Source organism: Phallusia mammillata, chromosome 5 (assembly GCF_965637545.1).
Source record: "Phallusia mammillata chromosome 5, kaPhaMamm4.hap1.1, whole genome shotgun sequence".
Taxonomy (NCBI): domain Eukaryota; kingdom Metazoa; phylum Chordata; class Ascidiacea; order Phlebobranchia; family Ascidiidae; genus Phallusia; species Phallusia mammillata.
Window position 1 is genome coordinate 23,417,627 of NC_137256.1, and position 117,778 is coordinate 23,535,404.

The following is a 117,778-nucleotide window of genomic DNA, read 5'->3' on the forward strand; positions in this document are numbered from 1 at the left end:
AGGAAACTGATTACCACAAGCGCAGTTTCCTAGAGTCTTGGAACATCCATTCACGCGCCAACACAATGAACGTTAAAACAGATGTTCTAATGCCGATAAATTATCGGGCGCTTTTACAGCACTGAGCTGTGTTATCATTGCGTGGTGCGAGTTTGCAGCCGCGCGATCTTCTTATCGCTATTTTTGTGTGTGTGTTTTGCAATTTGTCGCTTTATAAGAATTTTGTTCTCCAAGTTACGTCATTATCCTGATGAAGGCGTCTTGTATAGGACGTCGAAACGTCGATTATTTATAATAAAAACTGCTGGATGAGCAATACTTTGTTATACAGTATGCCTGGCAGCAATAGCCTATTTCATGTGTTGAAATAGCCCAAGTTTTAGGGTTTGAGTGAAGCTCGTTCTGGTTGTTTTGGCAACTGGGACGTCGGCTCGTCCCCAGCTCCGTCACAGGTGACGTCAGAGCTCGGGAATCGGCTTCACAGCCGGTTTCCCGAGCAACGACGGCATTCTGTTTCGGCAGCAACGGGGACGAGTCGAGTTGGCTTCTGTTTGCAGCGCCGGCCTCTCGGCTTGCTCGAGAGGATCGGTGCTGGGCCTTGTGCTCGGCACCGCTCCTCTCTTGTAGCAAGTCGCCGGGTTGGCGGCGTTGCTCTCGAGCCCACGTGGCCGTGGGGATATAACTAAACCATCACGCATACGACTAGACCGCTCGCCACTTGCTGCTGTGATCCGAAAAATAAAATCGGAACTAGTATTTTTAGTAGTAGTAGTAGGATGGTGATCAATGAAAGAGAGACAAATGAAAAAAGAGCACAAAGCTCTTTTAACCGAGCCCGCCCGAAGTAGCCAGCCATTGCGGGAGCAAAAGCATCCCGCTAGGCGGCTTCTTCGGCAAGAGAGGGAAGCAATGCCGGAGCACGAAGCCCCAGCACTGCGCCCTCCCTCGTCCAAGAGGAGCGGAGCTGGTCCGTAGCTTTTTAGGAGGCGAAGGTACTTGCGCAATCGAAGCGTTTCACGACACCACAAAGCAAAGCGCTGAAGCACCCGCTAAGCAGTGACGTGTCCAGCTCCGAAGCAGCAAGACTTCACCTTCCAAAGCTTATTGAAAAGGGAAAAATTAGCCCTTTTCAATGCTGCAAACCAACTTCTGTTTGTGGTTTGTGGGAATGTGCTGCAATTGTTCGCACAGAAAACGTTTTTGTCACATAAGCAAATGCATGGAAATAAAAGCACGCCCAGCGACGTGGCATAAGGCGGTAACGCAGCGACGAGATGTCGCAATTGCGAAGGCGAGCGCTCCTGCACGCCCAACGCAAAGCCCTCACCACAACTGGACATCGTCTCCACACGACCGTCTAGCGGGCATTGGGCTGTTCGTTTTCCGGCGTCCTAGGTTTAAGGCGACTTATAAAGCACAAGTCGCAACCAACGACGCCCAACAAACAGTAAATTGCTCGGGTGTTTGCGCTCAGGTTGGGCGGGAAACACGGGTGGAAACATCGGCCAAACATCGGCGACCGCCTGCTAGTACGACATTTTGTGTTTGTGGGTGGGTGCACCACAAACACTCGAAAATGGAGTTTGGCGTGGCAATGATATCGAATCCTCGGTCCTTAGCAAGTCGCCTGCTCCAGAAACGCGCGGCGGCAAGCAGGAGAAGTGACGGAGCGGGTCGATTCGAGCGACTAAGTTCCGTCCAGCAGTCTTGCGACAGGCGACCTGCTAACACAGTGTGCGCTTCGACTTGGGGGAATCCCGCGCGGAGGCAGCCACTTGCTGCATCCGGTGTCGCAACCCTTTGTCGGTCACGTGACTGAGAACTACTCAACCGTGTCAACGTTGCGACCACGTGATTGCATGCAAATGAGTCTACCAAGCAGAAAACCACAAACAGAAAATTTGAACATGTGTTGAAATAGCCCAAGTTTTAGGGTTTGAGTGAAGCTCGTTCTGGTTGTTTTGGCAACTGTGACGTCGGCTCGTCCCCAGCTCCGTCACAGGTGACGTCAGAGCTCGGGAATCGGCTTCACAGCCGGTTTCCCGAGCAACGACGGCATTCTGTTTCGGCAGCAACGGGGACGAGTCGAGTTGGCTTCTGTTTGCAGCGCCGGCCTCTCGGCTTGCTCGAGAGGATCGGTGCTGGGCCTTGTGCTCGGCACCGCTCCTCTCTTGTAGCAAGTCGCCGGGTTGGCGGCGTTGCTCTCGAGCCCACGTGGCCGTGGGGATATAACTAAACCATCACGCATACGACTAGACCGCTCGCCACTTGCTGCTGTGATCCGAAAAATAAAATCGGAACTAGTATTTTTAGTAGTAGTAGTAGGATGGTGATCAATGATAGAGAGACAAATGAAAAAAGAGCACAAAGCTCTTTTAACCGAGCCCGCCCGAAGTAGCCAGCCATTGCGGGAGCAAAAGCATCCCGCTAGGCGGCTTCTTCGGCAAGAGAGGGAAGCAATGCCGGAGCACGAAGCCCCAGCACTGCGCCCTCCCTCGTCCAAGAGGAGCGGAGCTGGTCCGTAGCTTTTTAGGAGGCGAAGGTACTTGCGCAATCGAAGCGTTTCACGACACCACAAAGCAAAGCGCTGAAGCACCCGCTAAGCAGTGACGTGTCCAGCTCCGAAGCAGCAAGACTTCACCTTCCAAAGCTTATTGAAAAGGGAAAAATTAGCCCTTTTCAATGCTGCAAACCAACTTCTGTTTGTGGTTTGTGGGAATGTGCTGCAATTGTTCGCACAGAAAACGTTTTTGTCACATAAGCAAATGCATGGAAATAAAAGCACGCCCAGCGACGTGGCATAAGGCGGTAACGCAGCGACGAGATGTCGCAATTGCGAAGGCGAGCGCTCCTGCACGCCCAACGCAAAGCCCTCACCACAACTGGACATCGTCTCCACACGACCGTCTAGCGGGCATTGGGCTGTTCGTTTTCCGGCGTCCTAGGTTTAAGGCGACTTATAAAGCACAAGTCGCAACCAACGACGCCCAACAAACAGTAAATTGCTCGGGTGTTTGCGCTCAGGTTGGGCGGGAAACACGGGTGGAAACATCGGCCAAACATCGGCGACCGCCTGCTAGTACGACATTTTGTGTTTGTGGGTGGGTGCACCACAAACACTCGAAAATGGAGTTTGGCGTGGCAATGATATCGAATCCTCGGTCCTTAGCAAGTCGCCTGCTCCAGAAACGCGCGGCGGCAAGCAGGAGAAGTGACGGAGCGGGTCGATTCGAGCGACTAAGTTCCGTCCAGCAGTCTTGCGACAGGCGACCTGCTAACACAGTGTGCGCTTCGACTTGGGGGAATCCCGCGCGGAGGCAGCCACTTGCTGCATCCGGTGTCGCAACCCTTTGTCGGTCACGTGACTGAGAACTACTCAACCGTGTCAACGTTGCGACCACGTGATTGCATGCAAATGAGTCTACCAAGCAGAAAACCACAAACAGAAAATTTGAACATGTGTTGAAATAGCCCAAGTTTTAGGGTTTGAGTGAAGCTCGTTCTGGTTGTTTTGGCAACTGTGACGTCGGCTCGTCCCCAGCTCCGTCACAGGTGACGTCAGAGCTCGGGAATCGGCTTCACAGCCGGTTTCCCGAGCAACGACGGCATTCTGTTTCGGCAGCAACGGGGACGAGTCGAGTTGGCTTCTGTTTGCAGCGCCGGCCTCTCGGCTTGCTCGAGAGGATCGGTGCTGGGCCTTGTGCTCGGCACCGCTCCTCTCTTGTAGCAAGTCGCCGGGTTGGCGGCGTTGCTCTCGAGCCCACGTGGCCGTGGGGATATAACTAAACCATCACGCATACGACTAGACCGCTCGCCACTTGCTGCTGTGATCCGAAAAATAAAATCGGAACTAGTATTTTTAGTAGTAGTAGTAGGATGGTGATCAATGAAAGAGAGACAAATGAAAAAAGAGCACAAAGCTCTTTTAACCGAGCCCGCCCGAAGTAGCCAGCCATTGCGGGAGCAAAAGCATCCCGCTAGGCGGCTTCTTCGGCAAGAGAGGGAAGCAATGCCGGAGCACGAAGCCCCAGCACTGCGCCCTCCCTCGTCCAAGAGGAGCGGAGCTGGTCCGTAGCTTTTTAGGAGGCGAAGGTACTTGCGCAATCGAAGCGTTTCACGACACCACAAAGCAAAGCGCTGAAGCACCCGCTAAGCAGTGACGTGTCCAGCTCCGAAGCAGCAAGACTTCACCTTCCAAAGCTTATTGAAAAGGGAAAAATTAGCCCTTTTCAATGCTGCAAACCAACTTCTGTTTGTGGTTTGTGGGAATGTGCTGCAATTGTTCGCACAGAAAACGTTTTTGTCACATAAGCAAATGCATGGAAATAAAAGCACGCCCAGCGACGTGGCATAAGGCGGTAACGCAGCGACGAGATGTCGCAATTGCGAAGGCGAGCGCTCCTGCACGCCCAACGCAAAGCCCTCACCACAACTGGACATCGTCTCCACACGACCGTCTAGCGGGCATTGGGCTGTTCGTTTTCCGGCGTCCTAGGTTTAAGGCGACTTATAAAGCACAAGTCGCAACCAACGACGCCCAACAAACAGTAAATTGCTCGGGTGTTTGCGCTCAGGTTGGGCGGGAAACACGGGTGGAAACATCGGCCAAACATCGGCGACCGCCTGCTAGTACGACATTTTGTGTTTGTGGGTGGGTGCACCACAAACACTCGAAAATGGAGTTTGGCGTGGCAATGATATCGAATCCTCGGTCCTTAGCAAGTCGCCTGCTCCAGAAACGCGCGGCGGCAAGCAGGAGAAGTGACGGAGCGGGTCGATTCGAGCGACTAAGTTCCGTCCAGCAGTCTTGCGACAGGCGACCTGCTAACACAGTGTGCGCTTCGACTTGGGGGAATCCCGCGCGGAGGCAGCCACTTGCTGCATCCGGTGTCGCAACCCTTTGTCGGTCACGTGACTGAGAACTACTCAACCGTGTCAACGTTGCGACCACGTGATTGCATGCAAATGAGTCTACCAAGCAGAAAACCACAAACAGAAAATTTGAACATGTGTTGAAATAGCCCAAGTTTTAGGGTTTGAGTGAAGCTCGTTCTGGTTGTTTTGGCAACTGGGACGTCGGCTCGTCCCCAGCTCCGTCACAGGTGACGTCAGAGCTCGGGAATCGGCTTCACAGCCGGTTTCCCGAGCAACGACGGCATTCTGTTTCGGCAGCAACGGGGACGAGTCGAGTTGGCTTCTGTTTGCAGCGCCGGCCTCTCGGCTTGCTCGAGAGGATCGGTGCTGGGCCTTGTGCTCGGCACCGCTCCTCTCTTGTAGCAAGTCGCCGGGTTGGCGGCGTTGCTCTCGAGCCCACGTGGCCGTGGGGATATAACTAAACCATCACGCATACGACTAGACCGCTCGCCACTTGCTGCTGTGATCCGAAAAATAAAATCGGAACTAGTATTTTTAGTAGTAGTAGTAGGATGGTGATCAATGATAGAGAGACAAATGAAAAAAGAGCACAAAGCTCTTTTAACCGAGCCCGCCCGAAGTAGCCAGCCATTGCGGGAGCAAAAGCATCCCGCTAGGCGGCTTCTTCGGCAAGAGAGGGAAGCAATGCCGGAGCACGAAGCCCCAGCACTGCGCCCTCCCTCGTCCAAGAGGAGCGGAGCTGGTCCGTAGCTTTTTAGGAGGCGAAGGTACTTGCGCAATCGAAGCGTTTCACGACACCACAAAGCAAAGCGCTGAAGCACCCGCTAAGCAGTGACGTGTCCAGCTCCGAAGCAGCAAGACTTCACCTTCCAAAGCTTATTGAAAAGGGAAAAATTAGCCCTTTTCAATGCTGCAAACCAACTTCTGTTTGTGGTTTGTGGGAATGTGCTGCAATTGTTCGCACAGAAAACGTTTTTGTCACATAAGCAAATGCATGGAAATAAAAGCACGCCCAGCGACGTGGCATAAGGCGGTAACGCAGCGACGAGATGTCGCAATTGCGAAGGCGAGCGCTCCTGCACGCCCAACGCAAAGCCCTCACCACAACTGGACATCGTCTCCACACGACCGTCTAGCGGGCATTGGGCTGTTCGTTTTCCGGCGTCCTAGGTTTAAGGCGACTTATAAAGCACAAGTCGCAACCAACGACGCCCAACAAACAGTAAATTGCTCGGGTGTTTGCGCTCAGGTTGGGCGGGAAACACGGGTGGAAACATCGGCCAAACATCGGCGACCGCCTGCTAGTACGACATTTTGTGTTTGTGGGTGGGTGCACCACAAACACTCGAAAATGGAGTTTGGCGTGGCAATGATATCGAATCCTCGGTCCTTAGCAAGTCGCCTGCTCCAGAAACGCGCGGCGGCAAGCAGGAGAAGTGACGGAGCGGGTCGATTCGAGCGACTAAGTTCCGTCCAGCAGTCTTGCGACAGGCGACCTGCTAACACAGTGTGCGCTTCGACTTGGGGGAATCCCGCGCGGAGGCAGCCACTTGCTGCATCCGGTGTCGCAACCCTTTGTTGGTCACGTGACTGAGAACTACTCAACCGTGTCAACGTTGCGACCACGTGATTGCATGCAAATGAGTCTACCAAGCAGAAAACCACAAACAGAAAATTTGAACATGTGTTGAAATAGCCCAAGTTTTAGGGTTTGAGTGAAGCTCGTTCTGGTTGTTTTGGCAACTGTGACGTCGGCTCGTCCCCAGCTCCGTCACAGGTGACGTCAGAGCTCGGGAATCGGCTTCACAGCCGGTTTCCCGAGCAACGACGGCATTCTGTTTCGGCAGCAACGGGGACGAGTCGAGTTGGCTTCTGTTTGCAGCGCCGGCCTCTCGGCTTGCTCGAGAGGATCGGTGCTGGGCCTTGTGCTCGGCACCGCTCCTCTCTTGTAGCAAGTCGCCGGGTTGGCGGCGTTGCTCTCGAGCCCACGTGGCCGTGGGGATATAACTAAACCATCACGCATACGACTAGACCGCTCGCCACTTGCTGCTGTGATCCGAAAAATAAAATCGGAACTAGTATTTTTAGTAGTAGTAGTAGGATGGTGATCAATGAAAGAGAGACAAATGAAAAAAGAGCACAAAGCTCTTTTAACCGAGCCCGCCCGAAGTAGCCAGCCATTGCGGGAGCAAAAGCATCCCGCTAGGCGGCTTCTTCGGCAAGAGAGGGAAGCAATGCCGGAGCACGAAGCCCCAGCACTGCGCCCTCCCTCGTCCAAGAGGAGCGGAGCTGGTCCGTAGCTTTTTAGGAGGCGAAGGTACTTGCGCAATCGAAGCGTTTCACGACACCACAAAGCAAAGCGCTGAAGCACCCGCTAAGCAGTGACGTGTCCAGCTCCGAAGCAGCAAGACTTCACCTTCCAAAGCTTATTGAAAAGGGAAAAATTAGCCCTTTTCAATGCTGCAAACCAACTTCTGTTTGTGGTTTGTGGGAATGTGCTGCAATTGTTCGCACAGAAAACGTTTTTTTTTTTTTTTTTTTTTTTTTTTTTTTTTTCTTCACGGGGTTCGAACCCAGGAACCTCCCGGGGACGAATCCCGATCAGGTTTTTTATGTCTGTATATGGGTCAGGCGCGCCAGGCCATTCGGCTTTGTCACATAAGCAAATGCATGGAAATAAAAGCACGCCCAGCGACGTGGCATAAGGCGGTAACGCAGCGACGAGATGTCGCAATTGCGAAGGCGAGCGCTCCTGCACGCCCAACGCAAAGCCCTCACCACAACTGGACATCGTATCCACACGACCGTCTAGCGGGCATTGGGCTGTTCGTTTTCCGGCGTCCTAGGTTTAAGGCGACTTATAAAGCACAAGTCGCAACCAACGACGCCCAACAAACAGTAAATTGCTCGGGTGTTTGCGCTCAGGTTGGGCGGGAAACACGGGTGGAAACATCGGCCAAACATCGGCGACCGCCTGCTAGTACGACATTTTGTGTTTGTGGGTGGGTGCACCACAAACACTCGAAAATGGAGTTTGGCGTGGCAATGATATCGAATCCTCGGTCCTTAGCAAGTCGCCTGCTCCAGAAACGCGCGGCGGCAAGCAGGAGAAGTGACGGAGCGGGTCGATTCGAGCGACTAAGTTCCGTCCAGCAGTCTTGCGACAGGCGACCTGCTAACACAGTGTGCGCTTCGACTTGGGGGAATCCCGCGCGGAGGCAGCCACTTGCTGCATCCGGTGTCGCAACCCTTTGTCGGTCACGTGACTGAGAACTACTCAACCGTGTCAACGTTGCGACCACGTGATTGCATGCAAATGAGTCTACCAAGCAGAAAACCACAAACAGAAAATTTGAACATGTGTTGAAATAGCCCAAGTTTTAGGGTTTGAGTGAAGCTCGTTCTGGTTGTTTTGGCAACTGTGACGTCGGCTCGTCCCCAGCTCCGTCACAGGTGACGTCAGAGCTCGGGAATCGGCTTCACAGCCGGTTTCCCGAGCAACGACGGCATTCTGTTTCGGCAGCAACGGGGACGAGTCGAGTTGGCTTCTGTTTGCAGCGCCGGCCTCTCGGCTTGCTCGAGAGGATCGGTGCTGGGCCTTGTGCTCGGCACCGCTCCTCTCTTGTAGCAAGTCGCCGGGTTGGCGGCGTTGCTCTCGAGCCCACGTGGCCGTGGGGATATAACTAAACCATCACGCATACGACTAGACCGCTCGCCACTTGCTGCTGTGATCCGAAAAATAAAATCGGAACTAGTATTTTTAGTAGTAGTAGTAGGATGGTGATCAATGATAGAGAGACAAATGAAAAAAGAGCACAAAGCTCTTTTAACCGAGCCCGCCCGAAGTAGCCAGCCATTGCGGGAGCAAAAGCATCCCGCTAGGCGGCTTCTTCGGCAAGAGAGGGAAGCAATGCCGGAGCACGAAGCCCCAGCACTGCGCCCTCCCTCGTCCAAGAGGAGCGGAGCTGGTCCGTAGCTTTTTAGGAGGCGAAGGTACTTGCGCAATCGAAGCGTTTCACGACACCACAAAGCAAAGCGCTGAAGCACCCGCTAAGCAGTGACGTGTCCAGCTCCGAAGCAGCAAGACTTCACCTTCCAAAGCTTATTGAAAAGGGAAAAATTAGCCCTTTTCAATGCTGCAAACCAACTTCTGTTTGTGGTTTGTGGGAATGTGCTGCAATTGTTCGCACAGAAAACGTTTTTGTCACATAAGCAAATGCATGGAAATAAAAGCACGCCCAGCGACGTGGCATAAGGCGGTAACGCAGCGACGAGATGTCGCAATTGCGAAGGCGAGCGCTCCTGCACGCCCAACGCAAAGCCCTCACCACAACTGGACATCGTCTCCACACGACCGTCTAGCGGGCATTGGGCTGTTCGTTTTCCGGCGTCCTAGGTTTAAGGCGACTTATAAAGCACAAGTCGCAACCAACGACGCCCAACAAACAGTAAATTGCTCGGGTGTTTGCGCTCAGGTTGGGCGGGAAACACGGGTGGAAACATCGGCCAAACATCGGCGACCGCCTGCTAGTACGACATTTTGTGTTTGTGGGTGGGTGCACCACAAACACTCGAAAATGGAGTTTGGCGTGGCAATGATATCGAATCCTCGGTCCTTAGCAAGTCGCCTGCTCCAGAAACGCGCGGCGGCAAGCAGGAGAAGTGACGGAGCGGGTCGATTCGAGCGACTAAGTTCCGTCCAGCAGTCTTGCGACAGGCGACCTGCTAACACAGTGTGCGCTTCGACTTGGGGGAATCCCGCGCGGAGGCAGCCACTTGCTGCATCCGGTGTCGCAACCCTTTGTCGGTCACGTGACTGAGAACTACTCAACCGTGTCAACGTTGCGACCACGTGATTGCATGCAAATGAGTCTACCAAGCAGAAAACCACAAACAGAAAATTTGAACATGTGTTGAAATAGCCCAAGTTTTAGGGTTTGAGTGAAGCTCGTTCTGGTTGTTTTGGCAACTGGGACGTCGGCTCGTCCCCAGCTCCGTCACAGGTGACGTCAGAGCTCGGGAATCGGCTTCACAGCCGGTTTCCCGAGCAACGACGGCATTCTGTTTCGGCAGCAACGGGGACGAGTCGAGTTGGCTTCTGTTTGCAGCGCCGGCCTCTCGGCTTGCTCGAGAGGATCGGTGCTGGGCCTTGTGCTCGGCACCGCTCCTCTCTTGTAGCAAGTCGCCGGGTTGGCGGCGTTGCTCTCGAGCCCACGTGGCCGTGGGGATATAACTAAACCATCACGCATACGACTAGACCGCTCGCCACTTGCTGCTGTGATCCGAAAAATAAAATCGGAACTAGTATTTTTAGTAGTAGTAGTAGGATGGTGATCAATGATAGAGAGACAAATGAAAAAAGAGCACAAAGCTCTTTTAACCGAGCCCGCCCGAAGTAGCCAGCCATTGCGGGAGCAAAAGCATCCCGCTAGGCGGCTTCTTCGGCAAGAGAGGGAAGCAATGCCGGAGCACGAAGCCCCAGCACTGCGCCCTCCCTCGTCCAAGAGGAGCGGAGCTGGTCCGTAGCTTTTTAGGAGGCGAAGGTACTTGCGCAATCGAAGCGTTTCACGACACCACAAAGCAAAGCGCTGAAGCACCCGCTAAGCAGTGACGTGTCCAGCTCCGAAGCAGCAAGACTTCACCTTCCAAAGCTTATTGAAAAGGGAAAAATTAGCCCTTTTCAATGCTGCAAACCAACTTCTGTTTGTGGTTTGTGGGAATGTGCTGCAATTGTTCGCACAGAAAACGTTTTTGTCACATAAGCAAATGCATGGAAATAAAAGCACGCCCAGCGACGTGGCATAAGGCGGTAACGCAGCGACGAGATGTCGCAATTGCGAAGGCGAGCGCTCCTGCACGCCCAACGCAAAGCCCTCACCACAACTGGACATCGTCTCCACACGACCGTCTAGCGGGCATTGGGCTGTTCGTTTTCCGGCGTCCTAGGTTTAAGGCGACTTATAAAGCACAAGTCGCAACCAACGACGCCCAACAAACAGTAAATTGCTCGGGTGTTTGCGCTCAGGTTGGGCGGGAAACACGGGTGGAAACATCGGCCAAACATCGGCGACCGCCTGCTAGTACGACATTTTGTGTTTGTGGGTGGGTGCACCACAAACACTCGAAAATGGAGTTTGGCGTGGCAATGATATCGAATCCTCGGTCCTTAGCAAGTCGCCTGCTCCAGAAACGCGCGGCGGCAAGCAGGAGAAGTGACGGAGCGGGTCGATTCGAGCGACTAAGTTCCGTCCAGCAGTCTTGCGACAGGCGACCTGCTAACACAGTGTGCGCTTCGACTTGGGGGAATCCCGCGCGGAAGCAGCCACTTGCTGCATCCGGTGTCGCAACCCTTTGTTGGTCACGTGACTGAGAACTACTCAACCGTGTCAACGTTGCGACCACGTGATTGCATGCAAATGAGTCTACCAAGCAGAAAACCACAAACAGAAAATTTGAACATGTGTTGAAATAGCCCAAGTTTTAGGGTTTGAGTGAAGCTCGTTCTGGTTGTTTTGGCAACTGGGACGTCGGCTCGTCCCCAGCTCCGTCACAGGTGACGTCAGAGCTCGGGAATCGGCTTCACAGCCGGTTTCCCGAGCAACGACGGCATTCTGTTTCGGCAGCAACGGGGACGAGTCGAGTTGGCTTCTGTTTGCAGCGCCGGCCTCTCGGCTTGCTCGAGAGGATCGGTGCTGGGCCTTGTGCTCGGCACCGCTCCTCTCTTGTAGCAAGTCGCCGGGTTGGCGGCGTTGCTCTCGAGCCCACGTGGCCGTGGGGATATAACTAAACCATCACGCATACGACTAGACCGCTCGCCACTTGCTGCTGTGATCCGAAAAATAAAATCGGAACTAGTATTTTTAGTAGTAGTAGTAGGATGGTGATCAATGAAAGAGAGACAAATGAAAAAAGAGCACAAAGCTCTTTTAACCGAGCCCGCCCGAAGTAGCCAGCCATTGCGGGAGCAAAAGCATCCCGCTAGGCGGCTTCTTCGGCAAGAGAGGGAAGCAATGCCGGAGCACGAAGCCCCAGCACTGCGCCCTCCCTCGTCCAAGAGGAGCGGAGCTGGTCCGTAGCTTTTTAGGAGGCGAAGGTACTTGCGCAATCGAAGCGTTTCACGACACCACAAAGCAAAGCGCTGAAGCACCCGCTAAGCAGTGACGTGTCCAGCTCCGAAGCAGCAAGACTTCACCTTCCAAAGCTTATTGAAAAGGGAAAAATTAGCCCTTTTCAATGCTGCAAACCAACTTCTGTTTGTGGTTTGTGGGAATGTGCTGCAATTGTTCGCACAGAAAACGTTTTTGTCACATAAGCAAATGCATGGAAATAAAAGCACGCCCAGCGACGTGGCATAAGGCGGTAACGCAGCGACGAGATGTCGCAATTGCGAAGGCGAGCGCTCCTGCACGCCCAACGCAAAGCCCTCACCACAACTGGACATCGTCTCCACACGACCGTCTAGCGGGCATTGGGCTGTTCGTTTTCCGGCGTCCTAGGTTTAAGGCGACTTATAAAGCACAAGTCGCAACCAACGACGCCCAACAAACAGTAAATTGCTCGGGTGTTTGCGCTCAGGTTGGGCGGGAAACACGGGTGGAAACATCGGCCAAACATCGGCGACCGCCTGCTAGTACGACATTTTGTGTTTGTGGGTGGGTGCACCACAAACACTCGAAAATGGAGTTTGGCGTGGCAATGATATCGAATCCTCGGTCCTTAGCAAGTCGCCTGCTCCAGAAACGCGCGGCGGCAAGCAGGAGAAGTGACGGAGCGGGTCGATTCGAGCGACTAAGTTCCGTCCAGCAGTCTTGCGACAGGCGACCTGCTAACACAGTGTGCGCTTCGACTTGGGGGAATCCCGCGCGGAAGCAGCCACTTGCTGCATCCGGTGTCGCAACCCTTTGTTGGTCACGTGACTGAGAACTACTCAACCGTGTCAACGTTGCGACCACGTGATTGCATGCAAATGAGTCTACCAAGCAGAAAACCACAAACAGAAAATTTGAACATGTGTTGAAATAGCCCAAGTTTTAGGGTTTGAGTGAAGCTCGTTCTGGTTGTTTTGGCAACTGGGACGTCGGCTCGTCCCCAGCTCCGTCACAGGTGACGTCAGAGCTCGGGAATCGGCTTCACAGCCGGTTTCCCGAGCAACGACGGCATTCTGTTTCGGCAGCAACGGGGACGAGTCGAGTTGGCTTCTGTTTGCAGCGCCGGCCTCTCGGCTTGCTCGAGAGGATCGGTGCTGGGCCTTGTGCTCGGCACCGCTCCTCTCTTGTAGCAAGTCGCCGGGTTGGCGGCGTTGCTCTCGAGCCCACGTGGCCGTGGGGATATAACTAAACCATCACGCATACGACTAGACCGCTCGCCACTTGCTGCTGTGATCCGAAAAATAAAATCGGAACTAGTATTTTTAGTAGTAGTAGTAGGATGGTGATCAATGAAAGAGAGACAAATGAAAAAAGAGCACAAAGCTCTTTTAACCGAGCCCGCCCGAAGTAGCCAGCCATTGCGGGAGCAAAAGCATCCCGCTAGGCGGCTTCTTCGGCAAGAGAGGGAAGCAATGCCGGAGCACGAAGCCCCAGCACTGCGCCCTCCCTCGTCCAAGAGGAGCGGAGCTGGTCCGTAGCTTTTTAGGAGGCGAAGGTACTTGCGCAATCGAAGCGTTTCACGACACCACAAAGCAAAGCGCTGAAGCACCCGCTAAGCAGTGACGTGTCCAGCTCCGAAGCAGCAAGACTTCACCTTCCAAAGCTTATTGAAAAGGGAAAAATTAGCCCTTTTCAATGCTGCAAACCAACTTCTGTTTGTGGTTTGTGGGAATGTGCTGCAATTGTTCGCACAGAAAACGTTTTTGTCACATAAGCAAATGCATGGAAATAAAAGCACGCCCAGCGACGTGGCATAAGGCGGTAACGCAGCGACGAGATGTCGCAATTGCGAAGGCGAGCGCTCCTGCACGCCCAACGCAAAGCCCTCACCACAACTGGACATCGTCTCCACACGACCGTCTAGCGGGTATTGGGCTGTTCGTTTTCCGGCGTCCTAGGTTTAAGGCGACTTATAAAGCACAAGTCGCAACCAACGACGCCCAACAAACAGTAAATTGCTCGGGTGTTTGCGCTCAGGTTGGGCGGGAAACACGGGTGGAAACATCGGCCAAACATCGGCGACCGCCTGCTAGTACGACATTTTGTGTTTGTGGGTGGGTGCACCACAAACACTCGAAAATGGAGTTTGGCGTGGCAATGATATCGAATCCTCGGTCCTTAGCAAGTCGCCTGCTCCAGAAACGCGCGGCGGCAAGCAGGAGAAGTGACGGAGCGGGTCGATTCGAGCGACTAAGTTCCGTCCAGCAGTCTTGCGACAGGCGACCTGCTAACACAGTGTGCGCTTCGACTTGGGGGAATCCCGCGCGGAAGCAGCCACTTGCTGCATCCGGTGTCGCAACCCTTTGTTGGTCACGTGACTGAGAACTACTCAACCGTGTCAACGTTGCGACCACGTGATTGCATGCAAATGAGTCTACCAAGCAGAAAACCACAAACAGAAAATTTGAACATGTGTTGAAATAGCCCAAGTTTTAGGGTTTGAGTGAAGCTCGTTCTGGTTGTTTTGGCAACTGGGACGTCGGCTCGTCCCCAGCTCCGTCACAGGTGACGTCAGAGCTCGGGAATCGGCTTCACAGCCGGTTTCCCGAGCAACGACGGCATTCTGTTTCGGCAGCAACGGGGACGAGTCGAGTTGGCTTCTGTTTGCAGCGCCGGCCTCTCGGCTTGCTCGAGAGGATCGGTGCTGGGCCTTGTGCTCGGCACCGCTCCTCTCTTGTAGCAAGTCGCCGGGTTGGCGGCGTTGCTCTCGAGCCCACGTGGCCGTGGGGATATAACTAAACCATCACGCATACGACTAGACCGCTCGCCACTTGCTGCTGTGATCCGAAAAATAAAATCGGAACTAGTATTTTTAGTAGTAGTAGTAGGATGGTGATCAATGAAAGAGAGACAAATGAAAAAAGAGCACAAAGCTCTTTTAACCGAGCCCGCCCGAAGTAGCCAGCCATTGCGGGAGCAAAAGCATCCCGCTAGGCGGCTTCTTCGGCAAGAGAGGGAAGCAATGCCGGAGCACGAAGCCCCAGCACTGCGCCCTCCCTCGTCCAAGAGGAGCGGAGCTGGTCCGTAGCTTTTTAGGAGGCGAAGGTACTTGCGCAATCGAAGCGTTTCACGACACCACAAAGCAAAGCGCTGAAGCACCCGCTAAGCAGTGACGTGTCCAGCTCCGAAGCAGCAAGACTTCACCTTCCAAAGCTTATTGAAAAGGGAAAAATTAGCCCTTTTCAATGCTGCAAACCAACTTCTGTTTGTGGTTTGTGGGAATGTGCTGCAATTGTTCGCACAGAAAACGTTTTTGTCACATAAGCAAATGCATGGAAATAAAAGCACGCCCAGCGACGTGGCATAAGGCGGTAACGCAGCGACGAGATGTCGCAATTGCGAAGGCGAGCGCTCCTGCACGCCCAACGCAAAGCCCTCACCACAACTGGACATCGTCTCCACACGACCGTCTAGCGGGCATTGGGCTGTTCGTTTTCCGGCGTCCTAGGTTTAAGGCGACTTATAAAGCACAAGTCGCAACCAACGACGCCCAACAAACAGTAAATTGCTCGGGTGTTTGCGCTCAGGTTGGGCGGGAAACACGGGTGGAAACATCGGCCAAACATCGGCGACCGCCTGCTAGTACGACATTTTGTGTTTGTGGGTGGGTGCACCACAAACACTCGAAAATGGAGTTTGGCGTGGCAATGATATCGAATCCTCGGTCCTTAGCAAGTCGCCTGCTCCAGAAACGCGCGGCGGCAAGCAGGAGAAGTGACGGAGCGGGTCGATTCGAGCGACTAAGTTCCGTCCAGCAGTCTTGCGACAGGCGACCTGCTAACACAGTGTGCGCTTCGACTTGGGGGAATCCCGCGCGGAAGCAGCCACTTGCTGCATCCGGTGTCGCAACCCTTTGTTGGTCACGTGACTGAGAACTACTCAACCGTGTCAACGTTGCGACCACGTGATTGCATGCAAATGAGTCTACCAAGCAGAAAACCACAAACAGAAAATTTGAACATGTGTTGAAATAGCCCAAGTTTTAGGGTTTGAGTGAAGCTCGTTCTGGTTGTTTTGGCAACTGGGACGTCGGCTCGTCCCCAGCTCCGTCACAGGTGACGTCAGAGCTCGGGAATCGGCTTCACAGCCGGTTTCCCGAGCAACGACGGCATTCTGTTTCGGCAGCAACGGGGACGAGTCGAGTTGGCTTCTGTTTGCAGCGCCGGCCTCTCGGCTTGCTCGAGAGGATCGGTGCTGGGCCTTGTGCTCGGCACCGCTCCTCTCTTGTAGCAAGTCGCCGGGTTGGCGGCGTTGCTCTCGAGCCCACGTGGCCGTGGGGATATAACTAAACCATCACGCATACGACTAGACCGCTCGCCACTTGCTGCTGTGATCCGAAAAATAAAATCGGAACTAGTATTTTTAGTAGTAGTAGTAGGATGGTGATCAATGAAAGAGAGACAAATGAAAAAAGAGCACAAAGCTCTTTTAACCGAGCCCGCCCGAAGTAGCCAGCCATTGCGGGAGCAAAAGCATCCCGCTAGGCGGCTTCTTCGGCAAGAGAGGGAAGCAATGCCGGAGCACGAAGCCCCAGCACTGCGCCCTCCCTCGTCCAAGAGGAGCGGAGCTGGTCCGTAGCTTTTTAGGAGGCGAAGGTACTTGCGCAATCGAAGCGTTTCACGACACCACAAAGCAAAGCGCTGAAGCACCCGCTAAGCAGTGACGTGTCCAGCTCCGAAGCAGCAAGACTTCACCTTCCAAAGCTTATTGAAAAGGGAAAAATTAGCCCTTTTCAATGCTGCAAACCAACTTCTGTTTGTGGTTTGTGGGAATGTGCTGCAATTGTTCGCACAGAAAACGTTTTTGTCACATAAGCAAATGCATGGAAATAAAAGCACGCCCAGCGACGTGGCATAAGGCGGTAACGCAGCGACGAGATGTCGCAATTGCGAAGGCGAGCGCTCCTGCACGCCCAACGCAAAGCCCTCACCACAACTGGACATCGTCTCCACACGACCGTCTAGCGGGCATTGGGCTGTTCGTTTTCCGGCGTCCTAGGTTTAAGGCGACTTATAAAGCACAAGTCGCAACCAACGACGCCCAACAAACAGTAAATTGCTCGGGTGTTTGCGCTCAGGTTGGGCGGGAAACACGGGAGGAATCATCGGCCAAACATCGGCGACCGCCTGCTAGTACGACATTTTGTGTTTGTGGGTGGGTGCACCACAAACACTCGAAAATGGAGTTTGGCGTGGCAATGATATCGAATCCTCGGTCCTTAGCAAGTCGCCTGCTCCAGAAACGCGCGGCGGCAAGCAGGAGAAGTGACGGAGCGGGTCGATTCGAGCGACTAAGTTCCGTCCAGCAGTCTTGCGACAGGCGACCTGCTAACACAGTGTGCGCTTCGACTTGGGGGAATCCCGCGCGGAAGCAGCCACTTGCTGCATCCGGTGTCGCAACCCTTTGTTGGTCACGTGACTGAGAACTACTCAACCGTGTCAACGTTGCGACCACGTGATTGCATGCAAATGAGTCTACCAAGCAGAAAACCACAAACAGAAAATTTGAACATGTGTTGAAATAGCCCAAGTTTTAGGGTTTGAGTGAAGCTCGTTCTGGTTGTTTTGGCAACTGGGACGTCGGCTCGTCCCCAGCTCCGTCACAGGTGACGTCAGAGCTCGGGAATCGGCTTCACAGCCGGTTTCCCGAGCAACGACGGCATTCTGTTTCGGCAGCAACGGGGACGAGTCGAGTTGGCTTCTGTTTGCAGCGCCGGCCTCTCGGCTTGCTCGAGAGGATCGGTGCTGGGCCTTGTGCTCGGCACCGCTCCTCTCTTGTAGCAAGTCGCCGGGTTGGCGGCGTTGCTCTCGAGCCCACGTGGCCGTGGGGATATAACTAAACCATCACGCATACGACTAGACCGCTCGCCACTTGCTGCTGTGATCCGAAAAATAAAATCGGAACTAGTATTTTTAGTAGTAGTAGTAGGATGGTGATCAATGAAAGAGAGACAAATGAAAAAAGAGCACAAAGCTCTTTTAACCGAGCCCGCCCGAAGTAGCCAGCCATTGCGGGAGCAAAAGCATCCCGCTAGGCGGCTTCTTCGGCAAGAGAGGGAAGCAATGCCGGAGCACGAAGCCCCAGCACTGCGCCCTCCCTCGTCCAAGAGGAGCGGAGCTGGTCCGTAGCTTTTTAGGAGGCGAAGGTACTTGCGCAATCGAAGCGTTTCACGACACCACAAAGCAAAGCGCTGAAGCACCCGCTAAGCAGTGACGTGTCCAGCTCCGAAGCAGCAAGACTTCACCTTCCAAAGCTTATTGAAAAGGGAAAAATTAGCCCTTTTCAATGCTGCAAACCAACTTCTGTTTGTGGTTTGTGGGAATGTGCTGCAATTGTTCGCACAGAAAACGTTTTTGTCACATAAGCAAATGCATGGAAATAAAAGCACGCCCAGCGACGTGGCATAAGGCGGTAACGCAGCGACGAGATGTCGCAATTGCGAAGGCGAGCGCTCCTGCACGCCCAACGCAAAGCCCTCACCACAACTGGACATCGTCTCCACACGACCGTCTAGCGGGCATTGGGCTGTTCGTTTTCCGGCGTCCTAGGTTTAAGGCGACTTATAAAGCACAAGTCGCAACCAACGACGCCCAACAAACAGTAAATTGCTCGGGTGTTTGCGCTCAGGTTGGGCGGGAAACACGGGTGGAAACATCGGCCAAACATCGGCGACCGCCTGCTAGTACGACATTTTGTGTTTGTGGGTGGGTGCACCACAAACACTCGAAAATGGAGTTTGGCGTGGCAATGATATCGAATCCTCGGTCCTTAGCAAGTCGCCTGCTCCAGAAACGCGCGGCGGCAAGCAGGAGAAGTGACGGAGCGGGTCGATTCGAGCGACTAAGTTCCGTCCAGCAGTCTTGCGACAGGCGACCTGCTAACACAGTGTGCGCTTCGACTTGGGGGAATCCCGCGCGGAAGCAGCCACTTGCTGCATCCGGTGTCGCAACCCTTTGTTGGTCACGTGACTGAGAACTACTCAACCGTGTCAACGTTGCGACCACGTGATTGCATGCAAATGAGTCTACCAAGCAGAAAACCACAAACAGAAAATTTGAACATGTGTTGAAATAGCCCAAGTTTTAGGGTTTGAGTGAAGCTCGTTCTGGTTGTTTTGGCAACTGGGACGTCGGCTCGTCCCCAGCTCCGTCACAGGTGACGTCAGAGCTCGGGAATCGGCTTCACAGCCGGTTTCCCGAGCAACGACGGCATTCTGTTTCGGCAGCAACGGGGACGAGTCGAGTTGGCTTCTGTTTGCAGCGCCGGCCTCTCGGCTTGCTCGAGAGGATCGGTGCTGGGCCTTGTGCTCGGCACCGCTCCTCTCTTGTAGCAAGTCGCCGGGTTGGCGGCGTTGCTCTCGAGCCCACGTGGCCGTGGGGATATAACTAAACCATCACGCATACGACTAGACCGCTCGCCACTTGCTGCTGTGATCCGAAAAATAAAATCGGAACTAGTATTTTTAGTAGTAGTAGTAGGATGGTGATCAATGAAAGAGAGACAAATGAAAAAAGAGCACAAAGCTCTTTTAACCGAGCCCGCCCGAAGTAGCCAGCCATTGCGGGAGCAAAAGCATCCCGCTAGGCGGCTTCTTCGGCAAGAGAGGGAAGCAATGCCGGAGCACGAAGCCCCAGCACTGCGCCCTCCCTCGTCCAAGAGGAGCGGAGCTGGTCCGTAGCTTTTTAGGAGGCGAAGGTACTTGCGCAATCGAAGCGTTTCACGACACCACAAAGCAAAGCGCTGAAGCACCCGCTAAGCAGTGACGTGTCCAGCTCCGAAGCAGCAAGACTTCACCTTCCAAAGCTTATTGAAAAGGGAAAAATTAGCCCTTTTCAATGCTGCAAACCAACTTCTGTTTGTGGTTTGTGGGAATGTGCTGCAATTGTTCGCACAGAAAACGTTTTTGTCACATAAGCAAATGCATGGAAATAAAAGCACGCCCAGCGACGTGGCATAAGGCGGTAACGCAGCGACGAGATGTCGCAATTGCGAAGGCGAGCGCTCCTGCACGCCCAACGCAAAGCCCTCACCACAACTGGACATCGTCTCCACACGACCGTCTAGCGGGCATTGGGCTGTTCGTTTTCCGGCGTCCTAGGTTTAAGGCGACTTATAAAGCACAAGTCGCAACCAACGACGCCCAACAAACAGTAAATTGCTCGGGTGTTTGCGCTCAGGTTGGGCGGGAAACACGGGTGGAAACATCGGCCAAACATCGGCGACCGCCTGCTAGTACGACATTTTGTGTTTGTGGGTGGGTGCACCACAAACACTCGAAAATGGAGTTTGGCGTGGCAATGATATCGAATCCTCGGTCCTTAGCAAGTCGCCTGCTCCAGAAACGCGCGGCGGCAAGCAGGAGAAGTGACGGAGCGGGTCGATTCGAGCGACTAAGTTCCGTCCAGCAGTCTTGCGACAGGCGACCTGCTAACACAGTGTGCGCTTCGACTTGGGGGAATCCCGCGCGGAAGCAGCCACTTGCTGCATCCGGTGTCGCAACCCTTTGTTGGTCACGTGACTGAGAACTACTCAACCGTGTCAACGTTGCGACCACGTGATTGCATGCAAATGAGTCTACCAAGCAGAAAACCACAAACAGAAAATTTGAACATGTGTTGAAATAGCCCAAGTTTTAGGGTTTGAGTGAAGCTCGTTCTGGTTGTTTTGGCAACTGGGACGTCGGCTCGTCCCCAGCTCCGTCACAGGTGACGTCAGAGCTCGGGAATCGGCTTCACAGCCGGTTTCCCGAGCAACGACGGCATTCTGTTTCGGCAGCAACGGGGACGAGTCGAGTTGGCTTCTGTTTGCAGCGCCGGCCTCTCGGCTTGCTCGAGAGGATCGGTGCTGGGCCTTGTGCTCGGCACCGCTCCTCTCTTGTAGCAAGTCGCCGGGTTGGCGGCGTTGCTCTCGAGCCCACGTGGCCGTGGGGATATAACTAAACCATCACGCATACGACTAGACCGCTCGCCACTTGCTGCTGTGATCCGAAAAATAAAATCGGAACTAGTATTTTTAGTAGTAGTTGTAGGATGGTGATCAATGAAAGAGAGACAAATGAAAAAAGAGCACAAAGCTCTTTTAACCGAGCCCGCCCGAAGTAGCCAGCCATTGCGGGAGCAAAAGCATCCCGCTAGGCGGCTTCTTCGGCAAGAGAGGGAAGCAATGCCGGAGCACGAAGCCCCAGCACTGCGCCCTCCCTCGTCCAAGAGGAGCGGAGCTGGTCCGTAGCTTTTTAGGAGGCGAAGGTACTTGCGCAATCGAAGCGTTTCACGACACCACAAAGCAAAGCGCTGAAGCACCCGCTAAGCAGTGACGTGTCCAGCTCCGAAGCAGCAAGACTTCACCTTCCAAAGCTTATTGAAAAGGGAAAAATTAGCCCTTTTCAATGCTGCAAACCAACTTCTGTTTGTGGTTTGTGGGAATGTGCTGCAATTGTTCGCACAGAAAACGTTTTTGTCACATAAGCAAATGCATGGAAATAAAAGCACGCCCAGCGACGTGGCATAAGGCGGTAACGCAGCGACGAGATGTCGCAATTGCGAAGGCGAGCGCTCCTGCACGCCCAACGCAAAGCCCTCACCACAACTGGACATCGTCTCCACACGACCGTCTAGCGGGCATTGGGCTGTTCGTTTTCCGGCGTCCTAGGTTTAAGGCGACTTATAAAGCACAAGTCGCAACCAACGACGCCCAACAAACAGTAAATTGCTCGGGTGTTTGCGCTCAGGTTGGGCGGGAAACACGGGTGGAAACATCGGCCAAACATCGGCGACCGCCTGCTAGTACGACATTTTGTGTTTGTGGGTGGGTGCACCACAAACACTCGAAAATGGAGTTTGGCGTGGCAATGATATCGAATCCTCGGTCCTTAGCAAGTCGCCTGCTCCAGAAACGCGCGGCGGCAAGCAGGAGAAGTGACGGAGCGGGTCGATTCGAGCGACTAAGTTCCGTCCAGCAGTCTTGCGACAGGCGACCTGCTAACACAGTGTGCGCTTCGACTTGGGGGAATCCCGCGCGGAAGCAGCCACTTGCTGCATCCGGTGTCGCAACCCTTTGTTGGTCACGTGACTGAGAACTACTCAACCGTGTCAACGTTGCGACCACGTGATTGCATGCAAATGAGTCTACCAAGCAGAAAACCACAAACAGAAAATTTGAACATGTGTTGAAATAGCCCAAGTTTTAGGGTTTGAGTGAAGCTCGTTCTGGTTGTTTTGGCAACTGGGACGTCGGCTCGTCCCCAGCTCCGTCACAGGTGACGTCAGAGCTCGGGAATCGGCTTCACAGCCGGTTTCCCGAGCAACGACGGCATTCTGTTTCGGCAGCAACGGGGACGAGTCGAGTTGGCTTCTGTTTGCAGCGCCGGCCTCTCGGCTTGCTCGAGAGGATCGGTGCTGGGCCTTGTGCTCGGCACCGCTCCTCTCTTGTAGCAAGTCGCCGGGTTGGCGGCGTTGCTCTCGAGCCCACGTGGCCGTGGGGATATAACTAAACCATCACGCATACGACTAGACCGCTCGCCACTTGCTGCTGTGATCCGAAAAATAAAATCGGAACTAGTATTTTTAGTAGTAGTAGTAGGATGGTGATCAATGAAAGAGAGACAAATGAAAAAAGAGCACAAAGCTCTTTTAACCGAGCCCGCCCGAAGTAGCCAGCCATTGCGGGAGCAAAAGCATCCCGCTAGGCGGCTTCTTCGGCAAGAGAGGGAAGCAATGCCGGAGCACGAAGCCCCAGCACTGCGCCCTCCCTCGTCCAAGAGGAGCGGAGCTGGTCCGTAGCTTTTTAGGAGGCGAAGGTACTTGCGCAATCGAAGCGTTTCACGACACCACAAAGCAAAGCGCTGAAGCACCCGCTAAGCAGTGACGTGTCCAGCTCCGAAGCAGCAAGACTTCACCTTCCAAAGCTTATTGAAAAGGGAAAAATTAGCCCTTTTCAATGCTGCAAACCAACTTCTGTTTGTGGTTTGTGGGAATGTGCTGCAATTGTTCGCACAGAAAACGTTTTTGTCACATAAGCAAATGCATGGAAATAAAAGCACGCCCAGCGACGTGGCATAAGGCGGTAACGCAGCGACGAGATGTCGCAATTGCGAAGGCGAGCGCTCCTGCACGCCCAACGCAAAGCCCTCACCACAACTGGACATCGTCTCCACACGACCGTCTAGCGGGCATTGGGCTGTTCGTTTTCCGGCGTCCTAGGTTTAAGGCGACTTATAAAGCACAAGTCGCAACCAACGACGCCCAACAAACAGTAAATTGCTCGGGTGTTTGCGCTCAGGTTGGGCGGGAAACACGGGTGGAAACATCGGCCAAACATCGGCGACCGCCTGCTAGTACGACATTTTGTGTTTGTGGGTGGGTGCACCACAAACACTCGAAAATGGAGTTTGGCGTGGCAATGATATCGAATCCTCGGTCCTTAGCAAGTCGCCTGCTCCAGAAACGCGCGGCGGCAAGCAGGAGAAGTGACGGAGCGGGTCGATTCGAGCGACTAAGTTCCGTCCAGCAGTCTTGCGACAGGCGACCTGCTAACACAGTGTGCGCTTCGACTTGGGGGAATCCCGCGCGGAAGCAGCCACTTGCTGCATCCGGTGTCGCAACCCTTTGTTGGTCACGTGACTGAGAACTACTCAACCGTGTCAACGTTGCGACCACGTGATTGCATGCAAATGAGTCTACCAAGCAGAAAACCACAAACAGAAAATTTGAACATGTGTTGAAATAGCCCAAGTTTTAGGGTTTGAGTGAAGCTCGTTCTGGTTGTTTTGGCAACTGGGACGTCGGCTCGTCCCCAGCTCCGTCACAGGTGACGTCAGAGCTCGGGAATCGGCTTCACAGCCGGTTTCTCGAGCAACGACGGCATTCTGTTTCGGCAGCAACGGGGACGAGTCGAGTTGGCTTCTGTTTGCAGCGCCGGCCTCTCGGCTTGCTCGAGAGGATCGGTGCTGGGCCTTGTGCTCGGCACCGCTCCTCTCTTGTAGCAAGTCGCCGGGTTGGCGGCGTTGCTCTCGAGCCCACGTGGCCGTGGGGATATAACTAAACCATCACGCATACGACTAGACCGCTCGCCACTTGCTGCTGTGATCCGAAAAATAAAATCGGAACTAGTATTTTTAGTAGTAGTAGTAGGATGGTGATCAATGAAAGAGAGACAAATGAAAAAAGAGCACAAAGCTCTTTTAACCGAGCCCGCCCGAAGTAGCCAGCCATTGCGGGAGCAAAAGCATCCCGCTAGGCGGCTTCTTCGGCAAGAGAGGGAAGCAATGCCGGAGCACGAAGCCCCAGCACTGCGCCCTCCCTCGTCCAAGAGGAGCGGAGCTGGTCCGTAGCTTTTTAGGAGGCGAAGGTACTTGCGCAATCGAAGCGTTTCACGACACCACAAAGCAAAGCGCTGAAGCACCCGCTAAGCAGTAACGTGTCCAGCTCCGAAGCAGCAAGACTTCACCTTCCAAAGCTTATTGAAAAGGGAAAAATTAGCCCTTTTCAATGCTGCAAACCAACTTCTGTTTGTGGTTTGTGGGAATGTGCTGCAATTGTTCGCACAGAAAACGTTTTTGTCACATAAGCAAATGCATGGAAATAAAAGCACGCCCAGCGACGTGGCATAAGGCGGTAACGCAGCGACGAGATGTCGCAATTGCGAAGGCGAGCGCTCCTGCACGCCCAACGCAAAGCCCTCACCACAACTGGACATCGTCTCCACACGACCGTCTAGCGGGCATTGGGCTGTTCGTTTTCCGGCGTCCTAGGTTTAAGGCGACTTATAAAGCACAAGTCGCAACCAACGACGCCCAACAAACAGTAAATTGCTCGGGTGTTTGCGCTCAGGTTGGGCGGGAAACACGGGTGGAAACATCGGCCAAACATCGGCGACCGCCTGCTAGTACGACATTTTGTGTTTGTGGGTGGGTGCACCACAAACACTCGAAAATGGAGTTTGGCGTGGCAATGATATCGAATCCTCGGTCCTTAGCAAGTCGCCTGCTCCAGAAACGCGCGGCGGCAAGCAGGAGAAGTGACGGAGCGGGTCGATTCGAGCGACTAAGTTCCGTCCAGCAGTCTTGCGACAGGCGACCTGCTAACACAGTGTGCGCTTCGACTTGGGGGAATCCCGCGCGGAAGCAGCCACTTGCTGCATCCGGTGTCGCAACCCTTTGTTGGTCACGTGACTGAGAACTACTCAACCGTGTCAACGTTGCGACCACGTGATTGCATGCAAATGAGTCTACCAAGCAGAAAACCACAAACAGAAAATTTGAACATGTGTTGAAATAGCCCAAGTTTTAGGGTTTGAGTGAAGCTCGTTCTGGTTGTTTTGGCAACTGGGACGTCGGCTCGTCCCCAGCTCCGTCACAGGTGACGTCAGAGCTCGGGAATCGGCTTCACAGCCGGTTTCCCGAGCAACGACGGCATTCTGTTTCGGCAGCAACGGGGACGAGTCGAGTTGGCTTCTGTTTGCAGCGCCGGCCTCTCGGCTTGCTCGAGAGGATCGGTGCTGGGCCTTGTGCTCGGCACCGCTCCTCTCTTGTAGCAAGTCGCCGGGTTGGCGGCGTTGCTCTCGAGCCCACGTGGCCGTGGGGATATAACTAAACCATCACGCATACGACTAGACCGCTCGCCACTTGCTGCTGTGATCCGAAAAATAAAATCGGAACTAGTATTTTTAGTAGTAGGATGGTGATCAATGAAAGAGAGACAAATGAAAAAAGAGCACAAAGCTCTTTTAACCGAGCCCGCCCGAAGTAGCCAGCCATTGCGGGAGCAAAAGCATCCCGCTAGGCGGCTTCTTCGGCAAGAGAGGGAAGCAATGCCGGAGCACGAAGCCCCAGCACTGCGCCCTCCCTCGTCCAAGAGGAGCGGAGCTGGTCCGTAGCTTTTTAGGAGGCGAAGGTACTTGCGCAATCGAAGCGTTTCACGACACCACAAAGCAAAGCGCTGAAGCACCCGCTAAGCAGTGACGTGTCCAGCTCCGAAGCAGCAAGACTTCACCTTCCAAAGCTTATTGAAAAGGGAAAAATTAGCCCTTTTCAATGCTGCAAACCAACTTCTGTTTGTGGTTTGTGGGAATGTGCTGCAATTGTTCGCACAGAAAACGTTTTTGTCACATAAGCAAATGCATGGAAATAAAAGCACGCCCAGCGACGTGGCATAAGGCGGTAACGCAGCGACGAGATGTCGCAATTGCGAAGGCGAGCGCTCCTGCACGCCCAACGCAAAGCCCTCACCACAACTGGACATCGTCTCCACACGACCGTCTAGCGGGCATTGGGCTGTTCGTTTTCCGGCGTCCTAGGTTTAAGGCGACTTATAAAGCACAAGTCGCAACCAACGACGCCCAACAAACAGTAAATTGCTCGGGTGTTTGCGCTCAGGTTGGGCGGGAAACACGGGTGGAAACATCGGCCAAACATCGGCGACCGCCTGCTAGTACGACATTTTGTGTTTGTGGGTGGGTGCACCACAAACACTCGAAAATGGAGTTTGGCGTGGCAATGATATCGAATCCTCGGTCCTTAGCAAGTCGCCTGCTCCAGAAACGCGCGGCGGCAAGCAGGAGAAGTGACGGAGCGGGTCGATTCGAGCGACTAAGTTCCGTCCAGCAGTCTTGCGACAGGCGACCTGCTAACACAGTGTGCGCTTCGACTTGGGGGAATCCCGCGCGGAAGCAGCCACTTGCTGCATCCGGTGTCGCAACCCTTTGTTGGTCACGTGACTGAGAACTACTCAACCGTGTCAACGTTGCGACCACGTGATTGCATGCAAATGAGTCTACCAAGCAGAAAACCACAAACAGAAAATTTGAACATGTGTTGAAATAGCCCAAGTTTTAGGGTTTGAGTGAAGCTCGTTCTGGTTGTTTTGGCAACTGGGACGTCGGCTCGTCCCCAGCTCCGTCACAGGTGACGTCAGAGCTCGGGAATCGGCTTCACAGCCGGTTTCCCGAGCAACGACGGCATTCTGTTTCGGCAGCAACGGGGACGAGTCGAGTTGGCTTCTGTTTGCAGCGCCGGCCTCTCGGCTTGCTCGAGAGGATCGGTGCTGGGCCTTGTGCTCGGCACCGCTCCTCTCTTGTAGCAAGTCGCCGGGTTGGCGGCGTTGCTCTCGAGCCCACGTGGCCGTGGGGATATAACTAAACCATCACGCATACGACTAGACCGCTCGCCACTTGCTGCTGTGATCCGAAAAATAAAATCGGAACTAGTATTTTTAGTAGTAGTAGTAGGATGGTGATCAATGAAAGAGAGACAAATGAAAAAAGAGCACAAAGCTCTTTTAACCGAGCCCGCCCGAAGTAGCCAGCCATTGCGGGAGCAAAAGCATCCCGCTAGGCGGCTTCTTCGGCAAGAGAGGGAAGCAATGCCGGAGCACGAAGCCCCAGCACTGCGCCCTCCCTCGTCCAAGAGGAGCGGAGCTGGTCCGTAGCTTTTTAGGAGGCGAAGGTACTTGCGCAATCGAAGCGTTTCACGACACCACAAAGCAAAGCGCTGAAGCACCCGCTAAGCAGTGACGTGTCCAGCTCCGAAGCAGCAAGACTTCACCTTCCAAAGCTTATTGAAAAGGGAAAAATTAGCCCTTTTCAATGCTGCAAACCAACTTCTGTTTGTGGTTTGTGGGAATGTGCTGCAATTGTTCGCACAGAAAACGTTTTTGTCACATAAGCAAATGCATGGAAATAAAAGCACGCCCAGCGACGTGGCATAAGGCGGTAACGCAGCGACGAGATGTCGCAATTGCGAAGGCGAGCGCTCCTGCACGCCCAACGCAAAGCCCTCACCACAACTGGACATCGTCTCCACACGACCGTCTAGCGGGCATTGGGCTGTTCGTTTTCCGGCGTCCTAGGTTTAAGGCGACTTATAAAGCACAAGTCGCAACCAACGACGCCCAACAAACAGTAAATTGCTCGGGTGTTTGCGCTCAGGTTGGGCGGGAAACACGGGTGGAAACATCGGCCAAACATCGGCGACCGCCTGCTAGTACGACATTTTGTGTTTGTGGGTGGGTGCACCACAAACACTCGAAAATGGAGTTTGGCGTGGCAATGATATCGAATCCTCGGTCCTTAGCAAGTCGCCTGCTCCAGAAACGCGCGGCGGCAAGCAGGAGAAGTGACGGAGCGGGTCGATTCGAGCGACTAAGTTCCGTCCAGCAGTCTTGCGACAGGCGACCTGCTAACACAGTGTGCGCTTCGACTTGGGGGAATCCCGCGCGGAAGCAGCCACTTGCTGCATCCGGTGTCGCAACCCTTTGTTGGTCACGTGACTGAGAACTACTCAACCGTGTCAACGTTGCGACCACGTGATTGCATGCAAATGAGTCTACCAAGCAGAAAACCACAAACAGAAAATTTGAACATGTGTTGAAATAGCCCAAGTTTTAGGGTTTGAGTGAAGCTCGTTCTGGTTGTTTTGGCAACTGGGACGTCGGCTCGTCCCCAGCTCCGTCACAGGTGACGTCAGAGCTCGGGAATCGGCTTCACAGCCGGTTTCCCGAGCAACGACGGCATTCTGTTTCGGCAGCAACGGGGACGAGTCGAGTTGGCTTCTGTTTGCAGCGCCGGCCTCTCGGCTTGCTCGAGAGGATCGGTGCTGGGCCTTGTGCTCGGCACCGCTCCTCTCTTGTAGCAAGTCGCCGGGTTGGCGGCGTTGCTCTCGAGCCCACGTGGCCGTGGGGATATAACTAAACCATCACGCATACGACTAGACCGCTCGCCACTTGCTGCTGTGATCCGAAAAATAAAATCGGAACTAGTATTTTTAGTAGTAGGATGGTGATCAATGAAAGAGAGACAAATGAAAAAAGAGCACAAAGCTCTTTTAACCGAGCCCGCCCGAAGTAGCCAGCCATTGCGGGAGCAAAAGCATCCCGCTAGGCGGCTTCTTCGGCAAGAGAGGGAAGCAATGCCGGAGCACGAAGCCCCAGCACTGCGCCCTCCCTCGTCCAAGAGGAGCGGAGCTGGTCCGTAGCTTTTTAGGAGGCGAAGGTACTTGCGCAATCGAAGCGTTTCACGACACCACAAAGCAAAGCGCTGAAGCACCCGCTAAGCAGTGACGTGTCCAGCTCCGAAGCAGCAAGACTTCACCTTCCAAAGCTTATTGAAAAGGGAAAAATTAGCCCTTTTCAATGCTGCAAACCAACTTCTGTTTGTGGTTTGTGGGAATGTGCTGCAATTGTTCGCACAGAAAACGTTTTTGTCACATAAGCAAATGCATGGAAATAAAAGCACGCCCAGCGACGTGGCATAAGGCGGTAACGCAGCGACGAGATGTCGCAATTGCGAAGGCGAGCGCTCCTGCACGCCCAACGCAAAGCCCTCACCACAACTGGACATCGTCTCCACACGACCGTCTAGCGGGCATTGGGCTGTTCGTTTTCCGGCGTCCTAGGTTTAAGGCGACTTATAAAGCACAAGTCGCAACCAACGACGCCCAACAAACAGTAAATTGCTCGGGTGTTTGCGCTCAGGTTGGGCGGGAAACACGGGTGGAAACATCGGCCAAACATCGGCGACCGCCTGCTAGTACGACATTTTGTGTTTGTGGGTGGGTGCACCACAAACACTCGAAAATGGAGTTTGGCGTGGCAATGATATCGAATCCTCGGTCCTTAGCAAGTCGCCTGCTCCAGAAACGCGCGGCGGCAAGCAGGAGAAGTGACGGAGCGGGTCGATTCGAGCGACTAAGTTCCGTCCAGCAGTCTTGCGACAGGCGACCTGCTAACACAGTGTGCGCTTCGACTTGGGGGAATCCCGCGCGGAAGCAGCCACTTGCTGCATCCGGTGTCGCAACCCTTTGTTGGTCACGTGACTGAGAACTACTCAACCGTGTCAACGTTGCGACCACGTGATTGCATGCAAATGAGTCTACCAAGCAGAAAACCACAAACAGAAAATTTGAACATGTGTTGAAATAGCCCAAGTTTTAGGGTTTGAGTGAAGCTCGTTCTGGTTGTTTTGGCAACTGGGACGTCGGCTCGTCCCCAGCTCCGTCACAGGTGACGTCAGAGCTCGGGAATCGGCTTCACAGCCGGTTTCCCGAGCAACGACGGCATTCTGTTTCGGCAGCAACGGGGACGAGTCGAGTTGGCTTCTGTTTGCAGCGCCGGCCTCTCGGCTTGCTCGAGAGGATCGGTGCTGGGCCTTGTGCTCGGCACCGCTCCTCTCTTGTAGCAAGTCGCCGGGTTGGCGGCGTTGCTCTCGAGCCCACGTGGCCGTGGGGATATAACTAAACCATCACGCATACGACTAGACCGCTCGCCACTTGCTGCTGTGATCCGAAAAATAAAATCGGAACTAGTATTTTTAGTAGTAGTAGTAGGATGGTGATCAATGAAAGAGAGACAAATGAAAAAAGAGCACAAAGCTCTTTTAACCGAGCCCGCCCGAAGTAGCCAGCCATTGCGGGAGCAAAAGCATCCCGCTAGGCGGCTTCTTCGGCAAGAGAGGGAAGCAATGCCGGAGCACGAAGCCCCAGCACTGCGCCCTCCCTCGTCCAAGAGGAGCGGAGCTGGTCCGTAGCTTTTTAGGAGGCGAAGGTACTTGCGCAATCGAAGCGTTTCACGACACCACAAAGCAAAGCGCTGAAGCACCCGCTAAGCAGTGACGTGTCCAGCTCCGAAGCAGCAAGACTTCACCTTCCAAAGCTTATTGAAAAGGGAAAAATTAGCCCTTTTCAATGCTGCAAACCAACTTCTGTTTGTGGTTTGTGGGAATGTGCTGCAATTGTTCGCACAGAAAACGTTTTTGTCACATAAGCAAATGCATGGAAATAAAAGCACGCCCAGCGACGTGGCATAAGGCGGTAACGCAGCGACGAGATGTCGCAATTGCGAAGGCGAGCGCTCCTGCACGCCCAACGCAAAGCCCTCACCACAACTGGACATCGTCTCCACACGACCGTCTAGCGGGCATTGGGCTGTTCGTTTTCCGGCGTCCTAGGTTTAAGGCGACTTATAAAGCACAAGTCGCAACCAACGACGCCCAACAAACAGTAAATTGCTCGGGTGTTTGCGCTCAGGTTGGGCGGGAAACACGGGTGGAAACATCGGCCAAACATCGGCGACCGCCTGCTAGTACGACATTTTGTGTTTGTGGGTGGGTGCACCACAAACACTCGAAAATGGAGTTTGGCGTGGCAATGATATCGAATCCTCGGTCCTTAGCAAGTCGCCTGCTCCAGAAACGCGCGGCGGCAAGCAGGAGAAGTGACGGAGCGGGTCGATTCGAGCGACTAAGTTCCGTCCAGCAGTCTTGCGACAGGCGACCTGCTAACACAGTGTGCGCTTCGACTTGGGGGAATCCCGCGCGGAAGCAGCCACTTGCTGCATCCGGTGTCGCAACCCTTTGTTGGTCACGTGACTGAGAACTACTCAACCGTGTCAACGTTGCGACCACGTGATTGCATGCAAATGAGTCTACCAAGCAGAAAACCACAAACAGAAAATTTGAACATGTGTTGAAATAGCCCAAGTTTTAGGGTTTGAGTGAAGCTCGTTCTGGTTGTTTTGGCAACTGGGACGTCGGCTCGTCCCCAGCTCCGTCACAGGTGACGTCAGAGCTCGGGAATCGGCTTCACAGCCGGTTTCCCGAGCAACGACGGCATTCTGTTTCGGCAGCAACGGGGACGAGTCGAGTTGGCTTCTGTTTGCAGCGCCGGCCTCTCGGCTTGCTCGAGAGGATCGGTGCTGGGCCTTGTGCTCGGCACCGCTCCTCTCTTGTAGCAAGTCGCCGGGTTGGCGGCGTTGCTCTCGAGCCCACGTGGCCGTGGGGATATAACTAAACCATCACGCATACGACTAGACCGCTCGCCACTTGCTGCTGTGATCCGAAAAATAAAATCGGAACTAGTATTTTTAGTAGTAGGATGGTGATCAATGAAAGAGAGACAAATGAAAAAAGAGCACAAAGCTCTTTTAACCGAGCCCGCCCGAAGTAGCCAGCCATTGCGGGAGCAAAAGCATCCCGCTAGGCGGCTTCTTCGGCAAGAGAGGGAAGCAATGCCGGAGCACGAAGCCCCAGCACTGCGCCCTCCCTCGTCCAAGAGGAGCGGAGCTGGTCCGTAGCTTTTTAGGAGGCGAAGGTACTTGCGCAATCGAAGCGTTTCACGACACCACAAAGCAAAGCGCTGAAGCACCCGCTAAGCAGTGACGTGTCCAGCTCCGAAGCAGCAAGACTTCACCTTCCAAAGCTTATTGAAAAGGGAAAAATTAGCCCTTTTCAATGCTGCAAACCAACTTCTGTTTGTGGTTTGTGGGAATGTGCTGCAATTGTTCGCACAGAAAACGTTTTTGTCACATAAGCAAATGCATGGAAATAAAAGCACGCCCAGCGACGTGGCATAAGGCGGTAACGCAGCGACGAGATGTCGCAATTGCGAAGGCGAGCGCTCCTGCACGCCCAACGCAAAGCCCTCACCACAACTGGACATCGTCTCCACACGACCGTCTAGCGGGCATTGGGCTGTTCGTTTTCCGGCGTCCTAGGTTTAAGGCGACTTATAAAGCACAAGTCGCAACCAACGACGCCCAACAAACAGTAAATTGCTCGGGTGTTTGCGCTCAGGTTGGGCGGGAAACACGGGTGGAAACATCGGCCAAACATCGGCGACCGCCTGCTAGTACGACATTTTGTGTTTGTGGGTGGGTGCACCACAAACACTCGAAAATGGAGTTTGGCGTGGCAATGATATCGAATCCTCGGTCCTTAGCAAGTCGCCTGCTCCAGAAACGCGCGGCGGCAAGCAGGAGAAGTGACGGAGCGGGTCGATTCGAGCGACTAAGTTCCGTCCAGCAGTCTTGCGACAGGCGACCTGCTAACACAGTGTGCGCTTCGACTTGGGGGAATCCCGCGCGGAAGCAGCCACTTGCTGCATCCGGTGTCGCAACCCTTTGTTGGTCACGTGACTGAGAACTACTCAACCGTGTCAACGTTGCGACCACGTGATTGCATGCAAATGAGTCTACCAAGCAGAAAACCACAAACAGAAAATTTGAACATGTGTTGAAATAGCCCAAGTTTTAGGGTTTGAGTGAAGCTCGTTCTGGTTGTTTTGGCAACTGGGACGTCGGCTCGTCCCCAGCTCCGTCACAGGTGACGTCAGAGCTCGGGAATCGGCTTCACAGCCGGTTTCCCGAGCAACGACGGCATTCTGTTTCGGCAGCAACGGGGACGAGTCGAGTTGGCTTCTGTTTGCAGCGCCGGCCTCTCGGCTTGCTCGAGAGGATCGGTGCTGGGCCTTGTGCTCGGCACCGCTCCTCTCTTGTAGCAAGTCGCCGGGTTGGCGGCGTTGCTCTCGAGCCCACGTGGCCGTGGGGATATAACTAAACCATCACGCATACGACTAGACCGCTCGCCACTTGCTGCTGTGATCCGAAAAATAAAATCGGAACTAGTATTTTTAGTAGTAGTAGTAGGATGGTGATCAATGAAAGAGAGACAAATGAAAAAAGAGCACAAAGCTCTTTTAACCGAGCCCGCCCGAAGTAGCCAGCCATTGCGGGAGCAAAAGCATCCCGCTAGGCGGCTTCTTCGGCAAGAGAGGGAAGCAATGCCGGAGCACGAAGCCCCAGCACTGCGCCCTCCCTCGTCCAAGAGGAGCGGAGCTGGTCCGTAGCTTTTTAGGAGGCGAAGGTACTTGCGCAATCGAAGCGTTTCACGACACCACAAAGCAAAGCGCTGAAGCACCCGCTAAGCAGTGACGTGTCCAGCTCCGAAGCAGCAAGACTTCACCTTCCAAAGCTTATTGAAAAGGGAAAAATTAGCCCTTTTCAATGCTGCAAACCAACTTCTGTTTGTGGTTTGTGGGAATGTGCTGCAATTGTTCGCACAGAAAACGTTTTTGTCACATAAGCAAATGCATGGAAATAAAAGCACGCCCAGCGACGTGGCATAAGGCGGTAACGCAGCGACGAGATGTCGCAATTGCGAAGGCGAGCGCTCCTGCACGCCCAACGCAAAGCCCTCACCACAACTGGACATCGTCTCCACACGACCGTCTAGCGGGCATTGGGCTGTTCGTTTTCCGGCGTCCTAGGTTTAAGGCGACTTATAAAGCACAAGTCGCAACCAACGACGCCCAACAAACAGTAAATTGCTCGGGTGTTTGCGCTCAGGTTGGGCGGGAAACACGGGTGGAAACATCGGCCAAACATCGGCGACCGCCTGCTAGTACGACATTTTGTGTTTGTGGGTGGGTGCACCACAAACACTCGAAAATGGAGTTTGGCGTGGCAATGATATCGAATCCTCGGTCCTTAGCAAGTCGCCTGCTCCAGAAACGCGCGGCGGCAAGCAGGAGAAGTGACGGAGCGGGTCGATTCGAGCGACTAAGTTCCGTCCAGCAGTCTTGCGACAGGCGACCTGCTAACACAGTGTGCGCTTCGACTTGGGGGAATCCCGCGCGGAAGCAGCCACTTGCTGCATCCGGTGTCGCAACCCTTTGTTGGTCACGTGACTGAGAACTACTCAACCGTGTCAACGTTGCGACCACGTGATTGCATGCAAATGAGTCTACCAAGCAGAAAACCACAAACAGAAAATTTGAACATGTGTTGAAATAGCCCAAGTTTTAGGGTTTGAGTGAAGCTCGTTCTGGTTGTTTTGGCAACTGGGACGTCGGCTCGTCCCCAGCTCCGTCACAGGTGACGTCAGAGCTCGGGAATCGGCTTCACAGCCGGTTTCCCGAGCAACGACGGCATTCTGTTTCGGCAGCAACGGGGACGAGTCGAGTTGGCTTCTGTTTGCAGCGCCGGCCTCTCGGCTTGCTCGAGAGGATCGGTGCTGGGCCTTGTGCTCGGCACCGCTCCTCTCTTGTAGCAAGTCGCCGGGTTGGCGGCGTTGCTCTCGAGCCCACGTGGCCGTGGGGATATAACTAAACCATCACGCATACGACTAGACCGCTCGCCACTTGCTGCTGTGATCCGAAAAATAAAATCGGAACTAGTATTTTTAGTAGTAGTAGTAGGATGGTGATCAATGAAAGAGAGACAAATGAAAAAAGAGCACAAAGCTCTTTTAACCGAGCCCGCCCGAAGTAGCCAGCCATTGCGGGAGCAAAAGCATCCCGCTAGGCGGCTTCTTCGGCAAGAGAGGGAAGCAATGCCGGAGCACGAAGCCCCAGCACTGCGCCCTCCCTCGTCCAAGAGGAGCGGAGCTGGTCCGTAGCTTTTTAGGAGGCGAAGGTACTTGCGCAATCGAAGCGTTTCATGACACCACAAAGCAAAGCGCTGAAGCACCCGCTAAGCAGTAACGTGTCCAGCTCCGAAGCAGCAAGACTTCACCTTCCAAAGCTTATTGAAAAGGGAAAAATTAGCCCTTTTCAATGCTGCAAACCAACTTCTGTTTGTGGTTTGTGGGAATGTGCTGCAATTGTTCGCACAGAAAACGTTTTTGTCACATAAGCAAATGCATGGAAATAAAAGCACGCCCAGCGACGTGGCATAAGGCGGTAACGCAGCGACGAGATGTCGCAATTGCGAAGGCGAGCGCTCCTGCACGCCCAACGCAAAGCCCTCACCACAACTGGACATCGTCTCCACACGACCGTCTAGCGGGCATTGGGCTGTTCGTTTTCCGGCGTCCTAGGTTTAAGGCGACTTATAAAGCACAAGTCGCAACCAACGACGCCCAACAAACAGTAAATTGCTCGGGTGTTTGCGCTCAGGTTGGGCGGGAAACACGGGTGGAAACATCGGCCAAACATCGGCGACCGCATGCTAGTACGACATTTTGTGTTTGTGGGTGGGTGCACCACAAACACTCGAAAATGGAGTTTGGCGTGGCAATGATATCGAATCCTCGGTCCTTAGCAAGTCGCCTGCTCCAGAAACGCGCGGCGGCAAGCAGGAGAAGTGACGGAGCGGGTCGATTCGAGCGACTAAGTTCCGTCCAGCAGTCTTGCGACAGGCGACCTGCTAACACAGTGTGCGCTTCGACTTGGGGGAATCCCGCGCGGAAGCAGCCACTTGCTGCATCCGGTGTCGCAACCCTTTGTTGGTCACGTGACTGAGAACTACTCAACCGTGTCAACGTTGCGACCACGTGATTGCATGCAAATGAGTCTACCAAGCAGAAAACCACAAACAGAAAATTTGAACATGTGTTGAAATAGCCCAAGTTTTAGGGTTTGAGTGAAGCTCGTTCTGGTTGTTTTGGCAACTGGGACGTCGGCTCGTCCCCAGCTCCGTCACAGGTGACGTCAGAGCTCGGGAATCGGCTTCACAGCCGGTTTCCCGAGCAACGACGGCATTCTGTTTCGGCAGCAACGTGGACGAGTCGAGTTGGCTTCTGTTTGCAGCGCCGGCCTCTCGGCTTGCTCGAGAGGATCGGTGCTGGGCCTTGTGCTCGGCACCGCTCCTCTCTTGTAGCAAGTCGCCGGGTTGGCGGCGTTGCTCTCGAGCCCACGTGGCCGTGGGGATATAACTAAACCATCACGCATACGACTAGACCGCTCGCCACTTGCTGCTGTGATCCGAAAAATAAAATCGGAACTAGTATTTTTAGTAGTAGTAGTAGGATGGTGATCAATGAAAGAGAGACAAATGAAAAAAGAGCACAAAGCTCTTTTAACCGAGCCCGCCCGAAGTAGCCAGCCATTGCGGGAGCAAAAGCATCCCGCTAGGCGGCTTCTTCGGCAAGAGAGGGAAGCAATGCCGGAGCACGAAGCCCCAGCACTGCGCCCTCCCTCGTCCAAGAGGAGCGGAGCTGGTCCGTAGCTTTTTAGGAGGCGAAGGTACTTGCGCAATCGAAGCGTTTCACGACACCACAAAGCAAAGCGCTGAAGCACCCGCTAAGCAGTGACGTGTCCAGCTCCGAAGCAGCAAGACTTCACCTTCCAAAGCTTATTGAAAAGGGAAAAATTAGCCCTTTTCAATGCTGCAAACCAACTTCTGTTTGTGGTTTGTGGGAATGTGCTGCAATTGTTCGCACAGAAAACGTTTTTGTCACATAAGCAAATGCATGGAAATAAAAGCACGCCCAGCGACGTGGCATAAGGCGGTAACGCAGCGACGAGATGTCGCAATTGCGAAGGCGAGCGCTCCTGCACGCCCAACGCAAAGCCCTCACCACAACTGGACATCGTCTCCACACGACCGTCTAGCGGGCATTGGGCTGTTCGTTTTCCGGCGTCCTAGGTTTAAGGCGACTTATAAAGCACAAGTCGCAACCAACGACGCCCAACAAACAGTAAATTGCTCGGGTGTTTGCGCTCAGGTTGGGCGGGAAACACGGGTGGAAACATCGGCCAAACATCGGCGACCGCCTGCTAGTACGACATTTTGTGTTTGTGGGTGGGTGCACCACAAACACTCGAAAATGGAGTTTGGCGTGGCAATGATATCGAATCCTCGGTCCTTAGCAAGTCGCCTGCTCCAGAAACGCGCGGCGGCAAGCAGGAGAAGTGACGGAGCGGGTCGATTCGAGCGACTAAGTTCCGTCCAGCAGTCTTGCGACAGGCGACCTGCTAACACAGTGTGCGCTTCGACTTGGGGGAATCCCGCGCGGAGGCAGCCACTTGCTGCATCCGGTGTCGCAACCCTTTGTCGGTCACGTGACTGAGAACTACTCAACCGTGTCAACGTTGCGACCACGTGATTGCATGCAAATGAGTCTACCAAGCAGAAAACCACAAACAGAAAATTTGAACATGTGTTGAAATAGCCCAAGTTTTAGGGTTTGAGTGAAGCTCGTTCTGGTTGTTTTGGCAACTGTGACGTCGGCTCGTCCCCAGCTCCGTCACAGGTGACGTCAGAGCTCGGGAATCGGCTTCACAGCCGGTTTCCCGAGCAACGACGGCATTCTGTTTCGGCAGCAACGGGGACGAGTCGAGTTGGCTTCTGTTTGCAGCGCCGGCCTCTCGGCTTGCTCGAGAGGATCGGTGCTGGGCCTTGTGCTCGGCACCGCTCCTCTCTTGTAGCAAGTCGCCGGGTTGGCGGCGTTGCTCTCGAGCCCACGTGGCCGTGGGGATATAACTAAACCATCACGCATACGACTAGACCGCTCGCCACTTGCTGCTGTGATCCGAAAAATAAAATCGGAACTAGTATTTTTAGTAGTAGTAGTAGGATGGTGATCAATGAAAGAGAGACAAATGAAAAAAGAGCACAAAGCTCTTTTAACCGAGCCCGCCCGAAGTAGCCAGCCATTGCGGGAGCAAAAGCATCCCGCTAGGCGGCTTCTTCGGCAAGAGAGGGAAGCAATGCCGGAGCACGAAGCCCCAGCACTGCGCCCTCCCTCGTCCAAGAGGAGCGGAGCTGGTCCGTAGCTTTTTAGGAGGCGAAGGTACTTGCGCAATCGAAGCGTTTCACGACACCACAAAGCAAAGCGCTGAAGCACCCGCTAAGCAGTGACGTGTCCAGCTCCGAAGCAGCAAGACTTCACCTTCCAAAGCTTATTGAAAAGGGAAAAATTAGCCCTTTTCAATGCTGCAAACCAACTTCTGTTTGTGGTTTGTGGGAATGTGCTGCAATTGTTCGCACAGAAAACGTTTTTGTCACATAAGCAAATGCATGGAAATAAAAGCACGCCCAGCGACGTGGCATAAGGCGGTAACGCAGCGACGAGATGTCGCAATTGCGAAGGCGAGCGCTCCTGCACGCCCAACGCAAAGCCCTCACCACAACTGGACATCGTCTCCACACGACCGTCTAGCGGGCATTGGGCTGTTCGTTTTCCGGCGTCCTAGGTTTAAGGCGACTTATAAAGCACAAGTCGCAACCAACGACGCCCAACAAACAGTAAATTGCTCGGGTGTTTGCGCTCAGGTTGGGCGGGAAACACGGGTGGAAACATCGGCCAAACATCGGCGACCGCCTGCTAGTACGACATTTTGTGTTTGTGGGTGGGTGCACCACAAACACTCGAAAATGGAGTTTGGCGTGGCAATGATATCGAATCCTCGGTCCTTAGCAAGTCGCCTGCTCCAGAAACGCGCGGCGGCAAGCAGGAGAAGTGACGGAGCGGGTCGATTCGAGCGACTAAGTTCCGTCCAGCAGTCTTGCGACAGGCGACCTGCTAACACAGTGTGCGCTTCGACTTGGGGGAATCCCGCGCGGAAGCAGCCACTTGCTGCATCCGGTGTCGCAACCCTTTGTTGGTCACGTGACTGAGAACTACTCAACCGTGTCAACGTTGCGACCACGTGATTGCATGCAAATGAGTCTACCAAGCAGAAAACCACAAACAGAAAATTTGAACATGTGTTGAAATAGCCCAAGTTTTAGGGTTTGAGTGAAGCTCGTTCTGGTTGTTTTGGCAACTGTGACGTCGGCTCGTCCCCAGCTCCGTCACAGGTGACGTCAGAGCTCGGGAATCGGCTTCACAGCCGGTTTCCCGAGCAACGACGGCATTCTGTTTCGGCAGCAACGGGGACGAGTCGAGTTGGCTTCTGTTTGCAGCGCCGGCCTCTCGGCTTGCTCGAGAGGATCGGTGCTGGGCCTTGTGCTCGGCACCGCTCCTCTCTTGTAGCAAGTCGCCGGGTTGGCGGCGTTGCTCTCGAGCCCACGTGGCCGTGGGGATATAACTAAACCATCACGCATACGACTAGACCGCTCGCCACTTGCTGCTGTGATCCGAAAAATAAAATCGGAACTAGTATTTTTAGTAGTAGTAGTAGGATGGTGATCAATGAAAGAGAGACAAATGAAAAAAGAGCACAAAGCTCTTTTAACCGAGCCCGCCCGAAGTAGCCAGCCATTGCGGGAGCAAAAGCATCCCGCTAGGCGGCTTCTTCGGCAAGAGAGGGAAGCAATGCCGGAGCACGAAGCCCCAGCACTGCGCCCTCCCTCGTCCAAGAGGAGCGGAGCTGGTCCGTAGCTTTTTAGGAGGCGAAGGTACTTGCGCAATCGAAGCGTTTCACGACACCACAAAGCAAAGCGCTGAAGCACCCGCTAAGCAGTGACGTGTCCAGCTCCGAAGCAGCAAGACTTCACCTTCCAAAGCTTATTGAAAAGGGAAAAATTAGCCCTTTTCAATGCTGCAAACCAACTTCTGTTTGTGGTTTGTGGGAATGTGCTGCAATTGTTCGCACAGAAAACGTTTTTGTCACATAAGCAAATGCATGGAAATAAAAGCACGCCCAGCGACGTGGCATAAGGCGGTAACGCAGCGACGAGATGTCGCAATTGCGAAGGCGAGCGCTCCTGCACGCCCAACGCAAAGCCCTCACCACAACTGGACATCGTCTCCACACGACCGTCTAGCGGGCATTGGGCTGTTCGTTTTCCGGCGTCCTAGGTTTAAGGCGACTTATAAAGCACAAGTCGCAACCAACGACGCCCAACAAACAGTAAATTGCTCGGGTGTTTGCGCTCAGGTTGGGCGGGAAACACGGGTGGAAACATCGGCCAAACATCGGCGACCGCCTGCTAGTACGACATTTTGTGTTTGTGGGTGGGTGCACCACAAACACTCGAAAATGGAGTTTGGCGTGGCAATGATATCGAATCCTCGGTCCTTAGCAAGTCGCCTGCTCCAGAAACGCGCGGCGGCAAGCAGGAGAAGTGACGGAGCGGGTCGATTCGAGCGACTAAGTTCCGTCCAGCAGTCTTGCGACAGGCGACCTGCTAACACAGTGTGCGCTTCGACTTGGGGGAATCCCGCGCGGAAGCAGCCACTTGCTGCATCCGGTGTCGCAACCCTTTGTTGGTCACGTGACTGAGAACTACTCAACCGTGTCAACGTTGCGACCACGTGATTGCATGCAAATGAGTCTACCAAGCAGAAAACCACAAACAGAAAATTTGAACATGTGTTGAAATAGCCCAAGTTTTAGGGTTTGAGTGAAGCTCGTTCTGGTTGTTTTGGCAACTGTGACGTCGGCTCGTCCCCAGCTCCGTCACAGGTGACGTCAGAGCTCGGGAATCGGCTTCACAGCCGGTTTCCCGAGCAACGACGGCATTCTGTTTCGGCAGCAACGGGGACGAGTCGAGTTGGCTTCTGTTTGCAGCGCCGGCCTCTCGGCTTGCTCGAGAGGATCGGTGCTGGGCCTTGTGCTCGGCACCGCTCCTCTCTTGTAGCAAGTCGCCGGGTTGGCGGCGTTGCTCTCGAGCCCACGTGGCCGTGGGGATATAACTAAACCATCACGCATACGACATGCTGTGAAATAAAATCGGAACTAGTATTTTTAGTAGTAGTAGTGAGAGAGACAAATGAAAAAAGAGCACAAAGCTCCTTTAACCGAGCCCGCCCGAAGTAGCCAGCCATTGCGGGAGCAAAAGCATCCCGCTAGGCGGCTTCTTCGGCAAGAGAGGGAAGCAATGCCGGAGCACGAAGCCCCAGCACTGCGCCCTCCCTCGTCCAGGAGGAGCGGAGCTGGTCCGTAGCTTTTTAGGAGGCGAAGGTACTTGCGCAATCGAAGCTTTTCACGACACCACAAAGCAAAGCGCGCTAAGCAGTGACGTGTCCAGCTCCGAAGCAGCAAGACTTCACCTTCCAAAGCTTATTGAAAAGGGAAAAATTAGCCCTTTTCAATGCTGCAAACCAACTTCTGTTTGTGGTTTGTGGGAATGTGCTGCAATTGTTCGTGCAGAAAACGTTTTTGTCACGTGAGCAAATGCATGGCAATAAAAGCACGCCCAGCGACGTGGCATAAGGCGGTAACGCAGCGACGAGATGTCGCAATTGCAAAGGCGAGCGCTCCTGCACGCCCAACGCAAAGCCCTCACCACAACTGGACATCGTCTCCACACGACCGTCTAGCGGGCATTGGGCTGTTCGTTTTCCGGCGTCCTAGGTTTAAGGCGACTTATAAAGCACAAGTCGCAACCAACGACGCCCAACAAACAGTAAATTGCTCGGGTGTTTGCGCTCAGGTTGGGCGGGAAACACGGGTGGAAACACTGGCCAAACGTCGGCGACCGCCTGCTAGCACGACATTTTGTGTTTGTGGGTTCACGGAGTGGGTCACAGCCGGTTTCCCGAGCAACGACGGCATTCTGTTGATCTTGATATTTGAATGAATTCAAAAATGTTGCATAGTTTTGTCCGTTTAGGACGTATAAAATACTTTTCAGTGTATTTTTAATTCGCTTTAGTATTGGTGCAACGTCATATTTCAAAGGTTGGGAAGCCACGTTGTGCGTTACTTATTTTCTTTGTTTACCGCTAGTGGGCTACAGTGAGTCATATTTGTTGCATTGTCTGAATGTGATGTATTAAGTTACATAGCATAAAGCAAGATTTTTGATAAAGCAAGATAACTGAGACGGGCAAATGTTAAAACGCTGCAAAAGTAATTGGACAACAAATAAACACGTACCTGGTGAAATTAAACCGTCAGAAATTATCGTATTTATTGTTTGCGTCAGGTTTGAGATTCGTCAGACAGAATTAGAAATTATTGGATTGATAAAAAAGTTTTTGCAGCTTTGTTTTCGTAGGAACTGCACAATATTAGAAATTGTTTGTTGTTTCGTTGTGACGTAGTAACGAATAAGTATCGATCGTGTGACATAGTTTTTTTAAGATAATTTCGGCTGTTTTTTAAGGGCTATTATCAAAAACTTTAGAAATTTAATAATATTATGTATAACTATATTTAACCCGTTTGTCGCAACTGACAACCATCTCACGAAAATAGTAAACATTTTTTTCCAACTTCGTGCCAAACATTTACCACGCTATTGCAACTTTCGTCCAAATTGTCGCATATTTTTAGCTTGTGACGCTTCACGCGATTTTTGGCTGAACCAATGCGCAAATAACCTGCTTTAAATTCCAAACGTGTGTGCTATACTGAGCCGTATTACTAGAAACACATTTGGCAAGCCCAATCTGTCATTTGCCATGGACAGTAATTATGGCTTGTTGTGCTTTTAGTTCTCAATCGGCCTGCTAATTAGGCGTAAAACGCCCGCCCAGTTGATTTGTGCGTAGGCAATTCTGTCTTGTCAGTTAAAATGAGGATCACATCATTGTTAACAATAGGTTAAGTGGTCAGATCTTTAAGACACTGCGCCTTTTTCGTGTGGTCCGCAAGAAGGAATGCTTTATGGAAAGCTTACAAGATACTTTAGAATAATCTTTTATTTACAAAGGCCAGTGAAATTTTATTCCTTAATTCTTGTTTCAAAAGGTGCCAATGGCCAGTAAAAACATAAATTACGACGCAAAAGCAATTTAACAGTTTTTGCTAGAACTGTCGATTTTTGTGACATAAACGACTCCTTCACAATTATTTAACATTTTGGTTTTTGGGAACAAAATACCGCGACTTGTTACTTAATTGTTACCTCATACATGGGTGACGTCGTAACAGCCGAAATTCAAACCCGAGCCCGAAATTATAAGCCCGAAGCCCGGCCCAAAACCGTATCGTTTTTAAGAAGGTCCGTTCAGGCCCAAAAGTTAAATTGACAGGCCTATACATAAAAGCCTACTAAATGTACAGAATACATAATATAGTACAGATTGTTTAAACAACAACGTTGTAGGGTTGTTGGGTGTTAGGTGAAGTCAAGCAACTAGCCACGTAGTTAGATAATTTTTTAGGTTGCGGACAAACGATGTAAAGTCACGCCAGAATTAAGTCTGTTTGTTAAAAAATCAAAGCCCGAGCCCGGCCCGACTTACAACTCTACGTAACAGATCTAATAGACGAATAAGGCTATGCTAGACAACACATATGTTTCACATATAACTGCGAAACCGAATCCATGAGTCATCACATTTACATTTGCGTGTTACCATAAGTTAATATAAAACCAGATTCGGTGGTTATTGCGCAATAAATCATCCACGCCAAGTCAACGGCAGAATCTAAATATAGAGACTATGACATCGCACAGTGTGTGGACTTTGACAAGAATCGATTTCGCCGAAAACCGCTGGAAAACAGTTAGTGGTTAGTGGTAACACCTTGCTAATTGGCTTAAACCACAGTAACCCCGAAAAATCAATGATGCGTGGGCATTGACGTCACACACGATGAGCGAGGGAACAAAGGTTGCACTCGGCGCTGAGACAATGGTTATAGAATCGACCTGTAACTCGACTCCCTAAGTTAAAAACCCATAGGGTCTCTACTGGGGTATCAGGGTCTCTACTAAGCGGATTTGACACTCGGATAATAAAGTTACTGTTTAAACCCTGAACGAACGCATGAAATCGGTAAAGCCCGTTAGCGGTCGGACCATTAATTAAAGGTTTTCCACAATGTTTGTCTAAAATTTCGACATTGCTACTTCGTTAAAAAACTTCCTTAATTTTTTATTTAAACAAAATGAAATAAATGTCATCAAGCAAAACCAACAAGGCCAGTCTTAATGTACAACTTGCTGTTTCAACACAGTTTGAAATTTGATATTGCGCTTTGCTTGCTCAAGACAAATGTGAAAATGTTTTAAAAAAGTTGCTGTATTTCGCAAAACTGATAAATTTAAAGTTGTTTTTATTCAAGTGCTAATCACACACAGCAGTCATATAGTCAAATGTACCAAGCTAGCTTAGCGCGTCTTGGTCACGTGAACACTAACTACACGCGTGACGTCATCAGAGTCACGTGACGAATTTGTTCGCACCCCGTGAAATATGATGTTTGTTTAGGCACGACTCATTCTGTTTAGCTAAGTCGGGTTGGCCCCTTTTAACACACAAAATATATTGTTTGTGGCGACGCCCTAGTTATGTTTGTGTACGTATCGTAGGGGCTTTGTAAATCGCGGTGACTTGGCACGACATGCTATAGCACTCTAAAACGGGCTGTGGGCTGCTATTTTGGGCGCTTTTATGTCAAAATAACATCGCTCGTTTCAAGGCGTTTACGAAATAAGTATCATAGAGTAGGGTGCAATTAACCAATTTGACGTATAATTAACTAAAGTTACGTAGGACTCATAAAGGGTGAAAATGATAAAGGGTGAAAATGATTGTTATATTATGTTCAGAACAGACAAAAGGTCAAGTTACATCTAGTTCTTTTGTTTAACTTAAAAAATGACAAGATAATACGATGTAGCTGCAGCGCGTTTAGCACTCATCCACCAATTGTGCCCTCCACGTTTATAGTCTCCATAATGTTTTAACGTTGCGCAGCTATTTCCTGGTTGGTGATTGTTTTAGTGCAATTGTGTCGCTATGTGTTCTTTCACCTAGCGGATAAACTCAACTCATATGCGGTTAACCATTTTTACTTGTCTCGAAATAACAGGCGCTAAAGTAGTGAGATTTTAAATCTTTCGCAACATTTCACAAATTGACCGCAATTTGAAACACAACTCTTGCGTAACGCAAATAACCAAGAGGAAATTACGCATGTTTGGCCGGAAATTATGCAACGTAATTCGCCAGCCATGTCAACAACCTATTTATGAAAACAATTTCTCACAAAAACAACCGCACAACAGTAGCTTCTGATGACCCGTGAAATTGTGCACGTTTCGATTCCACCGCTATCAACACTTATGACGTACTCGCTTGTCGCAATAAGGTCTGTGTTTGCTCTAACGAAGTGACGCGCAAAATTCTAGCGAGACGCGCGCCTATTTTCGACCCGTTACGTGATGCTCAAGCCTGCTTGTTCAACACGTGATTTACGCGGGCCTGTTGTGACGTAAGTCCGGAGAAAAACATCGAGTCAGACGAGAGAAAAAGAAAAAAGGCAAGCCATCATACCTGCAGTATAAAACCGAAGCCACTTCAAGGAGATCTTCTATTACCAAAAGATATCAGACTGGATAAACGATTATATCTGCAATACATTAAAAGCAGCATGGAAGTAATCAATGTAACAACATGCCAACTTGGAGGTATGTTAAGAAACTGTAAAGACAGTCTTTTAGTTATCGACTGTCGCTCGTTTTTGACCTTCAACAAAAGCCACATCAGGCATGCTGTAAATGTAAGAAGCAACAGTATCATGAGAAGACGAGCACGAGGGGCCTTTACACTTGAAAACGCTATTGTAAATGCTGAAAAACGGAACGGCTTTCTAAGTGGATCTATTACTACTGTCGTTGTGTATGATGAGCTTGGGGAGCTGAAACAGGAAGAGCTGAACAGCGCAAAGAAAACTACAGCTATGGTTATCAAGTCATTACAGGAGAATGCCAAAACTAGTGGATCAGCTGTCCGTGTTGCCTATTTGTCAGGTAACTGGATAAAATTGACATCAAAAACTTCCCTAAGTTAAAATGGTTAAATATTATCTTGGACATTTTTAGTTATGTTTACTAACAATCTCTAACTTCAGCAGTTACTGGAATCGAGTTTTGGGTATTTTTCAGTTATATTTACTCTGTTATTTTATCTTTACAGGCGGTTTTCATACGTTCCAAGCCCAAATACCCGAATGCTGCGACGGTTCAATGAGAAGTTCATTGCAAAACATAACTGTGGAAGAAAAAGTCACTCCGTGCACTCCCACCCCTGTTTATGACCAGGTAAGCGTTTGAAACGAATATAAATTCGGTCAATGTTTAAACACGGTTGTCATGTAACTAGGGTTTAAAAAGCAAAATATTTATTGGTAATGAATGTTTAACAATTGTTACAAAAGTTCCCATAGGATGATATAGTAAGGGAAATTTTGATTGATTTTAATGTGATAAAATGCTACGGCGTTATTTGGTCTGTTTGATTAGAATGTTAATTTTTTTCATTTTGGTACAATAACTCCAGTGAGCTTGTATATACACTGCTGAAAACATAATAATGTCATGTTTTACATTTTTGACGACGCGTGTTTTACATTGTTGGTGGTAACAACGATCATTAAAACGTCTGTAATGTCATGTTTTTACGATATACAAGCATGGTGTTTGTGATCTAGCTATATTTTACGTCCCTATCTAGGAGCTTATTAATACAAAGGTTGTTTTTTTACCTACAGGGTTCCCCAGTGGAAATCCTTCCTCATCTTTACCTTGGTTCAGCCCACCACGCTTCACAACGAGAAGAGCTCAAATCCCTCGGAATAACTGCTTTAATCAACGCAAGCTCCTCGTGCGAAAACCTCTTTGAATCCGAATTTCGTTACAAAAGAATTCCGGTTGAAGACACGGGAAATGCCGATATTAGCTTGTGGTTCGACGACGCGATTTCCTTCATAAGTAAGTATTACTAAATTGCTAGGTTTAATAGGACAACGAAATTCTTAATTAGCACCTTTGCAAGGCCTTTAGTTGTTGCGTAAAGTGTGTCAGTTGGCTTTGACATGTATAGCACTCATAAACATGGCACCAGGTTTTGCAAAAAAATCTAAGTATTGCAAATTCGATATGCAAGAATATTACGTAATGTATAAATAATATTTAAAAATATCGTACCAGCCAAGCTGTCATTGAAATGTCAAAACACATTCATGGTGACACAGCGTAATCTCAGCTTCTGAATTGCGTTTCAACAGAAAGCATTGTTTGCATACATTCCTAGTATCGCCCAACCTAGGTGTGTAGAACCAGTGATGCGAAAATAAGTCCGGGCTTTGCACGCGAAAATCCTGCTAGCCTCGCGCGTGGACAAAGTGGTCTTTGTTTGAGTATGAACCGACCCGTCAAACCGCTATTGAAAATCACTTTTTGAGGTTAAAAGCGCTGGGCTTGCAGCATAAAAAACACGCCGCATTAATATCTGATAGCTGGGAACAAGGTTTCGAACTCTAGCATGGTTGTAAATATCACCACTCGCGCAATGAAGTTTAATCTGCAGGTTTATCGCCTAAACCGAACCCTGTAACTTGAGGTGTTGATCTTTACCTACGCTCGCGCACCATATTTGGGCATAGCTTTCGTTCGTTGTGCGTCAACGCGGGTCTGGTGGGCGATCTCTTATTTAATGATGCGCGGTGCTATTGAATAGTCTGACGTACAGCAACGCTGGGGCGAAGAAAAACAAGCGTTGGTGGCGACCACGCGAATGTAGAATTGTTTTGAAACTGGAGAATGGCGAAGCGACGTAATTGGAACGTTTGTTGTACGCGCGAACTCAGATTACTCAAAACAACAGCTGGCTTACGGGAATAGATCGATTGTAACTTGTTTTGTAAAGAGTTTAAAGATTGTTGTCCCGCTGGGAACGGTGCCAATAGAATCATTTATGTTACAACCCATTGCATTATTACAAATATAAAATAGAACTACTGGTGTCTTTGTGCGTATGATTCATTGTATTAATTCCTTTCTGTTTACTTTACAGATAGTGAAAAAGATAACGGCGGCAAAACCTTTGTCCACTGCCATGCTGGGGTCAGTCGGTCAGCAACCATCTGCCTCGCTTATCTGATGACCAGATACCGTGTGTCACTCAACGACGCCTTCCGCTACGTGAAAAATCGCCGAAGTGTCATCTCACCAAACTTCAACTTTATGGGGCAACTTTTAAAGCTTGAATCAGCCGTGAATAACAACACAGGAGCCTCCTTGAATGCTTCAGGGCCAAGTCTCTTCGACAGATGCGCTGTAGCCCGCATGGAAGCCATCAGCGAGCTTGACAACGCAAAAGAAAATATTCCAACAGAGTCTTCGGACTCAGAAACTGAAGTGAAACCTCTGTCTTCGGTATCAGCTTCAAAACTTTACAAGCGCCGAGCAATCACAGTCATGCCTTTGAATATTCCTGACAAAGGGCGTTTGTTGTGTGAAAAGCGTTGTCAGACTGCTCCAGCGTTCACAGGCGAAAAAGGATTCGTATTTGGAGAATCGAAACGAAGTTGTAATCAGGAGATTGGATTCCCAATGAATCTCTGTCGCCACCCACGTACGCTTACACTTTCAAGTTAAAGCGTTGATGTATTAAAACTACGCCCTAAAAACGACGGTTTTACCTTTTTGTGCAACTGTGAAAAAATGTTCGACGCTTGGAAATGCACAATATAGAATTTCGAATCTTATTCATCCGAATCCAGCGCTATTCCGATTCAAACGTATTTTCTTGACGGATCCTATTTCATTTTTAAAGTTTTATTTCGGAGCAGTTCACTATTCTATAATGTGCATCTCCAGCCGAATACCACAATCCGATTTCGAATCTTTGTGCAATCCTGTGTTTTTATACTGTTCCTAGCGCGCTTGAACCTCATAAAGCCTGTACACATCACTAACCTTGCCCTTTGCGTCTTTGAGTTTTTGTCCTGCTGGCAGAATGATAACTTAAAACGCAAAACCGCTTTTGTGCCCATACATTAACCAGTCTGTGCTTTTGAACGCTTTAAAGCCGCTGTCTTTTTGTGAACCTTTTTTTGTGCCATTTTGGACAGTAGTTTGTGTTACAGGCTTAAAGAATGAGAGACTCTTATATTTTGTCGGAGTATAAACTTCTGTTTGTTTGTTGTTATTTTTGTTACCTATTGATGTTGCACCGAGGGATTTGTTGAAGCAATACACGCATTTTTTTGACTACTTATATCTCGTTCCGTTGAAGGTTAGGTAGAAGGCAGTTACTTACACTTATACCAAGCCGTTGTGCTAGTGCCAAGTTGAAAATACGTCGAAAAAAGTAGTTCAATACAAAAAAAAAACGCTACTTAAAACAAGTCGGTAGCCACTGGGCGTTTATATGCCAATTGAAAAGGTTCAGAAATAAAAATGTCAACACATGTTGCGCAATTGTGGGTAATGCGTTTATCTTAAATAAATTCCAATCCAGTGGCACCCCCAAAGAGGGATACATTTTGGGCGAATTCGGTGCTCATTTTCTGAAGCGGCCATAAGGTGACAGGTGCAAACTCAATTTAAATTATGTGGCTGACTAACTATAATATCACGAATTGCATTGTGGTTGTGAATCATGTAATCTTATTTGTATTTCAAACAAGTTTCCGATGACCGCGAAATGAAAAGCGTTGAATAAGACACGAAACTTGTGATTCAGAGAAAGTGGACGATTAAGCGTAAGAAACAAGCAGCAGTATTGCACCAGCAAGCTGAAAGAGCCTTTCTCATTACCTTGTAGGCGGTTTTAGGCAGTTTTGTAAATTAGGTTTTAGGAAAATGCGTTTCGCCTTACATGACGTGGTGGACTTTAAAAGTAAGAATAAAAACCATAAAAGATAAGTTTAAAAACTTCTCCCAAAACCGTAAAATTTTTTACTGCTATGACTGGTGGAACACCAAACCACACACATGGGCCTCTCGCACTTAATTTTATCTCAATCTGATCCTAACTCGTTCACTTGGGTGCTCAAGGCAGGTTTACAAGCTATTCATGCGCATTCAAATGTTTATGGGTCCTTTTTCGAAAAAGGTCCAAAACTAAACGGTGATAAATAATTATTTGGACGTTTGTTTCCGCAACAAGACTTTAATGAGTGTAACTTTAACTGTAATGTAGTTGAACATGAAAAACCTTGCAAGTTTCAAACAGCATTACTTGTAGTTACTTTGCAAATGTCACTGAATCATTTAGAAACAATTTTTAGCAAAACAAATTGTGTTCAAAATCAAGAAGCGTATGTTTTGGCTAAAATTGCAAACTGCATTAGTTTTGGAGCAACGTTATTTCGTGATTTGGCTTTTTCGTGGGTAACCTTCGCGGTTTCGACTTGCCCTCTTTGTGAGGTAACAAGGAATAATCCCGAGCTAATCACGTGAGTCACTCGCGACGCGCTAAGGAGAAACGCTCTGCAACAGCGTGTTTGTGGTAGTGGTCACGAAAACATCGGGCTCGAGACGCGCTGGCTCGTGGTCCTACGTCACAATGAGAAATGACGAAGTGTTAAGTACGTCACGGATGAATAGATAACCGTCAAAGATTTTATGCGATGTTATTACACCTGACGTAAATTTGGATGTGGTCCAAATCTGAAATAGTGAGTGTTTATTTGATCTGCGATAATAAATTTTTTTGATGAGCGTTTTTTTCACTGGGAGTAGTTAAACCTCAGGGTACTACATAACACTCACGTGGGTACCAGGGGGTGTTTGGGGGTTCACTAAAGAAAGTTGTATATAATGCAAGTAACACATATACGAAACACACCCAACAATTTAACCGTTTAATTAAATGACTGCAAACCGGCCAAAAAGCCCCTTAATTCAGCAAAGGTTTAGAATAGGAAACAACATTAAAGAGCACAGGTTCAGATTTAACAGAAATTTTTGGGACAAAACTGTCAAAATTTGTAAAAAAATTGTCACCACGTATCCACAACTAGTCAAATCTTTCCAAAAATGTTTCTTATTTAGGTTAAAACAGAGGCGTAATGTGTATTGTGTTACAGTCACATGGCAAACTATATGCCACATTATACCGCTTTGTACCAAATAAGGAATTGGGATCAATTTACAAACCCTTGTGTTGTCAACAAGGAACGCTTGGTGTTTTATAAGAGATTGGAGTTTTGCGCAGTGCGGTAAATTCAAGGCGATTGTTTCCGAGTTAATTTCCACTTCCGGATATTCAAGTTTGCTTATTCGTGCGAAATAATGTTACTCATTTTACCCGTATGGTAGTATAGGCAATTATTATCACGGATTTATGGCATTATTCCTTACATACTGGGATCCTGTACTTTAAAAAGGCGTTTCTTATAGTTCAATGAAACGTTATACAACGGAAACCTATTAATTTAAAGAAAAATCGGCTTTTTACAGTTATACTGATACGACATTTCATGAAACTTTTATCAAATAAACGCAATGTTCTAAACCAGTGGTTCCCAAACTTTTTCATATTTTTTTCAAAACGGTCCCTTTGCCATTATTTCGAGGGCTTGCGGTCCTTAATCCTTAATGTGTATTTCATAAAAACTGAGCTAGTTATGCAAAATTGCGCACAACAATCATCCAAAGACAACATGTGACATCACAAACAGGACAAAAACATTACGATTGTGCGCGAACAATTGCATTTTTGATAGTTGTCATTCAATAAAGGCCATTGTTTAGCAATGGAGACAGTCGATTCTCAATTCTACTTCGATTTAAACTTATTTAGTGGCACAAATTGACGCCAAATAAGATTATAGAATTACTTCAACCGCTTCGCGGTCCCCCAAAAATTGCCTCACGGACCCCTAAAGGACCGCGGACCCCAGTTTGGGAACCGCTGTTCTAAACAAAGTTAAGTTTAAACACCATTTTGTCTTGTTGAGCATACCGACTTTTGGCGCTTTGGCCTAATACGATGTTCTATGATTTGGGACTTTCACTTAAACTAACACAATGGTCCAAACAAAAGTAAGTCTTTAAGCATAAATATTACTGCCAAGGTACTGGTGTATATAGAATACATCGTTCAGACGTTTCGACAATCTCTGTTGTCATCATCAGTGCAGGTTCCAACGGTAAGTCTATTGCAGGGAAATATGTTCTATGACTTGGGACTTTTGCTCAACACAAAGAGAATGGTGGGTTTTCTATTTGAGTGGGTGGACCAATAGTGTAACTTCCCGACGTCGTGGTTTAGGGAAAATGCCACCGACAAGTCAGACCCAAAACCGCCCACGTATGCATGGAAGCCAGACACCAACAGCTTGCGAAACCTGTTCTTCCGGCATTTTAGCATCTCATGAATCAACACTGTTTTCTCCTATAATTTGCGACAGTCTGAAAAATGGTTTTAACAAAGAGAAGATTTAGGGGCTTAAAACCATTTAGTGGGCGCAGAGAAAGAATCAGGTTTAAAGTCGTGTCTGTTTCGGGTTCAGGCGTCAGGTTGAAAAAAGTCCCTTGTTGAAAACTGGCTTGTTGCGGGGCAGACTTTACACCAGGCCTCATTGTGCCACATAATCACTTTCGGCCCTTTGATGCGAGCTTTATCCACCAAAAAATACCCAAAATCGGAACCGCTGGCAAATCTAGTTGGCGCGGTATTTAACGAAGTCCAAAGAATCCTACTTAAATGATAAAAAAATGTAAAAGGCCAAATATACTATGGGATTTGTAAACTGTAGTAAAATGCAAAGAACAGTCAAGACGTATCGTTTAAAACAACATTTATAAAACTATAACTTCTCAAATAGCTGTGTGTCGTTACTGGCTTTACCGGTAAACGATTCAAGAAACTTCTTTAGGTTTAAAGCCTCACGTGACATCGCAAGAAACCGGAAGAAATTGGCGGCACGCCAGAAATGACGTGCTATGACGTCACTAAATTTCTGCTGAGCGCAAGGTAAGGAGAAAAATTAAGTCACCCCGTTCTAAGTAATAAGCTAAACCTTCCGAACGGTGGTAGGTTACAAAGATGAATGACAACATAATAGGGTTCACCGCTCTGTCGCCGAAAAGTCTGTAGCAGCGTTTGTTTAACTTCCAGCATACCGTTTCAAACCTACACCTTTTTTGAGAAATGCACTGCATAAAATATTTATAAAAGTCTGCTTTTACCATTCCCTCTTAGTCTTACGTACTTCGTAGTGACATAACACATTGAAACGCGGTTTTACGATCTTATGTTTATGCTCAAATACTGTTTTAGGATCTTTGTCATGTATGGAGTATAGACTGCAAGTTTATGTAACCTATGGTTGCCCTTACACACCTAGCAAGCATGAACCAAATGTTCTACGTTCCGATTAATATGTCGCTCTAAAAATGTCATTAACACAATCTTTGTCATATTGTAAAGACAAAAAATACATTTCAAAAGATTACCTTTAGGAATGGGCCGGGTTAGGGTTTAAGTTTAAATAAATCAGGCTTGATTTGAGCCTGAACTTACACTTGACCACATTTGTGCAATTTTACATTGTTAAACCTAACATTCGTGCCCAATAAAGTCAAACTTTATAAACAATTTCAGTTCAAGCCGGGTTTGAACTTATAATTGACCTTTAGCTATCAAGTCAAGCACTTTTTGTGAACAGTTTCTGTTTGTAACTTAAAATACCTTAAAATGACAGTTATCCATTTAAGCGTATATCAGCTGTGACAGCACAACGATAAGAAACTCATTGAGAAAAATATATGCGTAGGCTAAGTTGTTTGGTTATTAAAAAAATCTCATCGCCAAAGCGTAAAAAAACGTAAAATTCACCCCCGGCCAATTTCCGCAAATCCCAATTTCTTTGTGATTTCCGCAACAGAATCAGTCTAACTGTTATTTTGTTTTCATTACATCCTCTGGTTCGTAATTTCGATTTGTTTTAATCTCTGGTGTTTGAATAAGGGCCTAATGAAAATCTTTCGAATTATATCAGGAAAGTAGTTTAAGTGGATAATAAAAAAATGGTTATGGCGTGTGTTCGTAAGGTTAATAACCTAGAAAATCACCGGAAAATGGTTTGTTTAGAGGGTTTTTTGATGTTTCTACGGCATTGTTAGGTTGCTATCAAAGTGAGTCCGTTTTTTAATTTACAAATTTGTCATTTAACGTTTAAGTTCATCAGACTAGTTGTTATTTTTAGATCGGAAATTCAAGCAATTGCGCCAGATTGTCACAAAAACCTCATGTCGCTACTTGAAAACCAAATGGCATAGGAAAGCAGTAGAAAAAGCTCGAAGCCGTGACTAAATGTTAAATTCGTGAAAAGGAAGTCCCATTTTAACAAGTCCAGTATTACGCTTGTGAAAGTTATATTAGGGTTTCACCACGAGACGAGTCACTCAATATTACGTAAATGCCATCACGTATTATGCATAAAGTAATGGTAGGCAAATTACTGCGACATGTTTTGACGGGTTTGAAAATTGCATTTTGTGTTGTCAATAAAACTGTTATGCAAGGAAGGGGTTTTTGTTTGTTTGAATACGCCCAAATTTCACAACGGCTGTGTAATTACTGGGAAATTAGGAAGACCCATAAAATATGTTTTGACGGGTTTGAAAATGCATTTTGTGTTCTTAAACTGTTATGCAAGGAAGTTGTACAACAGAAGTAATAGAAGATTATGTAAGATCCAAAAAACATTAAATTTGTTTGTTTATCATTTTAGGTGATGTAATGGAGAATTCCGATACGTAGACGGAAAAAAATTTATGTTGAGCTACAAAACGACTTGCATAACTCTTTAAAACAAAACAACTAAACAAAACTGCCAAGACTATGATTTTTTAAATTTCCGAAACAAAACTTGTCAATCACATCATTCAAACATCGTAAAACGTTTTAAATTGAATTAAGCGAGTCCAAAATTGAACAATAAAGGACATCAATTGTCCAACAAAATGCAAAAGAGTCAAACTCTACAAAACGGAAATGGCAAAAGGGACAAATTAGGGGTCAAATAATGGGTCAGCGCGCCATTCTGTCTGCAGACAATATGGGTCAAAAGGACAAAACAACAAACAAAGTAGAGGGAGACAAAAGTTTCCCTTAATCGCGTCCCAAAATGGTCAGTCATTAAAAGGTCGAAAAGATCACGTGTTTTGGAAGCTCGCCACACGGAAGTGATGTCGCACAGACGCGCGTGCGTCATTTCCGGAATTCCACTATTAGCCTGTTGCTTTGAAATCACGCCACGGCGATGACGTCACAATGTGCAGCGTGGCACTCACGTCACTGGCCTACGTGACTATGACAGCATATCTGATAAAAAACTTGGTTCTCCAAAATGTTTTTTATTTGACAAAAAATGTTTTTTACAATATCTCGTTGTCAAATATCAAAAAAATTGTTTTTAAATATTCTTTAAGTCGTAATATGTCACAAGTTTGAGAAATGTTTATTTCCAGGTTAAAATCAGTTAACAGTGTTTTAAAGAACAAATTAATTTCGCTAAAATGCATCTTCAGTGTCTATGGAGAGCAATAAAAGGGATAAATTAGACTAAGCTCATAGTTCAGTCGTAAGTTGCCATATTTTGCTTAGAAAAAACAAGTATTAATCTTTACTTTACCTCTAGGTAGAGTTTTATTTGAACAATTGCTTAAATTTCCCGTTTACTTAAATGATTAAATTGATTTTCTATCGAAACGTGCGGTTAATGTACATCATAAAATTTACGGGGTAATAAATTTGATAATTTTTTTCTTTAAATCTGTTACATGCATTTCCTGAATTAAAAAATAACGGAAAAGACTTTGTGGCATTCTTACGTCACACAGACACGTCGGACGTCTTAAACTTGTCGAAAGAACTGTAAGGGCACGGTTATTTTGTCTTGATCTGTTATACGTCAATGCAGTGGTATATCAGTCACAGCGCACTTAACAACGTCGCTTTTCCAGCGTACAACACTTACAGTAATTAAGGCTTTGCGTGCTTCTAGCGTTACTCACAAGCCAATATAGCATTGTGCCGTAATACATGATAACGACTTCTATTGTGAGCGCCTACACGCACGCACAAGACAGTTGGTATTCATGCAGACGGCTCTAAACAGAGGTCTTCTTGCAAAAAGCGTGCCATGCGTGGAAATAGGGGCGTCACCACAAAACAATAAGTGATTTATTCGTTCAGTTTTAAGGGGAAAAACTTAAAGTTTGTTGCGTTGACATTTTAAAGACATGAAAAAAGGATATTTCATATACAGCAACAAACTTTACAATGAACATTTAAGAGCATTTTTTCTGTATATTTTACTGATAATGGCAAAAATTATGCGCCCTTTACTGTAATATGATCACAAAATAATCCTAACGTTAATTAAAGGGTTAGTCATTGTTTTGCGCATAAATCGTACAAAAACATTTTTAGACACCCAAAAAAGCTTTTTAATTGCAACACAAATCTGAAACTAATTTTCAGCAAACAAGTTTGATGCAGGTAAATGGAATTTCAAACCCAACTGTTCAAGCTTGAATACAGAAAGTATGCTTGTGGGCCTGCTGCAAGTTTTAACACCCCAAGTGATATCGCACTTTAATGTAATCCCTAAATTTAGTGAGATTCAAATCTTCACCCCAGCAAAGACGTCAAGAGAACCTGTCATTTTCCAAACCAACTGTGCGGTAAGTGAAAAGCGACGTTTTTTTCGGAAATTGGGCAGTAACATGTATCCTATAATGGCTTGATGTGTTCACAAACGTGACTACCGTCAAGGTAGTTTAACAGGTAAGTGTAAAAACGGATGCCACTGTACGGGCTGAAAGTTCTAGGAAAGTCACTACCATATATATATCATTGTAATGTGCTTTTTTTGTAAAGGTAAAAAAGAGATTGCAAAAAGAGACTTAAACACTCTGCTTTTGTTTTCGGTTACTGTTTCTAATAATTGTTTCGCGTCACAAAAAAGTCAAAAAATTTTAGATTTAGGTTCTTATTGGTCAGTTGGTCAGAAGTTGCTTATAACCCAAGCCTTAAATAGACGAAATTTTCTGTGATAATAAAGTACTAAAGAAAGGTAGCACGCCCTAATTTAACATAATATATGTGTTGTGCACTATTCATGGACTTTATGTTTATGGATGTATGTAAGGTTAAGAAAACTCATAAAACTTTTATTTACAGCCCGAAAAGAGTTTTACAAACATGACGTATTGTTGACGTCACGTTTTACAAGCATGATGCATCAAAACTGATGACGTAAATCCCACATGAAAAAGTCACGTGAAAATATTACGCAGCAACTTTTGTAGTAGATATAATGCGTCAAAGCCAGATTGAGGGCATAGCGTTTTTTTTTCCATTGTTTGTCGCCTCAACTAACGCTTAATTGACATTTCCTTTCTAGCAGTGACATTCTTATGCGGTTACGGGTGTGTTAGATTGACGTTTCACATTTGCGACTGTTCTAAATTTATCCTATTTTGGCCTTTTGCCACCGTCACTGTCAGTAAATAGCTTCCGAATGCGCTCGTCCGCAAAAATTAATTCGTTTTTTTTATGCCTCGTTATCATGAAATTGAATTTTTTCTTGCTTGTCTGGTGGGATTTTAACGCAAATAAGAAATTCAATAGGAAGTATTTTTAATGCAACCTCTAATTGACCTTGCGGCAAAACAATAGTTGAGTGAAAAACAACTCAATCAGGCTACAGCAGTACTTAAATCAAAATTACTTTTTACAGTTTTTGGTTTTTTTTAACTCCATATGTTATCTTAAAATTTTGGTAAAGATTGTTTAAAAACAGTCGATTTTGCAAAGAATAAAAAGCAATTTTCTTCAAACAACTAAACCACATTAACAGGCAACATTTGACAATTAATCTTTAATTTGACAAAATATTCCTATATTATGTTGGTTAAAAATGTTTGAGTTTGTTCACAATTCATGCCAAGAATCATCTTATTTTAGAAGGTGTCATATTTGTTATACATTGCGTAAAATTTTCCCCATGACAGTAAATTTACTTTATTGTGTCACATATTATTAACAACCCTAAAGCGAAAAATAAACTTGACTTCTGCAATGACGTACATAGGTACCAATTTTCCAAAACAAGCGTAAAAAAATATTCACAAGCTTTTAAAATTTTACTATTTCAAACTATGACTGCATGTGGCAATCTGTACAGAAGCAAACCCGCGATTAACGCAAAAGGCATAAATAAGTCTTAGTTGCTGCTGAATTTTTAGGCCCGAGGGCTGTATATATGAGTCAAGGCACATAAGAACTAAATAGACGTCATTGGGAGATGTTTTGTTGGAAACGGTGTAAATTGATTTGGTATCATGATCGAAGCTAAATTTACGATGACTTCGCGGGCTACATGCGGTGGAGAAAATTATCAATGGCGTCTTCGTGGGAAAATTTTAGGTTACCTTAGAAACCTGCAAATGTTTCATGCGAAAATACGTAGGAGGGTTTAACAGGAAAATTATGCGAGTCATTTGGCCAAAAGAATTTTTGTTAATAATCAGTTTTTAAAATAGAAAACCAAATATTAAATTCGTCTGAAAGTTTAAGTTAAAAATCATAGTTAAAAAATATGACGTATTTGGACACAAAACTGACAATTAAAATAGTTTCAACAATATATCGACAATTAAACAAACTCTAAAACCTTAATTTCCAGGAGTTACAGATAAAAAGAGACTTATCACAAATCTGTCCATGATCAAGGCTTTATTGTGAAAGGCAAGGCAGTGATGGAGGATTTTTCGAACAGCAAAAAAAACAAAAGCGACCAATAGCAACCACAAAAACCGGACCATACCATATTGTTACGTCAGCGTCCACGTAGGGATCGAAGTACGTCACCAATGTCGTATAACGAATACCACAAGAAAAAGTAAGCATAATCTTTTGTTTGTTGTGTTTACGTCAAAAAACGCTTGGATTCAAATTATTCAATTTCAAATCGCGTAATTCCATGTTTGGAAGTCAGAAAACTTTGCAATTTCGTTTGTGAGCCGTGCGCAACACAAATACGTCGTTAATATGCTTCGGTATGTGCCGAAAGACAATTTCTCTTTACTTAACGACTGCAACGTGCAGAATTTGTTCCGCGTATAACCGACACACAATGCGATTCGTATTATTATCAACACAACTTCCACGTAATGCGTTTTTGACTTATAACGTTGACAGTGCATACTAATTTAGGTTTTCGCATTGATTAAGCTCATTAGTTTAGGAGCACGTTGTGACGTTAACGATGACATCATTGGAACGCAATGTTCGTTAGACAAGGTGCGGCTTATCTTAAACATAATTGTATTAGATTTATTTTTGTCGCATTTGCCGAAATTAACCTCAAAACATTCAGTTAACAGCAAATAGAAAAATCGAACAGTTTGTATCACACAGAAGTCACGATAATCTGTTCTGCATCGAAAACTAGTAAGATGACAAAAAAGTTATCTAATGAATTTCGCGTGACTGAAATATACAAAAATCTTTGACCAATCACTTAGCTTTAAAAGGACCACGCCCATTTATAGCAGGACCAACCTCATTATACCCAAAAAGTATTTTGCTGCAAAAACGCTTTTTTTCTTTCCAAAAACATTGCAACCAGAAGTTTTGCTTTCAAAGGCGGCATAGAAAACATACACGCGGCATAGAAATCGTATCAAAAGAGTCAATCAGCACAAAATTTCCTCAAAATTCCAATATCCTCTCATAGAAATCATACGCAAGCTATAGAGATCGTATCGCAGGGTCAGGCGGCTTCCATTTCCCGCTCAATACCAACGTACTTCATGGCGTCCGATTGGCTATAGCGATAATCGAAGAAAAGCTCCTCGCCAGCTTGTATCGGTCGGTTCGAGAAAATTCCAATGCGGTGATCACCGTTTACCATCATTACCTAACATAGCGGCATCGTATCAGGGGGTTATTCAAGGCTAAACGCTAATATTATGGATTGTTAGTGAGTGTATGTGTGTGTGTGTGTGCGTGCGATTCTGTCTGTGAAATTGTACTTTTTGTTTTATTTGGTTGGGCATTTTAATCGGTGTGCCTGTTTGTTTGTGTGTTTTTGATTTTTGTCTCTGTATATTTGTGTCTTTATATCCGTAGGTGGTTGTTTGTTTCTAGTAATGTTTTTGTGTTTATGACTGATTTTTCGCGTGTTTTTGTCTGTTTGTTTGAAGTGGCTTTCACAGAGCTTAATTTGGTCCCAAAAGTATGAGTTCTCATTTAATTAGAAAGGTATTTGGGCCCGGTGTTCAACCATATTTTTTCGCTGTTAACTTCAAACAACTTTTGCGCATTGAGCCGGAGTCATTTTGGTTAATCACGCCACTCGCTTTAATTACGAATTCGCGCGACAGCAACGTAACTAAAGCATACTACACCCGCCTTTTTCGTCTGCACGTTAGGCCAAACGCAACAATAACGAGATTTGACGTCGCAACAGATAAAAAAAACAAGGGGTCCCAACAACCTAACTTATTTCGCTATTAAACAACTTCCAACAAACATAAAATTTAAAACAAAACCCAATACCTTGTGCCATGCGCCACCCATAATATGTGCCCAACCAAATAAATTTGTGCGCGTGTATTTCGACCTGTCTGTGTAATGATGAGTGTGTTGGAGTGCAAATTGTTTTTGCTTCTATCTGTATGTCTGCTTGTATGTTCCTATATGTGTGCTTCTGTATGACTGTTTTGTATGTGTGTTTCTGTACGTATGTCTGTTTGTGTGTGTGTTTCTGTACGTGTGGCTGTTTGTTTGTGTGTTTCTGTACGTGTGTCTGTTTGTATGAGTGTTTATGTCTTTTTATGTCTGCTTGTACGATTATACAAATAATGGCCTGTTTGTCAAGTGTTTTCGTTTGTGTGTATGTATTACAACAAAGTATTCCACAAAAAAGGTGTTATAAATGCTTTGTTGTGTGTGTTGTAATGTGAGGTGCATTTCAACATTTCACATCACCAACCTTGGCGTAACAATTTGGATTCACCGAATGATTTGCGAACCGGATCTTGTTGCCCTTCCGAGTCGCATCGACCACGAAGTCATTGTTGAGGTTGAAAAGAAAACTGCACATATACTTGTCGTACACCTTTCCTCTACGATCCGCCTCGTCTTGAGAAATGATTTCGCCACAGTATTCTGAAAAACAACATGATTTAACATAAGACTTGGGTGCTCTACCAATGTAGTTTTTTTGCTACATTTTAGTTTTTTTAATAGTCATTTTTTCGTAATTGTTTATTGGTGTCAAATTGCCTCTCAATCGTATCAACTTTTGTTACGATATTCATACATCATTGCCTTATATTTCTTATAGTTATAAATACAACATACATCATTGCTTTTATATTGTCATTATAGTGACACTGAGTTACCAAGCAAATGATTGGCCATTGTGAACGAGTTTCCTCTGTGGTGTATACCCAGTTGTGACATAGAACAGAATAGGTGAGGCGTGGCTTTTAACCTTTTGTTACTCCTAACAAACTGGAGTGCCAAAATGTGGTTACACTAGCTTATACGGCAATATTTTGTAATCAGCTGAATAAAAGGCCATTATAGGTTGAAATAGTGTGCACAGTTTGCAGGTTACACCGTTTACATTGATGGATAAAAAGAAAACCTAAAGTTACTAATACATTGCTTTCCGACAACAATACACGACTAACTCTATGTAATAATGCAAAACTTTAACGAAACAAAAGTTAGGGGACCTAATCGGAATATGTGGATAGTTCTTACAGTAACATACTGGTCAAAATGCTTGCCGAATACATCCAAAGTTTGTTATTGTATAGGTAACTATTGGTTTGGCCTAATAGCAATAATGGCCCATTTAAAATACATGATAAATTGTTTGAACAATCTTAATGTGTTTTGGGTGAGGTAAGAATTATTTTAACCAAAATCCCCCACTACATTATGACTGGTGACTTAACGTTTAGGCAACATTTTTTATGTTTTTAACATTCAGCAATTCGGTGCACAACAAAAACAAGTTACGTCATTATGTGATGTCACTAAAACACCACAAATTTTAACATTATGCGGAATTTTTACAAGTCAGTGCACAAATAAACCGGAAATAAACAAACTTTATTGAAACATTCCGCGCATTTTGAACCAAACCTTCCACAAACAAGACTATGAAGGAAAAAAACATTCACCAAATACCTGAAATTATTGACCTGTTTAAACAACCTGGCACCGCAAATATATATTGACCTTTGTATTCTCTTAAATGGATCGTTTTCAGGTCTGTTTGCGCTCGCTTTGGAAACGAAACAGTATTTTCTTTCAATTTGTTCGTCTGCCAAACAATCGTTAACCTGTCGTGCCCAATGTACCATGTATTTTCGAGGAATTAAGCTCTGAAAGCGCATATTCCAGGTATTTTTGTTTAGAAGAATGGCTCTTTTCAGGTCAAATTCCACTATTCTGCATCTGGGTGTATCAGAAACAGTGAATTTCGTGTTTTTTGGATTTGGATCAAATGACAAGCCAAAATGGCAACCTTTTAAAGATAGACTATAATTTTTTACCACATATAATTTTTTTTCACGTTATACATACACTTTCAAGCATTTTGAAAAGGGTGTATCTTCATGAAATAACAACAATGTGCGCCATGTTCCACAAGGTTTGTCGCGATAAAAAAAAATTTTTTATGAAATACAGACACGGTTTATTATATGACCTACTTTATAAGGCAAGTCAGTCAACTTAACTATAGTGGAAGTAAAACGATGCAATTGCATAATCCACAAACTGTCCAAGTTTCATCCAAATCAGAAACTGTTTAGGCCGTTTTGGTGAACAGAGATGTAACTGTACGAAGTTTTCATGAAAATTTTGTTAGGTTTTTGCGTTGGTCACGTGACAAATTCCACCAGTATGATTGGTTAAACAATCACGGCCGTTCTACAGCCCTGTTTGCTCTGTAACGCTTACGTAACAAGTGAATTTTACAGTCGAACGCCGGGTCGTTGACAGGAAATTCGCGAGCACATAAAAGATCCTAAGTCCCTTAAAATGAAATCGTAAACATAACAGCCCAGAACAAAACCGTGATAGAAGGTTCTGATATTGTCTGAAGGACGGTACTTGTGTAACTGTGCATCAGACATAAGGTCATACTCATTTTAGGGTTACATAAGTGAAAGACCTCTCTTTATTGTTACTGCTTTATTGACATAATATACAGCCGCTCACAATTTACGAGAATTTGACGTTAAAACCTATTTGAACAGGGAAAGACCGTCCACAATAAAGTGCTGATGAGAGCACGACCTTACCGACCTTTGGGACAATGCTATCAGGCACAGTTTTTATTAGACATGAACAGTGTTTTTTTAAGGTGTTTTGGGGGACCGTTTCTCCAGCGGTTTCCCACAATTTGGACTTGCAACTACAACTACAATTCTTGGTATTTAAATGAAACACTTGCGGTCTCTTAAAACTACTTAGCGGTCACCCAAACCAAACCTTAAAAAAAAACCTGGACATGAACACGTGTGATCAGTGTGAAACATGTGTCTTGTCAAAATTTGAAGAGGAGTAATGGCTCCAATTGTTTAAGAATAGTCGATTTTGACACCGGTTTATGCGCAGCATTTTAAGTTTTTATACAGCTGGGCACAGTTGCACAAGCTTATAGAAAACATTGCTACAAATGTATGCAATTCTCTGAGATTAACAATTCAACTGTTGAATCCTTAAGCCTGGAAATCTACCAAAACTTACCTGATATAAACTCGTTTTTCCCATTCACATCTTCTTTGATGTAAATTCCCCAGCCTGCCACATCTGATGGAGCCAGCAATAAATGTTTGTGCATTCCTCGCTGGATCATAACATTCTTGCACGAACACTTCGAGGCGTTTTCACCAAACTGGTCAGCACCGCAATGCTAGAAAAAAACAGTTTTAACACAGTTTAGAACAAGAAAACATGTGAAACAAGGGTCCCAAGAGAGAAATTTTCAAACTTCAGGGGAGGAATTTACTTTCATTTTTATATGTGGTTTGTAAATAGACAAATAAGCTCTAGGAATATAACCCGTGAAGTTGATAAAGGACCCAATTTTAAATGATCTTCGTATGGTTTAGCATCTACTATGTAGTATATTGGGGAGGAACGAAAATGTTTTGAATTGTTAAGTGAGGAATTCGTCGATAAAGGTTTGAAACCACTGGCCTAAAGGGAAATTAGCGCAGTTATGACGTCATAAATGCGTGACGTCACAATATAGAAGTCGTTTTTTTGAACATCAGAGATGTCACAGCAGTTATTGAGGGAGGTGGTGCAGAAAACGCCTGTTCAATTTAAACAGCTAATCATGATGACTCAGCGTTTTGTAACACAGTCAAGTTCCACATGTACATTTGATCGATCATGTAAGCAATTTCATCGCTGAGTTTTAATTTGCATGATTTGAATTTTGAGGTTAGAATGACCTCACGAAAATTCCGTAAGTAGTTTCGCATGCAAAGTATAAACGCCACTTTTCGTAGTGTGGGATTTTCCCAGCTGGTTACATATTTATGAATGGAATTATTGCACATACGCTGAAATATTCGTTTCCAGTTTACAGTTTTAACAAATACTTCCATAAGACTTTTAAATGAGAAGCTCAGATTTAAAGATAAGTGACTCAATGCAGTACAAGTACGAACATAATATACTCAAATAGCAAGCCATTTTTGGAACACTATATACGGATTTGTTCATAAGTTTAATGGTAAAATGTGTATATAAACAGGTGTAACTGACGTGGCCTTCATATCACTGATGATCGGATGAGCATTTGCCGAAATGTTTGAAATATAAATTATGTCGCCTTTTCGTCTATTGGGCAGTTATTTTCACCATTAAGCCATTTTTTCGCCCGTAAGTTAAACACAGTTTTCACTTTCCCTGCATCGACGCAGCAAAATTGCAGAGGATAAAAATACTTATTACACCCTCCCTTCATGACCCCCTGCTAACCCCCTAACCCCAATAGGTCGAATTCCTCGCCGCTAGGGTTTACAACCCCAAGCCCGTATAATCCAATAGTTACGTAGAAGGGTGCGTAATTCGACCGCTTGGCACAGAGGCACGAGAAAAACATACGCACGGCCTGTAGGGCATTACACAGTGATTGACCTTTAAGACAAACACTTACTGTGCATAGGTCGGAATCACATTCCCTCACTGCCAGATAACAGGGGCATTGTTTCGTGTTGCACTGAGCTTTGCAGCGACAGCCCGGGAAACGGTTATGGCAGTCTGATGGACACTGACAGAATTTCTCACAGAAGTTACCGAGTGCTACACACTGGCACGAGTTGTCGCAAGGCTGACCTAAAGGGGAAAAATAAATCGTTAGCGGCGATTGTCAACGAAAATCATTAACTACATACGGACTGAAAAGTAGCTTTGTCAAAAACAACACTTGTAAGTCGGGTCGGGTTTTTAGGGTCGGGTTTCGGGTGGAGGCTTGAGTATTAATAAAGCGGGCTTGATTTGAGTCTGACTATCCACTACGTATCGTTTTTGTCGCATATACATCTACTTTAAGGCCTGATTCGGGCTATGTTTTTTTTAATTTGGGTGTAGGCCCAGTTTAGGACTTTTTCAGCTTGGAACTAAACTGACACATACATATTGTGCATGGAGAATAATTTATGTTGCAAATGTTTTAACAAACGCTGCAGTAATCATCAGTACAAAACAGATATCATTGAAACATTTGCAAATGCGCTCATTGTATAGTTTCACAAAGTAGATTTAATGCATTTATAAAAAATACACTTACTCCAAAAATGTATATACCTAAATCCATTTATGTCACTTTTAACCAAATCATCTACATGCTCCATGTATATAGTTTTTATCAAATCATGAGGCACTGATAAAGAAAAGGGTAAGTACAGTGGTGGGATTCAAATTTTTTTGTCAGTCGGTTCTATTACAAAAGTCATATTTTTCAGTCGGTTCTATTACAAAAGTCATATTTTTCAGTCGGTTCTGTTACAAAAAGTCCATTTACAGTAACCAGTAATGCTAACCGGTTCGCTGATCTCATAAATTTTCGTGAGAACGTTCTATAGAACCGGCGCGAACCGGCTGAATCCCACCACTGGGTATGTACTGTAGTAAAACACTTTTACTACATACCTGGGTGATAACAGGGTTGGTAGTTGTAAACATGACTGCTCGAATTGTCCTTCTTTTGTTGAATTCTTCGCGCGTGAAGCGACCACAGACGGTGTTTTCGCTTCTTTTTTGCCGGAGAAAACTCAAGTGAGTCGGGATCAACCGACAACCGCCCTCCAGCGCCACCTGGCTGCGAATTGAGAGTCGAACTTTCGCGAAGAGCGAACGCGAAAACCTGTGAGGGTGAAAACAGCAGTGCTTGTCGAAACTTTGTTTCAATCTTTTTTATTTGAATGTTTTTAAATTTCTTTTAAATTGGGAAACGTTTTACACATAGGTGTTGCCTTGTATTTAGTGCAATGACTTTTTAGAACCGTGCATTTGAACATTTTTTTGTGAAAAAATCGGGTTCTGGCCCTATTTCGGTCCCACTAACCAAATCTATTAGCACTATCACTAAATAAATATATTTTTAATTGTTTTTTACTTTTTACTAACAATCATATTTTTTACATGGTAATTACAAGAGCGATTGTTGAAACGCATGCATCGCAATTTACCCAATATACACAAGCACTCAGGCAGTTTTGTTTCTAATGCTTTAGCTATTTTAAAAGCTCTTTTCGCAAAGCCGGATTATACTGTATTATACTGTATCAACCGACAACTTCAGAAATTTGAGATTTTACCTCCTGACAGGTTTTAGTTTTAAGAAGTTTTGAAATCGCGCAGAAGTTTGTGAGAAATGTTTCGTGGAGAACTCGGAAGAGAGAAGACTCCGCTCCATCCCACTCAACATCCCGAAGCTGTTGAGGCAAATCTTCCAACTTGATCAGATTTGAACTGTCACGTTCTGTGAAAAAGTTAATTTATGCTGATTACAGAAAATTTCAAAGTGAAAGCACTAAATCATTTTTATTTTTCTACAAAGCAAAAGTTTTACAAAAAGATGAATTAAATTAATTGTGAAAATAACGGCCCAAATAGACTTAAAAATCGACATGCCTTTTTTTGAAACATTTCGTCAAATGCTCATGCCATCATCAGTGATACGAAGGGCAACATCAGTTACACCCGTTTATATACACTTGAGTCACGTGAAGGAAAGATAAAAAAGCAACTTATCCGTATATAATGCAGATGAATTAATGACCCTGAATCGTCGCAGTTCTTTGCTTTTACTTGCTAGGATATTTTATTAATAAGAAAATATTTATTGCGCTTATACGGATTAGTCGAGAATATAGTGTGCCAAACTTTTTCATGCTACTGATGAGCAAGACAGGGGTGTGCAACCTTTATCACTGATGGCCAAATGCATTTAGACAGCGGACTGCAATTTTGTGTAACAAAAATGACCTTTGTATCGCACATACACCAGTAACATTTGCATGTGATTCCAGCTATATTTAATTGGGCGAAAAAAATAGCACCAAATGCATTAATTTTCTTAGAAACTAAAAAGATATGAACTTGCTCGTTAGCTCCGCATTAGTATAATTTTGCGATGCTAACTTTATTTAAAATTCAACCGTCTTCGCTAACCGCATAACCGATAGGTTTTTTCCAGTGGTTCTAAACTCGTTTTAGGCCATGGACCACCACTTCAATTAAATGAATATCGTGGACCAGTCCAATGTTAAGTAAGGATAAAGAAAGCACCCACTACAAGCATATTGGCTTGAAATATATTCCTTTAATACAGAATTTCGAGGAGTGATATCAATCAATTAACAAGGAACAATAAATGTTCAATAACTTGGATAAGCTTTTTTCGTAGCAAATATGTAATATATTATGTGCAACAAATTCCAGTTCATCACCAAATATATATAACGACCTGTGGACCACCCAAAAAGTCAGCATGGACCACTAGTGGAGAACCACTGTTTTATGCAAAACGATGCGTTTCATACAACATGTGCCATGCGTAGCGATTCTAACACCCATGATTCGACTGCTGTACTGAAACATACGATCTTTTTCACATAGCCTGAAATTTAGCCTTAAACCTAATTTAAGTTGACACACCGCCAATGTCACGTGCGCGACAACAGCGGTACATTGTGACGTCATTATGCTACTGTTAATTACAAGCAAAGACAATAATTGTAGGGTTATTAAAGGATTTGAGAAGGTTAAACTGAAGAGTTCATTGTGCCAAAAAAATGTTTCAGACATCAAGTTCTTTTGTGAGCGAACAATGACCCTTTGTTGTGAAGTGGGTTTTTAAGTTTTACCCGCTTATTAACATCAACTGTGAACAACCAACATAACGAGGTTTTTAAACGAGCAAATTTAACATATGGGATTAGAATGTTGAAGAAATTTTAAAAACTGAAAATATTTAAATCAGTTATGACATTATATTGAACGTCATGTACAATTTTCCACATAAAAGCAATAAGTTTGCATCAAATTTAGAAAACATGTGGCTCGTTTTACTTATGTGTTGTACAAGATATTAACCTCTTTAGTAAACGTATAAACAAAAAAGTAATAACCCCTTTAAATGTACGTCAAATTAATAAAAAACATTCTTCCCTAAACGAATGCAAAGCATTGGAATTTAAAAACACCAACTTAGCGTGACAAATGCGCATTAGATGTAGGAATTTATGCTAAATTTTTGGTTTACCATCAAATTAATCGGTTCTATTTGCCTATTAAAACAAGGCGGTGTCAAAAAACAGCAAGTCATCGCTGCTATGAATGAGTTGAATTGGGCAGGCCTCTTAAAAGACATAATTACCGTTTTACTGACATCCAGGTAGCTGAATTTGCAACCGGCAATTACAATTAATCTGGGTCAAAATTTTGCTGGTCAACACGTTAATTGAAGGGCGTTGGCAAAACGTACCGTGTGCAAAAGCCCTTCAAAACACGTGACGTTGAAAAATGTTGCATATGATTATGAAAGAAATGGTAGTTTGTGTAAAAGCCCGAAAAAGTATTTATTTAAGTAAAACTACATAATGCAAGCGATAAAAACTTCGTAATGTATCAAAAACTGTTCTGTACGTGGCCTAGCAATCATTTTTCAAAAGAACTAAAATTCTGCATGATAAGGTAACTCTTTTTAGTATTCATTAGAAAAAAGCATTTTGTTAAAGAATTGCAATTAATTTTAATCCACCGATTTAAATGATAACACAAACAACACGTTTCTTAATTTAAAAATCGAACACGACTAATATTAAAATTGAGATTAAAGATTGTTGCTTTGGTCGACGGCCCATTTGTCTACTTGAGAAAATATTAGTTGATATTCTTTTACATGCTTCTAATGTTTTGAAACGCGACAACTAATGCACCAAATTGCGCCCCCAAAACTTGGTGGGAAACATGCAAAAAGGTATATTAAAACTGCAATTTTTGGTTGTCTCTTTTGCTTTTTGGTTGTCTCTTTTGGTAAAAAAAACGCATATGTTACTTTTAAATAACACAACATAAATTGTAAATTAAATTGCAACTCACTATGATAAAGTATATCAACTATATCAATAATCCTAGTATTACAATTCGCCGTATAAGGCTAAAATTACTTTTTTAGCATTCCCGGGAATACCAAAATAACCTGTTAAGCATATTTTCACACCTACAGGCGCAGAAATAACCGATGTTTATTTAATGTTAAACAGCTTAAAATTCAACAAGCATCTGTCGACCAGCACACAAAACCAGCCTCGGGGCAGTCTGCGGTCAAATCACAAAGTTTTGCGTCACCTGTGTTACGTCACAATGCGTAAAGGCAACGTAAATTGGTGATGAGGAATTGGTGGGCGTGATTTTTTGCGCACGGGGATTTTTCTGACTTTTAGACCGAATCGGTTTGGACAAAAATAAACTAGTGAATAGAATCTAAGAATATAAGACGGATACCTTTAAACCAGTGGTTCTCCATCCGTGGCATGCATACCACTAGCGGTACTCCGGGGCTTTAAAGAGGTACACGAGTAACTTTCTGTGATACTCATTTTAATTCATTTCCAAAATTGAAACTTAACTGACCCAACTCTTTAGCGCTGGTTAGTGGCGAAATTTGTGTTTTGCACATTCTTTTCAAGTTAACCTTGCTGGTTTTAGTAATACGCTAGCCACGTCAAGAAAAGTAGGCCTATTTCTTGTTCTACCAATTCAAACAGGATCAGGGTGGTATGTTGCGATAGACAAAGTCGTCCGGTGGTACGCGATCAACATAGGTTGGGAACCACTGCTTTGAACAAATCAAGTACATCATGGACCTGATCATATAGTACAGTGGTTCCCAACCTTTTTGTAGTCACGGACCCCTTTTATAAATTTTATAGGTCCGCGGACCCCCAAGTAATTTAGTTTTGTTTTCTGCATTATACGTTATTACTTTCGCTTTTTGGGGCAGAATTTTAATCAACCTTTACAGTCCCTCAATCTCAATAAAGTTCTGTACTGTAGCCTTTAGCGCAACAAAGAGATAATTTTTTTGATGTACAAATCTTGAAACACATTCACTATAATTTCGATTGTTAATGTGTGTTGTGGTATCACGATGGACGAACAATCGCAAAAAAGTATGTTTTCCTTATCGAAAGGTTTGATAAACAGTTAGTACATGTACACAGGATTGTAAAAACGGTTTGGTAACTTAAAAATATTGAACGGTTGGTTAAAAGTACTATAAATATTTGCCTCCACGGACCCCCTAAAACCATCTCACGGACCCCTTGGGGGTCCGCGAACCCCAGGTTGGGAACCACTGATATAGTATAATCTTTCGCACGTAAAGTTAATAAAAAACGCTTTTTCTGGATCGTTGGCTACTGAAACTGTTCGCAAACGACTTTTGCCTGAGAAGATTCAGTTTTTTTACCCTATAGGCCAAGAGGAGATTTATGTCTTGTTGCTAGACTTCCTATTAAGGCCCAGTGTACAAACTGGCTTAGTGAAGTAATAACTTTTCATGCGGTCGGAATGATGGTAAGGTTTCGTGCCACTGAATTTAACAGATCTGTTCATAAGTTTAATGACAAATGTAACGGCCCAAATAGGTGTAAAAAATATTGTTTATGAATTAAGTGTATATAAACAGGTGTAACTGATGTGGCCCCTCATAATATCAATGCCATCTATTTGGGCCATTATATTCGCCATTACACTTATTTAAAATATGTTTTGCTAATTTCTTCATTCACAATACAAGTGTTATTTGCTGTGTGCTCACAATAGCTTTCTATGACACAACAAGCAAGCCAACCAGCTGGTCAAAAGTCGATCTTACCTTCAGTTGTGTCAGTTTCACTTTCGCTTGGTGTGGGGGTGCTTGGACGACTACCACTGCTACTACCAGATGTCGTTGTTCCTCCTGCAGCCCCTACCACCAGAGGGCGATATTTACGATTGCTTGCTTGTCGAGAGGAGGACGAACGGCTGTGAAACTGCAAAAATGTATTTGGTGTTGCAGTTATGAAGCATTGCACTAGAGATACGTGCAAAAAAAATCTTAGACAGCATAAATTTGTGAATCAGTTTCCTCAGTGGTTTAAGCCTAGTTGTGGCATCAAACAGAATAGGTGAGGCATGGCTTTTTACTGTTACTTCCAACCAATTGGAGCGTGGTTGGGCGGCTACACTAGCTAAAAAGGACCGTCTTAAATATAACACTGGCATGTTTATAATAAAGCATCATTTTCCAAACTGCCGTTTGTCATCATCAGTGACGTAAGTTTGGCAATAACTTTAACAGGTCACTTCAATTTTGCCAAAATATAATGTAAAAAAACACATAAGCCAGTCGAATCGAAAAAATTGAAAATATACCAGATTGAACTCTTTGGCGCCATCCAGCAGCAGAAAGCAGTTATTTTTGCAGGCATCAGAGGGAGCACGGACATCCAGAGTTTTTCGACGATTTGCTTTCACAGGTGGGCGATATGTGTGACTATGTTGAAAGCAGTCATACTTATAACACCTGAAAAAGCGGAAAAATAATCGTAACCCAGTGTAGCGGCCTTAGCATAGAGTTACTCTGCCTACATGGTGTATTGAACAAGACTGGTATAATACCATTGTAAAATTTGGAACAATCCTTATTAGAAAGGTCTGTATTGCTCTTACGTTTTATTGGTGGTAAACAGAACGCCTTGGGAGCAGGGTTGTGAAGTGAGAGTCATAAGAATTTGGATTGGGAGTCAGACTTAACAATACAATATTGAGCTATGGACAACTATCTTTAAATCCTCACATGTCCAGTAAAAACTTGTACCCTTTACTTACAGCGTGGTTCCCAAGACATATTTCTTTGCAAGCTGGGTACATTGCAAAATGATCTTTTTGTTAATTTTTTACCATCTGAACTGAAATGACAACCTTAAGTAGTATACTTCGAACTTGACCATGCTTTGGGCAGTCCTTGCAGCTGTTAGAACTACTACTGTTGGTTTCTGTCATCAAGGATACAAGCGGTGCTATTTAATGTGAAATTGTAATGTTGTACTTGCCTTCGACAGAAAAGTTCATGAAAGGAGTGAAGAGCCCTCTCCCGTGGAACCGATTTGGCTTCGGGCCCATCAATGTTCGGGGTGCAATCGGGGACCACAGTGTGTGGGTCCAGTACCTCTGTCAGCTCCTTATATTTATCTTTAAGATCATCAACAGTGCCTGAAAAAACATCACAGTTTTGTCTCTAGCAAGAACTTATTTAGCGAACTAAATTATTGCACTTTGGGGCTCATATATGTTAGTGAAAGTATGTTAGATTTTATTTTACTATGTGACAGGAAATACAATTTATTATACCAAGAGTATGTGTTTATAATGTCCCTTATAACTAGGGTTGCCTAAAATAAGGACAAATGAAAAATTAAGTTTCTACACAAAACGAAACAAACGTTTTTGAACAAGTCTGCATTTATATAAAAGATGACATATCACATTTCACATGCCATATTTTTTTGACAGAACCAATCAGTACCAGCAACTCCCTGTTCGCAGAAAATACTTTGTGCTTCTCACGACAGCACAGGTCTAGGTTTCGTTTTAAATGTAGCAGGGATTTGACTTGTAATTGTACTGTAAGTCAAGCATTTATTGCAAAAATAGGCTGAAAAATAATAATAATAACCTTTGTCTGGAAAGAGGTCAGCTATGGCAGTGAAGATTTCGTCACATGGAAATGAGGTGGACTCCTGAGATGATGATTCAGCTGCTGGTGATGAAGGTGGAGGATCATCCGTATCAGCTGAAGTATCATCTTCATCTGCACTCGAATCTGTCGTCTGAAAAATTACAAAAGATTTATTGCTGAGGGGTAAGCATTACAAACAAACTACAATTACTTTGAATATCATAGTATGCCAGGCCCATTAAAGGCATTATACATGTATATGGCAAAACATTGTCTAGACCAGGAAATTTAATGTTTTCGGAGAGAAATTATGTAAGCTTTTGAAAAGAGCAAACTCGCGCTCGAGGGTCGAATCCGGCTTTGAATTAACCATTGAAAGTTACTTTACTGAAAATTTTCTGCAACAACATGTAAGATTAATTTCACTAAGGTTTACAAGACACATACAAATCCAAAGGCCGTTTGTTACATCACAGACAAGACTAAAACCATCAATGACTTTGCTATTGTGCGCGAATAAAAGCCTTTCCTTTGTTGATTGTGATGCAATAAATGAATAATGCAAGCAGAGCAGACTCTTCAGTATTCCAAAAAGTTTAATCTCTCACAGAAGCACTATTTAAACTAATGAGATTGCAGGGTCCAGACCAAATCGCTCCACAAAATTATTTTATTTAAAAAATATTTTTTGGTTAACGTAGGGCACAAAACATGATTTTCAAAATAACTTCGAGGGGGAAATTCGAAGTTGGTGATTGACGTTGGTGGGAAACCACACCAAAAAGGTTAAGAACCACTGGTCTAGACTCGAAAAATCAAGCCTGCAGTGGGATTCAAACCCGCTACAAGAATCTTTTGTAGACTAGCGGTCTACCAACTGAGCTACACAGGTTCAGTGGTGAACCCGTTGAAAGTTGAATCACGAACCGTTACCTGCCTCGCATGCTGCACATGTCAGCTTCATAGTAGGGGATCGCCAGATTGACCAGTACCAGTTAAGATGAACATAAATTCATAACTGGGATCAGCCCTAAAGTGTCAAAACAGACCATCCATCATGACACACTCATATTTAAACTACAGTATGCCATTAAAGGTCCATTAAATGTGTTATACCGATATTTTCTAGCCTACACATTGTGATTTATATATGAGTGTGCCGTGATTTCTGGTGTGCACAGACACTTCAGGGCTGATGCCAGGTATAAATTTATTTCATTTTTCATCTTTACAATGAATATAGATTAGTTTATTGAAAACTAAAAATGCTCTTACATCAGTATATTTTCCTTTTTCACTTGCTCCATTTCTGCTTCTAAGTTTTCGAGTGGGTCTGCAAAAACTGACAGTTAGTGGCTGTGTTTATATGTTTTGAAAGAAGTCACCAAGTGCAGTGTTTTTTTTAAGGTGTTTTTTTAAGGTGTCAAATTTCTCCAGCGGTTTCCCAAAATTTGCCAGTAGCCTAATAAATAATTCGTTTAAGCAAATATGGCTATTTTTTGGTATTTAAATGAAACACTTGCAGTCTCTTAAAACTACTTAGCGGTCACCCAAACCAAACCATAAAAAAAACCCTGACCAAGTGTATTAAATTATCCAAAATGGATTGAATTTAATCAAACAATTTAATTTCCTTAAAAAAATTTCCAAAAAAAATCTATTCTTTGGTATAATTCATGATTATAAGTATGTACTTTTCTGCAGATATTTCATGTAACCCTTGCACAAGTTCAAGAAAAAGTTCGTCATTGATGAAATCTCCTTCTCTGTCACCATGTACTTTTCCATCATAGTTTTTAATCAGCTCTTCAATAAACGCTCCGTCCTCATCAAGAACCTTCAAGTACATTGAACTTGTTTTAATCCACTTTCAAAAGTAAAGAAAAAAACTTAGCATGTAAATTTACTATAAAAAACCTTCAGAATTTGGGCAAATACATTAAACCTCGGCTATTTAAAGCCCATTTGGACCAAAAAAATGTCCGTATTGGGTGCAGACCTGGACTAACCGATGTTGATTAGTTTAAGCCTTGCCATATTACAAATTAGGCGAAGATTTGGATAAACCGAATCCAAAACAAACCTCATCGCCCATATAAGGAATGTTATGTAGGATAGTCTCATCTTCTACCATAAAGTTCTGTTGCAACGGAACCTACCAAAAAAGTCTCAATTAAAATTTGTTCATCAGACACATATAACACATTGCTACAAAAACTAACCCATGTATAGCAGACAGGCAGACTTGGTACTGAATTAAGGGTGTATAACGGAACAGCTTGATCTCTGAAGGAATGCACGCTGCTTTTCACAACACAAGACCTAAGACAACAGATGAAAGTAAATGAAAAGATGAAGCTCTGCTTATATTTACCAAGCAATTTACATACAGAATTGCTAGGCAGAAGTGTAATAAACAAACCAATAAGCAAATAGCTGTTTGATGGTATTTTCTTTACCAAGCATTTGGCAATAAATTTCAGGTGCATTAGACATTTATTTGCAAATTACAAAAGACTGTAGCAGTTATGCAGATTACAATTATATAGACTGCAGACAATGCTCAAGCGTGACATTGGTCAGGTAAGCTAGTGTAGCCAGTACATACTGTCTACAGCTGACTTGTAATGTAACGGCCCTATGCTTTTGGGTGAATATCATCAGCCAGTGGTACTAAATAGCACATTTGACTGCATGTTACCAATACATGTCAAGCAGTTTAATGAACAGAAATATGACTCAAGCAAAAGTTAAAATTCTGCGGATTTATAAAGCAAAGATAGTTAGAGCTATTCGGGTCGTTTGGGGGTTAGGGTTTGTAATTGAAATAATACCATAACCTGGTCTTAGATATGTATTTTGGGCATATTTTCAAACATGTAGAACTAAATACCCATACCTTGCAGTAACATGCAGCATTTCGTACCCCCTAAAACAGTGGTTCTCAAAGTATGGGTCGCACAGGGTAAAAAATGGGTCGCGCACACAATAGCCTTCCCACTGTACTGTTTCGCACATGGTGACTGTAACTTAAGTATCGGGAAATAATAGGACAAGTTAATCTTGCTTAACTGAACGTGGAGACGTAACAGTTAGCGTTCAAGTATGAGTAAGTATTCGTAGAAGGAAAACAAATACATTTTGTTGTTTGAGACTTGGGTCGGAAGATGTTCATAAAACTCATATTTGGGTCGCGCTCAAAAAAGTTTGAGAACCACTGCCCTAAAATAATCTGTAAACTCACTTAGTGACAGGGTCATCATCAAACGAGTTATCCTTTTCAAACAACTGAGCCTCAAACTTTGTTTCCTCGTTCAGCTTATTTGCCCGCTCTGTAATTACTCCACGATTTTTGGTGAAAGCATGCTTGATGTTGTCGCTTCTCTGAAAGCGTTTGTGCTGACGTAGACGGAAGTATTCTTGTCGAACTCGCTTTTTCCAGTCAATCTTTTTCCCACTTGACATCTTGACCTAAAGCCAAACAAAGAGTTACGATCAATAGATGGAAACTAGCATAGCAGAACGGAGTAACCATAATTTTAGATGTAAAGTTCAGCTAACCGTTGATTGTTGTTGTGAAGATATAGTGACTTTCAAAGAATTTACCATCCTGTTTCAACAATGTAAAACCTTCTTTGAATTTACACACAAAAAGTAATCAGAATGTGCAATAAATTAAACTTTAGTTTTATGCTACTGAAATAGGGTAACTCTTGGCAAATCAATACCAAAGTTATAACTATTAGTTATAAATCAAAAGCATAAAACCAAAAACGGTTTACGGTTACGCATTTTTGCTAAAGTCATAATATTGTAAGTTAAACGCACTTTGGGCAGAAAGCCGGTTAAACAGACAAGAAAAGTTACTCTACCTCAGTTTACCTGTTATTTAACAAGCAGTGTTATCTTCCAATTCAAAAAATAACAATATTTTTGGTAAATCAAGTTTCTTAGACCAAGTCAAAACAAAACATGCCGCCAATGGCGGGGAAAGTTATGTCTCTTTTGCAAAATATCCTCGACCACAGAGAATTAAAATAATTCTATTAGATGAGATTTAAAAACCAAATAACTGTATTTTTTTTTAAACCTCAAGCACTGAAAACTCTGCCGTTAAAAACAAAAAAACATATATTTTGTATAATTTTGTTAAAAGTTTGAGTTGAAATTATAACTTTATTAACGCCGCTGCTACGGATTAAAAGCAAATATTTACAACTTTTACGTAATCCCCGTGGTACTTTTCGATAGCTATCTCTATGTGATGTGATATTCGTACGAAAGCGGATTTTTCTGTTCGGACATGGTGCACCAAAATTTGGTTAACTAAATGCCGGTCGGCAAAATAATATCTGGTTTGAGGGAAAAAGTCAGTCAACTCTCGAGTTTCGTGAATTGCATCTTACTACTAAAGGTGGTTTAATTAATCCTAGATTCCTTTTTACAGTGAATGAATATATCAACCCTATAAGTAACTATTAATGTAGCTTCCGATTTTTATGTGTGTCCTTTCTTCCGGCGCTTGAAACTATCCGGCAGGTTGTTTTTCCTATCGAACCCCACCCCCCTTTCCCTAGTACAGGTGGATAGTTTCGAGGACTAGAGTTTCCTTCCAAGTTTACCCACTGCGCGCCAAACTTGCTCTCTTGTGAGCTCCCGCCACATACGGCGTTTTAATACGGTGTAGCTGCAGCACGTTTAGCCAATAATTGAGCCATCCACTGTTCAGCGCTTAACAACGTTCTAACGTTGCGCAGCTTTTCCCGGCTTTGTGATTGCATTTGTGCAATATTGGCGCTATGTTATATTTCCCCAAGCAAAATAAATTGGACATTGTCAAGCAGCTAATTGTTCACAGTCTCTTTGAAATTGGCTGTTCTTAACCGGCTAAAACTTTTTCTAGCGTCTAAAAAATACAGAACCACTCAGTTATGCAGTAAACGCGGTGACATTGAATGCAAACACATTTTTACGAACAGCCGGGATCAGAAGAAGCCTGGAACAAAGAAAGAAAAGCCACCAAAAGTTCTGGCAAAATCCATTTACGGTGGAAATGATTAAGCAAGTGGATTACAAATACCGCTACCAACAGGCGTGCTACAGTCTTCCAAAAGATTACTGGTGCTCAAATTAGCTTTGAAAAATAAATTGCGAAGAACAAAAGGCCCGGTGAGCTTTCGTAAACGTGTATGAAAAATAACATTCATTCTCAACAAGCCCCTACCTCATCAATTCCTACGTTTTACGATACAATATTCTTAGAAAACCTTAAATGCGATTGCAACTTTTCGTAATTGTGTAGACAACAGAAGTTTCCACGAAGCTTGCGTTGCGCTGATGGAAAGAAACAAAAGCATAGCGCAAAAGCGGATGACTTAAACGTAAACCAAAGGCTGTTTTTGTGTTGTTCGCATATCTATACGAAAAGAGCACACAGCGTAATGAAAAAATGAGCCCCTTATCGGCTATCGGATAAAGCACAGCAATCTTCAAAATGCAACAGAAGGACAGTGTACAAATAAGTGAAATATGAATGTTGAAACCGTATTCTCTTTAAATGCTTGAACGAATTCTTTAACCAATCAGCCTTGAGTAATATCCCACGAGTTTGTCCAATAGCTTCAAATAATTTTGAGAGGTTTTTTTGATATGGCAGAAGTAAGACCGCCTGCTTTACTATGAAAGAGCAACATCACAGAACAAAAAAAAACAAGAAAGCAGACGACACATTTTCTCAAAATTATCCGTTTTTTATTTTCTAAAGGGTCTTTAGGAAAGCAGAAAAGACTTTTGTCCTTCCGTGGTTGCTTTGGAGAGCCTTTGTCTCAACACAGTCTCATTGGAGTAATCCGGCAACTTTAGGTAGTTTACACAAGTCATCACAGAGGGAAGGTACTCATCTGCACTCTTGCCCTCTTCACAGGTCTTGCGTACAACCGTCAGCGGCGGATGGAGCGACCGTAGACCTGAATTTTTAACATTCTATTTAGCTTGGTTCAATATACATTAAACCTAGGTTAAACCAGTACGCCAAGCCCATTGAAGGCGTTTTACCGAATCAAACATTCCCATAAGGCAAGACATGGAAAAATCTAGCCTGCGGTGGGATTCGAACCCACAACAGGAGTCTTTCCGGGACTCGCGCTCTACCAACTGAGCTACGCAGGCTCAGTGGTGAACCCGTCGAAAGTTGAATCACAAGCACCGTTGCCTGTCTTGTATGCTGCACATGTCAGCTTTATAGTATTTTTTTACTTTATGCAAGTTGTGCTTCACCAATACTTTATCTGTGCTTTTTGTTTATTCAATGTTATGATATAATATAGATGACGTCAGCAGCTCGTTACGTCACCGATTACGTAGTCATGCGCACTTAACCTACCTCCAACGGGTAAATGTGGACTTCCAGTGACGAATTGAAGGAACGACCGTTGTTCCGTGGCGTCGTATTGTGATAAAACGCGGAACAAAGTTTTTACGGCCTCGCTGTCGTGATTGTATCCGTGATCCGTGCGACACGAATCCGCCAATTCCCTCTCGCTCCAAGGCTGGTACCGAGCGCCACAGAATAGCTGAACGAGCTGGGCGGAAATAAGGGAAAACAATTAAATTGAGGAAAATCGGAACAAATGAAAAACGTTAAAATGGAAATCATTTTTATGTTCTTAAAAATCAAGGCAGGTATCGAGCCCCGAAAGACAGCTAAACGGAAATGGGGGGAAAAGTTAAAAATGAGGAATTGAGGAAAATCGGCAAAAATAAAAAACGTGAAAACGGGAATTATATTTTTTTGTGTTATTTAAAACGAACTTTGCTGAATCAAAAACAACTGTCAGAATGGATAATATCATAATAAAACATGTCTGACGTTTCTCGAAACATATCACATATTAGTTACAACCTAATTCTTTTGAGAAAAAGCTTCTAAATCCAAACCCGTCAATGTAAAGGAATAAACATGAATTGATACAACATACCTCTTCAGGAAAGAAATAGTCGATAGTTTGTAGTGGAAACACAGACTGAAATCCTTCCCTCACAGCGTCAAGTTGCTGTCGAACTCCTTCCATCAACGTCCAATGAGCGATTAGCTGCAAAAAATCATCAAATAATTTCAATTGCGAATAGGATTAAACTTTATTGTCAGACCACGTAAATTTTTTTATGTTCAGAGATGTAATACATAAAAAAACGGTTTCGCCGATGAATGGCATCGTCAGTTGCATAACGAAAGACTGATTTTCAGTTTACTAAAGCTTCAGGTTAGTGTGTTAAGACATAGATGAACAGCTGGGATCAACACTGAAGCGTCGATGCAGACAACGATCACTGTCCCACAGCGTTGTACGGCTTTTCAAAGCAACTGTGCTTCTTGTTGGCAATTGACATGACCTGTAGTTTGTAGATCGTAATGATACGAAACAACAGAAATAGTTACGTAACAATAAGAAGAGGCTTGGGGAATTTTTTTTGTAAACAAAACCAGATAAACAAAATAGAAAGTTGTGAATCCATTTTTTTGTGAAAAAAAAAACGAAAGCTACTCGCGTACCACTTAAAAAACCTTAGCGTACCACCGGTTGGGAACCCCTGGATTAAACAGTTGTAAAGCGCATAAACACAACAACAAAAACAATCAATTAGATCAGTAACTTACATTAAGATATTTGTCAAGATTTTGTATAGTGAGAGATTGCTTTGATCCCCCTTTCATTAGTTCTATGCTGGGAAATCCAGGAAGCAAGAAATCAAGTCCAAGATCTTCTAACTTACATCCATCCATTGTTAAGCTCGAGATCCGTTGATCGAGATCCTCCTGAACAATGAACCACCCGTAAAAGTATGTTTAAGGGCTTAATTTAACCCTGGTCTTGCACAACTCGTTTTTACCATATTTTTCCTCAATGTGTAATATTATATCGATAAAAAATGTAACAATTTCGGCATAAGGAATTCTCAAAAGACAATGACGTCGCTTATGCAAGAAATTTCCTAATTTTTACAGACGTCGTTTAGAAACAAATTTGGTTCGTTATTTTACGCATTTTCGAAAGCTCCACAAACGCCTCTGGCCGTATATCAAATATCCATCGAATTTACGTCCTGACGTGTCTATGACGTAATTGTTGACGCAACATGTCGACTAGATCACGTGACTCACCGGGTTTTCGTGTTCAAGGGCGACTCGCTGGTGCAGAACCTTCTGAAGTTTGTTGAAGGTCAAAGACATCCCAGGGTCGACCTGCTCCAAGTCTAACCAAGTGATTGTGTGCTCTTGACCCAGTAGCCATTTGTAACACAACAAACTCAACGGGATGTCAACCTGTGGACGAAACAGTGCGAAAAACACGATGAAGCTTTGCAACAATGAATAGTTCTTAACCAAGTTACTGCAGACTGTAAAGGCATCTTCAGTATCTTTTATACACCAAACCCAGTGGTTCTCAAACGGTATACCCTGAGTGGTAGCTAGGTGCGCCTCAAGATAACAAAATGTTAGTTTATTGGATACGACCCTTTTGGTAAAATGATTAATAATCCTGTATTACCGCTAATGGTGCGCCCTAAAAATTTTGATTATTGCCTTAATGGCGCCATGGGGTAAAAAAGTTTAAAAAACAATGCTATAAATATATAGTGGCAATCTAAGTTTACAGTCTGTTATTATACGGTACTTATGATAATAACTCAAGTACATTATACCGTTGGCATCTATGATATTTACATATCGACCTGCAGTAACCTTTCGGTGAGGTTAACCAAGGGGGAAAGATGACCTGTAGTAAACTCACCATTCTACCGTCGAGCACCGCTTTAGCCAGCAACTTTCCCATAAACCTGAACTTGGCGCAGGTTTTGGCGGTCGGGCCGAGTTTGGACGATCGTCCGATAGGAAGCGGGTACAGTCCCACGGGTGAGTGCACATAGCTAGCTTCGTTGTTTACAGGACTCATTGTCTCTTCGACGATTTCAACAACTTTCTTAACCAGCTTTTTCAACGACGGCTGTTGCATGTTGTTGCTGGTTTCTGCGAAAACAAAAATGTGGCTGTTGTCATTTCGGAACAAAACATCTTGTGATGACGTAACCGATGGCCAGTTTTAAGTGCATGACGTCACTAACAAGGACATAATCTTCACAGTGTGCAAAAAAACAACCTTTTCAGAACGTAATTGTAATTTTTGGACACCCCCCCCAAAAAAGCAAATAAAGCTATTTGACGTCACACGCACATGACGTCATAAGGTTCTGTAAACAAACAGAGGCACAACAACTAGAAAACAACAAGTTCGGGATAAAGCAAACAAACAACAACCGCGTAACTCACCAACACTGTTTGACTTTTCATCTGATCTCCATAAACACAGGTTGGTTCTCTGCAGTTCATGACTGGTCAACGTGTAAAACTCCAGTGTAGGACCAAGACCTGTGCCTACTTCGTCATCGTACTGGATCTCCAACAGTGCCCTCGTGTGGGCATGCTCGTTCATCAACTTTTCCGCTTGAGGGAGCAAGTGATCCCGCTTAACGACGCACTGAACACACAAGAGGGAGAAATGTTCAAAACAAAGGTTGTGTATTAAACCAGTGGTCTTCAACCTTTTTTACACGCGACCCCAATTTGAAAGAAAATTGAATCACCATTTACATGCGACCCCATTTTTTCCGAAAAGGAGAAGAATGTTTGAAGTAATTTTGAAACTGAAACTATTTTCATGTAAATATGCCAGCTTAATTTTAAAGTAGACTTAAAATATAAGCATTCAGCGTGCATTATTACCTTCAAATGTTAGAACCCAAAAGTTTCATTCAGTTTTGCTAATCTAATTCGCGTTAAAGCTCACCAGTTCGCAGGACTTATAAAATTTATGTATTTTTTTCTGTAACCGCTGTATTATTTTGGGCACAATATGTCATTTATGGGTCTTTATCGCGTAACAATGGGTTGGACAACTTGTGTTTTATATCGATTGTAACATCACAATGATTGGATTGTGACACGAGCTACCAAGCTGTGCTACAAAACATGAGCAAAGGTTGCGAACTAGAACAAACACGTATCATTTTTTGATAATAAATTTAAACGCCAAACAATTGAATTTATAGCGACCCCAGAAAAAGTTTAGGCGACCCCACTTGGGGTCGCGACCCACAGGTTAAAGACCACTGTATTAAACTATATAATGGCAGTTTCGTGTTTTTGTTTTTCTAAGTTAATGCGGGTAATCGCATATTCTGGTTAATTGCATAAAAAGAGGGGGTGGTCAACTAAACCAGAGTACACCAGGCCTATTGAAGATGTCATACCAAATGCCTGTCGTGGGTTCGAATCCCACCGCAAGCTAATTTTTCTCGCCTACACCTTGCCATATGGTGGTGAATGCTTGGTGACCGGCTGATTCGGTATCACGCCTTCAATAGACCTGGTGTGTTATGATTTTCAAAAGAATGTGTCGTGATCGCTGGTCTGCATAGACGCTTTAGGGCTCAATCCAGTGATAAAAACTTTTTTGTTTTTTACCTTTTTCTTGTCGATCTTTGGCATGAAGCGATTCCCGGCCTCATGGTTCAGTGACGATGACGCACTGTTGCTGGCGGCCGCTGTCAACTCGGGGACAGCCCCTGTGTCGAGAAGATACTGCATGGCTCGATCGCGATCGAACGAAACAACACGGAATAGAAGTTGGCGAGTTTCGAACGGGAGAACGAAGGGACACGCATGAGCGAGTTCGCCAAGCCACGAGGGGAGTTCCCCTGTCATAATCATGAGTGGATCTGGAAAATTGCAAGACAAAAAAAGTTTTTAAATTTGATGTTTTTCCAGTTTTGACCAGCTGTTTAAGAAATAGAGCATTGTTTAATTTACATGATATGTGACTTCATTCATAAGGGTCCATGTTAGGGTCCTCTTAACTGGGATAAAAGGGATATTTGGTGGACAAATAAAGTGATCAGCTGCAATTACTTTAATAAGAACAAGAACCCGAAACTTCAGAAATTTTTGGTCTGTGTTGATACATAGATTATATTAAACTTAACAGGACTTACCAAGGAGCTGACGATTGCATTTTGCCACTAATTTGTTGTTGACGAAATCAGCAGTCGGTAAAAGCTGTCTGTCTGTGACCAGTGACGTAGGAGCGTATAAGTTATGCCAGTATTTCGTTAAACCGAAAACCACTCGCATTAAGCACAGGACCTGAAAATAAAGTTGTTTCATTAAAGCAATGGTTTGTAAGAACATGCACGCGATACCTTAGGTAGGTAGTCTACCAAAAAATCAATTTCCAATTAAAGTCTGAAATTCGTAGATATTTTATTTATTTGCACATGTTGACACACACTATTTCGATTAATCGCAAAACAGATTGCCAAGTTTTTTGTGTGAAATTAAACGTTTTATGCGATTGACAGTTATGCCATTATCCAGATTCTTCTGTTTTATAAGGTTTATCTAATACTTAAACAGAATATATACGTTTCATACTATTTTATATCATTTTTTTACTGTTTTTATATTAATGCGCAGAAACCATTACGCTATTCCTAAGTTTTCAAAGATAGATAAAATTTTCAAAACAGTAAATTTCAAAAAAAAGTTAGTTGAAAATCAGACACACCTCTTTGCTTGGGTCAGGTGTGATAAAAGATTGTGGGAGAGATTGAGAAAGAAATGAGTCGAGAGGACGTTTCAACGTTGGCACGACGCCAGCTGTGGAAAAAAGAAGTCAACATAAAATCGCCAGATACAGTTACTTCACATTATGAGTCGTGAGGCTAGAAACATTAAAATTAAAAAACTGTCGTCTAAGGCCTGAGGTTGGGGCCCGAGAGCACAAGCCAGAACACTGCCCGAAGCAGTTTTGTCCTTATATGGGACTTAAAACACAACGATAATGTCATCGGAAAATCGTTTGTTTGATTTGGATAGACACACAAGACAATAAAACCTAACATACTGTTCCATAGAGCGTCGTTCTTCTTGGATAATTTCGGAGAGACTTTCTGTGAATTCTTTTTGCTTCCCGATGATTGTCCGCTTTGTGAATCGGAACCGCTCACCATCTTATAACTGAAAAAAAAACAGAACATTATGCAGAAAATCTGTATGGATTTGTTGGTAAATTAAAATTCACTAGCTTGGATGCAAAAAATAACGCAAGGGAATGAATTTTGACATGTTCCAAACCAATTTAAAACTTTGTGGTAAAGGTTTGTCCATGCAAATACCGTAAAATGGAGAGAAATGTGTATGACGTAACTATTCACTGAATGACGTATTAACTTAATGTATGACATAACTATTCACTCTATGACGTATCAACTTATTGTATGACGTAACTATTCACTGTATGACGTTTTAACTTACTGTATGACGTAACTATTCACTGTATGACGTAACTATTCACTGTATGACGTAACTATTCACTGTATGACGTAACTATTCACTGTATGACGTAACTATTTATTGTATGAGGTAACTATTTATTGTATGACGTATCAACTTACTGTATGACGTGTGTTGTGTTCCACACTCCTGTGCTGGCGATGGAACCGATTTCGTCATCAGTGTCACGTTCATCTGATGACATCATCAGTGACGGAGAACGAGCACGTTCCTCACCAAAGTGTTTCACAGCCTGAAAAAAAAAAAACATTAGTTCCACAATTCTGTTTTTTCTTTGTACAATTCACATGCACAGAGAGATTTGATTAGTGAAATTTGATTATGTATTCATTTTACCGTGAATTTTCTTAATTAAACCAAAAAGGAATGGAACTGACCTACGTCAATAATTTTATAAACGGCAGCTCATCACAGATGTTTATAATTTGTGTTGTACCTGATAAACAGTCATGTTGTAGGGCAGGCGATGTGAGCCAACATACAACTCCAATCTGTGTTTGCTCGATGACGTAGACACAGCTGATGACGTCGCCGATGACGTATGTTCTGTGGAAATTTGTAAATGGATCTTTTAAACCATTTTCTTTCATTAAAATACACTGCCAAAGTGCGTTTTTTATTTGGGAGATTCTACCTTAGAACAGATAAGTTTGGTCTGTTTCAAATCATATACAGTAAACATCGGTTAATCCGGTCTTATTTGGACCAAAAAAATTGCCCGAATTAGGCGAAGATCCAGATTAACCGATGTCGATTAGTTCAAGCCTTACCACAGTGGTTCCCAACCTTTTTGACCTTGCGGCACCTTATCAAAGAGATAAATAGTTTGCGGCACCTTATCAAAGAGATAAATGGTTTGCGGCACCCTGGCAAAACTGGATCAATTTTATGAGGTTTCGGTATTTCAAATAACTGTATGTAATAACACAGAATGAGTTGTACAGTATAGCGCGCGTAAATAAATGTATCCATTTAAAAGTCAGTGTGAAATTTGGACTTGGCTTCTTGCACAAAGTCCCTTAATATCTGGGGGAGCATTCGATAAAGACACCCGCATTTCTTCCTCGACTATAAGTTGCCGTTGTCGTTTTTTTATGTGCGTCAATACGAAAAATCCACTCACACATAGAAGCCATTTGCACATGTGCTTTCAAACGCACCTTAGTTGGCAAACAAAATTCGTACCAGTTTGTATTCTATCGTGATTTACAAATTGACAAATGTCTTCGTGGCCATTTATGGGCCCGCCGCAGTTAAAGGGTTTAGCCTTTTCTCGATTAGCTATGCTTCGTGCTATTAGCTATGTATCGTATTCCCATGCAAAAGTTTCCAATAATGTTATCATGATGAACCAAGCAAAACGCCGTCTAGTGTTAAATGAAATAAATGAGTGTTTAACATTTATTACTGAAACTCGGCCAAAAATAAATAAATTCCGCACGGCACGGGTTAAAGTTAAAATAAAGAATGGGCCGCAGTTAATATCTCGCGGCACCCTTGAGCATTGCAATTGGCACCCCAGGGTGCCGCGGCACCCCGGTTGGGAACCACTGCCTTACCATCTTACAAATCATTTGTACCTCGAGTTTCCGGATTAAACCAAGATCCGAATTACCCGAACCGGTTTAACCGCGGTTTACAGTATTAATGTGAAAAAAAAATTGAAGTAAATTCCACCCTCAAGTGTTTAAATTCCTCCCCAGTCGGGAACTACTGGTCTAGGTGTAAAAAATGTGTGATTGCATCGATAAATGTGACGAACTGCTTAAACCAGTGTTACTATCTACTGTTTAGGGGGGAATGTGGCATGTGTCTCCATCTAACAGTATTAGGTTTTACCAGTTATCTTGTACGGGTTCCTACTCTACCTGATGATAATGGTGAATTCGATTCCAAATCATCGTTTTCTCCATCATCTTCATCAACTTCAATCTCATCTTCGGAATCTTCGTCGCCCATCAGCATCAGAACATCCCGACGCTCTGATTGGTCGCTGTCGGTGGGCGTGTTCCCGTAACCCCGGGCTATAAGGTAACGTTCGATCGCTTGCACTAAAGCGAGAGGGTCAACCTGAAAGTTGAAAGTTCGGCGTCAAAACACGCTTGTTTATACGGAAACGTTTTGTATTTTAAAATATTAAAGTGCTTTAGACCAGTGGTTCTCAAACTTTTTTATTGCGACGCCTCTGGAAAAGTTTTCTGGACTTGCGACGCACCAGTAAATAAGAGTTAATGAGGAAACTTATTATTAAAGTTGTGTTTATTGATACAACAACAAAAAGCCACGAAACGGATCAATTCGGTTGTTTTGGGGTTGACTTACGTGGCTTGCTTATATGAGTACGTGATTTATATTTAAGTTTGTTAATAACTTGGTGATGATATTATATTTCAATACGGAAATAATTGACCTATTTTTCTGTTTAGTTTATTTGTTGTTGGTTAGACTTATGCGATTGCTTATATGTGTTTTAATAGCTTGTTTTATATGATTCTATTTGTATAAGGGAATAATTGATCTATCACTCAGTCTGTTTAGTTGTTGTTTGGTGGTCTAATTTGACCTGCTTATACTAAATACATACTTATAGTTTATTAATAAGTTGTTTACAAGATTCTATTTGAATAAGGTAATAATAGAAGTTTACAGCAGGTCATTAAACACCGTTTTTGTCGTAACATCACCTAAACTTGAAATGATTACCTATTTTAATAAGCCTACAATAAACTATATCTACTATTCACTACATATTCAGCAAACAATCTCTCTGCCTGTTTGTTGGTGATGAAAAACGTTTCAAGTCTGTGTAAAGTGTTACTAAGACAGGTTACACACTGTATAATTTGTAAACTCACCCTAACAGGTCCGCCGTGCCATTGTTTCGACTTGCTACAATCTGGATGACGTTGTAACTGACATTTCAGTTGGTGTTTTGCAAAGAAGGTCAGCGCCTGCGATCCTCTGTATAATACATAATATAAAATGTCAGGCATATGAATTCGGAATGTTGAAATGAGAAACCTTTGCTAAAAACACGATTTAACAACTGCTATATTATATATTTCCAGAAAAAGGCCTAATCGATGAAATTTTTGACCTCTAAAACGTAAACCGAAACATGATCTTTTCAAAATAAAAGCCAAACCTAGTGTCATAGCAAGTATCGTCGATTGTATGGTCGGTACTCGATTAAAAAGTATTTAACATTACATATTGCTGAGCAAAAGTTTTACAGATTGGATTTTATCCGCAAGAATCATTTGAGTCATCAGCAAAATTACACAAACAAAGAAAAACACTTCGAAATCCACCACTTACATTGACTACATGCTATTGCGTAAGTTAGGAGAAAATCCAAAAATCTGTTCCAACAATGCGAACATCACATATCCAAATAATGCATCACCCGTGGTGGGATTTAAACCCTTGCCCTCTGGATGAAATACGTAAAAACAATTTCTTACCTTCCTGGGGCACTTGGCAGGTCATGTGATCTAACAGAGAACTGTTCCAATTGGTTGACGCATAAGTTTAGTTTCTGCACGAATGTTCGAAGCGGTGAAACGTTGCTGACGTCATGCAGTGTGATCTCATCACCGGAGAAGCGGTCGGTCTGTCGTGGTGACGTAAGTTATGACATAGTCAAGTTGTTACGTGTGTGATGACATATTTACGACGTAGATACAAATGAATACCAATAACACAACCAGTAGAGTAATATTTATTTTGCAACATTAAATCTCTGTAATTCAGTGTTTTTTAATCGTTACTAACTTGGGCCGTAACTTTATTGTCCTTAGACTGCAGTGGTTCCCAACCAGGGGGGAATTCCCCACTAGGGTGGAATTTTGTAATTTGAAGGGAGGAATTTGTGTCACAACATTAATCTCTTACTGGTTGTCTGTGCTGTGTTATTGCTGCATTTGCCATATATGAGTTGAGAAAAAGAAAGTTCTCATATAATCGATTTAAGCTTATAATCGAGAGTTTAATTTCTGTTCTAAGAATTACATTAAAATGTTAATGTAAACGATATTTTAGCAAACTAAATTAATGTGGGGGAATTAGATTTGAATATCAACTAAAAGGGTGCACAGGACAAAAAAGGTTGGGGACCACTGTCTTAGCGTTTCCTTGGATATGGGGGAGATTATTAGTTTTTGAACTTCTCTTCGGATCTTAGGGATTTATGCAAATCCAAAAGATGACAAAATTTCACTTTTGCAATTCCCGCAAAAGAGGGCAAAATGCAATTCCCGTAAATTAAAACCTAATACGAATTAAAACCTAATGAAACTGCAAGTAAACATAGCTTAAACTGTCAGGACTATTTATTATCTTGTGTTAATCCAGTCGATTATATCTTGTAACAAAACATGACGACTTGATAATTTACCGGCAATCCAGCAAAAGTGTTCAAGAAACAGCGCAATCGATCTTCCCTGGAAAGCGTCACTCCTTTTACTTCATCAACAATCGTCTTATCAGCGTCGACCACGTCATCAACCGTCTCCATCTCGAACGCGTCACCGCGAATCTGACGTTCCCCAACTGATGGCGTCATGTGCTCGCCCGGAGCCGTTTTGGGCCTCTCAAATTTTGCCACGTCACTCAGTTTGGCGACATCAAGCGATTGAGCGACGGCGGGGGTGTCAGTTTTACTACGTCTCCTAGTGACCATAGGCGGGGGGGTCGTGGCTGTGGACGATTTCCGCTTGGGGGCGTTTTTTGGCGAGCTCCCCTGGTCCATTGTGACGTCATCGGGTGCTTCGCGCGTCAGAAATTGCAGAACTGATGTGACGATGCCGCTGTGCTGCAGCTCGAACGATGATACGTCAGAGGTGTTTATGATGTCACAAAGCTCGGTGAGGTTAGTCGAAGCAACGTTCGTTTCCTGAAGTAAATCAAAGTTGGGTAAAAAGCGGAAGCCATGGGGGTCAAACAGGGGTCGTGTGACCCTCTCTCGCCGAAAAAACATCAAAACAGGGAAAATTTCTGTTTGCGTTAAACAAATTGCCCCAGGAACACTATATACGGATCTATTCAGAAGTTAAATGATGAAAGTAACGGCCATAATAAACATAAAAAGCTTATATCACTGACGATGGCATGAGCATTTGCCGAAACGTTTGAACAATAAAGCATGTCGCATTTTACGTCTATTTGGGCCGTTATTTGCACTATTAAATTGCTAGATTTTAGAGAAATAATTGTTTTGACCCTAAAACTTTACCGAGCTATCGGAGACCCCCTTTATTGGCAAACATAACTTACAGTGCATATGGACAAGCTTTGAGCAATAGCTGACAGTTTAGCAAGCAATGATGGTTGTTCAGTGGACGAACTGTCATCGTTATGTGGGTTGAGTGATTGTGAAGCGGTAAAATAGCTCTCCAGGAATATCTTGGCCTGCTCTCTCACCCATTGCTTCACTTTCTCTTTGCTGAAATGCGACATAACGTTGTTACAACCATATGCAAATTGGGCAACGATATATGACGACACAAGTTGATTTTGACTCACATACAATTTCGGTTAAATGAATATTCCGTTTTGCTGCATACTGAACTGAAAACTGTAGCCGATTATTAGTTAAAAAATATTCCGGTTTATTGCAAGAAAAGACTGGATATTCTATTAACCAGGACTGTCTGTAAATTCGCTGTCGTCTCGTTTAATTACGTTTCATTCAATAAACTAACAACAAAAATGCAATTTACTACACTTACTACTCTTAGTTTGACATTTAAAAGTAGGAATAACAAAAAAACTTCTTTACTTACTGATTTTCTTTTGCAACAGTCATTTTCTTCAAGTTGGGAAGATTTAATTTTTCGCGTGAAAGTCGATTTGAAAAGTTGGGTTGTGACGCTGCGTGCGTCATCGGTGGTGGGGTTTGAACGTTGCCCCCCTGACTTGCACCCCCTGATGTAGAGGTGGACGAAGAGCGCCCCCAGCGGGTGGGATTAAAGTTGAAAAAGAAGGAGCTGGCAGAAGAACGGTTGCTGGATCCTTGATCTAAGGAAAAAGTTATTTGAAAAGAATATTCTAGCCAAAGTTTATAGTGTTCGACAAAAACTGGTAGGTCCATAGAAATCACTTTACTTGATTTTGAAGATTTAGTTCCAGTAGGTGTCGCCACACTCCCATCGTAAGTCGACATTGCAGCAGCGAACGCTTTAGCTTTAGTTAAAGGTGGAGATATAACACGGTCTGTAGGGGACGATGCTGTAGGTTTATTTCTAAACAAAGAGATAACAAAATCCTCGTAAAAGAACTCGAAAATTGACATGTTGGTAACGCTACTTAATATATTACCCGGTGTTAAGTTTTTTTAACCACAAATGTGACATTGGATGGTTTTTACATTATCTTTCTTTAGCTTACTAATAAGAATTCAATTGTGTTTGCTTTTAGGACTGTTTAATCACATATCTTGTGCCAGGATTCCCGCGCAATTTTTGTTTATAAATTCCATGACTTTTCCAAAACATTTCAAGAAAAAAATCCGAATTTCCACAACCTTAATCGAAAAAAATCGAGCAATTCCCATAGTAAAACTGGAAAAAAGACTTTGGTATATGTAGCCAATTTACCATACTTGCAACGAATATACAAATGTTACGTAATTTGAGATTCCTATCTCTATCTGGCATTTTCAGGCGCCAAATTCCATACTTTTTCAAGGACTATTGCAAAAGTTGGCTTTTTTCAAACTTTTCCAGGCCTTAAAAATACAAATTTAAATTCCATAACCTTTTCAGGTTTTCCATACCCGTGGGAACCCTGTTAAGCCCTAACCGATACGGGTAATCAAGATGATTTAATTTAAAGAGCAATTAAAACCTAAACACGTAAAAACAGGTTCACGACATTTATCGACGAATACCTCGCTTAGCAATTCAAAACATTTTCATTCGTCTCCAATACACTACATTATGCAAAACCATACAAAGATCATTTAAAGTTGTGTATTTTATCAACTTCACATGTACTATTCCCAGAGCTAAAGTGTCTATTTACAAACCACATGTACAAATTAAATTAAATTCCTTCCCCTTAATTTTTGAAATTTCGCCCAGGTTGGAAACCACTGTCTTTAACACATACAATCTTAAAGCATAACATTCCCAAACATTGAACCTGTTCGATTTGCTGCTGGATTCATCCGGAGTGTTTGCAGCAGATGATGACGACGACATTCTCTTTCCTGAGCTTCTTCTTGGTGTGTATTTCCTTCTCAGCATGTCCGATAAACGTCTGAAGAAAAATTATCTTAGTAAGCACTTGTGAAGGTGGTTACCTTGCTTTGCTCAGCCAACCATTGAATCGTGATTTAAAACATTTTTTTGAGGTACTTTGTTTTTATCACAATAAAAAACACAATTGAAAACACAAACAAGAAAATATTAGAATTTTTTTAGACCATAAATACAGTAATTTCTTTACACAGATATTGAAATTGACATGTATTTTTTGACTGAAACGACAGAAATGTTCACCAAAAAACAAGTCTCTTACCTAATGCTGTCAAGTAAGCAGAGAAAAATGCAAAAAAAACAATTATATTCATCAAGTTTTATGTTACAAGCATTCCTACCAACAACTTTCAATCACTTACCCAGGAATCGGCTCAGAGGGTGAGGGGTCAGTGCTACTGGGAGCCCCTTCAAACACTGACACCCCTGAGGGGCTTGTGGGGTTACTGCTGGTCCCAGCTTGTGGGGATTCCCCGTGATTTATACCCACTACTTTGTGATTAGGGTCTAGAAGTTGTTCCACCTGGGTCAACACAAAAAGAGTAAATATGTTTTACCCACGCGCCCTGATTCAAACAATTTTTAGTCCAATGTTTTAGAATATTTTGCTCCTTTATTCTAGGATATTATTAGCCCAATGTTTCAGGGCATTTTAGCCCTATACTTGAAAAGATTTTTAGCCAATAATGATCTTTTTAGTCTCATGTGTTAGGGAAATTGTAGCTTCATGTTTTGGGGTGATTTTTAGTCCCATGTTTTTGGGTTTTTCAGCTTTCCATGTTTTAGGTGTTTTAGCCTCATGTTTTAGGGCATTCAAACCTGATGGGTGACTCCTTCTCTGAGAAAGTAGACTTTGAATATATCTGGCAGCTTGTTCATTAGTATCATGGCCATCTGTAAGGCGCCGACCAAAACCTTCAGGTCGTAACTCGACAGCATTGATGCAATGTGACTGAAACAAACACAACAACATAAGTGTGCATTGTATTTAAATAAATGACTAGAGACACAGTTTTTATCAGTTATCTGTATGTTTTAGTATGTTTGTTACCACATTGGACCACTATATACGGATCTGTTCATAAGTTTAATGGTGAAGATAACGGCCCAAATAGACGTAAAAAGCGACATGCTTTATTGTTCAAATGTTTCGGCAAATGCTCATGCCATCATCAGTGATATCCACATTGTTTGACATTTAACCCCGATATTACTAAAAGCACAAAACAAACTGAGATTAAGTTTTACTGATTTGAATTTCATACTTTAGGTAACAGACTATTGAAACATAATCTTTCAGGTAAACTACAGATACATAGCTCTACAGCAGGGGTTCCCAACTGGGGGTACGAGATTCAACATCAAGGGGTACGAAGATGCTTGGGCCACAAAGCAGCTTTTAAAACAGATTTCACAGTACAGTTTTATTTTGGAATTGTAAATGATATGATGCCATTAAGGTCTTTGCTTTTAAAAAACAATTAACTACAAATAATTGTTGTTATTTAGTATGAAGCTTCATTGTCTCATAACAATGCTTTTTTACTTGCTGCCAGCAATAAACAACGAAGCACACAGTTAGGAAGAAAATGCACAGATAAAGGAGGCATTCAATGTGGTCGTGCTGTAAATTTGCTACAAACGGTTAACTTATTGTTTGTGATTTTTGCATTTTTCGTGTTTACCGTTTAATAGAGCTATAAAAGCTAATTAATTTAGCAATATATATCTGAAAAATTCCATCCGATTTTTTTGGGAGTACGAAGAATGCTCTGACCTGACAAAGGGGTACGAGTAGCAAAAAAGGTTGGGAACCCCTGCTCTACAGTTTTATTTACTAGTATTTAGTAGCCTACCAAACATTACTAGAAATTTCCTGAAGCGTTTTGTGTATTTATTTGTATGTTTGCTATGATTTATACAAGGTTCAACTGAAATCTTACCTCGATACTGAAAGGTTTTTAAGCACATCTCCAAGCAGATCTGGTTCAGCGTAGTAAACCATCCTCTGCACAGCACGAAGACATTTATGCCTCACTGCAGGTGAACCGGCTGATGAACCATATACCTGAGGAGAAAAAGACGATGTGTGTTTTCTCAATTATTCATACTGAACATGTTTTTTAGTTGCGAAATTGTCAATGGCAACTTTCATTCAAAATTAAGAAGTGCAGTTGTTTCATTGTCCAGGTCAGTGGTTCCCAACTTATCTCGACGAATTTCTCACTTACATTTTTTTCTCACAAAAAATTTAAACCATTTTCATTCCTCCCTAAGATACTACATCATCAACATTAGAGGTACCCTGTCAGAGTCTGACGTCGGAGACAATCAATGATTGTATACAAGGGGCATTGTACGGCGGTGGGAGCCCCAGTTCCCTTCCATACTACATAGGGGTTGTTAAACTAAACAAAGATCATTTAAAATTGGGTACTTTATCAACTTCATAGGTTATTTTGCCAGAACTCTAAGTGTCTATTTACAAACCACATGGAAAAGTTAACGTAAATTCTTCCCCTCAAGTTTTAAAAATCCTTCCCAGTTGGGAACCACTGGTCTAGGTGTAAAGAAAAGTGCGATTGTATCATAAACATGATAAACTGCTTAAACCAGTGTAACTATCTACTCTTTAGGGAAAAAATTTGTGGCATGTGTCTCCATCTAACACTACGTTCGGCCTTAAAATACAGTTCTAGCTAAATCACAGTAAGCCAGGTCCTTTGAAGGCGCCACACCGAATCAGCTGGTCACCAAGCATTCACCACCATATGGCAAGGCATAGGCTAGAAAAATGTAGCCTGCGGTGGGATTCGAACCCACAACAGGAGTCTTTCCGGGACTCGCACTTTACAGTTCTAGCTAATTTCAATCGTTTAATTCCACAAAAACTAGATCCCAGTACCATATACACAACATTGCAAAGAGATTGCCTTGAACAATTGGTTCCCTACCTCATATAGAAGACTGAACAATGACCGCACAAACATAGAAATCACACCACGATCTTCTTTCACCAACGAAACACGAGCATCTGTCATACTTTGATCTGATTCAGTTTTCACCAGTTGTTTATCTGTGTACAAAAAGTTCATGAGAAATTGTTCCTTTAAAATCCTACTTTGAAAATTGTTTTAAAAGAGTAACAAACTTCAAAACCAAAAAGGTTAAGTTATTAACCAGTGTCGCTCTTCCAGCACTTATATTATAAATAATCAACGTTTTGACGTCCCATACAAGATGCCTTCAGCAGAATAATGGCATATCTTGCAAGACAATTCTTATAAACGATTGCAAAAACACACTAAAAACACAGCGATAGCACAAACTTGCACCAAAGAAGTAATAAAACATGATGAAATAGTGTTATCATGTTTGCCGACTAGGTTAAGTTGTCTCTGGCAAAAAAGGTACAAAATTTCTTTGGAACAGTTTGTAGCATTAAAACAAGTTTTTCAGGCTAAAAACGCTTTTTCACTCACTGCGGCTTTTTCGTTCAGGTTGTCGTCTGATTGCGCGAGAATTTCCCGACTCCTCGTTGACCTGTTGCATTGTGGGAAAGTCAAGCAAGTAAACTCGACCCTGAATCATAAGACTTGCTTCTTGGTCTCCGCTGCGATGTGCGTCTTCGATCAAACTGAATAACAAAAGATGGAATTAGGGATTGGGCGAATCTTAAATGTGAAATCCTGTTTGCAGAGCAGGTTGCTGTAGTTACATTCGCAATAAAACAAAAACTTGTTTGAACACTAACAATGAGTGGTGGGATTTAGCTGGTTGGCACCGGTTCTATAGAAACATCTCACGAAATTTTATGAGATCCTCGAACCGGTTAAAATTACTGGTTACTGTCAATGGACTGTTTGTAACAGAAATGGCTGAAGATATGACTTTTGTGATAGAACCAGCTGACAAAATATTGAATCCCACCACTGCTGGCAATATATTATAAGTAAAAACTTTTAAATTTGGATGAGAGTTATGTTTCTGTTTCTGAACTTGCGATGGTCCCAAATGACCAGAAAAAAAAAGAAACCTAATGATGGTGTGAACTTAATATGTTGCTCGTTTGCCCAGTCAGGAAGCCATTATAAGATCAGTGAATTTTTTCTATTTTTTTAACTAACAAGTCACCTACCCATTGTCATGTTTTGAGTAAGATGTCCATGAGCCATCGTACTGCTTCCACTGCCACATGGGGGCTCCATCGTTGTTAGTTTGTTTACCACCTTGCTTTAAGATTCGATCTACACTGAACATTGGGTCATCTTTTGGCAGTCGAGGCATCAATTCACTGAAAAAAAACAAAGATTTTAGGATCGCATAGAAAACAGTCAGTCATTTTGGTAAATATAATCTTCTTGTATCTGGACATAACTAAACCAAGTACACTTTATCACTATGTAAGCAAAATGAAATATAAAAACAGTATTAAACATATTAAAAAAACAACCTAGTATGGCTTAAGTTATAACGGTTTTACCAATTCAAATTTGCATTCATGACATACTAGTTTTAGACATAATGAATGTAAATTTAAGGAATTTAAATGATTGACTAAAGCCCACATGTTGGACAAAAAAGCGTGGAAAATAGCACCCGAATACATTTTATTCCAGTGAATTGAAACTGCAATATGAATGTTGGTTGTTAGTGGTGAAACTCACCCTATTAATGAAGTTATTTCATATAGTTCTTGTGGACTTCTTGGCACCAACTCAATTTGTTCAGAGTCTGTTGCAGTCCCGCACAAAAGATAGCGAAGGGTTTCAGCTATATCTGGACAAGAATTACAATGATTTAAATTTAAAATCAGTGCAGGTTTCAACTGAAATTTAAATAGAGAATAACCCAGCTCATTGTTTGGTGGATGTAGACTATAATGAACATTAAGTCACTGCATTTACATTCATAAAAACCGTAAGTCGTTATTTGAATCTATACAGTAGTTTATGCTGACTTGGTTAAAATTGTAAATAAATTCAAGCCCTTAAAGTTCTGTTTTCAACTCATTTTTTTCTGTTAGCAACCATTATGCAAGCTAAACTGAAGTAGAGTAAACCTTGGTGAAACCAGATTCAGTTAATCCATATCTTCCCCAAAATTCAGACCAAACTTAAAGTACAAATGATTTGTAATGTGGTAAGGCTTGAACTAATCAACATCGGTTAATCCGGATCTTTGCCTAATCAGGACAAAACTTGGGAAACAAATGATTTGTACTGTGATCAGGTTTGAAATAATCAACATTGGTTAATCCGGATCTTCACCTAATCCGGACAATTTTTTGGGTCCAGACGGGTCCGGATTAACCAAGGTTACTATATTAATGTCGGATGACAACTTAGAGTAAAGCTTTCATGTACAAACTTACTGTGTCGGACGAGTTGTGTAGCGAGATCGGGGCAGGATGAACACAACATACACATTGTCCGAATCACCATCACAAATGTGCTACTGCCTATAAGTGGTGGAGTTACTACCAGGAGACTCTGCAAAAAAGAGAAACAGTGATGTTTAGAGGTGAGAAACCTTGGTACATTGCGTGTGTGTTATTAGCAAAATGAAGTGCTGTACATTTAACTGTTTATGAGAAGCACCACCAAAATTCAAGATTATTTTATTGTAAAAAAGCAACAAAGATATTGCAAACCTTTTAAAAAAGGAATTTTATAAAATTTTATAACTAAGCACCAAGGGCTAGGCATGAAAAAAATTCAAATAAAACATCATTACTACTTTCAAATTAGATCAGGTTTAATATCCCAAAAAGGGGATATTGTTGCAAACTGTGGACCTTATGAAATGTTTTGTTAGTTTTAGACTAACCTGGAAATTTTCTAGGAGACCGTCATTGGCAATTTTTCTTAATATCGTTGCCTCGCTGTGATAATTGTCGACCAAGCGAGCGAAACACAAACAAACACTTTCAACACATTTTTTGTCCTGCAAAAAACAAAACAAAAATGTTACAGTAGGGATTGAAACATAGTCTTGGAAAACATTTACATTTCTAGAGACAAAAGACAAAATGCATACAAATTTGTTTAATTGCAAATCTGCTTAATGCATAATGATCCAAAATGCCAACAATAGCCAAGAAATTGTCTAGTTGATCTGGTAATTCAGATACTTGCACAAAGTCCTTAAAAAATTGGTAAGCAATCAACCGGATCTATCTGTTTTTTCCAAGTCAGGACAAGTTTGATTGCAAAGATTTTAAAGAAAATATCATGTGTATTACTGTTTTTTTAAAGCAAAACTTATGAAGTTGCTGCACATAATGACGAAAAGCACGTCAATTACACATACTGTCTGTCTGTCAAAAACTCTGTGCACCTTCTGTGAGCATTTAACCTTCTTGAGACAAAGTCATTTTTACAATCCCAGCAGATTAACCACATTTACAATGATTTATTCATACTTACATGGTGTGTCAGTCTTTGACCGAGCAGAGTAACGGAGCTTCCATAATATTTGTCAAACTCCGAATGCTGGTCGTTTACAGAAAGCACCGAGCAACAGTTGGCAGCGACAGTAAGCGCATTGCGTTGCGCTGGCAATGAGAAGAAATCCAGGTAGAGAAGACAGGATGAGAGGCCGTCGGCACGAAGAATAGATGCTCCATGACGACGTGAGAGCATCTCCAAAGCAGTAAGGGACTGTTCAGCCACATCCATGCATTGAATGCTTTGCAACTGTAAAGTAATTTTGTGTGAGGAAATTGTTTTGGTAGATTTTTGTCATTTTGTCTCACCTTTTCAAGAAAAACAGGAACAGCGTCAACAACAATAGCAGATGATCGTGGCAAGGCCTCCATCATATAAGTCAGTGCGCGACATGCGTGGTTCATAATGTCAAAGTTGTGTTCCATCTGATAAAAAAAGTAATAGACACAACTTTAACAACCAATAAGTTCAAGCAAACATCAAGCTAGAATTTTCATTTGTTTTTTATGTTTTTTTTTAGTGATTATGTCATTATGTTGTTGTTTTTTTATGTCATTATGTTTTTTTTTAGTAAATTGTTACCAGCTTATTGTGTAAAAATTTGTTCAGACCAAACATAGGCACACTTTTTAGCCGGGGTTAAAATATGTCTTTCGAAAAATAACTTTTTGATGATCATAGGGCACTGTAAAAAAATTCTCAGTTAAAAATTTAATTTCAAGACAAGCTAAAATGTAGTTATACACTATTTCAGCCTTGTGGTACCAAATCCTTTTTTGTCAGCCTTGTTTTTTGCCACTATGGCCTGATTTTTGTATTTATAAACAATTTAGGAACACAAAACTTACTTTTAGTAGTGTGATAAGAGCGGGGACAACAGATTTGATGGGAAAACCAGCTAAAGTGTCTTCGTTTCCCATCACAAGTAATTGACACATCTCAATAACTGACTGCAACTGTCGTGATTCGTCCCCTACCGTCTGCATGCCTTGCAATAGTTGCTGGGCCTTTGAGTCTGTAAAGCAAAATTGTTTGTTGCTTCCGTAAATGTGTGTCAGGCTTTTCATATACACATGAAGGCAAATTTGACAAAATCAAATTTAGGAGTGAGACAGAATTGCTAATTTAGCATAACTTCGATGCACTTGTAAGCGACCAAACCAACTTTGGCACAGTGTTATAGTAATAAAATACAAATTGCACTTTTTTGTTTCTTGGTTAACAATCAGTAATTGCACCTATGTTGTTTTGAGATTCTAGGCTTGGTTTTCTAAGCAGGACAATAAACTAATATAGTGCTTTCCAACCTTTTTGGTATTATGTTCAACAATCATAGAGGTTATTTTACGCAGTTGGTTTTATAATTTACTTTTGTAATAGTAACAGTATGACATAAGATTTTACCACTTATACGAGATTTGAAATAAACTAAAATCAAAACAATATTAAATTTCCCATCAAAATACACAGCTATTTTAGTAGCAACTTTTGAGCAAGGCTTCTAAATTCCCCATTTTGTGTGCGTTTAATTTGCGCCATTGATACACCCTAGTAGGAATGACACAGTAATGTGAAAAAAAACAAGCAAATAGAGGATTGGTTCTGCTGTTTAACATACTTGTCCCACTGTTGACAGATCTGTGTAGAATTTGTTGAACACGGGGACCGAGTGTGCCGAAGAAATGAGAGGGGAGACCTCGAGCCTCCAATAAAGCTAAAACAAAAATGTTTGCAATGATCAAAAATAGCATTTTTTATCAGTGTCTATGAATTAAGCACAATAATGATGTCACAGCGCTCCTCTGGTAAATCTCCATACATATTTTATTCAATATGCTTAACTATCTGTTTATTTTGCCTCAAAATGCTGATTTAGCTAAATTGCTAATTTAGGTTGATTTTGTGGGCATTTACTGGCTCAAATTCCAGTTTAATTAAGATTTAACATTAAAAAACCAAATATTTGAACCTAATAAAAGTAGAATGGCTGCGCAATAAGCTATATAGTAGTTTTGTCTTCTCCTTTATCATCTAGTTTCAAAACAAAATTGCCAAATCGTTTTGAAGATTGTATAAACATGGTCAGTAAGCTGGGCCAACTTAGGCTTGAAATTAATCAATAGAGCCATATGCCCCAGCTCAAACCAACATTTTATTCTAAAAAATGAATTCAGCCGATTTCCCAAAGTAAAATCTCATCACAAATGTGGCCAGACGCAAATTAAACCCGACCTGACTAACAGCTCTGGGCTTTTCTATTACCTTGTAACCTTGACATATCGGGATCATCAAACTCAGCTTCAGCATTGGCATTTGCACCACTAGAGGGCTGGGATTCACCTGAAATAAAAGTAAAATGCATGAAGGAAACTAACTAAAACATTGTCATTTTCACACACTTTCCTATGCAAAAATGTTTTTTCTAGAGTAATTTTTCTAAGACTTGGTACCAAAACAAAATATATAAGAAAGGAAATGGCAAAGCAATGGCAAATGATGTTACAGCGGTGGTTAAGATTAAAAAGAAAAAAAAGCAGAATTATCTTAACAAATTTTTTTTTTCTGGAACACCCAACTTGCATTTAACACCATACATTAAAAGGTCAATTTTTCAAGAAAAGTAAACTCAAAGAAGCAGGGAATAATCTCTCTATCTGATAAACAAATTATTTTTTTATTTAGCAAGAAGCACAACCCACCAGTTGCAGGGTTGTTGTCCGTGTTGTTGGTTGCTTGGTTACTAGCTGCCTCCTGAGATGATCGAGCTCGATCCTGAGACATCACAGATGCAGCTCCTTGCTCCGAGTCCCGTGAATGATTGCTCGATGATTTTCCCCTTCCCCTGCGACTGAAAAACAATTCCGATCAGTTAAATTTAATTCTGTTATATACTGATACTCTATATCAGTGGTTCTTAACCTTTGTAAAACGGCCGAACCCCTACAATATTCTTCAGCCTTTGGTCGAACCCCAAAGTTACATCCTAGGTTTTAAACCCATTTTGTTTGGTAAGTCATGATTAGTTTTTGTTCAAACTCAGTGGCAACAGTTACTGTTTGTCATTTTGTTAAATTCTGACATCATAATACAAGCAACTTGTTTCATGATTGCTTTAATTCTGGTAATTTTTAGTTTTTACCAAAATGAAGCATTGTATTTTTAGCATCTGTACACAAACATAAAAAAGATGAAGTAATAAGTTTTTGCTGCCAACAAAATTTCGTTGTTTTTCTGCTTACGAACAACGCGAACAATGCTCTTTGTTACGTCAAAAAAAGAAAATAAAACCTTAGTGCAGGGGTGCACAACCATTTTGCTAGGACAGCCGTATCGCAGATTCTTATTTCACCAACGGCCGCCATTTACCTGCTTTTTTTTGTTTAAAAATACTTGGTTTATATCATGTATTTACCATCAAATAGCGCCCAAAAAGCCCAGATTAATTTCTAGCTGGGTGCACAGATTGAGCTGCACAGCAAGGAGATCAGTCTTAAGTGTTTATGATGTCATAATATATATTGTGATGCTTGTGGTACCTGTTTTGTTCGCATTGTTGGCAGACAATATATGTACAAAAAGTCTGACACATATCGTTATTAGGCTGGTAATACTCTTTTAAGTACCACAAAAACTGTTTAGAGCAGTTTAAAACACCCCTGCATAAGTTTACCTTTCCAGTGTTTTATTATTGATTATTATTGAGCCGTTTTTATTATTGAGCCGTTTTTAGCGACTATAGACCCTAAAGTTTGACAAAAACGAGTATTTGTATTGTACTTCAAAAAGACCTTCGTCGAACCCCTGATTCGGAGTTACCGAACCCCGGTTAAGAACCACTGCTCTATGTGAATAAGAACTGAGTATGCCATTAAATCGGCGAATTCGATATTATTTACAATACATTGCAAAACGAAAAACACAGATTGATTTAGGTGTACTGGAAGCTTCAGTTTAATATGATTATCCGTAACTTAAATCATCTGTATTAAGCGTGCATTGGTTCAAGAAAATTTCTGTAAAAGCACAGTTTTATATACCGATACAATTTAAACAGTTTGTGTAACAAAGGTCTTTTCAACTTTTATAACAATGAAAAGTTTAAAAAAGCCTTTAGATAAAGAAGCTTTTTTGCCCTAAAACGTCATAACAGTACTGTAAACCAACAGTGGATACTGGCTTCAATAGATTTGCAAAATCGCCAGATGTGGGTTCTACCAAGCAAAGTTACATAAAGCACAAGTTGTCTAAGTTATTGTCACGCAATAGAGCCTCATGGACATCATTCTGTGGTGAAATAATACAGAGAGTATAGAAAAAAACAAATAAATTGCCTGATTTTCACAAACTCAAAGCTGTTACGGGGACTTGATTGGTAAATCTGATCAAACCTTTTGCATTCAAACTATTCGGCAAATCAAATTCACACTAAAGCTATCCAGTTTGTTAAATTTAGGCAAAAGAGGCTCTATTAAGTAACAATGGGTTGGACTGGACAACTAATGTTTTATGTACACTTTGATACCAACTAGCTAAGAAGCCAGCTAAAGTTGCAGATTGCAAAATACAGAGGTTGTACATGGTGTAAAGCTGGAGCGAAATTGATGAAATTTATTTACAAGTTATAACAGCATCTAACAGTTTAGACTTTAATGTCAAGTGTTAGAAATTACTGTTAGTTTTTGTAAGAATCTAACAGAGAATTTGTTTGACTCTAAACCAGTGGTTCTCAAACTCGGTTTTTGGGGTCGCACGCGGCTCCCAACTACTTATTTTGCGGCTCGCACCAGACCTCAGAAAACCACCAAACATTGCTTTTTTAGCTTTCAAAGTCATAATCTTTAGTGATCTTCTTAAGGTTTCGTTTTTTTGCGGCTCCCTGCACACTTAAAAAATACCATTTGGCCCCGACAATAAAAAAGTTTGAGAACCACTGCTCTAAACTTTGGAAAATGAAATGAAGAGGGTATTTTAAAATTAATAAAAAACAAAACTTGCAACTAAGATTACAGAAGGGTCAAAAACGCTTTGAATAATAAAACAGAGAATTTTTACAACAAAAATATCATATTAACCTGGTGCTGGCGCAGGAACCCGTTTTGCTGGTGGTTGTTTTGCGATTGTGGAGTAGATGGCTCGGCGGAGATTGATAGCGCTTGCGAGTTTTGCCCTTACCCTCCTCTTCTTGTGGCTTGGAACTGCTTTTTCCTGAAACAAGGCAATGTTCATGAGTTTTATTGCCACTATAAATCAATAAGTTTCGTGTGTACAGTTCTGATACATGGTACTATACGAGAATTTCGATTATTCACATAACCAATATGTCAACTTTTTTATAGGATTAACAGTGTTTCCAAACCCAAAAAAGGGTTTAGCATAGTAATAACTCACATGGCACTTTAGTTTCTAATTTGTAATTACATACTTCTATGAGGCAGTTTTTGGCTTTTTGACATAAAATACTTTAAATGTTTATGGTGACATGAGTCATGACCATATTTTTAGAACTAGTTTCAAGCCTATTTACAGGAATATAAATTTGGGTTATTGGTGGTGAAAGAAATACCCGTTTTAAAGAAATAAATACTGCATTGCATTCAAGAATCACACAATTCATAACAAAAAACAAATTATATATTTTAACTGATTTATTGTGTTTTCTTCAATTTAAATCCATTGTCTGGCACACTTGATACAAGAAAAAAAGAAATATGACTAAAATTCACAGCAAGACCTCATATTCATTGATAGTGAATGACACTTTCCCTTAGGTAACCATAGGTTATGCACTGTTTAAGACCAGGCCCGAACAGAAAAAATATTTTCTGTCCTGTGCAATAAGTACATGTTACGCAAGCAGTGGCTTTGCACAATGGTATTTTAAGGCTTCAATCAATACTGACAATAGGAGTATGCATAACAGATGAGGATTCTTAACAGTGGTTTTAAATCGTATTGAAAAATTTCCACACCAATTCACATACCAGTTTGAACCGGTTTCTGTTACAGCCCAAGAAGCAGGCATTATGTTACATTATCATGCTAGACTGGAATATATACATATATTCAGTTCTAATAGCAAACCACTCCAATCTTAGATACAGCATTTACAGTCAGGTTATGCTTTAAAGAAAGAGGCCAAGTTTTTTTAGCAGTACAGGCCCCAAATTAAAACTCACTAATTGAATCTATTTTGCCAGGCTTTTTAAACAAAAATATAAACACAAAATCTCAAGAACTCTTATGCTATGTCACATAGAAAAGATCTCAAAACCAAGCAACTGCAAAATACTAGCCACTTATTCAAAAACTATTTTCTATTCCCAGTAAATCCTGCCTTTTATATGGGTTGTGAAACATTGAGCTTTTGGGATTATTATGCCCGCTGAGGCATAACCCATTTTCAGATGCTGTAGGAAAGATATAGCTACATATGGTGGGATTTAAAGATGGGTGTGATCGTAATAACACACTGCTTATGTCATAAATTCAGTTTAGTGCGAGTAAATTTATGCTCCTTTTTTCACATTTAAAGCATCATAAACAAATTTTAAACAACATAATTTTTTCAACATCACAAAAAAGTTGGTTTGTTTGTTTTTTGCTCAACAAAAACAAACTCGTACATTAAAAATTGTTTAAAGAAGTGACGTTATATAATAAGATGCAAATTAAACTTAGATAGAAAAAAACATAAGAAAAAAAGTCATTTTCAATAAATGATCATAATATAACTACTTTTCACATCCTTATCTACATTTTTTGTGGTCCAAAAACACAATAATCAGACTTATTCATTTAACTTGTTTAAGTATTATTTACTCAAGACGCAAAATCACAAAAAGGTGACAAAAAAGCAGGTAATAAATTGAAGGCTAAAATGTATTGACCACATGTATCCATTAAAGGCCGTTGCATGGCATGTTAGATTCATATTATGTAAAAGTCAAATAAGATAAGTTTACTGCAACCTAAAAGGCAGTGGATCTTAACCTCTGGGTAACAGGTTACCACAAGTAACTAATTTAACATTTAAAAAAAAAAGATAATTAGATTGTAATTATTTTTCCATTATTTAAGACATCATCTTTCTGTGACATTATAGTTTGCAATCTTAATTATTTAAAACGGGTAATTGAAAAAAATCAGGCCCTAATTCAGGGGGAACAATTATGAAATGTTCAGGACCACTGCTATAAGGCCTTATCAGTGCAGCTGGTGGCATAGTGCACTGCCTGCAGCTAACATTTCAAATCAAGTGTGTTATCTCTTTAAACTATTTTTTCAGATGATAACCCAACCAAGCAATCATATATTCTACAAATGAAAACATGCTACATAACTGCATAATTATACGTACTTTAGCAAATCTCAACACTAAAACATTACTTTTTTACCTTTTAAGCTACGAGATGACTTTGGCCTTGAACTCTTAGCTGATGTATTAGAACTAGCAGGAGCTGAAGTAGCGGATTCAGTTGCGCTGTTTTGGGCTGACGTTCTGCCTGCAACCAAGCGTGACCGCATATTCAACCAATGGAACACACAACCATACTAACTTTATGGCCTGGATGACTTTGTAAAAAAGTGTAAATAGCAATTTCCTTGTAATATATAAAATTATAGTGATTTTAAAACCATGGTGACACTAGCACAAAATAAGAAAAATATTAAATAACTTGATAAATCATAATGCATGCTCTTGATTTTACAATACTTGTGTATTATTTTCTTTTTATGTTCGAAAAACGGTATATGTATCAGAACTTTTATATTCATATATTGTATGATAAAAACAAATGTAGTTGGTCTACCCTGAAGCTTGTGTCAGGTCTGTATAATAATTCAGGTCTTTTAGCACTATCTACTTGGCAACAAGGTAACACAAAACAACATAAAGGTCTTAATAACAGAAGAAGATAATTTACCCGACTTGTTTGAAGTATCAGATTTACTAAAACTTGACAGATGAAATCTTGAACTTGATTTTGATGTTGAAGGTTTAGTCTTGGGTTCTGAATACAGAACATAAGTGAACATGGCTTAATAACCAAGTTTCATAATTAGGAAGGTGTTCCAATACATTTTTACTTAAAAACAAAGGATTTTTATAACTGAAAATTGTTATTTACGCTTCACCTAATGCATCTGGTTTGTTGTGTTATACACATTTATACATTGCCATTATACATTCTTCAGAATTTTGCATTCTTTAGAAAAAAAAGAATTTAATCATTTTAGGATTTTAATTGGTTTTAATGGCCTATAAAGTAAGTGCTTGATTATTTATGCCAATTAAATTAATGAAACAGGCCTAGTAATGTTTATTCCAAAGTTTTATATTGACTGATTTTGTTTGTTCTTTTGGAACACTCCATATTTGCCATACAAATGGTTTGACTAGCAAAAAAATTATTACAGATGAATATTAGTTTAATTAACTGAAAGCTATTGACTTGCATGACAGAAACAAAGCTTTAAACCACTCCCAAACAGATAAAATACAGCTAGTTACACAGACATATAATTACTTTCAGATTTTTGTGATTTTTGTCCGGTCGATGTGGATGGTTCCGTCTGTGTCTTTTCTTTTGTCGTCGGTTTTTCAGTATTTGTTTTCGAGGAGCGAGACGCCAGCTTTTTGGGAGGTTCGGAAGCAGCAGGAGCACTGCCACTGACCTATGCCAATCACATAACATCAGCTACTGTTTAACAAATTATCTAAAACCACCACAACCATACAAAACTCTTATGTTCTACTCTAAGCAAAATCTAGATTAGAAAGCATCAGTTTATTGCAACAATTTGACACTTTTTTTGACCTTACAGTCATCACAAAATGATTAAAAAAAATAAGATGCATTGTAGGTCAGTATAACAGTAAATATATGATAATATAGTGTGTTTGATTAAATTTTATATACTGAACATGCGTTTCGTCCACCAGGTAGCATATTTAACAAATTTGTCGTTCAACTGGTGTAATGCTAAAACAAAATACTAGTTGTTTTTGTCAAAAACTTGTATTTATGCCAGGTAAGAAAGGTAAAAATACAAGTTTTTGACAAAAACAACCAGTATTTTGTTTTAGCATTACACCAGTTGAACGACAAATTTGTTAAATTTTATATGCCAACAACTCAATTTCAGAACAAAACAAACACCTGAACCTAAAATTCTGACCTAAGGACCCAGAAAAAATCAACTTTCGTTTACGCAAACAGAAAACTGACATGTGTAAATCAATTTAAGTCAAGTCGTAAACAAACCAGCCTAACAAACAAACTCCTAACCTTCATAGCCAAACTCCTATGCTTATCTCAAACGAAAAGCCTGCTAATGTCAATTGACTAGTACCAGGCCAGCATACAGAAGTAAAGTATTTCTGCTGATTGCAACAAAAGCTTGAAGGTTCTGCTGGCCAAAAGTGCAAATGTATTTGCATTCAAACATTCAACATTTACTGCATATGCAGAACTGGCTTGCAAGGGGTTTAAAAACTGCACACCATGTTTTATGCTAATTAGTTCCAGCAAAGTTTGTTAGGTACTGCATGTTTGGCATGTGTTTAAATGCTATGTGCTGTGTGGTGTGGTTTAGTATTGTTTTGGTTAAGTAGAAACAGAAAAGGTCACACAGAAAAGGCAAAAATCGAGCGTTTATTCGTAAAGGACAGACAAGACAAGGTAATATATTGGTGTGTATGTATTTTACCACTTTAGCTGTTTTTTTTTAGTTTAGCGAGTGTTTAAAACCAGACTTTTGCCCTGTCAAGTATTTTAAAACTTTATAATCTTTAAGGCAAAAAGACCACCAAAAATTTGAATGTTATAAATAAAGTTTTTATATCAGATCAATTGTGTTTAGCTTCCAACGACCAACGATCATGGCACACTCATATATAAATCACAGTATGCCAGGCCCAATGACGCCGTTAGACCTATTAAAGGCATCATACCGAATCAGCCGGAGCCGTTCACCAAGCATTCCCATATGGCAAGGTACAGGCGAAAAAAAATCTAACCTGCAGTGGGATTTGGAATTGTTTTTGGCATACATAAGTGTATTAACTTAAAATTATATATTTTCTCAGACCTCAAAATTTGTTGAGACTGGAAGCGGTGGGATTCAAACCAACGACAAAAGTCTTCCTGTGACCAATTTAATTTACCTGATTCAAATTTTCCTCCTCTTCGGAGTCAGATGAAGTTACTGGTGGAATAAATGGAAACCAAAGTTTTGCTGCAACTTCTTTTACCTAAAAATCATGATATTAAAATTACAGGTCGCTTACCAGTAAAGGCATACTTTGCTCCTAGCCTACCAGCGACATTATTTTGTTTGCATTTTTTCACGTTTTTTTTTGTTTTAAGGAACTTTTAATATTTACCATACATGCTTAATATGTTTGTTAATTGTACTACATTGTGTATATACAGGCTGATAGGCTAGTGCAGGGGCGGGCAACTTCTCCAGTCGGCGGGCCTGATATGGGAAAATGAAGTACTTGGCGGGCCGGATTCCTGAATCGATACATTAATCGCATAATTATTCAGTGATTTAAAACAGGTTTTTGACCACCTAAACCAAATACAATCAAGAACGTCACAATTACAATACAGTCCAAACAATCTAACTTTAACATAAAATTATTCACCACAGCAAATTTAATGCATACACCACAGACTTAGATACTGCTGAAACACTAACTAGGCTACACGTGTGGAAACAAAGGAAACCGTGAAAGCAGGCCACACACAAGGTTGGCAGTTATGTCGTAACAATGGATGTATGGTGGAATGGTAACAACGGCAGGAAAGTTTTTTGCTATTGGGTAGCGTTACTGTCCGTTACAACTATAATTTGACATAGTAAGCAAGTAGTGGGGGATTGCGGCAGACTGTGGCCACGGACCACATTATCATGTAAGACCAGAAACTGTCTGCGGGCCGCTCAAAATCCCGGGCCGTATGTTGCCCGCCCCTGGGCTAGTGGTTTCCAACCAGGGAGGAATTCCTCTCAAGAGGAGAGGAATTTACTTTAATTTTTTACATGTGGTTTGTAAATAGACACTTTGAGTTCTGGCAATATAACCTATGAAGTTAATAAAAGACCCAATTTTAAAGGATCTTTGTATGGTTTAGCATCTACTATATAATCTATCAGGAAGGAATTAAAATGTTTTGAATTGTCAAGGGACGAATTCAGTAAAAAAGGTTGGGAAACAGGGGCTTTTAGAAAAATATATATGTATGTGTATGTTTTAAGCACATATAAATATCAAGTTTAAACCTACCTTTGGTGGGTTGTTGTTATTGTTGTTGTGTTTTCCTGATGTTCCTTTCTTTGAACTTTAAAATTAAACACAACAAATGATTGTTATACAAAGTATGTAATAGTAAAATTGCGACAAAACTTTTTGGTCATGGATGAAAATTTTAAATTAAAATGCGACAATCTTTAAACACAGTTGTGATTGAAAAATGTATGTCTTCTAAATTTGTATGTTATTACAACAGACACACCTAAACAACACTGTAACAACCACTCACCCTTGATTTTTTGCCGCTGAAACAAAACTCTCAGACCTTGTTCGCTTTGGAGAGATAGGTGAATCAATACTATGATCTGTATTAATGCCTTTTCCAGACCCTGGGCCTTCTGGGTGACCTGGTAAACAAATATATATTTCAATAGTGCTATTGTCTATTTTATGACAGTCAGCAAATTAACAGCATTTGCTTCTGTTTCTTCGGTGTTTTATCACTTAATCAATACATTTGTTTCTGTTTGGAAATCATTTTTTTAGTAAACTGAAACAGGGTTTTGTAACCAATGGAAAAAATATATACAATACGTACATGGCTATTAAGATGTTGGTGATTATTGCTTCACAAAAGAAACTTTTAACAAGTTAATTACCACATGTTTTTGTTGTTCAACAGTAAAAATAAAAATTCAAAGTTGTTTTGAAGACTGCAACAAACAGTGAAATATATGTGATGTGCAGAGACACAATCAATACTGCAGCAGTGACAGATAAAATCAGATCAAGTTGCATTTTGTCTGCAAACTCGTTAGAAAGCAATGCCCTACAGCTACACAACATTGCAACATACAAACGCGTCAATAACATTGATTGGCTCGTTAAGCGAGTTAACAATTACATCTGGACTTTTAGATTTTAGAAACATGTTATGTCACTGTTGCATGAAGCGGGTTTGGTGGTTTAAAGTGCTTTGTTCAACCTAACTAATGCTAAATAACAGTAATCTTGTTGTACATTAAGCTCCAGGTAGAGCAAATACTGGAACACTTACACTAAAATATCATATGCAGTTGTGTGGTTTTAGACACATTGGTTTTTAAACTTTACTATTGCCAGTTTATGACTGAAAGTTGTTAACCTTCTATATGTAAGTTTCTCAACAAAGGTAGGCCTCAATTTTTCCCTCAGCACAATTAAGAAATATATTACAGATGGACCAGTATAGTTTTATGAGGGCCAATGTCGATTATCAGTACAAAAGAAGGCCGACAACTAATGTCTAAAAGGGCTACATTTATACCTTTTTTAATGGCAAAAAAACTCCCACTTTGTTTGAAATGTGACCATTGGGTGACTGCAGGACAAAATTTCCTTCATTTACAGTCAGGGCAAACTTGTGATAGCATGCATAAAAACTGTGCAAGAATTTAACAAATCCATCAAATTCAAGTAAAAAAGAAAACACTTTTTACAGTCAGCTGTATTTTTTTTCTTTGCAGCAGCCTTTTCTCTCAAAATACTTGCTCTGGTCGGCCTTACTACAGCTGCGCCACCTAGATGGTTCGTAACATATAGTGACATCATAAATCATACCAGCCAATGCATTTATGAACACAAAGATCAAAAATGTGATTGTTTCTTTTAAGTTGGAGAAATTTTTTTACAGTAATTCTCCCCAAAACAAATTTCCTGAATTACTTGTGCAGTATATATACACACATGCGAATTGAGAAGAAAAATCAAAAATAAATATAGCATTGGGAAAGTGTTTTGGGGAGACAACTTACCATTAGTTTAGATCTACAAAGATTTAAACACTGTAGAACAGCGGTTCTCAAACTGGGGTCCGCGGTCCTTCAGGGGTTCGTGAGGCAATTTTAGGGAGACCGCAAAAACTTTAAAGTACTTCTATAATCTAACTTAGTGTCTGGTTATGCCATTGGATAAGTTTAAAATACCGCTAGCACCCAAAATGATGGCAAAGAGACTGTTTCAAAAAATAATGAAAAAGTTTGAGAACCACTGCTTTAGAATGATCAATACACATGCAAAAACAGTTATATTTCATACATTAACAATGAAATGCAGTTGTACACAATCGGGCATTTTTCAGGCCAAAGCATACAAAACAGTTTTGAAAATTTTATATATTTTTATATATTTCCATAGCATACAAAACAGTTATAAATTTTTTATATATTTTTATATATTTCCATAGCATACAAAACAGTTTTGAAAATTTTATGTATTTTTTACCTGAAACAACAGGTGTGGAAATAGTCCTTTTAACCGTGTTAGAACTGGTCGGTCTTCTTTGCTCAATCGATGGTCTACAAACATGCAAACATATTTCATGGTCTGCGCTTTACAATAATAATGCAAACCTGATCAAAAGAATAAACTCCTTCTTTTTAAAGACTCGTGAATTTAGGATTACATAAAAAATGTGACCAGTCATTCAAACGAGCTGCCACGGACTTGTGACTATTGATTTTCACCATGTTTTATTACATTATAGCTATGCACGCAGTAGAGGGTTTGCTGATGTAAACCTGATCTGCACTCTCAGCACAATGAAGGACCATCTCTGTGTACACAATATATATTCCATATGGTGGCCTTAAAGGAAAAAGCAAATAAAGCCAAAGAACTAACTAAAAGACTTTTTTTTCTTTTTTTTTTCAACATTTTTTTGCTTCACAAATCAGGAAAAAGCAAATAAAGCTAAAGAACTAACTAAAAGCTTTAATTTTTTTGCTTCGAAAATCAGCACCATAAAATACTTAAACTCTTGGAGCACAACACAAATAGTTACAACTACAATACAATTACACTTAGGTTGTAGTTGTTATTGTTGGGAATGGATGTGTTTGTAAATATACAGCTACACAAAATGTATATATTTGCAAGCCTAAGAAAAAAAAATGTGTAAATAATATTCTTACCATAAAGACATTAATTTCAAAAAAACTAAGGCCAAAGCGAAAAATATAAAATGGTAAATATATACTGGTTTAAAAATGGGTTACATCAACATAAGCATCAATTGCTTCCAAATTTCACACACAGCTAGTTACATACAGTTATATACACAAAGTGCTTCACCAACCTGAAGTAATCTGTCTGTCGTGTTGGACGAGGTCTTAGTCTTGCCTTGTAACTGTAACAACAAACACAGAAAGGTCAAACAAATGAAAAGTTTTCTTGCTGACCCTTTTACTGTACAATTTACTTTGACCAGTGTACTCGAACTCATACATGTTAAGCTCTTGTAACAAAGCATCCCAAAATTGGATTAAAATGAGTTCAGTCAAAAAAAAAAGTTTTTTAAACATGCAAATAGAAAAATAGCTTTAAAATGTAGAGACTGATGGTTTAATTGTGCTTTTGAAAGTACATGTCAGTGTTTGGCAAAAATGGTAACATGTTTATGTTGTCATTTTCAGTATTTCAATGGCATGGTCAGGAAATAAAGTTGAAACTGACAAAAATAAACAAAAACGAGTGTCATACACTGCTTCAAATGCAAGCTTTGAAAATACACAATTCTTAGTTTTTATGTCTGCATTTCGAATCCTTTGTCATGCCACACGAAATGTGGATACTTTATATTCAAAAAGGTCATATATGGACAATATAATGCTGTAGCATTTTGGAATGCAAATAATATTTCCAGTCTAGTTCAAACCATGAACAACAGAATTAAAAGTGTTTCCTTGTTTGCGCTTCTGTATCGCCCCTTTACTACTTAATGTTCCCTACTTCCATGAATGATTAATGGACAATGGGTAGTTTTGTACAGCACCATAATGACATGAAATTCTTGTGTCATTGCACAACAAGTTAAATGTAAAGGTAGACATTGGTCACTTTTTTACCTTAAAGTTTGCCCATCATTTGTTAGTACTATTATATATCTAACATCTAAAACTAAACTATGTTTGCCTAAAAATCAATACTAAATGCTTAAAATGTAAATTTGGCACCATTTCGCATCTTTTTCACAAAGAGCCTCAAGATATGTTACCCCAACCAAGAATTGTAAAACATTTTAAAAGTAGGTGTCAGTGCTGTAACAATTTTAGTTTCGAGCAATGCCTAATCTTCATAAAACTGATATGCAAAAGCATCCAGCCAATAGATGATAAGCTGCAGACAGTGCACACTGTTTTCTACCAAGGTCTCATCAGTGCAGCTGGTAACGAGATAGGCCATTGAATGGCTACACTAGACAAGATGGTGGCCCATGCAGCTTATGATTTGGTTTGAATATAACTGTATTTAAACTGATAAGACTAACCTTGGGTCTGGGTTATTGGAGGTTTCGGATGAATTATGGAGCTTTGCTTTTTTGGAACCCGGCCCCCCAGCCAATTTCTCACAGCGACCGAACATTCGAATGGGCCGAACGTGGGCACATTCCCATATATATCTGTGCTATACAATACCTATACCTGCAAAATACATGTCATTATAATAAATAAGATTAATTGTAATCAAAACTCACTTCTAGTTTAATGCAATACAGTTTTGCTAAGTCAGAAACTAGTGAAGTTGCTTGTTGTGGTGCCAAACAAGAGTAAATGGCGGCGTTTAGAAACAGGTTTTGGTAAGAGTCACACACTAAGCCAAACACCTGGAGGCAAAACTGTGCCAATTTGTAGCCACTGTGTTAATTTGGAATATTACCACAGTTTGGATATTACTACAAATTAAGTAAGGAGTTCTACAAAATTATTTGTCAATTGTTAAAATCTCTACAATGAAAGTGATCTATTAGGTTTTATAAATACAAAAGCTGTATTCTTAACTGCAATTTCATAGGCTATTTATCGTACTTAAGTATCTTTATACAACACAAGACATCACACCAAACCAAACAACCAAAGTGTCAATGACACTTCTACCAAACACACATAAAGTAGTTTACAACAGTATTAGCACTTTTAAGACCAGCCAGCCCATTTTCTACATCTTCTTAGCAGTTAAGCTTGATTAAGTAAAAGCACCCATACAGTTTAAAACCTCTACAGCTAATATTGATTGAGAGCACACTCTGAGCAAAGACACACATTAAAAACGTGGCCCACTGTACACATGTGTGGCAATAATGGATTTTGTCATGTGTACAACGTTGCCTATCAGGAAATGATCGAACATGCTATGTGTGACAGTGACATGGGGGGCAACCACAATATCTGTCATCATGTCATTGTGACATCATGCAGAACAGACAATAGACTTCCCTTGTTTGGTCACTGTGATGTCATGACAGACATATATACCCCAGACACTGTTTATGCAGTACCCAGTTTAGAATTTAAATATCTAAGGTCTATGCTAGGGTGGGCAACCTTCATTACTGATAGGCGAAATTACTAATGTGTTGCTGAAAACACCTTTATACAGCACAAGTTGACTTTATATGTTGCACACCAAACACATCAAGAGTCACTATGCCATGTCCACAAAAATTGTAAATTAACATGAACAAAATATACCAATGCAATTAATTCAGACAAATTAACATTCTAACAACAGTAGGTCGCCATAAATTATACATAATGAATGAAAAACTAGTCCATTTCCTGTGTTACTAATTACAGTTTAAAATGGATTATAAACAAAAGGTAATATATATATATATGTAGAACCACACTGACATGTTTTTAAAACTTGTTGAACAATTTGGTTTCCTTTTTACTCATAATAATGTGCTGCATAATATGTCAACTTAACAATTATGATGATATTTTTTGTCCCAAAGCAAAATGATAGACTATTAAACAGTTGATGTAGAGGTTGAACAAAGTCTAAAAGGGTGCTTAAGAAGTTAATGTGTTAACCTTATTAAGAGTAGTGCCTCTTAAAATTGTAGTCATACTTGGTACCACAAGTCTATAAGATTTAAAGTAGTTTTTACTGGTTTGCTCGCACAACCCAATGACCCAAATAGCACTAGTTGCAAGAGTGACCTATACATCAGAAATATAACCCATATAATTATATAACCTGCATTTAAAGTACTAAATAATATATAGATATAGATATACTAAGCAAAGCTGTGCATTTATAGTTTCTTAAGATTTAAAGCACTGTTGATTTCAACCACAACTGATAATTTCCCAACATTTTGAACAATCACTAAACATTTGGTCTGTATATTTTAACAATGATAAGAGATAGAATCAAGGAAGAACCCTGACCCACATGTCATTTGTAGTTAATCTCATTGCACACCTATTAATTTGGAGACATATTTTGTTGACAAATAAACAGTGATTCATTGCAAATCAACAACTAATATCTGCATGGTTTTTATTTACAGCCAACCAACAATCCTAAACAAGCACAGGGTGTTAGATTATTGCCACAAATGCAGAACAAAGGACCAAAGTTTTATTTAAATGTTCCTTACTGCCAATTGGTACAGGCAGTTTTAGGTCAACTTAACCAGACACAATGGTCATTTTTAATTCCCTTGTTGTGCATGTACCCTGTTCACAACTTCACGTAGTCAGTGATATTTTGTTTTATGGGCAATAGGGAAGTAGTTTTCAAAACATGTGCTTTACTGGATGTTAACTCATACATTTGGGAAAAAACTTTTTTTTAGTTCTTCTTAATGTCTTTGTTTAAAACATTAACAAGGCAAAGTTAGGCTAGTATCTGTGATTTAAAGGCAATATACCAAAAGTTTACAAAAACTTCACCATACAACAAACATAAACTTCAAAAATTCACAAATCAAAATAATAGTTTACCTTAAAATCATTTTCTAGAAGTACATACTAGATACAAGATTAAAATAATTTGTCAAAAGAAAAATAACCTAACGTAACGAATTTCGGCTGTTGAGCACAAAAAGATCCATACAGACAACAAAATCAGATAATATACGGTAAAAACCGCTAAGTTTTAAGGCCTAGGTTTAAGGCAAGCCTCACAATGACGCAAGAGGCAACGGAAAAAAGTAACGTTTCGAACAAAACAACCGAAAATCGCAACACGCTTC

At 42.9% G+C, this 117,778-nt stretch overlaps 3 protein-coding genes and 1 non-coding gene across 7 annotated transcripts; 1 reads left to right on the forward strand and 3 right to left on the reverse strand.

Moving 5' to 3' along the window:
* Positions 1–45,655: 45,655 nt before the first annotated feature.
* On the forward strand, positions 45,656–49,351 carry LOC145230516 (dual specificity protein phosphatase 1-B-like). The gene is made up of 4 exons (XM_080095961.1): positions 45,656–46,105; positions 46,272–46,396; positions 46,846–47,065; positions 48,150–49,351. Exons 1-4 carry the CDS (start codon positions 45,727–45,729, stop codon positions 48,731–48,733), a joined length of 1,308 nt encoding a protein of 435 aa, XP_079952087.1. The 5' UTR covers positions 45,656–45,726; the 3' UTR covers positions 48,734–49,351.
* A 9,472-nt stretch (positions 49,352–58,823) lies between these two features.
* On the reverse strand, positions 58,824–77,368 carry LOC145229834 (histone-lysine N-methyltransferase EZH2-like). Of its 3 annotated transcripts, none has more exons than XM_080095166.1 (16): positions 77,263–77,368; positions 76,625–76,851; positions 75,603–75,702; positions 75,464–75,535; positions 75,075–75,217; positions 74,656–74,713; positions 73,378–73,531; positions 72,755–72,914; positions 72,075–72,225; positions 71,536–71,692; positions 66,968–67,131; positions 66,300–66,513; positions 65,305–65,483; positions 63,882–64,047; positions 61,102–61,277; positions 58,824–60,024 (listed from the first exon to the last, which is right to left on the reverse strand). In XM_080095166.1, exons 2-16 carry the CDS (start codon positions 76,843–76,845, stop codon positions 59,878–59,880), a joined length of 2,262 nt encoding a protein of 753 aa, XP_079951292.1. In that variant the 5' UTR covers positions 76,846–76,851; positions 77,263–77,368; the 3' UTR covers positions 58,824–59,877. The 3 variants fall into 3 exon arrangements, with proteins under 3 accessions (XP_079951292.1, XP_079951290.1, XP_079951291.1); XM_080095164.1 differs by lacking the exon at positions 77,263–77,368 and adding an exon at positions 76,942–77,004; XM_080095165.1 differs by lacking the exon at positions 77,263–77,368 and adding an exon at positions 76,913–76,937.
* A 941-nt stretch (positions 77,369–78,309) lies between these two features.
* LOC145229833 (E3 ubiquitin-protein ligase TRIP12-like) lies at positions 78,310–115,217 on the reverse strand. Of its 2 annotated transcripts, XM_080095162.1 has the most exons (47): positions 115,064–115,217; positions 113,873–113,923; positions 113,020–113,093; positions 112,236–112,316; positions 111,047–111,164; positions 110,791–110,845; positions 109,666–109,752; positions 108,026–108,173; positions 107,423–107,509; positions 106,892–106,999; positions 104,570–104,702; positions 102,197–102,345; positions 101,760–101,837; positions 101,116–101,211; positions 100,346–100,512; positions 99,806–99,922; positions 99,477–99,746; positions 98,878–98,994; positions 98,423–98,540; positions 97,716–97,827; positions 97,187–97,342; positions 96,531–96,685; positions 96,003–96,124; positions 94,992–95,116; positions 93,868–94,000; positions 93,411–93,571; positions 92,933–93,049; positions 91,895–92,031; positions 91,573–91,807; positions 91,064–91,232; positions 90,186–90,683; positions 89,254–89,402; positions 88,645–88,750; positions 87,658–87,859; positions 86,226–86,335; positions 85,891–86,021; positions 85,341–85,453; positions 85,002–85,093; positions 84,430–84,580; positions 83,903–84,156; positions 82,709–82,916; positions 82,173–82,408; positions 81,542–81,703; positions 81,038–81,196; positions 80,358–80,471; positions 79,763–79,961; positions 78,310–79,346 (listed from the first exon to the last, which is right to left on the reverse strand). In XM_080095162.1, exons 1-47 carry the CDS (start codon positions 115,156–115,158, stop codon positions 79,150–79,152), a joined length of 6,852 nt encoding a protein of 2,283 aa, XP_079951288.1. In that variant the 5' UTR covers positions 115,159–115,217; the 3' UTR covers positions 78,310–79,149. The 2 variants fall into 2 exon arrangements, with proteins under 2 accessions (XP_079951288.1, XP_079951289.1); XM_080095163.1 differs by lacking the exon at positions 112,236–112,316.
* On the reverse strand, positions 79,475–79,548 carry Trnas-gga (transfer RNA serine (anticodon GGA)). The gene has a single exon. It is a non-coding gene; the product is annotated as a tRNA-Ser (tRNA).
* Positions 115,218–117,778: the final 2,561 nt, after the last annotated feature.

What these genes read in the sequence shown, in the direction of transcription:
- LOC145230516 (XM_080095961.1), top strand. Translation starts at nt 45,727, where the DNA reads ATGGAAGTAATCAATGTAACAACATGCCAACTTGGAGGTATGTTAAGA. An exon ending in CCACCCCTGTTTATGACCAG is followed by an intron (nt 46,397 to 46,845) that starts GTAAGCGTTTGA and finishes TTTTACCTACAG; the next exon opens with GGTTCCCCAGTGGAAATCCT. An exon ending in CGACGCGATTTCCTTCATAA is followed by an intron (nt 47,066 to 48,149) that starts GTAAGTATTACT and finishes TTTACTTTACAG; the next exon opens with ATAGTGAAAAAGATAACGGC.
- LOC145229834 (XM_080095164.1), bottom strand. Translation starts at nt 76,989, where the DNA reads ATGGTAAATTCTTTGAAAGTCACTATATCTTCACAACAACAATCAACG. An exon ending in CATGAACTTTTCTGTCGAAG is followed by an intron (nt 72,226 to 72,754) that starts GCAAGTACAACA and finishes CCGCTTTTTCAG; the next exon opens with GTGTTATAAGTATGACTGCT. An exon ending in ATCCAAATTGTTACGCCAAG is followed by an intron (nt 60,025 to 61,101) that starts GTTGGTGATGTG and finishes CCGCTATGTTAG; the next exon opens with GTAATGATGGTAAACGGTGA.
- LOC145229833 (XM_080095162.1), bottom strand. Translation starts at nt 115,158, where the DNA reads ATGTTCGGTCGCTGTGAGAAATTGGCTGGGGGGCCGGGTTCCAAAAAA. An exon ending in AAAAACCTTTCAGTATCGAG is followed by an intron (nt 94,001 to 94,991) that starts GTAAGATTTCAG and finishes TGTTTGTTTCAG; the next exon opens with TCACATTGCATCAATGCTGT. An exon ending in GAACGACGCTCTATGGAACA is followed by an intron (nt 85,094 to 85,340) that starts GTATGTTAGGTT and finishes TTTTTTCCACAG; the next exon opens with CTGGCGTCGTGCCAACGTTG.